This window comes from Thalassophryne amazonica, chromosome 17 (genome assembly GCF_902500255.1).
Source record: "Thalassophryne amazonica chromosome 17, fThaAma1.1, whole genome shotgun sequence".
NCBI classification, from domain to species: domain Eukaryota; kingdom Metazoa; phylum Chordata; class Actinopteri; order Batrachoidiformes; family Batrachoididae; genus Thalassophryne; species Thalassophryne amazonica.
In genome coordinates this window covers 4,471,370-4,615,548 of record NC_047119.1, presented here as the reverse complement: position 1 = coordinate 4,615,548, position 144,179 = coordinate 4,471,370, and the positions used below count along the sequence as shown (strand labels likewise).

Sequence of the window (144,179 nt, the reverse complement as noted above, 5' to 3'; positions counted from 1 at the left end):
AATGCATGAATTAGTTTTTCAGCATCACTCTGAGACAAGACCTTTCTAATTTTACAGATATTGCGCAAATGCAAAAAAAGCAGTCCTACATATTTGTTTAATATGCGCATTGAATGACATATCCTGATCAAAAATGACTCCAAGATTTCTCACAGTATTATTAGAGGTCAGGGTAATGCCATCCAGAGTAAGGATCTGGTTAGACACCATGTTTCTAAGATTTGTGGGGTCAAGTACAATAACTTCAGTTTTATCTGAATTTAAAAGCAGGAAATTAGAGGTCATCCATGTCTTTATGTCTGTAAGACATTGCTGCAGTTTAACTAATTGGTGTGTGTCCTCTGGCTTCATGGATAGATAAAGCTGGGTATAATCTGCGTAACAATGAAAATTTAAGCAATGCTGTCTAATAATACTGCCTAAGGGAAGCATGTATAAAGTGAATAAAATCGGTCCTAGCACAGAACCTTGTGGAACTCCATAATTAACCTTAGTCCGTGAAGAAGACTCCCCATTTACATGAACAAATTGTAATCTATTAGATAAATATGATTCAAACCACTGCAGCGCAGTGCCTTTAATACCTATGGCATGCTCTAATCTCTGTAATAAACTTTTATGGTCAACAGTATCAAAAGCAGCACTGAGGTCTAACAGGACAAGCACTAGCCTATAATTAGCTAAGATAGCTGGGTCAAGTGATGGCTTTTTAAGTAATGGTTTAATTACTGCCACCTTAAAAGCCTGTGGTACATAGCCAACTAATAAAGATAGAGTGATCATATTTAAGATCAAAGCGTTAATTAACGGTAGGGCTTCCTTGAGCAGCCTGGTAGGAATGGGGTCTAATAGACATGTTGATGGTTTGGAGGAAGTAACTAATGAAAATAACTCAGACAGAACAATTGGAGAGAAAGAGTCTAACCAAATACCAGCATCACTGAAAGCAGCCAAAGAGAACGATACGTCTTTGGGATGGTTATGAGTAATTTTTTCTCTAATAGTTAAAATTTTATTTGCAAAGAAAGTCATGAAGTCATTACTAGTTAAAGTTAAAGGAATACTCAGCTCAATAGAGCTCTGACTCTTTGTCAGCCTGACTACAGTGCTGAAATGAAACCTGGGGTTGTTCTTATTTTCTTCAATTAGTGATGAATAGTAAGATGTCCTAGCATTACGGAGGGCTTTTTTATAGAGCAACAGAATCTTTTTCCAGGCTAAGTGAAGATCTTCTAAATTAGTGAGACGCCATTTCCTCTCCAACTTACGGGTTATCTGCTTTAAGCTGCGAGTTTGTGGGTTATACCACGGAGTCAGGCACTTCTGATTTAAAGCTCTCTTTTTCAGAGGAGCTACAGCATCCAAAGTTGTGCTCAATGAGGATATAAAGCTATTGATGAGATAATCTATCTCTGCACTGTGTTGGTATCTGGCATTGGAGAACATAACAAAGAAGGAATCATATCCATAAACCTAGCTACAGCGCTTTCAGAAAGACTTCTACTGTAATGAAACTTATTCCCCACTGCTGGGTAGTCCATTAAAGTAAATGTAAATGTTATTAAGAAATGATCAGACAAAAAGGGGTTTTCAGGGAATACTGTTAAGTCTTCAATTTCTATGCCATATGTCAGAACAAGATCTAAAGTGTGGCTAAGGTGGTGGGTGGACTCATTTACATTTTGAGCAAAGCCAATTTAGTCTTATAATAGATTAAATGCAGTGTTGAGGCTGTCATTCTCAGCATCTGTGTGGATGTTAAAATCGCCCACTATAATTATCTTATCTGAGCTAAGCACTACGTCAGACATAAGGTCTGAAAAATCACAAAGAAACTCACAGTAATGACCAGGTGGACAATAGATAACAACAAATAAAACTGGTTTTTGGGACTTCCAATTTGGATGGACAAGACTAAGAGTCAAGCTTTCAAATGAATTAAAGCTCTGTCTGGGTTTTTGATTAATTAATAAGCTGGAATGGAAGATTGCTGCTAATCCTCCGCCTCGGCCCGTGCTACGAGCATTCTGGCAGTTAGTGTGACTCGGGGGTGTTGACTCATTTAAACTAACATATTCATCCTGCTGTAACCAGGTTTCTGTAAGGCAGAATAAATCAATATGTTGATCAATTATTATATAATTTACTAACAGGGACTTAGAAGAGAGAGACCTAATGTTTAATAGACCACATTTAACTGTTTTAGTCTGTGGTGCAGTTGAAGGTGCTATATTATTTTTTGTTTTTGAATTTTTTATGCTTAAATAGATTTTTGCTGGTTATTGGTGGTCTGGGAGCAGGCACCGTCTCTACAGGGATGGGGTAATGAGGGGATGGCAGGGGGAGAGAAGCTGCAGAGAGGTGTGTAAGACTACAACTCTGCTTCCTGGTCCCAACCCTGGATAGTCACGGTTTGGAGGGTTTAATAAAATTGGCCAGATTTCTAGAGATGAGAGCTGCTCCATCCAAAGTGGGATGGATGCCGTCTCTCCTAACAAGACCAGGTTTTCCCCAGAAGCTTTGCCAATTATCTATGAAGCCCACCTCATTTTTTGAAATGCTGAAACTGTTTGAACAAGCAACAGTGGCCACCAGGAACCTGGAATTAAAACAACCAGGCTTCACAAGCAATCTGCTGACATGGTCCACACTCACAGGTTTCACTGGTCCTCACCTGTGTCCTTTAGTTTTTCAGGGTGTTAGAAGTTTTTGCAGAGTTAGTAATGGAAATTCTGTGGACCCACTCAGTCCAGTGACTGCCTGACTCCATTCATCTTAAATACACCCTGCTAATCGCAGAAAATATTTATATAAGTAGCAGTGGCCTTAGTGACCACCAGGATGCTACGATTAGCAAAACATCTTCATTAATCAAACAACAAAATTAATCAATAAACAAATGGTCTATTTTACATACAAATATACCTGGATGTGCGAGTTTACTGGTCCTCACCTGTATTTATCATAACTTTCAAAATTTCAAAAGTTCAACCACAAAAAACAGATGGGAACTTCTACATTGCCATCACTGAGTCCATCATCTCCTCCTCCATCATATTGTCCACGCAGCAGAGAACGTCATCGCCTGCAATTTGCCATCCCTACAGGACCTGTACACCTCCAGGGCCCTGAGGTGAGCAAGGAAGATAGTGGCCAATCCCTCTCACCCAGGTCACAAACATTTTGTCACCCTCCCCTCTGGAAGATGGCTGAGGTCCATCAGGACTAAAACCTCAAGACACAAAACAACTTCTTTCCATCTGCAGCTAGATGAACCAAGGCAATGTTTGATGTCTTTGGTACCAGGTCTCTTTGGATGATCCTTGGCTACTGCTGGTATAACTGTGGCCCAACCATGTAGTGGTAGAGTGAAGGGAATGTAATGGGACTAGGCCTTCAGGAGATTCAGATGAAGAGTATATGATGTGTTTCTTTAATGCATGATCCAGCACGTATGTGGCTCAGTGTTGAGAACATCAATGGCTGGAGAAGGAAAAGAGAACATCCATGTTGCATCCACATTAGGTTTGGAAGGTGGAGATGGAACAGTTGGCTGTCATTCAGGACCTAAGGCACTTTCATGGTATGGTTGATGTGGCACCACTGTATGCTCTCAGACCTGACCTTTCTACAGATGTCGATGGAAATATTGCAGACACATTCATTGAATAACTCCATTATTACTAAAAAGTTCAAAAACTGCCAGTATTCTTTGGACTATCAAGTAATGTTTTTTAAAACTTTCAGAACTTTTTAATTATAGTAACGTTAATATTTTCCACCTTCATTCAATAAAAACAAGAAACATCATGACTTGAAATTGAAAATACATTTATTTTTAGGCCATTTTATGTTCTCTGCATCTGCAGTGAGCACTTCAATATACAAACGACAAATATGTCATTCTCTTCATTTGATCATTGACACGTAACCTTGCACAGCTGAAGAGGAAAAACAACAACAAACAAAAAAAAATCATCTTTAAAAAAACATTGTGATTTTGACTCACAGATATTTCATTTGAAAGGGTTACAACTGCTTTTACATGTTTTGACAAATTCAGATTTTTTTCAATAAAAGTAAAACCAAAGGTAGAGATCTTCATGACGTCAAGTTATATTAGCTCACAGACAAGCGGACAAAAAAGAAATAAGAAAAAATACCTTCTTACTACTTTAGACTGAGTACAGTTGGGACCTGATTTTGTATCTGAGATCGGGTTGATGAACAATGAAGACCTTGAGTCAGTCATCTACTTCAAATACAGCTCGTATTTTTCTCTCTCCTGCTGAGTGTTGACTTTGCACCTTCTGTTATGTGTCGGACGCAGCTCGGAGAACCGACCAGCGTTTGAAGGACCCAGTATGAAATAAGCAGAGCACGGTACAAAGGCTAACTGAATTTAATACATAACAGTGATAATATAATAACAAAAAGGTGCGGCCTGGCGTGGTGCGCTCCCAGCAGCGCTAACGGTCCGGAGCCAGAAGTTGTTTCGGACCCAAGGACCCCGCCGACACCCCCCAGGTGGCCGCAACAACCGAGTCTGTGAAAGAAGGAACCATTATGTGAGTCCACACTCTACACACAGAACACTTAAAGGTGTACAAACAGCAAACACTTCCTGGCTTGATTACTGATCAGCTTCCCAACCTGCAGGCATGGAACATCCAGTTCACAAAACTCCACTGCAGTGGAAGCTGATACATGACTAACAAACAGCTCAATACAATAAGGTGTGAGGGACACCACATTTACTGACTGTATAACTGTTAGTCACAAAATCTAACGTACCTCAGGAAGTGTGCTGACGAGCGTGAGACCTCACCCCCTCCTCTTTCACAGACTGTGCATCAAACCTGGACGTTCTCAGCATCCGCTGTTGATGAGATGGCTCCCGAGACGACGATCTCACCCGTCTGGTCACAAGGTCGAGTCTCTGGCAAATACACACTGTGCACTCCAGTCTTAAATGCCAACATGTTCCAATCCATCCAGATGCACCACAGCTGTGAGTCCTGACGAGTCGCAGGTGATCAGGGTGAGGTCCTGACAGCCTCAGCAACACAGCCACTCAGTCCCAAATGCACGCCACCTGGGAGGAAAACCAAAAAACAGAAACAAACCGGCAGCCAGGCCCCCCCCCCCAGCCATATAACAGTACCCCACCCTCACGGGAAGCCTCCCGGCGACCACACACACCTGGCCCAGGAGAAACACCCCCCTCCAGGGACCATGGCTGGAAACCGCGTCTGCGTTCATCCTCCAACAGACTGGTTGAACTGGCTGCATCTTTGCCCCTGTCTCCGACAGTCTCTTAGCACAGGTGTGGCCAGGAGTTCTTACACCTGTGCGGTCAGCCTTTATCCAAACTTGTGTGATTAGTCATAAAACAAAACAACCAAAACACCCCCCCCCCCCCAGAGGACCATTCCATCAAACCCTAGGGAAGGGGAGAAAAGAAAAACCTAAACTTGAGCTCACAAACACAAATGCCAAAATACCCCCCCTCCCCCCCCCAGAGGACCGTTCCATCAAACCCCAGGGAAGGGGAGAAAAGAAAAACCCAAACTCAAGCTCACAAACAAAAATGCCAAAATACCCCCCCTCCTCCCCCCAAACGACACGTAGGGACCAACACCCCCCAGAGGGCCACCCGCCAGCTCCAGGAGTAATAACCACGGCCGAGGTCCCTCTGGGATCCAACGTCACCCACGGGGACTACCAGCGCCTCCCAGAGGACCACTCGTCAACCCCAGGAGACGCCTCCCCTCATGACCAATGGACCCAGCCTCGGCCGTCCACGGCTAGATGGACCCAACGCCCTTTCCCCCCCAGAGGACACCACAGTCAAACCCTGAGGGCGGAAACTGGGGGGGGGGGAACAAAAAGACACCCCAAACCCCCCCCCTCCCCTCCCGGGTGCAGAGGCTACCTGGGAAACGCCCAGCACAACCTAACTGCACCCCTCCAGCAATGCCGACACTACGGCACACCCGGCTGGAGTCAGAGGAGAAGAGAGGGCATAACAAAAAACAAAGAGAAAAAACAACCCAAGTACCACCCCATCACCCCCCAGGGGACCGTTCCATCTAACCCTGGGGATGTGAAACAAAAAGAAATAAAAGAAAAACAAACAGACCAACACACAGTCGTTTGGGTCCTTTTTTTTTTGTTCTTGTTTTTTTTTGTTCTTTGTCAAACAGGCTGCAGGGTCACAACCCCAGACAAATAGTGAACAACAAAAAATAAAATCCCACACAAAAACCAACTCAAACAACACCCACACAAAATGAACTAACACAAAACAAATCAGTGAGTTATACCGTCAAGCTCAACCAAATGGAACACACCTGTTCCTACTCAAGAGCTTGACGGTAACGTGATTCAGTCACCACAAGGGGGAGCCAGAGTGCAAAAAATGAAAAAACCCCTTTGGCGACAGAAAAAACAAACGAGCTGCTCTTATGTGCGCAGCTGTGTGCAACACACAACCAAAATGTGCTCAACTAAATAACGCCGGAGCTGATACAACAGACGCAGTAGTTACCTTTGTCCGGGGAAACGGGGCTACGACTGTAACACAGGAAGCCCAGCGACCCGTGCTAACAGAGCTCCGCCGTGTGCGTGAACCCATTACAAACGCACTCTTGCAGCTCCCGTTTACACCTCTTATCCGGTCGGAGTGTGACGCGAAGCCGTCGCCAGTCACACTCCACCACGACCCACGGATAAGGCACAACACAGGAACACGGCTGCAAGAGAGCACAAATCAGTATCCAGTAATGGGTCTCAAACACGCACCTTCCGGGCGGAGAGCCCCGCAACTGATCCGGATAACCACTGAACGTCTGCTGCCGCCTTCCCGGCGCGTTACCGTCTCTGCTACCGCTGGGTCCGTGATGTTTGGCCAGAGACTACTGTTATGTGTCGGACGCAGCTCGGAGAACCGACCAGCGTTTGAAGGACCCAGTATGAAATAAGCAGAGCACGGTACAAAGGCTAACTGAATTTAATACATAACAGTGATAATATAATAACAAAAAGGTGCGGCCTGGCGTGGTGCGCTCCCAGCAGCGCTAACGGTCCGGAGCCAGAAGTTGTTTCGGACCCAAGGACCCCGCCGACACCCCCCAGGTGGCCGCAACAACCGAGTCTGTGAAAGAAGGAACCATTATGTGAGTCCACACTCTACACACAGAACACTTAAAGGTGTACAAACAGCAAACACTTCCTGGCTTGATTACTGATCATCTTCCCAACCTGCAGGCATGGAACATCCCGTTCACAAAACTCCACTGCAGTGGAAGCTGATACATGACTAACAAACAGCTCAATACAATAAGGTGTGAGGGACACCACATTTACTGACTGTATAACTGTTAGTCACAAAATCTAACGTACCTCAGGAAGTGTGCTGACGAGCGTGAGACCTCACCCCCTCCTCTTTCACAGACTGTGCATCAAACCTGGACGTTCTCAGCATCCGCTGTTGATGAGATGGCTCCCGAGACGACGATCTCACCCGTCTGGTCACAAGGTCGAGTCTCTGGCAAATACACACTGTGCACTCCAGTCTTAAATGCCAACATGTTCCAATCCATCCAGATGCACCACAGCTGTGAGTCCTGACGAGACGCAGGTGATCAGGGTGAGGTCCTGACAGCCGCAGCAACACAGCCACTCAGTCCCAAATGCACGCCACCTGGGAGGAAAACCAAAAAACAGAAACAAACCGGCAGCCAGGCCCCCCCCAGCCATATAACACCTTCTGTGGGATTAAAACAAGAGGGAGGCGGAGCAAATTTAATTTGAGAAGGCAAAAAAAGCAATACTGAACCAAAGGTATAATCTAGAGTAGTTTGATCACAATGCATGAGAACCTTGTGGAGTTCTTGCAGACACTAGCTTTCAGGGACTGACTAAAATTACAGTTGAAATACACCCAACATGGAGCGTGTCCAAGGTTTTAGTGAGGCGACCTTGTACACAAAGGTTTATCTTGGTATATGAAGACTTCTTCAAGGTGTTGTGCACAAAAGGTTTCCAAGAATCGGGCCCCTGGTGACTGATTACAATTAAAACGTGCCCAGTGAACAGAACCGGGTCTGTTCATTATCTTTATGGACAGAATTTCTAGGCACAGCCAGGGTGTAGAGGGGGTCTGGTTTGGGAACCACAGAATCTCGTCTCTGCCGTTTGCGGACAATGTGGTTCTGTTGGCTTCGTCAAATCAGGACCTTCAGCGTGCACTGGGGCGGTTTGCAGCTGAGTGCGAAGCATCCGGGATGAAAATCAGCACCTCCAAATCCGAGGCCATGGTTCTCGACCGGAACAAGGTGCCTTGCCCTCTTCAGGTCGGTGGAGTGTCCTTGCCTCAAGTGGAGGAGTTTAAGTATCTCGGGGTCTTGTTCATGAGTGAGGGACGGATGGAGCGTAAGATCGACAGATGGATCGGTGCAGCGTCTGCAGTGATGCGGTTGCTGTATCGGACCGTCATGAGATTTGGCTCATGACAGAAAGAACGAGATCGCGAGTACAAGCGGCCTAGATGAGTTTCCTCCACAGGGTGGCTGGGCGCTCCCTTAGAGATAGGGTGAGGAGCTCGGTCACTCGAGAGGAGCTCGGAGTCGAGCCGCTGTTCCTCCATGTCGAAAGGAGCCAGTTGACGTGGCTCGGGCATCTTTTCCGGATGGCCCCTGGATGCCTCACTGGAGAGGTGTTCCGGGAACGTTCCATCAGGAGGAGGCCCCGGGGAAGACCCAGGACATGCTGGAGGGACTACGTCTCTCGGCTGACTTGGGAACGCCTCAGGGTTCCTCCGGAGGAGCTGGGGGAGGTGTGTGTGGCTTTGCTTGAGCTGCTGCACCCGTGACCCGACTCCGGATAAAGCGGAAAAAATGGATGGATGGATGGAGATGCCCAGTGTTGACATTGTCCAAGGTCTTACTGAGGTGTACCTTTGTATCCAATTTCAAATGGATACATAAAGTCATTATCAAGATATCACATACACATGAACCACACAGACAGACAGCCTTTGATAGATCTGCTCTAACTTTGGTGTAACAGCTAAAAAGCTGAATTATACAAAACAGCTCAAATATCGTATATTGTGATGTGAAATCCCATAAAATCAGTTCAATCACTTTCTATGCATTCTTATCTTCCATCCCAGGGAAACGTGCACAACAGAGCATTTCCAGTTTGCCAGAGTGAAGTTTTTTACTTACTTTGAAAAGTGATGCATTTGTCATAGTACATCCATTCATTCAGGGATTTGTGTGCAAGGTCCATCTGAAAGGCCCACTGGAACATCTGTACCTTATATGAACGACTTGTACAGTGATCAATACGCCGTCATGCAGAGCTATAGATGCAAGTTGGACATGCCCCAATGCACTATGTGTTTCAAACCGTGAGCCACAGACTGTCAAAATAGGGCCCTCTATGACTTTTAAACAAGCATCTAATCAGATTTTACTTCCCGTGTGTGTTTGACTGTTCATTTGTTGGACAAGATGCTTTAGCCAAAGTCTCCACACACTCGCTGTGACAAAACATTTGACATCCAAACATCAGTATAAGACACTGGACAATGAAGCAAATGCAAAAGCGGAAATTATAATGTGACCAAAGCTGAGCAGAGAATACTGACCGTCACTGGGAGCAGCACAGACAGTAGACATATCAACTTCATTTTCAAAGAAGTAGATATTGGTTCCACATCTATGAAAAAAGATATGCACACATATGATGTGACCGGTTCTGCTCACGGCTGAGTAGCTATCGGTGTGTGTGTGTGTGTGTGTGTGTGTGTGTGTGTGTGTGTGTGTGTGTGTGTGTGTGTGTGTGTGTGTGTGTGTGTGTGTGTGTGTGTGTGTGAGAGAGACTTACAGCCAACCAACATGTATCAGGTCATAGTCTGGGTCTGAAGTTGAGCCAAACTTACATTCATACACAGCGAAAGCCTGAATGTAACTGGGCTCAGGTTGTTATGTGCAGACGCGAGTTGAGGAGCGCGACCAGCGTCTGACTGAACCCAGCGCTAAATAACCAGAAAGCGGTTCCAAAAACAAAACAATTTTATTTTTCTCCCGTGCAATAATTGGTGTACAACATAAATGTGCGTTTGTCTGGCGAGGTGAAGGACGGCGCACTCTCCAGCGCCGAAATGGATTAAAGCTCGGCGCTTCTGGACCCAGACTCACCGCTGAACACCCCCCCAGGTCGATACGACAAACTGACTCTGTGAAGGATGGAAAAGGTGAGGTAAGTCAACAGCTACAACAAATATCCTTCAAAGGCACACACTATCAGCAACACATTCAGGTCTGAATTTAAGCTTTATGTAAATGAGCAGCTTCTCACAACAGGTGGAGGATCATCAGTCCGTACACCACGGCAGTGAGAAGCGAGCTGCACAATTCTCAATGTTCAAATATACTGCGTAACAAAATACCAAATTACTGTTAACACTTATTCAGACAATCAATCACCTCTGATGTGTGCTGACAGCATGTGTCCCTCACCCGTCCTCCTTCACAGGCACGATGTGTCAAACCCAGGCGCGGTCCTCAAGTTCCCAGCAATTCTGCTTGAACCACTCATGGCTTAAATGCAGAACGCCATCTCATTATCTGCTTCAGCTGAAAGTCTTTAAGTTTACACGTGAGCATCATTCACAGGTGCTGCGAGTCAGTAGGCCTGCACGTAAACATCCTCCACAGGTGCAGCTAATTATGTCGATGAGGGTGAAGGACTCTTCTGCCAGCACCTTCTCCACAGACAAAAACCAGTTTGCATACCACCTGGAGAGCAAAGAAAAGAAAACACCAAAACATCCAGCCAAACCCCCCAACACACAACACAGGTGTCTCGAAAACGTCTGGTTGATTTCTGGGCTTTGCATCACTGGAACAGTGTTTGTCTCCAGAGACAAACACACACACACAGAACAAGTGATCACAAGCTGCCTCACTATCATCTATCCACGAAATGTTCACTCTTTTACTTCTAGATTAGTTGAATGAAGAAATGAGGAAAAACTCATGTGGCAAATTCATGGCCCCAATTTTCAGCTGACATCATGTGTCTCATATCCAGATTTTATTACATATTACAACAAAAATCTGCCCTATACTCATAAACCAGCCCTCAGGAGATACAAGACAAAATAGGGCTGATAAATCCAACCCAGTCTCATTGCAAGTCGTGATTCAGCAGCACAAAATATACATTAATCTATTGGTTCATCATGTTGTTACGAAAAGTGCAAAATTTTCATCATGGCAGCACAAATTCATTCTAATTCATTCAGTGATGGCTGCACATAATTAAAAGTGCAGCGGGGGGTCAGGGGGTGGTTATGGTTAGGGTGGGGGTAGGAGTAGGGTTAGTAATAGTGAGTTCAAAAAAATCCCCACCACAAAAATTTGAATCATTTCGTGATGGATGGACAAAAAAAAATATCGTGAGACTGGGCTGATAAATCACACACTTGTCCTGTCAACTTTACTGCCCTGAAAACTGTGGCAATAAAATCAGGGCGATACAAATCTTAAAACAGGGCGATACAAAAAATGACATTGAAAATATCAGGCTTTGTATCGCCCCACTGTTCATCTGATCAGGAGCCCCCATTTCTCGGCCCCACCAATGACACACCCCTATTTTGTGTTACCCTGGTGACAAGTGCAGGATCCTGATACAGGATCCAGATCATTTCATTCAACCAAGATGTCAGATCAAGGTGAGAGAGTTTTAGCCTCCCCAGTAGGGAGAATTCTACAACTTGAGTCTCACACTGAAGTTGTGAGATGTCAGTGAAGAGGACACTCATGACTTTTAGAGAGTCATATGAACAAGAACACCACCAGAAAAACAGAGAGTGGGACCAAGAAGCAGAAGAGAGGGCTCCTTGTTCTTTCTCCAGTGGAACTTGACAAATGGAGTTGATGATAATTATCTTGTTCTTTATTTTTGTTGTAATATGTCATAAATATCTTATTACATGTCTGTTTATGTATCACACCCTGTATCATGACCCAATGTATCTGTATGAGCCTGAGTCCAAAGGACGAGGTATACGTATACGTATCTAGATATAATGTGAACAACCCAATCTCATGTCAGTTCATCATGGCATCACGAAAAGTGAATTAATGTATTATTAAAGTATTAGTTTGTGATGTGGGGGGGGGGGGGGTCTGAGGGAGAAGAAAGAGAAGAGTGAGGAAAGCCACCAAGACACCCAGACAACCCAGAAAAAGTTTTAGGCTTCTGTGGCTGTGATTGAAGAAATTGTGCACAGTGTAAATTCTGTGTTTTGTATCTCCAGTTATACAGCTTCATGACGAAGTGGTATAGACAAGGGTCTTCTTTCACTAAAACATCAAATCTAGGCTTGCATCTCAGATGTACCTTCTGGCAAATTGTAGGTGAACTTTCAGGTCTTCTTTTTAAGAAAATCCTCCTCTGCTCCACTTCATCATGAAGCTGTATAACTGGGGATATAAAATCCAAAACATGCACTGTGCACAATTTCTCCAATCACAGCCACAGAAGCCTATAACTTCTATTGTGTTGTCTGGGTGTCTTGGTCGCTTTCCTCACTGTTCTCCTTCTTGCAGAGTCACTCAGTTTTTGAGAACTGTCTACTCCACACAGATTTACCACAGAGTGTCATACTGTTTGTATTTATTCATAATTAATGTAAATAAAGTTCAAGACATATTCAGTGACGTGTAAATGTTCATGTATCCATCCCTTGACTTGTCTGAAGAAAACTGGAAATAAAACTGATTATTTGCAGGTATTATATCAAAGGGGCCCATTACTTATGCAACCCATCATCTTGGCTTTCATATTTTTTATTAATTTATATTAGGTTGTAGAGATTTACTTTCAGTTTGAGTTTAAGGAAGATAATTTTAGAATTTTTTATATTGAGAAGCCTGATTTACTTTTTGTATTTAAAATGCCATAAACAAATTAAAATGTGCGAAGTACCAAGGGGCTGAATGCTTTTGCAAGCCACTGTAGCACGCTTATGGTCAAAGGGCTATATACACTCAACAAAAATATAAACGCAACACTTTTGGTTTTGCTCCCATTTTGTATGAGATGAACTCAAAGATCTAAAACTTTTTCCACATACACAATATCACCATTTCCCTCAAATATTGTTCACAAACCAGTCTAAATCTGTGATAGTGAGCACTTCTCCTTTGCTGAGATAATCCATCCCACCTCACAGGTGTGCCATATCAAGATGCTGATTAGACACCATGATTAGTGCACAGGTGTGCCTTAGACTGCCCACAATAAAAGGCCACTCTGAGAGGTGCAGTTTTGTTTTATTGGGGGGGGGATACCAGTCAGTATCTGGTGTGACCACCATTTGCCTCATGCAGTGCAACACATCTCCTTCGCATAGAGTTGATCAGGTTGTCATTTGTGGCCTGTGGAATGTTGGTCCACTCCTCTTCAATGGCTGTGCGAAGTTGCTGGATATTGGCAGGAACTGGTACACGCTGTTGTATACGCCGGTCCAGAGCATCCCAAACATGCTCAATGGGTGACATGTCCGGTGAGTATGCCGGCCATGCAAGAACTGGGACATTTTCAGCTTCCAAGAATTGTGTACAGATCCTTGCAACATGGGGCCGTGCATTATCCTGCTGCAACATGAGGTGATGTTCTTGGATGTATGGCACAACAATGGGCCTCAGGATCTGGTCACGGTATCTCTGTGCATTCAAAATGCCATCAATAAAATGCACCTGTGTTCTTCATCCATAACAGACGCCTGCCCATACCATAACCCCACCACCACCATGGGCCACTCGATCCACAACATTGACATCAGAAAACCGCTCACCCACACGACGCCACACACGCTGTCTGCCATCTGCCCTGGACAATGTGAACGGGGATTCATCCGTGAAGAGAACACCTCTCCAACGTGCCAAACGCCAGCGAATGTGAGCATTTGCCCACTCAAGTCGGTTACGACGATGAACTGGAGTCAGGTCGAGACCCCGATGAGGATGACGAGCATGCAGATGAGCTTCCCTGAGACGGTTTCTGACAGTTTGTGCAGAAATTCTTTGGTTATGCAAACCGATTGTTTCAGCAGCTGTCCGAGTGGCTGGTCTCAGACGATCTTGGAGGTGAACATGCTGGATGTGGAGGTCCTGGGCTGGTGTGGTTACACGTGGTCTGCGGTTGTGAGGCTGGTTGGATGTACTGCCAAATTCTCTGAAACGCCTTTGGAGACGGCTTATGGTAGAGAAATGAACATTCAGTACACGAGCAACAGCTCTGGTTGACATTCCTGCTGTCAGCATGCCAATTGCACGCTCCCTCAAATCTTGTGGCATCTGTGGCATTGTGCTGTGTGATAAAACTGCACCTTTCAGAGTGGCCTTTTATTGTGGGCAGTCTAAGGCACACCTGTGCACTAATCATGGTGTCTAATCAGCATCTTGATATGGCACACCTGTGAGGTGGGATGGATTATCTCAGCAAAGGAGAAGTGCTCACTATCACAGATTTAGACTGGTTTGTGAACAATATTTGAGGGAAATGGTGATATTGTGTATGTGGAAAAAGTTTTAGATCTTTGAGTTCATCTCATACAAAATGGGAGCAAAACCAAAAGTGTTGTGTTTATATTTTTGTTGAGTGTATATTTATAGTCCTCTTCTAGTTTCATTATCAGCTCCACATTGAACAGCGATTACACTGGTCAAAAAAACAACTTGTATGGACTTTAAAACTGTTTTAGGGTAATTTTGTAATTTTGTGGTGCTGAATCCGAATCTGAGCTCAGATTTCCTCTATCACATCATGTTTTTTTGCAATCTGTATGTTCCGTATTGATGGATTATACAAAAGTTGCTCATTCACTCACAAATTTGATGCCACTAATCACACACAAAAGCAGCTTCAAAAGCATCGTTTTTTAAACCAGGTTTGCGAAATGTGAAGAAGAGCCGTAATATGGTTCATGGCACTGAAGAGGCCTGTGAGACTGCAGCTTTAGCTTTAATGTTTGATATGAGACATATGTTCATATCTCAAAAAATGTGATTTGATTGGCAAAAACTAACACCAGATTTTTCAGCGCCCCCAAATGATCCAAAATACACTGAAAAACTCCATGCAAGAAAAATGCTATTGATCAGTTATTGATGAGTAAACATACGTACAGTATAAGCTTTGTATTTATACTAGTATTAATAAAATTCTAAAAATACACATCCACAGCTCGTCTATAACTTACGTGGTTCTAGGTCGATCTGTCTCCCTGCTGTGTCTCTGTCTGGCCTTGCGTATCGTAATTAAGACCAGATCTGTGTTGTGTGGGCCGCTGAAGAGGAGGTACTGCTGGCCCACCACCACCAGAGGGCGCCCTGCCTGGAGTGCGGGCTCCAGGCACCAGAGGGCGCTGCCGCCTGATGAGAGCTGCCAGGGTGACAGCTGTCACCCATTACTGGACACAGCTGACTCCACTCAGCACAGAGGTATATCAGGAGGACGGCGTCTCCACCTCAGTGCCGAGATATCGCCTAAGACTGAGGTAACATTCTCTGCATTCATATTCTGAACAACCAGCTAAAAACTTGTTAAACCTTTTCAGGACTGTTGACTACTGGTAGCTAAATTGCTTGGATAAGTACTCACCTTCCTGCTGTACATTGACAAGAGGTGGAGGCGGCTTCTCCCCTCTCCGTTACTGGGTGCGGTCGCATCCACACCTGTGTGTTGTTGCTCTCTCCCGCCAGCAGTACCGGATCCGACGAGCGGAGGCAGTGGCCACCTGGGAATTCGGGACTTGGCGGTTCCAGTATTTCCAGGGTTCGGTGGCAGAGGAGATCTGGGTGGTTCCGGTTCGACTGAGACGGACGTCTCCTACCTTCGAGCCTGCCCACACGACACCAGCGGATTCGACCCCAAATTGTGATTGTTGTATTCATTGTGCTCGGTTCACAATAGTAAACCTTGTTATTCACCTTCTCCATTGTCCGTTCATTGCGCCCCCTGTTGTGGGTCCGTGTTCCTACACTTTCACAACAATCTGTTCAGGACATGGAATGACTCTTCTGACTGGACCTACAGAGGTCAGTAGAAAGTCATTTTCCACTTAGGGCATGTTATACATTAAATTTACTTCTGCTGCCACATTGTCTAATACTACCTGTGTGTCTGCATCAGGTGATGGATGGACAGGTGCACATGTAATCTGATTACTGGGGCAGTGGGTGCCCCCCCAATATGTCTGTCACCATATTGTTCCCAACAGAAGGGTCTTCAGTCAAACAATTATTCACAAATTACTCTGTGCCAGCTTCAGGTTCATCCTGGTAGCCTTCCATTTTCTGTCCGCTCCAGCTGGATAGAAGCTGTTTTAACACCAAGCTGACAGGAAGGATGACAGATCAGATCAGATTGATGGGGTGTTACCCTTATGGGGTAACACCTTAACACCACACCAGGCTCCACCCTCAAGTGGTTTTGAACTCAGTCAAGGTTGCACAGCAACTGAAGCATCAATCCTTTGGCCAACTCCTGATAAAAGATCAAATGAACATGTATGTTTTGATGGTGGGAAGAATCCAGAGTGTCCCAGAGATCCTGATCCAAATCCAAAATATGAAGGAAGAAGCTAGTGCGATGCTAAGGTATAACCCACATTGGGATATGCTGATGCAACTGGTTCTCCATGTTCCTCAGTACAATGTGATGTAAAACAAACTCAATCTGAAGCTCACTAGAGCTGAAGTAAACTGATACTATAAGGACATTGCCCTCCAAAAGTATTGGAACATTTGGTATTTCACACATTTTAATATGTTTATGCCATTTTGAATACAAAAAAAAAAATACAAAAATTATCTTCTTTAAACTGAAACTAAAGGCAAATCTCTACAACTTGATATAAAGTCATTAAAAATATAAAAGCCAAGGTGATGGCTGATAATACCAGTAAATAATCAGTTTTATTGTTCTTCAGACAAGTCATGGGATGGATACATGAACATTTCCAAGTCACTGAATATGTCTTGGACTTGACTCCAAAATAAACATAATATCAAGCTAACTGAATCTACAGTAAAACTAAGTGAGCATCAAAGTAAAACACTCTAAAGCTGAGTAAACTGATAATACAGCTAATTTACCATAAAGATCAACAGAATATGAGATCAATGACTCCAAAAGTCACACAACGTCAAAATAATTCATATAAATATCTGGGGGTTTATATCGATAATAACTTAAGCTGGCACATGCAAGTGTCAAGTGTCTGTGCCCGAATCCACCAGCGTTTGCACTTTCTTTGTCGACTCCGACTGTTTGGTGTATGTAGGAATATTATGCTGATTTTCTACAGAGCAACGATTGAGTCCGTGTTACGGTATGGTATTACTAGCTGGTTTTGTAATTTAACAGTTAAATCAAAAACTCAAATATTAAATCTGATTAAGATAGCTGGCAAAATCATGGGTATGGTGGTACCTGTAACTCCCCAAGAGTTGTTTGAACAGGCAGTTCTCAGATGTGCTGACAATATTTTAACAGATGAGTCTCATGTTCTGCACTCTGAATATATTTTTACTTAACTCAGGAAGGAGGTACAGGGTTCCTCTTTGTAAATACAATCGATATAAATATTCATTTATTCCATTATCAGTGAAGCTCATAAATCAGCAGATAGTTCAGGGAAGATAGCTTAAGGGTATGTATTGCGGAATTTGCACAAAGATGTTAATAATGTTGTGTATTTATATTTTATCCTTTGACTTACTGTGTTGTTTTTAATGTATGGGTGCTATGTACTGGATGTGTTGTTGTGTAGCAGACTCTGTCCAAGGCAAATTTCTCCTTAGGGAGACAAATAAAGATACTTTGACTTTGATTTTGATAATTGAAAATCTAAGTGAATCTACAGTAAAACTGAACATCAAACTAATAACCTAAAGCTGAGTAAACTGATATGACTTGACATGACATGAAGGTCCCTAACTCCACAAGTAGCAGAATATGTGAATAACTGAGAAGTTACTGAATCCAAAACTAACTGAACATCAAACTAACTGAATCTAAAATTAACTGAACATCAAACTAACTGAATCTAAAATTAACTGAACATCAAACTAACTGAACATCAAACTAACTGAATCTAAAATTAACTGAACATCAAACTAACTGAATCTAAAATTAACTGAACATCAAACTAACTGAATCTAAAATTAACTGAACATAAGGCTAATTGAATGTCAAACTAACTGAACATCAAACTAACTGAATCTAAAATTAACTGAACATCAAACTAACTGAACATCAAACTAACTGAATCTAAAATTAACTGAACATCAAACTAAATGAATCTAAAATTAACTGAACATAAGGCTAATTGAATGTCAAACTAACTGAACATCAAACTAACTGAATCTAAAATTAACTGAACATCAAACTAACTGAATCTAAAATTAACTGAACATCAAACTAACTGAACATCAAACTAACTGAATCTAAAATTAACTGAACATCAAACTAACTGAATCTAAAATTAACTGAACATCAAACTAAATGAATCTAAAAATAACTGAACATAAGGCTAATTGAATGTCAAACTAACAACATCAAACTAACTGAATCTAAAATTAACTGAACATCAAACTAACTGAACATCAAACTAACTGAATCTAAAATTAACTGAACATCAAACTAACTGAATCTAAAATTAACTGAACATAAGGCTAATTGAATGTCAAACTAACTGAACATCAAACTAACTGAATCTAAAATTAACTGAACATCAAACTAACTGAACATCAAACTAACTGAATCTAAAATTAACTGAACATAAGGCCAACTGAACCTCAAACTAACTGAACATCAAACTAAATGAATCTAAAATTAACTGAACATCAAACTAACTGAACATCAAACTAAATGAATCTAAAATTAACTGAACATCAAACTAACTGAATCTAAAATTAACTGAATCTAAAATTAACTGAACATCAAACTAACTGAATCTAAAATTAACTGAACATCAAACTAACTGAACATCAAACTAACTGAATCTAAAATTAACTGAACATCAAACTAACTGAACATCAAACTAACTGAATCTAAAATTAACTGAACATCAAACTAACTGAATCTAAAATTAACTGAACATAAGGCTAATTGAATGTCAAACTAACTGCACTATTGCCTTTCATAAACAGGTCAGACATTAAAATGCAGAGCACATTTTATGGTCTGTGTTGAAAAAAATAGATTCTATTATTTAAGATTAGATTAGATATACTTATTCATACCAGAAAGAAAATCACAATGTTTTAGCAGCAATTAAAACATTAAATATGAGAATCACATACAATCCAAGGAAGGTACAGAGACATAGTACATATGTGCAGACTAAAACTATTACTACCAGATAATAAAAAGAATAAATTAATATAAAAAAATTGTCATCAAAATTTCTGCTAAGTACCATTATTACACTACCAGATAATAAATAAGATAAAATTATATCCCTCACTGAGCCATGAAAAGTATGATTGGGTTCTACAGCAGACCCCAGCACAGAGACAGTCTTCTTTTTCAGCTAGAAAAAGACAAAACCACTCAATAAACACCCATTTTAATCGTTTTGCCATGTGTAATTAAAAGTTTCTTAATATCAATGTAGGACTTGTATTTCTTCTATAAAAATATGAGATGATAACTGTGGTGTAATTTCATCCTGAGCCAAACTCTGTTCTTATTAAGGCAGTCTAAAAGCCCACTGATGTTTCCTGGATACTGTGGTTGTCTGTGTCTTTGTGACCAATATAACTGTTTCAACAGAAGGAAAAGAAGAAAAAAAAAAAACCTAAATAGTCACTTTTGTGGGGTGGGGAGCACTTAATTTGGGGCACACGGGCCACATTTGGTCTGCCCTCTCTTTGATTTGACCCATTATTTACAGCAAAAGATGATTTATTTATTTATTTATTTATTTATTTATTTGCCCTACTGGCAGTCTTTTCAGGCTTGCTGCAGTTCTATATCTGATCACAATTTTCCATGTAGAAATTATGGGCCGCTGTGGAGTTCCTTTGTTTTTAATGGACACTGCCATGTGGGCTCAGGAAAAACAACAACAACAACAAAACAAATTCTTCATGAGACCTGTTTTGCCATCACTACATCACTGAAGAAAGTTATGCAGTGGCTGTCTGGAGGCATTTTATGATGTGCAATTTAAATATTTTAAACATAGTATCCAGTACTGATGTGTTAGTGTGTGTGTGGTAATTTTCATTATTTTATTTTTTTTTAAGATTAAGGAAAAAGTTCACTTTTATTTCCAAAGGTGGACAAGACAGCTGTTTTAATTTTCCAAAACACCTTCCATGCCCTTCTGTCTGGAAGGTGTCTTTCCTTTAAAATATGTCATGCAAAAAAAAGCATATGGATGTTTTGTATTATCACTGCCATCTGCATGTTAATAAAATACTGCAACACATTTAAAGTGCTGAAATTTAGGTTTAAATTTGAAATGTTAATTTTGTACAAAATGTACTTTGATCTAATGTGCTCCACCTAGATTTATTTTTAGCCCTGCATAAGAAAGATCTGGGACACCTCTGGAAAGATCTGGGACACCCCTGGTCTTGAGACTAAAGTGATGAGTTTGTGATGAGTAGGTCATTGGTTCAAAAGTCATTACGGTCCCTTGCACAACATCCTTAACGCCAAAGTTGCTCCCGGTGTGCAGTTGAACACCTTGCATGATGCTCGTGGGCGTGAATGGGTCTGCTTCAGCTTGGAAAGTGCTGCAGAAATGCAGTAACGCCACTTTCCACCAGTAGAGGGCAGAGCAAGCATGTGAATCAGGCCAAAGTACTAAGTTAATATAAAACATGACAACAATGACAAATATTTTTTAGTAGCTCACCATCAAAGCTATCTTTGATGATAAACATGGAAGCATCTCTGCGTCCATGTTTCTTACAAACAAATACTTACAATTTACACAAAGCTGTTCTTGGACTATTTACTATGACACAAATCTGAGGTAAAGTTTCCAAGCTGCTTCCTTCTCTTTTGCCCTCTTGCAGTTGGAATGAGCCCCAGAGAGGAAGTGATTTAATCATTGTGCTGCTTGATTAGCCCATCCTGACTCACGGTCCTTGGCTCCTGGTCCCTAAATGAATCAGTGATCCTCTAAATCAGGGACAATTGGTGTGTCACTAAATCATCTCCACAATCCTACAACAGTCAAAGAATATTATCTCTCCCAACCCCATCGGTTCTATTGCTTAGTAACTGTTACGATTTTCAAGGAGTTAATGTGTAATGAGGGGATTGGCTGCAGGGAGAAAACAGAATGGACTGAAAAAGACTGGAGAGAAAAGTCTAACCTGTTTTTATACTCTATATATGAATAAATCATATTACTATTTAGTAGCTTTTACGGCAGCAACTTTCAAAATTAGCTGAGTTTGAAATGTTTATGGGTGATTCTTTAACTACGGGCACTATTGGCCTTGTAAATGTAATTTCCACCACACCATTGCCTTACAATATAAAGCGCCTTGGGGCAACTGTTTGTTGTGATTTGGTGCTATATACATGTGCTCTGATGTCACTGTTTATCTCCATAGAAACTACCCAAACAATCTTTCATACAAACTGTTTAAAGGGACATTACAGTGTTGTGGTGGAAATTACAGCAATAGTGTGGGACAACTACATTTTGTTTAAAAAATCACAACAGTTGTATGACATTGAATACCCCAATTATGTTTTGATTATTTTACTGATATTTTATTCAGAGATATTTTAAAACATTAGAAAAAACGTTTCTTTACCATTCATTTTTATCATTGAATATCAAAAGTCTGGGTGTGAGACAAGCACAAAACGGCAATATTTGCATATAATGATGCTGAAAAAAGGTGAAAAAGTCATCATAGACTACTAGAACAAAGTTCTTAACACACTTTCATTGTAAAGATAACTATAAAGGTGTGAAATTTCCCCTTTTTTCTGTTTTTCATACAATATGATCAAAGGACATAATAAGTGCCCGTAGTCTAAGAATCACCCTTATGTGAAATGGAAGACAAGAGTTTGTTCAGCTACAGTAATTGAGGTCTTGTGGTTTTTCCATTTCCAGGTCTCATGATTCCAAGTGCATTTGACTCACAAAACCCATGACACCGTTCATGCCATCCTCTGTTCTTGGGTAAAATCTGTGTGTGTGTGTGTGTGTGTGTGTGTGTGTGTGTGTGTGTGTGTGTGTGTGTGTGTGTGTGTGTGTGTGTGTGTGTGTGTGTGTGGGTTAAAGTGCACATCTTGTGACTCATGGTGAACAGTGAACTCAAAGCTCACGGAAGGAAAAGTATTAATATAAGAGGTCGTTCTTTGTGAATCATGTGTTGTCCTACTGTTTCATGGTGTGAAACACAAGAATGACTTCATTGTCACACCCTTTGCTAGAAGTCTGTCCATCCTTCCTTCCTTCCTTCCTTCCTTCCTTCCTTCTTTCCTTCCTTCCTTCCTTCCTTCCTTCCTTCCTTCCTTCCTTCCTTCCTTCCTTCCTTCCTTCCTTCCTTCCTTCCTTCCTTCCTTCCTTCCTTCCTTCCTTCCTTCTTCTTTGTTACCATTCTGTCGCCTGAAAGAAAATCAAGATTTCGAATTTAAAGTCACTCATGTTTAAAGGAGTCACATTTTTGAAAATCTGTTTTTAATCCATCAGTTACACATGTTTAGGCTTCATGTTAGACATCCCAAAATCCCACAATTTTGTGGCTCTGCAACAACAGCAAAAAAAAAAAAAAAAAAAAAAATCCCACATCTATTTGCAATATTTAGGCCTGAAACAGCTCACAGCTCATTTCTGGCTCCTGTGACATAAGTCACAACAGTGTATGTCTAGATTTCTGCTTGCCCTGTGCTGCACACCCACAGATGTGGAGAGATACCCACAAGGTATATTTAGAAAGTCAGGAAGAGAGGGTGTAACAAGCAGCAGTTCGTTTCCATCTGTCCCCATCAGAAACATGGCACTTTCTCTGAGTTTTTTGGGCAAATTATAAAGATGTGGTGGGAAACACATCCATGTGTTATGCTAAACAAAGTTTTGATTCATGTGGTGTGTCAAGTTTTCCCAGGTTTTAATCAATTTGCCGTCATTTTGACATACACAAGATAACAGGGTACAACAAAAAAAATTCAGTAAAACATCTTTTTTCCCCTGATGGTCAACCAATTAACTAATAAATTTGTTTATTTTTAGACTTTATTTAAAAATATACTATAAATATAGCTTTAATAATGTGTAAATACCATATTTATACTCTTATTTATTATGTTCTGTTGTTTTTATTGTTAATCTAAAGACATGCAGGTTAGGTGAAGTGGAAGTTAAAAATTGTCCAGGTCTCTTGATCTCAATAGGATTAACTTGGATAAATAAAGGTTAAAAAAATAAATGTTGTATTTTATTTGTGATTTATATTGGGCCATAATGGAAACAAGTGCATTTGTTGCTTTTTTGTGTTACCGTGTATTTTGTTTTTACATTATTATGCAAATTAAATTAAATTAGACAGCATTTATCATTTTTCTGTTATTGCCTATATAAGATGACTAGGGTGGACTACATCTACATTTTTACTGTGCAAGCTCTATGCTGTTATCTGTGCAAAGAATAAACTGTTTTACATTATGACAAAAGCAATTCCATGTAAAACTGCATGTTTTTTAATATTTGTGAGCAGATTGACTGACCAAGTATATTGCCCATAAGGGCAAGGGACACAACTTGATACTTATTTTTTCCAAAAGTTACTTTCTCAAATAAATAAAGTCAATCTTGCAGAACATTTAAGCAGCTTTTGTCACCATCTAGTGGGTGATGTGAGCATTTCAGGGCATATGGTAGATTTCCTACTTGAAACCCGTAACTCAGGAAAAAAGGCACTGATAAATGTCATAAATGCATGATATTTTTTTTTTGGCATGCAGTGTATTAATATATAAAAATTTTGATTTCGAGACTTACAGTGCTTGAGTTTTAAGATATGAAAGATTCACAGAAGGAATTTCTCCTGACAAGCACAACTTACAGTTGTGAGCAGAAAGTTTAAATAAATAACTAATCCTAGAATCCTGGCAACCAGCAACAGCACACTGCAGTTAATATGACTTTGAGGATTTCTCACAAGCTCATCTGTGGCTGCAGGGAATACTGCAGCAGATAACTGAAACAATCATGCAAATGGTGATAAAAGCATCAAATTTGGCAGAAATACTCCTTAGACATTCCTCTTTTGAAAAAAATTGATGGTTAGGTCAGGGTCAATTGAATTACACAGTGGTTAAAATTAAAAGATGCTCCAATTATATCGAAAACTATACCACATTATTTGCTTGATCATAAAGATTCCAAAAAGGTATGGTTTGGACTATCTGTGACTGAATTCTATGGAGTTGTGGGATTAAAACAGCAAAAATGGTAACAAAGGTCAGTTTCAGTTTGTACAGGGGTCAGTTTGTACAAGTTAAAGTTGCTCCAATGTTGGTAAGGATTCTGCAGGATGTTAGAATATTTAGAGCAGGATTCTGCTCTAAATATTTTCTTATCTGCTGCACTAGAATATGTGACAACATCTGACTCTGGGCATATTAAATTAAATTAGACTTTGGCCATCTGGAGCAGAACACTTGTTGCACTGACTCGACTCGGAAGGCGGAGCCTGATTAGGAGGGGATTTGGTGACGTCAGCCGCAGCCAGCGCCCCTTCCCGCTGTGCGCGCGGCCACACAACAAGTTGGAGGCGCCGACACGCGCTCGCGGATGTGAGCTTGAGAGCAACAACAGCAATCTAAACAACAACAACAACAACGACAGCAAATCTTCACAGGGCCTAAAGTGTGCTGTGGAAACTAGCGAGCTCGTCTGTGAATTTTTATTTGCATTTTTTAATCTGTATATTTTGGACGTGCGCTGAAGCAAGGTAGAAAAAAGGGGGGCGGGGAGCGCGGAGGTGACAGCTAGCTCGGCTAATCTTCACCTGCTCTCTGTTCGTACGTCCAAAATGTGCGCTTAGCGCTTTAGCTAACTAACGGTAATCTGACGGGCACACGCCTCCGTGGGTAAACAGCGTGGCGCTGTGAGCGTCACGCAGCTCTCCGGACTCTGCTGCTCACCTTAAAATTTTACTCTCCCGGAGCATCGTATGTGTCAGGTAAAGACTTGTTTTCCTATCGGCTAGCATCGCGTTAGCCAAGTAGCCTTCAGGAAATGTCAGACAACCAAAGCTGGAACTCCTCAGGTTCCGAGGAAGACTTGGATCCCGAGTTTGGACATCACGTTGGTATAACCGAGTACAGCGGAGTGCTGAGTAAGGTGAGTTGTGTTTTAATATTAACCGGTTAACCCACCTCTCTGTGTGCTTACCATGTATTGTTAAGTGTCACTGCTGTGTCAACATGTCAGAGGGGAATATGTTTTTGGTCACAATTAGTTTTGATCTCCTCTTTGGAGAGGGGGTGGTGGCGGCCAAGTGGTTAAAGCGCATGATTTCAGTGCAGAAGGTTCCGGGTTCAAATCCCACCCCTGCCACATGAGTCACAGGTCTTTGAGTGATCACAGTAAGACCTCTGACCAGAGTTAATCACACTGAGAACCGAGACAGAACCTGCACAACTTATTAGGAACCTATAGGTACAGCAAAGTGATGTGGAGGACCTGATCGAATTCTAGACATTTTCGAAATGGAAGTGGCTATTCGCACGGCCGCCGTGTCCATAACTGTCATTTGGCTATTCGCACGGCAAGACTCTGGTGATAAAACTTGGAACTACTTGTATAAACAAACATACTGCATTAAATGAGAGTTATGGACACGGCTGCCATTCGAATAGGGTCTGCCTTTTGCCTTTTGCTGTGCGAATACTGAAATGAGAGTTATGGACACGGCCGAATTAAAAAAAAAGAAAAAAATCATCAAAATCGAAAAATATTAAAGGAGTTATGACATCTTGAATGCAGTATGTTTGTTTATACAAGTAGTTCCAAGTTTTGCCACCAGAGTCTTGCCGTGCGAATAGCCAAATGAGAGTTATAGCACGGCCACCGTGCAAATAGCCACGGCCTTTCGAAATATGCACTATGGTGACACGAGTGAATCAGGAGCTACTAAATATCACGTAAGGATGCAGCTATACTAAAATATGAAATTGACGAAATGGAACGATATGGGGACTGATAATTACAAAATGAGGGTAAAATGTAACTAAATGTACTGACTTGGACTGACTCCAAATATGAGTAAATTAAGTATAATTTGTCCAGAAGGACATATTAAAAGGGGGAGCATGGTGACTTTGGTTAGCGCTGTAGCCTCACAGTAAGAAGGTCATGGGATCGATTTCCACCTGTGTTCTTTCTGTGAGGAGTTTGCATGTCCTCCCCCCGTTTCTGTGGGTTCCCTGTGGGTGCTCTGGCTTCCTCCCACATCCGAAGACATACAGGTTAGGTGGATTGGAAACTTTAAATTGTGTTTAGGTGTGCTTGCGGTTGTGAATGTATTTGTTTGTCTACAACCCCTGGCAAAAATTATGGAATCACCGGCCTCGGAGGATGTTCATTCACTTGTTTAATTTTGTAGAAAAAAAAGCAGATCACAGACATGACACAAAACTAAAGTCATTTCAAATGGCAACTTTCTGACTTTAAGAAACACTATAAGAAATCAAGAAAAAAAAGATTGTGGCAGTCAGTAACGGTTACTTTTTTAGACCAAGCAGAAGAAAAAAATATGGATTCACTCAATTCTGAGGAATAAATTATGGAATCACCCAAAACTAATCCCCATCCCCAAAACTAACACCTGCATCACATCACATCTGCTTGTTAGTCTGCATCTAAAAAGGAGTGATCACACCGTGGAGAGCTGTTGCACCAAGTGGACTGACATGAATCATGGCTCCAACACGAGAGATGTCAGTTGAAACAAAGGAGAGGATTATCAAACTCTTAAAAGAGGGTAAATCATCACGCAATGTTGCAAAAGATGTTGGTTGTTCACAGTCAGCTGTGTCTAAACTCTGGACCAAATACAAACAACATGGGAAGGTTGTTAAAGGCAAACATACTGGTAGACCAAGGAAGACATCAAAGCGTCAAGACAGAAAACTTAAAGCAATATGTCTCAAAAATCGAAAATGCACAACAAAACAAATGAGGAACGAATGGGAGGAAACTGGAGTCAACGTCTGTGACAGAACTGTAAGAAACCGCCTAAAGGAAATGGGATTTACATACAGAAAATCTAAACGAAAGCCATCATTAACACCTAAACAGAAAAAAACAAGGTTACAATGGGCTAAAGAAAAGCAGTCGTGGACTGTGGATGACTGGATGAAAGTCATATTCAGTGATGAATCTCGAATCTGCATTGGGCAAGGTGATGATGCTGGAACTTTTGTTTGGTGCCGTTCCAATGAGATTTATAAAGATGACTGCCTGAAGACAACATGTAAATTTCCACAGTCATTGATGATATGGGGCTGCATGTCATGTAAAGGCACTGGGGAGATGGCTGTCATTACATCATCAATAAATGCACAAGTTTACGTTGATATTTTGGACACTTTTCTGATGTTTAAGGATGATGAAATCATTTTTCAACAAGATAATGCATCTTGCCATAGAGCAAAAACTGTGAAAACATTCCTTGCAAAAAGACACATAGGGTCAATTTCATGACATAGGGTTAATGTCAACGAGCAGATGTGATTTGATGCAGGTGTTAGTTTTGGGGATGGAAATTTACAGGGTGATTCCATAATTTATTCCTCAGAATTGAGTGAGTCCAAATTTTTTCCTCTGCTTGGTCTAAAAAAGTAACCGTTACTGACTGCCACAATCTTTTTTTCTTGATTTCTTATAGTGTTTCTTAAAGCCAGAAAGTTGCCATTTGAAATGACTTTAGTTTTGTGTCATGTCTGTGATCTGCTTTTTTTCTACAAAATTAAACAACTGAATGAACATCCTCCGAGGCCGGTGATTCCATAATTTTTGCCAGGGGTTGTATATGTGGCCCTGCAACAGATTGGCCTCCTGTCCAGGGTGTACCCCACCTCATGCCCTATGACTTCTGGTGTAGGCTCCAGCCCCCTGGGACCCTTGATTTGAGTAAGTGGTTGAAGATGAGTGAGTGGGTGTATTAAAGAGGACTTTGACTTATTAATTGGTACTTCACTGAGGCAGCACCAATGTGCAGAGAAGCTCACACAGCAGCTGTCCATGGGCTACTCTGTGAATGAAATAAGCTGATCAGTCACTATACACGGTACTGAACACTGCTCCCCATCCACACCCCCACCAAAAAAAAAAAATTCTCCCATAACTTTTCCTACAAATCCATGTGCAGCACCTGTCCCAGTATTGATAAGGACAGGACAGTCTCATTGAAACTGTGGGATGCGTGTGTGCAATGTGATTGTTTGTAGCAAGAACATTGTAAGAATGAATTGCACGAGCAATGTGCGTGATCATGTGCATTCTAAGAAATTAGTGGGAAACGACACATTTTTCCATTTTGAGCATGTCTCCACTGTGTTCATCAAAATTTTATGGTCACACTGTGGTCCTTGTTTTCATCTGAGTGTGGTGAGGCCCTTACAGGACGTCAACTATCTTCTCATTCCACATCCAACAGAGCAGCAGATGCAGAGATTAACAAACATCTTTGTAATTTTTTAACAAGGCCGTGACTAATCATACGGACATAAAGATATGGTTCCTTTCAACTTTTCACAAACTTTGGAAAAATCACTTTGTGTTTAAAAAATTCTAGTTATTATGGAGTCCCTTAACTTCTAGGGGTGGAGAGATACACTAGCTCCACGATATGATACATGTCATGATATGCAGTTGCGCCACTAGTCAAACTAATTATGTTAAAAGTAATCTGTGGTGAATGTTTAGGGTGAAGGGTGAATAAGAAGTCTGCCGGTCACAGAGCTTTCTCTTATCATGCCCCTGTTCTGTGGAATGATCTCCCTGCATCAATAAAACAGTCAGATTCTGTGGAGACTTTCAAGTCCAGACTTAAGAGACACTTATTTTCCCTTTTGTATGGCTAGCATACTGGCATAGTATAGTTCTGCGCTTTTTACTCTTTTAATTCATTTTATTAGTAAATGGAGTGTGCCGCGGATTCAACTTTATCTACATTCTGGGTCTTTTAGTGAAGCTTAGGGCTAGTGGCCCGCGATCACCTTAGTATTTCCTGTTTTTCTTGTTGTTTAATGCTGAGAAATTATACTGTATTTCTTGTCTTTCTGATGCTTTATTCTGTTTTTTCTCTGTTTGAGGTGCAGCTCCATCCAGAGATGGGAGTGGTATTTGTGCTGGAGACCCTCCTGTCCTGCACACCAACAGCATTTTCTGTATATTTTTTTTTTTGTGAATTGTTCTGTTAATTATGACTGTAGCATGGCCCAAGCAGAGGGTCACCCTTTTGAGTCTGGTCTGCTTGAGGTTTCTTCCTCAGAGGGAGTTTTTCCTTACCACTGTAGCTCTGGGGGTTAGTAAGGTTAGACCTTACTTGTGTGAAGCGCCTTGAGGCAACTCTGTTGTGATTTGGTGCTATATAAATTTAAAATTGAAAAAATGTTAAAACAAAAAAAAAAAATAATAATATGAAGTATAAATTGCCATCCTTGATGTTGTGTTTTCTGTTTGTATATTTTACAAATCATTTGTAATTCTTCTGCAAGAGATCATTATTTTGTAGTCGCCGACTTTTCATATTATCATGATATTCTATTCAAAAAATGATAGAATTGTCACAGTACGTGCTGTATCGTTCCGCTCCTTATTTGCTTCTGTGTTGTGTTGCAAAATTACAGCTATTTGTATTGCTGGTAATGTGTTTTGCTGGGAATTCCATGGCAAATACAGTGAGTTTACTCTGTGAGGTCTTGCACATGATGTGAAGGTTGAAGTGCACAGGTTTGAAAATTCATGCTGCACTTGATGAAATCTGTGTACTTAAAATTTCTCACTTGCAACTAGGAAAAATACATCTATTTATGCTATTATAAAACATTAGTGTCCACACTGACTCATTTGAGAACAAACCAGGTAAAAACATTGTAGTTGTAACTGGCGTTAGGGTTTGACGACCGGTGCAGTAGACCCGTGTGTTTTCTTACCTGTCCAGCAGACATTCAGCAAAACCTTTGTATGAAATTTTCCCAGATTTCATCCTGGATTCTTCCTAACAGGATCACTGGTCCTCTATACTTACTAGCTGTGTCCTTTACTGTCTTTGTCAATTTTGTTTCTTTAGCACTTTCAGTTGCAATTGAAAGTTCTGCTGCGTTTCTTTAGCTGCATGATGCAAACACTGCCATTCTAAAAGAAATAATGGCCACACAGACCACCAATGTCTCCACCGCTAATCATAGCCTAAGCAGTGCAGTGCTGAGCTTAGCTTTGCCAAAAATAATTATTGATATTTGGGGCTTTTAGGTGTTAAAAATAAATTGATTCATCACAACATTGATGGTATTGTGCAAACATGATTATACTGGTGATGACTATGACACTGGTGTGACCGCCACCGCTAGACATTTTCAAATATGCTATATCACATGTGCTTTTATTTGGCTTTTATTTATTTCTTAGCATGCATACTCTGAGCAGCCCTTGAGGTTGGCCTCTTTACACCGCTCCGAATCATGTGACCATGGATCGTGAAAAGTAGTCTGCCAGGAACCAGGCTTAAATGTACTCCTATATACTTCTCTGCTAAACAGTAAATTCCACTTTCAATGTTTTGAAAGACCTGCCTGTTACTATATCCTGTCTGCTCTGATAGTAGTGTGGATACAGTAAACCGTGTTGGTGTTATAGGCATGTTGCCAGTGGTTGTACTGTTATTGCTTTGACAGCAATGGAAATGGGTCATGCAGGAAAGCATCTGTAAGGATGCAGCCTGTTACAAGTTAGATATATTGAGTTGGTGTATGGCTGTTGAAGTGTGCAGAATGCCGCCTGCTCTGTTCTGATATCCTGTAAAAAGATTGTTTAGCCTACGACCAAAAAAATCCTGCCACCCTATTTTGCCATATGCTTCTGTTTATTTGAGCGTGACTTTATTTGGGGCAAATTTTTTCAGTTGTAATTAGTTAATCTGTTGTTGGCAAGCTAATGCAGAATTAAGGTCTCTGTACGTTGGTTGCCTTTAGACTGATTGGATACTGACCCAGTAGCCAAGCACAGTGTGAGATTATACAGATCGTCATCCAGAAACCCTCATGTTAATTTGTACAAAACCATTTATGCACTCTGTATTGTGAGGATTTACTGTATGCATGTGCAGCTTTCAGTGTATGATTTGGCCCATGTGTCTGTCCTTAAATTATGTAAATACATCTTGTACATTTCATTGTATTATAAAAATAGGTACCCGGCATCTACCTTGTAATACAGTTGAACCTTGATGAACTAAAACATACCTTTTGTGAAAGCTTTAGTTAGTCTTTTTGTTTTTGTATTAAAATGCAATGCGTTTCTGCTCATTAAATACCTTCCATGATAATATGGTCAATGCATTTTCATGTGTTCTAGCACAGTTTAATAAAACACAATAAAGTTCAACCTCAGGATCTGCCACAGATTTGACCACGACAGACGCCACACATTTAATATAGCAGTGAAAACAAACCCGATCTTTGTAAGATGATTTTTTTTTTATTACATTACATTGTACTGGGGTTTCTTTTTATGTTGTTTTGCAATTAGGGGTGCAACTAAGAAATATTTTCATAATCAATTAATCAAATAAATGGTAAATGGAGTGCATTTATATCACGCTTTTCCATCTGCATCAGATGCTCAAAGCACTTTACACACTAATGCCTCACATTTACCCCGATGTGAAGGTGCTGCCATACAAGGCACTCACTACACACCAGGAGCAACTAGGGGATTAAGGACGTTGCCCAAGGGTCCTTCATGATTTTCCGGTCAGGCTGGGATTTGAATCGAGGATCCTCTGATCTCAAGCCCAACGCTTTAACCACTAGATCAAGGAAAAGAATCGACCAATGAATTGATTAGATATGTCCATAAAATGTAAAAAAAATGTGATAAATGTTGATCAGTGTTTTCCAGAGCTCAAGATAAAAAAAAAAAAAAAAGTAAAGTCTCTTCGGCTGCTCCCTTGTTTGCACTCGGGGTCGCCACAGCAAATCCAAGGTGGATCTGCATGTTGATTTTGCACAGGTTTTACGCCGGATGCCCTTCCTGACGCAACTCCACATTACATGGAGAAATGTGGCAGGGGTGGGATTTGAACCCGGAACCTTCTGAACTGAAACCAAGCGCATTAACCACTTGGCCACCACCCCTGCCTTCCAGAGCTCAAGATAACACCTTCAAATATTTTGTTTTGTCCACAGCCCAAAGATAATCCGTTTACTGCCTGAGAGGCGTAAAGAAACTAGTAAAATACACCATTAAGTATTCATATTTAAGAAGCTGAAATCATAGTTTGAATATTAAAAAGACATGAAATGATTAATCGATAATCAAATCAATTTTATTTATATAGCGCCAAATCACAACAAACAGTTGCACCAAAGCGCTTTATATTGTAAGGCAAAAGCCATACAATAATTACAGAAAAACCCCAACGGTCAAAACAACACCCTGTGAGCAAGCACTTGGTGACAGTGGGAAGAAAAAAAAACAAACTCCCTTTTAACAGGAAGAAACCTCCAGCAGAACCAGGCTCAGGGGAGGGGCAGTCTTCTGCTGGGACTGGTTGGGGCTGAGGGGAGAGAATCAGGAAAAAGACATGCTGTGGAAGAGAGCAGAGATCAATCACTAATGATTAAAAGCAGAGTGGTGCATACAGAGCAAAAAGAGAAAGAAACACTCAGTGCATCATGGGAACCCCCCAGCAGTCTAAGTCTATAGCAGCATAACTAAGGGATGGTTCGGGGTCACCTGATCCAGCCCTAACTATAAGCTTTAGAAAAAGGAAAGTTTTAAGCCTAATCTTAAAAGTAGAGAGGGTGTCTGTCTCCCTGATCCAAATTGGGAGCTGGTTCCAGAGGAGAGGAGCCTGAAAGCTGAAGGCTCTGCCTCCCATTCTACTCTTACAAACCCTAGGAACTACAAGTAAGCCTGCAGTCTGAGAGCGAAGTGCTCTTTTGGCGTGATATGGTACTATGAGGTCCCTAAGATAAGATGGGACCTGATTATTCAAAACCTTATAAGTAAGAAGAAGAATTTTAAATTCTATTCTAGAATTAACAGGAAGCCAATGAAGAGAGGCCAATATGGGTGAAATATGCTCTCTCCTTCTAGTCCCCGTCAGTACTCTAGCTGCAGCATTTTGAATTAACTGAAGGCTTTTCAGGGAACTTTTAGGACAACCTGATAATAATGAATTACAATAGTCCAGCCTAGAGGAAATAAATGCATAAATTAGTTTTTCAGCATCACTCTGAGACAAGACCTTTCTAATTTTAGAGATATTGTGCAAATGCAAAAAAGCAGTCCTACATATTTGCTTAATATGCGCATTGAAGGACATATCCTGATCAAAAATGACTCCAAGATTTCTCACAGTATTACTGGAGGTCAGGGTAATGCCATCCAGAGTAAGGATCTTGTTAGACAACATGTTTCTAAGATTTGTGGGGCCAAGTACAATAACTTCAGTTTTATCTGAATTTAAAAGCAGGAAATTAGAGGTCATCCATGTCTTTATGTCTGTAAGACATTCCTGCAGTTTAACTAATTGGTGTGTGTCCTCTGGCTTCATGGATAGATAAAGCTGGGTATCATCTGTGTAACAATGAAAATTTAAGCAATGCTTTCTAATAATACTGCCTAAGGGAAGCATGTATAAAGTGAATAAAACTGGTCCTAGCACAGAACCTTGTGGAACTCCATAATTAACCTTAGTCTGTGAAGAAGACTCCCCATTTACATGAACAAATTGTAATCTATTAGATAAATATGATTCAAACCACCGCAGCGCAGTGCCTTTAATACCTATGGCATGCTCTAATCTCTGTAATAAAATTTTATGGTCAACAGTATCAAAAGCAGCATTGAGGTCTAACAGGACAAGCACAGAGATGAGTCCACTGTCTGAGGCCATAAGAAGATCATTTGTAACCTTCACTAATGCTGTTTCTGTACTATGATGAATTCTAAAACCTGACTGAAACTTTTCAAATAGACCATTCGTCTGCAGATGATCAGTTAGCTGTTTTACAACTACCCTTTCAAGAATTTTTGAGAGAAAAGGAAGGTTGGAGATTGGCCTATAATTAGCTAAGATAGCTGGGTCAAGTGATGGCTTTTTAAGTAATGGTTTAATTACTGCCACCTTAAAAGCCTGTGGTACATAGCCAACTAATAAAGATAGATTGATCATATTTAAGATTGAAGCATTAATTAATGGTAGGGCTTCCTTGAGCAGCCTGGTAGGAATGGGGTCTAATAGACATGTTGATGGTTTGGAGAAAGTAACTAATGAAAATAACTCAGACAGAACAATCGGAGAGAAGATTCTAACCAAATACCAGCGTTACTGAAAGCAGCCAAAGATAACGATATGTCTTTGGGATGGTTATGAGTAATTTTTTCTCTAATAGTTAAAATTTTATTAGCAAAGAAAGTCATGAAGTCATTACTAGTTAAAGTTAAAGGAATACTCGGCTTAATAGAGCTCTGACTCTTTGTCAGCCTGGCTACAGTGCTGAAAAGAAACCTGGGGTTATTCTTATTTTCTTCAATTAGTGATGAGTAGTAAGATGTCCTAGCTTTACGGAGGGTTTTTTTTTTATCAGAATAGTTGATTAATAATCATTGCTGCTCCACTTACAATATGCAAAGGTTCTGATTAAAGTGTTGTTCTTCCAGTGGACAAATTACATCCATGGCTGGCAAGACCGTTGGGTGGTGCTGAAAAATAACACGCTGAGCTACTACAAGTCTCAGGATGAGACGGAGTACGGCTGCCGGGGTTCCCTCTGTCTTACTAAAGCTGTTATTTCTGTAAGTATTATTGACATTTCTTCTGACAGACTCTGAATGTTTGTGTCTGACTACAAAGGCTAAGCTTGATGCTAGATACAGTTTGGTACATAAGTATTTGGACAGTGACACAGTTGTAATTTTTCCTCTGTACACCACCACTATGGAGTTTGAATGACTCAATCAAGATTAGATTGAAGTGTAGACTTTCATCTTTAATTCAAAGGGTTTAACAAAAAAATGACATGAAAAATTATGACACAAGTTTTAGGTTTCCATTTTATTGCATATAGATTATGTATTTTGTCTTCCTATAGTAAGCTAACAGGTTCTACTTTAGACAGATACCTAATATATTACATCATAACTTCTGTTTCTATAATAATATAACCATATTTAAAGCTTAGCCTACTAGCTATAATTTAATTTTACTACTAGTCTACAAACTAAGTATACGTATACTACAATCTTCTCCTGTATTAATTAGGTTTTAGAAGCTTACTCCTATAATATTATATAATAATCATATTTCTTGTATATGTTGTTTATTACCCTTATTCTACAAATATCACTTATATACATGAATTCTATTTTCTTATTATATGTCTTATGATATATTATTATGATGTGTCCATTTTGTTGAGCCATTTGGGTGTGTAGGGAGAGTTCCCATGGGATAAAAAAAGCTTTTCAACCTACCATCCCTGGTTCTCAAAACCAGGCACCTCAGTGGCTCTACTTTATTCTATTCTACTCTTGCTTGTTTAGATATTTAGATATACCTTAGTATACACTAGTAGAGTTCTGCCTTAGAAATGGAATATATTCTAGAAGACATACCTTACTGAATTTTCATGAACCATTTAGGAATTATGGCCATTTATAGAAACAGTCTCACATTTTCAGAGGCTGTAAGTAACTGGACAAACTTAATACAAAACATCACTTTTACAGCCATGTTTTTTTTGTTTGTTTGTTTTTACAATTTCAGTGATGAATACATGAACATTTCAAAGTCATAGAACATGTCTTGGAAATCATTTACAATAGTTATGAATTAAATACAAACAGGTTTGTACTGTATGGTAAATGTTGTGAAAGTGTAGGAACACGGACCCACAACAGGGGGCGCAAATGAACGGACAATGGAGTAAGTCAAATAACAAAGCTTTACTGTTGTGAAACTCGCACAACAAACACAACAGATTACAATTTCGGGAACAAGCCGAATTCCAATGGTGTCGTGTGGGCAGGCTCGAAGGTAGGAGACGTCTGTCCAAGTCGAACCGGAACCACTCGATTTCCACCGCCACCGAACCCCGGGAATACTGGAGCCGCCAAGTCCCGAACTCCCAGGTGACCACTGCCTCCGCTTGTCGGATCTGGTACTGCTGGCGAGGAACAAAAACAGTCAGAGGTGGGTGCGCTGCACCCAGCAACACGGACGGTGGTAACACCACCTCCCCCTCTCGTCAAGTAAACACTGAAGTGCAGGAGTGTGAGTACTTATCCAACACTGTCTCCTGCTGCTCTTCTCTCTCTCTGTATAAAGGCAAAAAGTATTCAAGGTTGATATAGTCGGCTGGATACGTTACCTCCTCGGTAGAGACGATATCTCGGCAATGAGGTGGAGATGCCGTCCTGCTGATATACCCCTCTGATGATTGCTGTCAGCTGTCTCAGGTGATGGGTGACAGCTGTCACCCTGGCTGCTCCTGTGAGGCGGCAGCGCCCTCTGGTGCCTGGAGCCCGCACTCCAGGCAGGGCGCCCTCTGGTGGTGGTGGGCCAGCAGTACCTCCTCTTCAGCGGCCCACACAACAGGACCCCCCCTCAACGGGCGCCTCCTGGCGCTCGACCGGGCTTGTCCAGGTGGCGGCGGTAGAAGTCGGCCAGGAGGGCCGGGTCCAGGATGAAGCTCCTCTTCACCCAGGAGCGTTCTTCGGGACCGTACCCCTCCCAGTCCACCAGATATTGAAAGCCCCGGCCCATCCGTCGGACATCCAAAAGCCGGCGCACAGTCCAAGCCGGCTCGCCATCGATGATCCGGGCAGGAGGTGGTGCCGGACCGGGTGTACATAGGGGCGAGGTGTGATGGGGCTTGATCTTCGACACGTGGAACACTGGATGGATCCGCAGTGAGGCCGGAAGCTGAAGCCTCACTGCGGCGGGATTGATGACCTTGAGGATCTTGAAAGGACCTATGTATCTATCTTGCAATTTCGGGGAGGCCACTTGTAGTGGGATGTCCTTGGTGGACAACCACACTTCCTGCCCGGGACGATACGTAGGGGCCGGGGTTCGCCGACGGTCTGCATGGGCCTTTGTCCTCATCCGGGCCTTCAGCAAAGCAGAGCGGGCGGCACGCCACACCCGACGGCACTTCCGTAGGTGGGCCTGGACCGAGGGCACACCGACCTCTCCCTCAACCACCGGAAACAACGGGGGCTGATACCCCAAACACACCTCAAAGGGGGAGAGGCTGGTGGCTGACGACACATGGCTGTTGTGGGCGTACTCGATCCAGGCCAGATGGGTACTCCAGGCCGCCGGGTGTGCGGCTGTCACGCAGCGCAGGGTCTGCTCCATCTCTTGATTGGCCCGTCCTGCTTGCCCGTTGGTTTGGGGGTGGTATCCGGACGAGAGACTGACCGTGGCCCCCAGTTCCCGGCAGAAGCTCCTCCAGACATGCGAGGAGAACTGGGGGCCGCGATCGGAGACGATGTCTGATGGAATCCCATGCAGCCGGACGACGTGGTGGACCAGGAGGTCTGCCGTCTCCTGGGCTGTTGGGAGCTTCGGGAGGGCCACGAAGTGGGCCGCCTTGGAGAATCGGTCCACTATCGTGAGGATGACGGTGTTTCCCTGGGACGGCGGGAGGCCCGTGACAAAATCCAGGCCGATGTGGGACCAGGGGCGATGAGGCACGGGCAGTGGCTGTAGCAGTCCCGGAGCCTTGCGATGGTCGGCCTTGCCCCTGGCGCAGGTGGTACAGGCCTGGATATAATCCCGGACGTCGGCCTCCAGGGACACCCACCAGAAGCGCTGCTGGACAACTGCCACGGTTCTTTGCACCCCTGGATGACAGGAGAGCTTAGAGCCGTGACAGAAGTCCAGGACTGCAGCCCTAGCTTCTGGTGGGATGTAAAGTCTATTCTTCGGTCCAGTCCCGGGGTCCGGGCTTCGTGCCAGGGCCTCCCGGACGGTTCTCTCTACGTCCCAGGTGAGGGTGGCCACGATAGTGGACTCCGGGATGATGGGTTCCGGTGGATCCGACAACTCCGTTTTGACTTCGTCTTCGTGTACCCGGGACAAGGCATCCGATCTCTGGTTCTTGGTCCCGTGCCGGTAGGTAATGCGGAAGTCAAAACGGCCGAAGAACAGTGACCAGCGGGCTTGCCTGGGATTCAGCCGCTTGGCGGTCCTGATATACTCCAGGTTCCGGTGGTCAGTGAAAACCGTGAATGGCACAGACGTTCCCTCCAACAGATGTCTCCACTCTTCAAGAGCCTCTTTCACCGCAAGGAGCTCTCGATTGCCGACGTCATAGTTCCGTTCGGCCGGGGTCAACCTGCGGGAAAAATAGGCACACGGATGAAGGACCTTATCGGTCTTCCCGCTCTGGGACAGCACAGCTCCTATCCCTGAGTCCGAGGCGTCCACTTCAACCACTAACTGGCGACTAGGATCGGGCTGCACCAGAACGGGTGCAGACGAGAAGCGCCGTTTCAACTCCTTGAACGCGGCATCGCAACGATCCGACCAGGTGAAGGGGACTTTTGGTGAGGTCAGGGCTGTCAGGGGGCTAACTACCTGACTGTAGCCCTTAATGAACCTCCTGTAGAAATTAGCAAAGCCGAGGAACTGTTGCAGCTTCCTACGGCTTGTGGGTTGGGGCCAGTCTCTCACCGCCACAACCTTGGCCGGATCAGGAGCGACGGAGTTGGGGGAGATGATGAACCCCAGGAAGGACAAAGAGGTGCGGTGAAACTCACACTTCTCGGCCTTAACAAACAGCCGGTTCTCCAATAACCGCTGCAGGACCTGACGTACATGTCGAACATGGGTCTCAGGATCCGGAGAAAAGATGAGTATGTCGTCAAGATATACGAAGACGAATCGGTGCAGGAAGTCCCGCAAGACGTCATTAACCAATGCTTGGAACGTCGCGGGAGCGTTTGTAAGACCGAACGGCATGACCAGGTACTCAAAATGACCTAACGGGGTGTTAAATGCCGTCTTCCACTCGTCTCCCTTCCGGATCCGAACCAGGTGATACGCATTCCTAAGATCAAGCTTGGTGAATATCTTAGCTCCATGCAGGGGCGTGAACACCGAATCCAACAAGGGTAAGGGGTATCGGTTACGAACCGTGATTTCGTTCAGCCCCCTGTAATCGATGCATGGACGTAATCCGCCATCCTTTTTCCCCACAAAAAAGAAACCCGCACCCATCGGGGAGGTGGAATTCCGGATCAACCCGGCAGCCAAAGAGTCCCGGATGTAGGTCTCCATTGATTCGCGTTCAGGTCGTGAGAGGTTGTACAGCCTACTGGACGGGAACTCAACACCTGGAACCAAATCAATGGCACAATCATACGGGCGGTGCGGGGGAAGGGTGAGCGCTAGATCCTTGCTAAACACCTCCACAAGGTCATGGTACTGCACCAGAACCGTCCCTAGATTGGGCGGGGCTCTGACCTCCTCCTTGGCCTGGGAACCGGGAGGAACCGAGGAACCTAAACATACCCGATGGCAGGTCTCGCTCCACTGAACCACTACCCCGGACGGCCAATCGATCCGGGGATTGTGTTTCAACATCCAAGGGAACCCTAAAATCACACGGGAGGTGGCCGGAGTCACAAAAAACTTGATCTCCTCCCGGTGATTCCCCGACACCACCAGAGTTACTGGTGGTGTCTTGTGAGTGATTGGAGGGAGTAGGGAGCCATCTAGCGCCCGTACCTGCACAGGCGAGGTAAGCGCCACCAGAGGGAACCCTATCTCCCTGGCCCATTTGCTGTCTAGCAAATTCCCTTCTGAGCCCGTGTCCACCAGTGCTGGGGCCTTCAGGGTTAAATCCTCATACAGGATGGTAACTGGGAGTCGTGTGGCGATGTGGGTGTGTCCCACGTGAATGTCTCGGCCCACCCCTAGCCCAGTTTCTAGGGGCGGGCGTTGGTGTTTAACCGCTCGGGGCAGTCTCTTAATTGATGCTCAATCGAGCCACAAACAAAACACGCCCCGTGGGCCAGCCTCCTTTGTGTAACCGGTGCCCTAAATGTTGCCCTACTCGTGTCCATAGCTTCGTCAGCGGGGGGGCTGTAACCGCACGGAGCGCAGGGGCCGTGGAGCGTGGGGAGGGCGGAACGCGGTCGGAACCGGAAGGGAGAGGGACGACGCGTGCCCGGCCACGCCCTTCGTCTCGTTCCCGACGACGCTCTTCTAACCGATTGTCTAACCGTATGACAAGATCGATGAGCCCATCTAAATCCCGCGGTTCGTCCTTAGCCACCAGGTGCTCCTTGAGGACCAACGACAGTCCGTTTACAAAGGCGGCGCGGAGGGCAGTGCTATTCCAGCCGGACCTCGCAGCCGCGATGCGGAAGTCGACTGCATAGGCAGCTGCGCTCCGGCGCCCCTGTCTCATTGACAGCAGCACGGCTGAAGCGGTCTCTCCTCTATTTGGGTGATGGAACACTGTTCTGAACTCCCTCACAAACCCATCATATGTCTGAAGGAGCCATGAATTTTGCTCCCAGAGCGCTGTAGCCCAAGCGCGTGCCTCACCACGAAGCAGATTTATCACATAAGCTACTTTGCTAGCGTCGGTCGCGTACATGACGGGACACTGTGCGAAGACGAGCGAACACTGCATAAGGAAATCCGCGCACGTCTCCACACAGCCTCCGTACGGCTCTGGGGGGCTTATGTATGCTTCAGGGGAAGGTGGGAGGGGTCGTTGAACGACCAGTGGAACGTCACTGTTACGCACAGGGTCGACGGGAGGGAGAGCCACAGCGGCGCCCGGAGGGCGCGCTTCCACCTGCGCGGCGAGAGCCTCCACCCTGCGGTTCAGGAGGACGTTCTGCTCGGTCATCAAATCCAACCGAGTCGTGAAAGCGGTGAGGATCCGCTGCAACTCACCGATCACCCCTCCTGCGGACGCCTGTGCGCCCTGTTCTTCCATTGGCCATTCAACAGCCGGTTGACGCCCCTCGGGATCCATGACGCTGGCCGAGATATCCTGTTGTGAAAGTGTAGGAACACGGACCCACAACAGGGGGCGCAAATGAACGGACAATGGAGTAAGTCAAATAACAAAGCTTTACTGTTGTGAAACTCGCACAACAAACACAACAGATTACAATTTCGGGAACAAGCCGAATTCCAATGGTGTCGTGTGGGCAGGCTCGAAGGTAGGAGACGTCTGTCCAAGTCGAACCGGAACCACTCGATTTCCACCGCCACCGAACCCCGGGAATACTGGAGCCGCCAAGTCCCGAACTCCCAGGTGACCACTGCCTCCGCTTGTCGGATCTGGTACTGCTGGCGAGGAACAAAAACAGTCAGAGGTGGGTGCGCTGCACCCAGCAACACGGACGGTGGTAACACCACCTCCCCCTCTCGTCAAGTAAACACTGAAGTGCAGGAGTGTGAGTACTTATCCAACACTGTCTCCTGCTGCTCTTCTCTCTCTCTGTATAAAGGCAAAAAGTATTCAAGGTTGATATAGTCGGCTGGATACGTTACCTCCTCGGTAGAGACGATATCTCGGCAATGAGGTGGAGATGCCGTCCTGCTGATATACCCCTCTGATGATTGCTGTCAGCTGTCTCAGGTGATGGGTGACAGCTATCACCCTGGCTGCTCCTGTGAGGCGGCAGCGCCCTCTGGTGCCTGGAGCCCGCACTCCAGGCAGGGCGCCCTCTGGTGGTGGTGGGCCAGCAGTACCTCCTCTTCAGCGGCCCACACAACAGTAAATCTGCATCTGGAATTTCACTTCTTCTTTTTAAGAAAGTCCTCTGTTCCACTCCAGCACAAAGCTGTATAACTGGTAACGCAACAGATAGAAGTTGCACCATGTTGCACCATGTACTGGTTTTCAGTTTTTTTGTTTCAATTCTCAATATGTCTCAGTAGGCATTTTAACTTCTACATGGTTTGTGACAGGACATTGAATTGCAATTCATTTTTCTGAGGTGATTTGGGAGGCAAATTTATCTTATTTTCAAATCACATGAGGAGGAAGGAATGCTCTCAGCTGGTGAGGTCACTGATAATCTGCTTTGACAGCCTGGTTATTGCAGCTGAGGCATTTTGTTCTTCCATGTAACAGTTCTCAACTCATTTTCCCAGATACCTTGGTGGGGAGGCTCATACAATCTGAAAACTTAACAAAGTTAATAATTTTCCACAATTTACTCTTTGTAGCAATTTCAAGTATAGTCCCATGATGCTGTAGAGTAAATATTCACGTCTCAGATAAATGTGTGGTTCTTTTGTACATTGTGTTCTATTCTGTGTCTTTACTGTGGAAACAGTTTTAATGTGATCCTTGACATTTCAACTATAATGAAATCCTAAACAGTCTAGTACAACCTTGCAGCTTCACATTTCTTAAGAAAGTAGCTTTAAATATTTTGTGCATGAACTGTCCTGTTACTGTTAACACTACCATCTTATGACCGGGATAATGACGCCGTCCCTTCTCCATGTAACGCTGAGCTGCATCAGGAAGGGCATTTGGTGTAAAAATGTGTGCCAAATCAACATGCAGATTCATCTATGAGCTGCTGTTGCTACCCCAAGTGAAAAAAGAAGCCAAAGGAACTTGTGTCCGATCTTGTGGTCAGATCACATGAATGAGGAACCTGAAAAGCAAAGATGGTCTCTTTTTTTCTTTTTCTGTCCCCTCCCTCTGCTTTTTGTACATTGTTGACATTTGGCAAATGATGAAAAATGTACAGTGGGTAAAATAAGTATTTAACACATCACCATTTTTCTCAGTAAATAGATTTCTAAAGGTGCTATTGACATGAAATTTTCACCAGATGTTAGTAACAACCCAAGTAATACAAATAGAAACAAACCAAAACAAATAACTACAGACATTAAGTTATGTGTAATAATGTGAAATGACACAGAAACCATGTATTGAACACATGAAGAAAAGGAGCTGTAAGAAGCCATGGAACGTCAAGACACCATCTGAAATCTATCACGTGGCCAACACACACAAACACAGAGAAGCCAAAAGAAAAGAGGAACAGTCAGTCTTGCGTAGGGGATCCAGGACATGTGTACACGCTGAACATCATAGCCCTACGAAAGTGAAGTGAAGACTCAAATTAACAACAAAATAAAAGTAACTGCTGCTGGCAAAAGCAACAATTTAATAGCTGTAGTTTGTACCATATTTTCTGCCCCACAAACAAAACTTGGGGGTGTAGGAATCACCCTGTTTGTAGGTTTGCCCATGAAGAACAATCCTAAACCATTAAAAGGAAAAAATAATTCTGTTTCACCATCTTCAAAGGGAGATATTTAGACTTTTGTCTTTAATGAACACATCTTATGCTATGGTATTGATTGTGTAACTGTAACGCTTCGTAAACTGCTTTATGCACTTTAATGAAGCTTCATGCTGTGATGAAGAGGGAAAAGTATTCTGGTTTGCCATCTTCATTGAGAGGTAATTGGATTTTTTTTAAACGAATCATGTTTGACTGCTTTGTTAGTTCAAGTGTTTCATCACAAAAGATTTACCACCACTGATGGGCGATGCATGCATGTGAGTTTTTTGTCTTGTGGCTCATCTCTACTTCTCCTTGTGGTGCTTGAGTTCAAGCCCATTGCTCACAGATCTCTAGTTTTTTGCTGGTTTCTTAATTCCCAGCACCCTGGTTTGTGCTAAGGTTTAGCACAAAGTAAACAGCATTATGCAATGGCTAAGAAAAGTAGCGGCATCAAACACAACACCTATTACACCTTTTCTTTTTTTGAACAAGATTGTGTCTCTAAGATTCCAAGTGTCCCACAGAGATTAAATTCATGTGTCTACAGTGGTTAATAGTAGATGTCATGTCTCACTTTGATTCTTTTCCATCTATCATCATGTCAGAGTGGGACCCCAGGTCAGTCACTTACTGAAGCTCCACAAAGGAAATGAATGAGTTACTGTTCCCAGGCAGCATCAAGAAGGATTTTCTATTAGCTCTATTTGTTCAGCTCGATCCATTCCCAGCTTATGTAAATATTAACCTCCGTGCGGTGCACTCATGTATCCATTGCTCATTTCAAAAGAAATACGCTTCACAAGTCTAAAGAACAAATACATTTCCTTTGTGTTAATCATCCACAGTCAATTATTGCCTTCTCTGATTAAATTTCGCCCCCGTACACACACCCAGCACATATTGAGTCTGGCTACAACTATCTACTGTTATTAAATGTGGCGTCACAGTGAAGCAAGAGAGGCAGAAATGATGTGTGCCAACAGCAAAACCAGCAGACAGAGCAAACCGGTGTGAAGTGTTTGCACTCCCACGCCTTCAAAGAAAAATTCTGTGGTGCTTCTTGCTGCAGTTTTGAAGGAACATCCATTTAAATTTGAAATGTCACCCAGAGTTATGAGACTAAGCTGTTTGAGTGGATTCTCTGATTATAGTGGAAATTTTAGTTGTATTATAAATAGGGATGGGTATTGCTAAGATTTTATCGATATCAATGCCATTATCGATTCTGCTTATCGATCCGATTCCTTATCGATTCCCTTATCGATACCTCGTGAATTTTGTACTAAAAGTAGGCTTTACAGGTTTTCTATGTATTTCATTGAGTCTTAAAATAAATAAATATGAAATTGGTCACTGTATCCTTGATCTCTGGACATAAATAAAAATAAACAAAACAGTGTTTCGCTTTGAAGTTATTAATTCCGACTGGATTCTATCATTCTAACTTGACTCTGCAGAGAGCCGCGCAGCGTTTGGAGCTGTGTGAACAGAACGGAGGACAATTCTCGTTTCTTTCTCGCAACAAGACAGGAGTCCCAGTTAGTAACTTTAATCTGCACAAAAGTGACTCACAATTGACATATTCAGGGATGAAAGTGGTGAAAAACAAAAAAAGCTGAAACCCAAAATTACCCCCAACACCACCTGCACGAAAATGTTTGAATTCTAGAAGCTCTGAAATGCAATCTGGGACTATTCCAGACAATAAACTGCAGTGAGTGCAGCATCCATTTAGTGAGAAAAAACCCAGCTTTCCTTATTCAAATTCATTCCAGTAGGATTCTGCTCTTACTAGGATGCAGCAGTTTTCTAGTTTGGCAGATAGTTCTGGAGGAAATCACTGAAGAAATTAACAAATTGAAAATATGGTTTGACCAAAACAAACTGTCATTAAACTTCAATAAGACAGGGATGAAATGGAGGCGTAACAGTCACTAGGTGTTCACAGGAAACACTTTATTTATTTATGTATGTTCTTTGTTAGTTGCTTTTATATTTTCTGTTGTGTTTCTATTGAGGTTCTTTTTGTCTCTTTCTCTAAAATTGTATATAATAAGTATATATTGTATATAATAATCATTAGATTATTAATATATAAACAAAAATAAATTCAAGAAATATTACAATTTGAAAACAAATGCACCCGAACATGACAGCTGCAACTGCTTAATGCTAACTTTTAATATTGAAAATGCCATAGACATGCTAACGCGTTAGCATCGCTCCCGTTTTTAAGTTATAAAATACATCTATCAACTGTTTCAGAAGACCATGACAGGTCGGTTTAACATAGAAAAGGTAAATAATACTCACAGACGTATTCTCTTTAGGATTTTAGCGGGGGAAAATTAAGCGAAAGAAAGAAAGAATAAATGAAGCAATAGATCGAAGCATTGCTTCAATCTGCGAACCACTGCTTCGATTGGTTCAAGGTTCAAAACAAAGCCACACTGCAGAAAAGTTGATTACGGACCCGCTGCAGGGTCTGTAATCAATGTAGAGAAATTATCATTTTCCTGACAAACACTCCCCAAAACAACGGACACTCTGAAGGACCGATAACAGAATCGTTAAGCACAAAGCTTATTGATGTCGGTGGATCGAATCATTTCTTAACGATACCCGAAAGGAACCGCTTCTCGATATCCATCCCTAATTATAAATAAGGTATAAGAACTACATAGGCAGTGCAGTGGCTTAGTGGTTAACACTGATGCCTCACAGCAAGAAGGTCATGGGATTGCTCCCCGCCTTGTCCTTTCTGTGTGGAGTTTGCATGTTTTCCCTGTGTTTGCATGGGTTCTGTCTGGGTGTTCCAGCTTCCTCCCACTTCCAGTGATGTGCAGGTTAGATGGATTGAAATCTATTTAAATTGTCCATGGCTCCGCAGTGCACTGGCAGCCTGTCCAGGGTGAACCCGGTGTCTTGCCCGGTGACTGCTGGGATAGGCTTTAGCTCCCTCGTGTCCCTTGGAATAAGTGGGTATAGAAAATGAATTACCTCAGAGTTAATAACTTGCCCTCGTACCTTTTGCATGGAGTTGCTGCATACTTACTACAGCATACTGACTGGTTAAAGCGCTGAGGCATTCACATACTATACATAAATTTGAAAAACCTTTTGTCTTGTAACCAAAACATGCAGCCTAAAGAACATCTGCAGATCATTTCATCATTTTCCCTACCATTGTCCAGGCCAGGCTTTTCATCAGCAGTCCAACTCAAGATGAGTTGGTTCACGAGCATAACAGGCTAACGTTAGCATGAGCTGACTGGATGCCTCCATTGTGAGCAACAGGATTTATAACGTACTTTAAAAAATGTGTATACATGCTTACATACCGCATACATGCTACAGCTACAAATGTGATGCTAACAGCGTAAGCTGACTGAGTGCCTCCATTGTGAACAATGGGATTTATAATGTACTTAAAATTCAGGTAATTTTACATGTTTCCTTAAAAAAATTGCCAATCTAAATGTGTGTTTTTTAAGTTTTTCACCAGACAGCCTAACATATAACAGACATATATTTGGACGTTATAGAATTCTGATCATTCAGTTTCCTTAAAGGTCTGATGCAGTAGGTTACAAACTACACAGAGCCCTCTTTCAGCCTTCAACCTCGATCCAACACATGGGCACACACATGCACACAGCAAAAATAACTGATGTATGTGCCTCCATTGTAGCGTTGTGGTTTTGCAGATCTGATGGTACATTAGCGGCATATTAAGAATCTGCTCCATCATGCAAGTTGCCCTAAAAGGCCAGTTATCAGGCACTTCCCTTCTCAAGGGACCATGTCTGAAAAAGGATGCTGTGCTTGCGGTACACTGTTCCTCATCTTCTGTACCAGTGAGATGCGTAGATGGGGCTACATACAAGATAATCAGCCCTGTGTATTAGACTGGCTCTGGAAAATGGAAACAAAGGAAGTACCATACTGTTTGTTTTTCTTCATAACTGATGTAAATAAAGTCCAACACATATTCAGTGACTTGGACATGTTCATGTTTCCATCCCCTGACTTGCCTGAAGAAAACTGGCAATAAAACTGATTTACAGGTAATATACCAAAGCGTTCCATTCTTTTTTATTTTTTTTTTGAAATGGCATTAACAAATTAAAATAAGTCAAATACCAAGTGTTCTAATACTTTTAGGAGGGCACTAAATACATATGGTGAATCCAGAAATTATTCACAGCGCTTTACTTTTTCCACATTTTATTCCAAACTGGAGTAAATTATTTTTTCCCCTCAAAAAACAAGGAATCACATATACATAAATATTCACACCCTCATTCTCAATACTTTGTTGATTCACTTTTGGCAGCAATTACAGCCTCAAGTCTTCTTGATGATGATGATATGATGCCACAAGCTTGGTGCACCTATCTTTGGTCAGTTTGGCCCATTTGTCTTTGCAGCACCTCTCAAACTGAGCACACCAGGCTGGGGGGATGACCATGGCTCCTGCACTGAAGGAGAAGAAAGACCTCGCCTTCCAGTGTAGATCATGAAACTAGAGTGTGACACGCAGTCTGTGGACATGAGGAAAAAAATGTCATGACTTATGGAAGCAAATAGGCACATGTGAATAATCATACTGTGCAGAGTCATACCGTGTATTCTGCGTACAGTTCTGTGCACTGAACTGTCACTTTGTGCACCATACAGATCAATACGAATACATGTTCAATACAAATACGTGTTTGTATTGTACCGTACAGTGCTCACATGACCACATTATTCCACCCAGAAACTTTTGAAGCATAAATTAAATTGGTTAATGTACCTTTTTTTTTTTTTCCAAAATATGAACCTACAAGTGAAAGCGTACAGATCCACATTTGTGTTGAATCACTGTCCCCACCTGAGATCAGACTGCATTCGAGTTTAAACAGACAGTGCCACCTACATATGACAGAAGTTGTTCTATATGAATTGGTGTAAAATTTCATGGATGAGATGGCCACCAAATAGAAATTACTGGGCTACGTTATACTGCATACAGTGATTTCAGAATTGCACAGAAAGGTTTTATGAGATTCTGTCATTTGTGCAAAACTCAAGTGAACTTAAAATAGACAAAATAGTGAAGGCAGTCTGGCTCAACACATCATGCAACATAAAGACAAATAAAAAAAACAAACCCTTTAAAGCACTGACAAGAGGTAATCCAATTCATAACCATTTAATAAAAAAAAGTTTATATTTACTCTCACAGTGTTAATGTGGCTGATGGCGGCTCTCTGCTGCTCACACATTGAAGATACTGTAGAAAAGGTTTGAAGAATTTTCCAAAACTGAATTTCGTGTATGTGTATGTATGTATGTATGTTTTATATATATATATATATATATATATATTAGGGATGTGAATCGTACAACTCACGATTCAGTTCGATTACACTTCTTGGGGTGACGATTCTATTCAGAACCGATTTTCGATTCAAAGAGCTCTGAGAAATAGTTATATTACTTTTAAAATGTTTATGTTTAAGAAAATGCAGCTTTACAAGGTTAATCAAGTGATTCTAAAGATGTAAATTTACTTATCTGCTTTGCTTGTTCAGAGTTGGCAGTTTAGTGAAGCGCTGGTCAGTAGTCGGCAGAAACTGCTGCTCCGCTCCTTCTAGCTCCGGGTGATGACGTAGCATGTGGGCTTGCAGATTTGAAGTGTTTCCGAAGTACTTGACTTTCATTTTGCAGATTTTCCACACTGCATAAGTCATGTCAAGCTCCTTCTTACGCAGCAAATAATAAAATACAAAATGCGCCCAAACATTTGAATTAGCTCTTCGTCCGCCATGCTAAGCTGCAGCTCATGAATGTTTGAAGCACGTCGGACCCTCCCCTTGCGGGGGCGCTGTAGTACGGAGGCCGTTGCCTGACAAACAGTACACGCAGCGAGTAAGTAAGAAAATATTAAAAAAAAATGCTTTTTAAAAATCAATTCTTGGACATTTTGGATCGATTCAGAATGTTAATAAATAAGAATTGCGATTCGGACGTGAATCGATTTTCCGGCACCCCTAATATATATATATATATATATATATATATATATATATATATATATATATATATATATATATATATATATATATATATATATATATATATATATATATATTTTAAACATACTGTGTACACTATTGTGTTTCACCCTCTTTTATTTATTTATTTACCTTCAGCCTCATGAGTTTGATGAATGCAGACTGGATATCAGTGTCAACGACAGCGTTTGGTACCTGAGAGCACAAGACCCGGAGCACAGACACCAGTGGATTGACTCCATTGAGCTGCACAGGGTAAGTTTTTTTTTTTTTTTGTGCTCCATTGCAGAAGGCAGTGAGCTGACTGCTGATATTAAAAATATAAATAAAACCCAATCAATGGCATTTCAGTAATCTGAGGCTAATCTACCATAAGGCTCTGTGACCTTACAGGGGATTAAAACTTGTATTTGTTGACAAATGTGTCAGAATTTGTGTGCGTGGGCTCATAGTATACTGTACGTGTGTGTTTTTTCTGTCAGAGTGTCAGAGAAGGGAGGAGAGAGAAGGCAGGAGTCCAGGGCACAGTACTCATCCCACCATCACTGGTGCGTTTGCTGGCAACTCTGTAGAAATCACATTCTCTGTGATGAATTTGTCCTTAGCTAGCACAGTGCGCTTCTGGTTGTGGTTTACTGTATGTAGTTGTAAGTGCATATTTACATACATTTGCAAACAGGTATGTTATGTGGGCATTTCCATCTTCTATACCATGGAGGCCTGTACTTGTGTAGTTCTGTATGTGTCCGCAATGTCTGCAGTCAAGGTGGCATCTCTGTCGCGGCTTTCTGTGTGCATAAGACCTCAGCAGATGTGAGCTCAGTAGTGGAGCACACACTGCTTAGATAATCATTAGGCCAAGTAATTGCACAACAACCCATATTATGACAGATACTTGTCATAAAAGGCTCACTAAGGAGACATTTGATAATGCTAATGTTAGCCATTAGCCACACGCTATGTGATGCTAGCAACCTCTGAAAGATGACAAAGATTTCAAGACGCATACAATTAAAACCATTGTAAAGCACGACTACGACAATGGCACCGGTCACGTTGTCAGCCATGGTCGGAAAATAAACAACACTCAGCACAATACAGAATATGAAAAAATAAAATGAAAAATAAAATAATCAAAATATGAGGGGCGACCCAGAAAAATGGGATGTGGTTCTCCATCTCTTGCATTCTGAGAATCCAACATTTTTTGATTAGTTGACATTTTGACTCACTGGGGGCGATGCTGAGAGAGGTTTCTCAGGGGAGGTGATGGTCTAGTGGTTAATCGTTGGGCTTGAGACCAGAGGATCCTCTGTTCAAACCCCAGCCTGACCAGAAAATCACTAAGGACCCTTGGGCAAGGTCCTTAATCCCCAAGTTGCTCCTTGTGTGTGACTTGCATGGCAGCACCCTGTGTGTGTGTTAATGGGTGAATGTGAGGCATCAGTGTAAAGCTCTTTGAGCTTCTGATATAGCTGGAGAAGCACTACAGTAAAATTTGCATATAATGGATTTAGGTGGACCAGTGAATTTTGTCTGTTATAATTGAAATCCGTTATATGTATAAAACGGACAAAATCTGTTATATGGACTCCAAATGGGCTTCCACGCAGGCTGTCGAAGCTTACCACTAGTTTAAACACTCATCCAAGCTTCATGCAAGCTGGCATGCAATCTTGAGTGCCAGTGAGTAAACTCATGGTAAACTGTGCGAGGCCCTGTGCACAATGACACGCAGTGTTTGTGAATAGGTTGCACAATGTTCACGAATAGTTCACACAAGTGGCATGAAATTTATGCGTACCAGACCTTTTTATCATTTCAGAATTTTCTTTGCACACTGGCACGCAGCCTCGCACAGTTTACACGCAGTTTACGACAAGTTTACTTGCAGGCACGCAAGATTGTGCGTGTCAGTGTGGGGATCGAATTTGTGCAAGTGTCAAGGTGGCTTAAGTAGAGGTCCTGGTTGGTCTTCATTCAGCATGCTGGTGTTTACCACGCTCCACCTGTTTACCGATTTATGTGGAGTCAGGCAATGCCAAGCTGATTCGGAACATTCGGAACCACCCTATTTGGGCTTCAAATGTTCTCTGCAGAAACCCTCTGGGTGATGTCACGAAGGGTTTGTCCAGTAGCTATAGTTGATGGGAAAATCCCCCCTGTACACACTCATTCCTGCACAGTGTGACTCAGAATAGGAGAGAGTCACTAGTGTGTATAAAAATCCCACCCGCAGTGAGTCACCACTTTAAACTCTTCTTCGTAGAAGACCTCAGTCCTGTTTTTTTTTTTGTTGTTTTTTATTTTTTGTTTTTTTTACCCGTTACTCAAAGCACTCAGCAACCCAGTGTCTCCTGGGAAACTCAGAAAACCACAGCCAACACAAACTGATTTCTGCATCACATTAAAGTAGACTTGCTGTGACAGATGTGTTGCATTAAGATTGTGCAAAGTAATCCTTTTCTTTGCACTGTTGTGATGAGTTTGGGTTGGGTGTTTTTGGAAAGGTTTGATCAGCTCACATTTACATTCCACCCTGCTTGCAGCTTCAGGTCTTCTTGTGTGTATGTGCAGGATGGCAGGCATTAGGCTGCATGTCAGTCTTGGTTTTGTCTTACGATTTTCATCAAATATTGTTATTCAAATGTTACTCTGTGGACTTGTGTGGATATTTTCTACTTTAAACAGATTCAGATACTCTCATTCTGCTGTGATGAGCCAAAGGCAGTGGAGTTTCAGGATATCAGCTAAAGGGCAACTAGCAATGATTGAAATCTGTGAACACAGACGGGGTTACTTTTGGTCATTGACTGAGAGTTACCTCAGGGCTTACAGATGGCAGTAATTTCAATTTACTTCCCCCTGGTGGTGCAAAGGGAAACTGTTTCTTTATACTAAAGTTTGAAGGTGAGGTGGTTATGACAGGGAAAAAAAGGGGAAGGGGAACCGTGCAAATTTACAAGAAGTCAGTTTATTTCATTTGTGCTTCCGTGGTTACAGAACCTGCCGTATTGTGCAGCTGACCTTTCCCATTGTCCTCAGTAATGTTTCACTGCAATAGTAAAGATACAGGTGCAGTTAACCTTGAGTAAAACATTTGCACATAGCTCAGAAAGATAAGATTACAGTACAGTGCACACTTTGTAAGCATTTTTTCTATTTTTGATATCTAACATTTCTGTGTAACTATCCTGTACTATTTTGCATTGTAAGAATAGCTGTAGTTGTGTATGTAAAAACAAGCAGCAGTGCAGACCTGTGCTTTGGAAATGAAAGACACAATCCTTTCAAGCCACATGTAACTTGAACCACACATGTTGATGAGGTAAAATAAACACCTGCTCTTAATTTACATGCATGCAACGATAGGATTACTGCTCACATGTTGAGGCAGCAGGCAGTTCTATAGTGCAAACATTACCGAACCTAAGACCACCGGGGCCCACTTTAAATCTGGAAATTGTCTGGGTCCCACCCTAAACCTTTAATCACAATTTTGAATGACACATATTAGTAAGATGTCAAATTTCTACATATAGAATATTAAGAGTGGAACAACAATGCATCATATACTGTATTGCGATAATTTTATCATGAGCCCTGTATCTAATCAGATTCTTTTGTGAAATTAATATCGTGTTACCATGAAAATGTAACTACTGCCTGATTGAAGAAAAATACAGAAGACTCATAAAAGATTTCTAAAATATACAAACAGGAAAAAGATACCATCAAGGATTACAATTTATGCTTCAGAATAATTTGTTTTTCAATGGTCAGTGAGCTTACCAAACCAATTTTGTGTTCCAATATGTAATTAGTTCTAAATGTATTCAAATCAATAAAATGACAAGGGTGCCCAAATTTATGCACCTGCCTAATTTTGTTTAAAGAATTATTGCACACTTTCTGTAAATCCTATAAACTTTATTTCACTTCTCAAATATCACTGTGTTTGTCTGCTATATGATTATATTTAAATGAAATTGCTGATCCAAATAACCAATGATTTATAAAGGAAAATCATGGAAATCATCAGGGGTGCCCAAACCTTTGCATAAAAGTGTGTGTGTGTGTGTGTGTGTGTGTGTATATATATATATATATATATATATATATATATATACCTTACCTCATATAGTAAATAAATGTATTTGTTGTATTTTATTAGCTTTTCGGATGGAAAAAGTCTGAAAAGTGTTTTTCTTCTTGTTACCTCCGCCAAGGAGGTTATGTTTTCTGTCGCGTTTGTTTGTTTGTCTGTCTGTCAGCAGGATAACTCAAAAAGTTTTGAACGGATTTTGATGAAATTTTGTGGAGTGGTTGGAAATGACAAGAGGAACAAGTGATTAAATTTTAGTGGTGATCCGGATCACGATCCGGATCCCGATGCTAACGCGTTAGCATGTCTATGGCATTTTCAATTAAGCAGTTGCAGCTGTCATCACGTTCGGGTGCATTTCTTTTCAAATTGTAATATTTCTTAAATTTATTTTTGTTCATATATTAATAATCTAATGATTATTATATACAATTTTAGAGAAAGAGACAAAAAGAAATAGATCACTGTGCCAAGGTGGGAATCTCTTTAGGGTCAGTGACCCTATGGCCTTGTTTAGAGAAGTGTTTCATAAATGTTAAAAAATTCATATATTTGCAGTTTAGTTGAATAATAAATTTAATTTTGTCTCTTATTTGTTTTTGTCTATAAGCACATGCAATATCATTATCAGTGCTCAGATGACAGTAGCTTCTGGGAAAGGTGTAAGTTGCAATAAACTGTGATGCCAAGCGCTAAGGATACATGCTATTCAGTCACAGCAGATGAAACTTTTTTTACTACTGAGCAAACATCATTGTTAGACTTTTTTAGGTTCAATGATTCCACGGCATGTAGATGTTATGGCGTCAGTGACCCCATTCCCTTGGCGGAGGTTTGCACTTTCTGAGTGCTTCTAGTTTTGTGATAGTATTGCTAATTTTGCCCTTTCTGCCTTTGGGTATTTCTCCAGGTGGATTCTGGGTATGGCTCAGAGTCCAGTCTGCGAAGACATGGCTCCATGTTGTCTCTCACATCTGCCACCAGTGGCTACTCTGCCACCTCCACATCCTCCTTCAAGGTGAGTTAATGCTTTGTGTTTACTGTAGTTGCACCAGTACACAGTGCTAACTTTGCTTTGTGCGTTCATTAGGTGTATCTGGTCTAAATTGTTCTTTTTTGATTCCTGTCATTTGACAACATGGTTTTTAATAGTTTTGGAATAGTATAATTAAAGTGTAAGCATTTTTTTTTTAAAGTCACATCAAGTCTTCATATATCGGCATCGATTAGAAAGTTAAATTTGAAATGTGCATTGACTGATTGATGTCAACCAGTACTTTGGCTCTAGGTATTGGAATCTATATCAAAAGAGGGAACACAAGTTTGTTATTACACTCAAATGACACTGCAGTGGTGTATAGGCATGAGAACATAGTCTTATGAGTACTGTCACAGTCCAAACATCCATTATTCTTTCTTTAGAAGGGTCACAGCCTGAGAGAGAAGTTGGCAGAGATGGAGACCTTCAGAGATATCCTTTGCAGGCAGGTGGACACGCTTCAGAAATATTTTGACAACTGTGCTGACGCTTTGTCCAAGGATGAGCTGCAGAGAGACAAAAGTAAGTACAAGAGACACCACCACCACTCAAAACAACTGATTTTGCTGTTAATAATACTACAATCAGTAGAAGACCAGTTGAATTTGATTGAAGTAACACTGTCAAACACATTGCCCTGCACATTGTTTGTTTTTTTTTTTTACCTTGCATAAGTTACTGTTGAACATGAAATAAGCAAATTACAGTTTTCCCAAACTCGTAGGCCAGATGGACATGTCCTATTTTGGTTTTAACTAACGTGATTGCTTGATGAGCGGAACAATCGTTTATTTTTTTCCTCTCCAAAATCTTACTTCATATGTTGTTCTTTTGTTTGAATAAATCCTACTGAGTATTCACAGCTTTTCTCGTATCACAGGGATCCTATTTATTGTTCCAAACATCATTCATGTTTGTGAATTTGCATTTTCCCAAAGTACTTGGCACATTTGTTTTTGCTTTTGGAGCATGTTCTGTTGGTACTTGTTTGGTTCCAGACTGGCATCTACTCAGCTGGACCTGAGCAGTCATCCATTGTCATCTCCCACAAGTAACTATCTAGCTGCTGCAGCCAATTCATCACATGGCATCTGTTTATCCCTTGACCAGTCACTAGGGTCCACAGAAATAACACCCACTCAGAAAAATGCACCACGTGGTCATAGTGCCTTTACGATGCCTATTACGGCGACAGAGTGACTTTAGCAGTACTAAAGGATTTTACAGGTCTGGTACCAAAGATGTCAGACATTGTTTTAAGTCATTGGTTAGCAGCTGTCACCACCATACAATAAGTCTGAAAACACCTGGGCTCGGTTTCATAAAGCAACCTAATCTTTCAGTCTACTAAACTTTCTTAGTGGCCTACAGGTAGTCACCCAGCATTATCCATCTAATCACCGTTTCACATCGATGGCTAAACTAGATTAGCTGTCTTACCTTAGTCGACTGTTTTCACCGGCAAAACGGCCTCACACGTGCCGTTGCCGAGAGGCGGCTCCATGCAAGACAGTTTTGTTTACTTCTGGGTTGGTTGTTGTCATGAACTATGCAACTTTGCTACGTTAACTGACTTTATTAACATTTACGGACCCATACGAAATGCAGAACAACGTGCTTAGCACGTAGCCTAGCAGTTTCACTCTTCAGTTTCTTCTTCTACACTTTCATCAACCTTTTTGTGCACACAACGCTGCTCAGCCTAACAGCGACGCCCGGTGGCTCATGTGAGAACCGTCACAAACACATCATGACAGTCGTCTGCTGCAACCACGACCAAATGCAGAGGAAGCACCTCTTTTGAAGGAATACAAGTGATGTAGGGGTGCTTTTGAGTGTTCCATCACGTGGTGATACATGGTAGCTGATATTTTTTGAGGTAAGACATTGACGTTTTATCAACTAAAATAAGATTAGCCTCCTCTGTACCAGGCTAAAAAGTTTAGTCGGGTAATGTGAAACTTCAGCCGACTAAGCACTTTGTGCAACAACTAATGTTAAAAAACTAGTCAACTAAGTGATTTAATTCAACTAAACAAGATTAGACTGCTTTATAAAACCGGGCCCAGGGCTTTGAGGATATCAACAGTGTGCTCAGAGTTCACTGGGAACAAGACTGACTCTGGTTTTATCCTACGCTGCACATAGTGCCAGTGAGGATGCCACTTCTTCCTTGGGGTCTCACAGTTCTGTAGGGGTCCCACCAAGCAGGATCAGATGTCATTGACTTTAAAGTTGGAAACTCACTAAGTGTCCGTATCAGGGTGCTGTTTAATGTCTTGGTATTGGCTTAAAAACGTGTAAACCATTTACCTTTTTGGTTTTGTTTAGTCTGGGATTTCAAGCTGTCAACAAAAGCTTAACAGCACTCTCAGATGGCAAACGTATTTCTAATTTATAGCTATGCAAACATAACGGTGCTAGACATCCGTTTGATCCTTTATATGTCACATGCACTCCTTCTAAAGTACTGCTGTGGTTGTGATGAAGTCTGCCAGGTTCATGCCATGGTTTAGTTACTGACACACACATTTATACTTGCTACAATTTTGGACTTTCATCATACCTGCAGTTTGAGACACCACACTTTCCTCAAGCTACAGATGGAAGAAGATATTTTCTTCACTCTTACAAAGAGAGTTCCTTTCCTCAGTGGCAGGAATATTTAGCTTTGTAAAGCAAACAACCAAAGACTTGACGACAATCACTGGAGACGTGTTCATTTTGTTTCTGTAGCATGTGTCTGGTCATATTTTTATCAGTCATACACAGTCATGAAAAATCTTGAAAAATCCCTATCCTTTGACCTTTGACATTGAAGGAATTCTGAAAAAATCATAACTCTGTCAAAAAAGATTGAATTTCTTTCAAATTTGTGGTTATTATGTAGGATGGTATCCTTTATCGCCTGACAAAGTTTGATCCGGATCTGATCCAGATTACAGATTTTGTGGCCATTTAAATTTAACATTGAAAACCCAATTTAATGTATATTTTACATTATATCTTAATCAAACATGCCCCAATCACTCTCACATTTGAAGCTGAGGTGCAGACTGGCACTCAATAACACCTGACAAAGTTTGATCTGCATCTGATCCGGATTGTGGATTTTGTGGACATTTGAATTTAATATTGAAAAGCCCATTTGGTGTAGATTTTGCATTATATCTCAGTCAAAAGAGCCTCAATCACTCTCATTTTCTGTTATGGATTTACCAACACCACCAAAAGTGGATGGAGGTTCCAATTTTATGTGTTTGCTTATCTTCAAGCTGTGAAAATGATCTGAAAAAGAATTCAGAAACCAAAAAAGTTGGAAAAAAAATTGACAGCACAACAAAAAACTTTGATTCAAGTGCATGAACTAAATACATACTCCTGACATTTGATCACATCTGATTTAGCTTCTGAAAAGACACTTCTAACAGGACTTTTTTCCAAGGGGGGGGTGATGGTCTACTGGTTAAGCGTTGGGCTTGAGACCAGAGGATCCTCTGTTCAAATCCCAGTCTGACCAGAAACTCACGAAGGGCCCTTGGGCAACGTTTTTAACCCCCTCGTTGTTCCCGGTGTGTAGTGAGCGTATGGCAGCACCCTGACATCAGGGTGAATGTGAGGCATTCGTGTGTAAAGCGCTTTGAGCATCTGATGCAGCTGGAAAAGCACAATATAAATGCAGTCCATTTACCATTTTCCATTTAAGGTAAAAATTTGTGGAATCAGAAGCTTGTGTTGGTGGAGGTTTGCGCTGTATAAGCGTGGCGCTCGAGTTTGAAAACTTTCCGGTGAAACATTAAAACACAAGTGAATATTACAGTGGTCCCTCGCTATAACGCAGTTCACCTTTCGCGGCCTCGTAGTTTCGCGGATTTTTTTAGTGCAATTTTCCATGCTTTTTTTTTTACAGCGCATTGTGTTCTGCGTCCTCATCAAGCAGGCCGGTTGCGGCACCGTTTTGCATGTCTGTTTATAAGACTCTTCTTGCCCAGAAGAAAAAAGAGCACCAACAACTACCCATAACTGTGTTCTTCACTCGGAAAAAGACACCTGCACCGAGGTGTCACTCAGTGGAAAAAGACGCAACAGCGGAGTGGCGCCAGGACGAAGAGGCACGGTCAGAGGAACAGTGAAATACTGGTCAGTCACTATTAATAATTTCTTATGTGTCCAACCTCGTAGGTTGATCGTTAAAATTAAATTTGTTAGTTCTAAAAGCCATCATAATTATTTATAGGAAAACGTTTGATTTTTATTTCAAATGTTTGGGCCTGAAAACAGGTTGGTCTTATTTTTCTACTAAGGTTTGAACTTTGAGAGTGTTTACACACGAGAGAAAAGTGAGAAAATGTTAATGCCTGTTTGATAAAAGTGTATAAAGTGTGTAGTGAGGGGTTTTACAGCCTTAAAACGTCTATAATAATTGTAAAAAATAACGCTGACTACTTTGCGGATTTCGCCTATTGCGGGCTATTTTTAGAACGTAACTCCTGCGATAAACGAGGGACCACTGTATATGTAAATCAGTGCAGTGTTTGTCCGTGCATAAGCACGTGCCCTGCATGTTGTAAACTGGAATTGATGTTGTTCTCCTCAGGTTTGTTGCAGTTTGATTGTAAAAACACAGCAGTTGCTGTTGTGATCAAATACGTTGTGAGTCACAGTGGGGAAGTAGTGAGTTGACATAACCAGCACAAATCACGAGTGATCATTTATTCAGTTGTTTTTTCAGTAATCCTCCTTGTAATTCAGCAGGTGATGTTAAAAACATGACCTCAGTGCCAAATGTGATCATGAAAACATTTAGAATTCAGAGGAAAGTTGAGGTGAAGGTTGAAGTGCGTTGTTGTGCGAGCGCCGTGACCTCAGACTTCTCTGACTGAACGTTTGCTTATGGCAGTTTTTGTCGCAGCCCTACTTGCCTGTTGATGGCTGTGGTCACTGAAGCCCTGCTTTTGTTCTATTCACCTCCCTCTGGCTTTCTTTCTCGCCCTCTCGTCACACTGAAGATGAAACCAGACCATTGTCACGTTGGCCAGCACAGCGGAATTCTGTCTCTCTGATGGTGTGCCGTACTGTAGCCTCAGTTGTGAACAGGCCACAAAGTGCTCGACCCTACGCCGGACCTCTGGGTCCTTTTCAGTCCCATTTTAAAGGGCTCGGCTGTATCAGCGACCTGCACGCCGTGTATGTTTGTCTTGTGTTTCTAAATCTTATTTTCTGTCTTTTGCAGTTGTGGAGGATGATGAGGATGACTTTCCCAGTACTCGCACTGATGGGGAGTTTTTGCACAACAACAACAACGGCAGTAAAGAAAAATGTCAGTCATGCAAAATTCTTGCATTTTATTTTTTCTAAAATCCAGAGTCTTATTATCATAATGTAACTTTGGTTTTACAGACTGTTAATCTGCACTACCTGTTCAAAGAAACCTTATTTTCTTCCATGTGTGGAAAAACATTTGTCATCTGTGTCCAGATGCTGCTTGTTATAAATAACATTTGTCCCTGTGCTCCTAATTTGTGCAGTGTTCCATTGTCCAAATCCCAAAGGAATCAATGGCATAGATTTTAAAGGTGAGGCCATCACATTCAAAGCCACCACAGCTGGGATCCTGGCCACTCTGTCCCACTGTATTGACCTGATGGTGAAGAGAGAAGACAGCTGGCAAAAGAGACTGGATAAGGTGTGCAACACGAGGTTCGGCACCAGTGATTTAGGCGTGGATTAGTGGAGATTATATAACAGCAGAGAGGATCCTTGTCATTTTCTTTGTATCAAATCAATTTTATTTATATAGCGCCAAATCACAACAAACAGTTGCCTCAAGACGCTTTATATTGTAAGGCAAGGCCATACAATAATTACGGAAAAACCCCAACGGCTTGTTCCATTTACTGTGCAAATTTGGTTTCATATGTTTTGTTCCATTGCACGCTGCAGACTCTGCCCACACGCACTAGTGGTGGCGCTGTTTAGCTAAACATGGCAGAGTTTGTTTTGATGATGGACGACGATTTAAACGTGCTAATTCTTCTAACACACAAACACATACAAAAAAATCCACTACGCCATAAGCCGTCTGGAGGCATGAAGAGCTGTTAGGATGAAAACCTGGACAAATTTTTGACATGATTTTTTTTTTTTTTTTTTTTTTTTCTCCTTTTGTTTTGCTGGCTGGACTGAGGAAGTACATGAAGTCTTTTTTTTTTTTTTTTTTTTTTAAGTATCACGGACTACTTCGTCAGAATTATTTTTGAACTATCTGTTTTTCCAAATTGACTGAGAACAATTTTGGACTCTTATTTAAATGATGACAAAGCACCAGTGACCAGCACCAAAATGTGAGTCCCTTTTTATGTTGTTTATAAATTAATAAATATCTAATGGCAAGGATCTATTTTAGCCATTATATAATAATGAATAATAATAAATGTTTTTTCATTCTTTCAATGGAAGAGATATTTAATTAGGTGAAAAATGGAATGTACCGTTTAACTCAGCTTTGCCTTGTTGAATAAAACATTCCATGTTTCACCTCATGAAATATTCGTACCATTGAACTCAAACATTCATTATTTGTATACTATTACGTGACATCTGCACAGCAAAAAAGCAAACTCTTGCCAAGTATATTTGTCAAGATATCTAATTTATACTTAATATAAGACACGATCTCTTAATTCACTGCACTGAAATTGGACTCTGAAGGGTGTTTTACAGTCAAAGTTATTGTATCATTATTGCTGATCTTGGTGTGTGTGGGTACTTACAGGTGAGGGCAGTTGTTGGTACACTGTTATGGAAAGTCTTGTATTTATTTTGTTTGTTCCCTCTTATTCAAACGGTTCAGTAAGGCGGGTAACTGTGAACTGAATTGCCCCTCAAGATAAATAAAGTCTGATTCTGGTTCAAATTTCAGTCCGATATACGAGGTCTCTTAGATAATAAACCGACCCTTTTATTTTTTTTTTAACTATATGGATTTGAATGACATGCGATTACACCAATCATGCTTGAACCCGCGTGCGCATGCGTGAGTTTTTTCACGCGTGTCGGTGACGTCATTTCCCTGTGGGCAGGCCTTGAGTGAGATATGGTCCCGCCCTCTCGGCTGAATTCCTTTGTTTCACACGCTGCTCGAGACGGCGCGCGTTGCTTTATCAAAATTTTTTCTGGACCTGTGAGGAATATCCGAGTGGACACTATTCGAGAAATTAAGATGGTTTTCTGTGAAAAGTTTAACGGCTGATGAGAGATTATGGGGTGTTTCTGTCGGTGTAAGGACTTCCCACAGAGCGGGACGTCCTGCAGCGCTTCCAGGCGCTGTCGTCGGCCTGTTTCGAGCTTAAAACATCCTAATTTAAGGCTTAATTCACCCAGGACGTCGTGAGAGAACAGAGAAGATTCAGAAGAGGCCGGCATGAGGACTTTATGCGGACATTCCACTGTTTAAGGACATTTTTTAATGAAAGACGTGCGCGCAAATTCGCCGAGTCGTTTCTGTGACGACTCGGCAAATCTGTGTGCGCCGCGACAGGACAAACACCTCCGTGTTGAAAACCATTTGTAGAATTCAGGCGGCTTTTAATGGCTTTCAACAAGTGAGTAACTGAGAAATTGTTTAACAGCTTGGGCATGTTCCAACTTGCCCGTTAAGATTTCCAACACGGAGGTGTTTTTCCTGCCGCGACCCCCCGCGGTCGGGTCCAGCCCGACATGCGACTCTGCCCGCACGTTCTTTCATTACAAAATGACCGTTAACAATAGAATGTCCGAATAAACTCCTCATGCCGACTTCTTCTGAAAGTTCTCTGACGACTTACTGGGTCAACAGAGCCTGAAATGTGGAAGTTTTCAACTTGAAACGGCGAGACGCTGCCGCCTCGAAGCGCAGATCGCCGTCAGGCGCCGTGGACCGTCCTTACAGCGACACTACCAGACCAAAATCTCTCATCAACCGTTAAAATTTTTACCGAAAACCAGCTGAATTTATTGAATGGTGTCCACTCAGTTGTGCCTTACAGTTTTGAAAAATTTTTTATCAAACAAAGCAACAGTCTCTGAGCCATTCCTAAACAATGAAAAAAATCGACGAGCGGGTGGACGACTCCTCACTCAAAGACTGCCCACAGGCGAATGACGTAACCGACAGGCGTGAAAAAACTCTCGCATGCCCACGAGGGTTCAAGCATGTCTGATGTAATCACACGTGATTCAAATCCATATGGTTTTTGAAAAAATAATAAGGTCGGATACTTTTCTAATAGACCTCGTATGTATGAACTTGTTTTTAGATAATTCAACTTTAAAAATCTTGTTAAATCAAAAAGTCTTGGAAAGATCTTGTTTCGAGTCATATCTGAGAAGAAATTAGCTTTGTCTTTTTTTTTTTTTTTTTTTTTTTTTTTTTTTTTGGAGTCACTATAAACTTTGTAAGCTGCTGTTCAAGTTAAATTAAAAATGAGATTTCTCAGCTAATTTCAAGACCTTATTTCAAGAAATACTAACAATGAATTTTCACGTGTTCCACTGGTAGATTTACTTTTTTTTTTATAGGGGGTTTGTTTTCTTGTTTAAAATAAATAATCTACCAATGGAACAAATGGCTTAACTTAAGCTAACTTTGATGAACTGTTATATCTTTTACAAATGGCTTAAAAATTTTCTGGTGAGTCAAAAAAGCTTTATATCTCACATATGTCTCAAAACAAGAAGTTTCCCAGAGTTATCAAAAATGTTAAGGCGTATCATCTGAAAAAAAAATTCTGAGGTCATCAAACTGGACATCCTCCAGTCCCTGACTGTGTCTTGATATCCTGTACATGACCATCACAAACAGGATTGGTGGCAAGGGGCAGCCCTGGCGGACTCCATCACCCACCAGAAACAGGTCTGATGTAATGCAGAGAATGTGGACACAGCTCCTACTTTGGTCATATAGAGACCGACTTGCACGTTGCAGCAAATCCGGTACCCCATATTCCCACAGGATACCCTGAGGGACCCGGTCATACATCTTTTGCTGATGATGTGGTTCTCTTGGCTTCATCAGGCGGTGACCTGCAATGTGCACTGAGCAGGTTTGAGGCCAAGTGTGAAGCAACTGGGAAGAGGATCAGCACCTCCAAATCTGAGACCATAGTCCTCTGTCGCAAAATGGTGGATTGTCCCCTCTGAGTTATGGGAGCGTTACTGCACCAAGTGGAAGAATTTATTAAGTATCTCTGGGTCTAGTTCACGAGTGGGGGCAAATTGGAGTGTGACATCAATAGACGGATTGATGCCTTGTCTGAAATCTTACGGATGTTGTACCGAACTGTCGGGGTGAAGTAGCTGAGCCGGAAGGTGAGACTCTCAATTTACCAGTCAATTTACTCTCCTGTCCTCAAATATGGTCATGAGCTTTTGGTAATGACTGAAAGAACAAGATTGCAGATACGAGCGGCAGAAATGAGGTTCCTCCATCGGGTATCTGGGTTTACACTCCTGGACAGGGTGAGAAGCTCGACTATCCAGGAGGGACTCGGAGTAGAGCCACTGCTTCTTCACATCGAAAGTAGCCAGTTGAGATGGTTCAGAGACCTGGTGAGGATGCCCCCTGGTTGTCTCCCTAGGGAGCACATCCACCCGGGAGGACTCCGCAGGGAAGACCTGGGGCACGCTTTCCCAGCTGGCTTGTGAAGATTTTGGGATCCCCCAGGAAGAGTTACAGAACTTGGCTGAAGATGGGGAACTGTGGGTTGAGCTGCTTGCTTTGCTGCCACCGCGAGCCAGATAAGCGATTGAAAATGAATGAATTTATATATATATATATATATATATATATATATATATATATATATATATATATATATATATATAGTCTTTCAATCTTAATGAAATTTTACTTGTTGAGTGATTGTCTTGTATTAAGTGTAGATTTGATATTTTTACTATAAATTAGACAAATATACTTTACAGTTTAGTGCTTTTGCTAGGGCTGGGACAACTAATGAAAATCATTAGTTGGTTTGTTGGATACTATTAGTAGGTGACTAAATCAAATCAATTTTATTTATATAGCGCCAAATCACAACAAATAGTTGCCCCAAGGCGCTTTATATTGTAAGGCAAGGCCATACAACAAAACAAAACCCCAACGGTCAAAACGACCCCTGTGAGCAAGCACTTGGCAACAGTGGGAAGGAAAAACTCTCTTTTAACAGGAAGAAACCTCCAGCAGAACCAGGCTCAGGGAGGGGCAGTCTTCTGCTGGGACTGGTTGGGGCTGAGGGAGAGAACCAGGAAAAAGACATGCTGTGGAGGGGAGCAGAGATCAATCACTAATGATTAAATGCAGAGTGGTGCATACAGAGCAAAAAGAGAAAGAAACACTCAGTGCATCATGGGAACCCCCCAGCAGTCTAAGTCTATAGCAGCATAACTAAGGGATGGTTCAGGGTCACCTGATCCAGCCCTAACTATAAGCTTTAGCAAAAAGGAAAGTTTTAAGCCTAATCTTAAAAGTAGAGAGGGTGTCTGTCTCCCTGATCTGAATTGGGAGCTGGTTCCACAGGAGAGGAGCCTGAAAGCTGAAGGCTCTGCCTCCCATTCTACTCTTACAAACCCTAGGAACTACAAGTAAGCTTGCAGTCTGAGGGCGAAGCGCTCTATTGGGGTGATATGGTACTATGAGGTCCCTAAGATAAGATGGGACCTGATTATTCAAAACCTTATAAGTAAGAAGAAGAATTTTAAATTCTATTCTAGAATTAACAGGAAGCCAATGAAGAGAGGCCAATATGGGTGAGATATGCTCTCTCTTTCTAGTCCCTGTCAGTACTCTAGCTGCAGCATTTTGAATGCGCAGTGCCTTTAATACCTATGGCATGCTCTAACCTCTGTAATAAAATTTTATGGTCAGCCGTATCAAAAGCAGCACTGAGGTCTAACAGAACAAGCACAGAGATGAGTCCACTGTCTGAGACCATAAGAAGATCATTTGTAACCTTCACTAATGCTGTTTCTGTAGGGGGTGGTGACCAAGTGGTTAATGCGCTTGGTTTCAGTTCAGAAGGTTCCGGGTTCAAATCCCACCCCTGCTACATTTCTCCATGTAATGTGGAGTTGCGTCAGGAAGGGCATCCTGCGTAAAACTTGTGCCAATTCAACATGCAGATCCACCTTGGATTTGGTGTAGCGACCCCGAGTGCAAACAAGGGAGCAGCCGAAGGGACTTTACTAATGCTGTTTCTGTACTATGATGAATTCTAAAACCTGACTGAAACTCTTCAAATAGACCATTCCTCTGCAGATGATCAGTTAATCAGAATAGTCAATGAAAGCCCTTGACAGTAAATTAATAATGTAAATTCTAAGCAGTGAAGCTTCAGATTGACTTTAATTTCAAAAGCAGTTATGGAACAACAGGTTGAAATCCTGGTATTGACACAAAGAACTACACTGGAACAATGAATGTAGTACTACTTGATGCAACACATTTATTTAAGGAATTTCAGTGACTGCTGTTGGACGTCAGTCTGTTTTTTTGACATACATTTGAAGCCATAAATATACATTCTGTAAATGTGTATTTTGAAATGAACTGTTTTTGTTAAGGATTTACCCTTAAATTGTGGGAAATTACCAAATTTGTCACCTGGGAGTCAGATACTAGCTAGTTGTGGTCTGCGATTATGAATAGCTGTCCTAACCCCAGTTTTTGCAGTGTGACTGATGCTTGGACAGTATTACTGTTCACATCGTTCCAGGTGAAAATACACTCAGTTACTCAGCTTTCTCTTTATAACTTTGCCAGTTTTTCTGGATTTCTCTCTGCAGGAGATGGAGAAGAGATGGAGGTTAGAGGAGAACTATAAATCAGCCCTCATTGAGTTGAAGAAAAAGTCTCACTTTGGTGGTCCAGATTATGAGGTGAAGATGCTGAAAAATTCAGATGGTTGTCTGTAATATGAAGTAAACGTTTTGAATAGTTCTGCACCGTCTTATTGACAGGAGGGGCCAAACAGCCTCATCAATGAGGATGAATTTTTCGACGCAGTGGAAGCTGCTCTCGACAGGCAGGACAAAATAGAAGAACAGGTACATAAAAAAAATCACGTCAGCACTGACAGTAACTAAATCCATTCCCAATGAGGTGGCGTTTAAGGTGTCACTTAAACTACGTATTTCTCTTCTTTGCAGTCTCAAACTGAGAAGACAAGAACCCAGAGATCGAGTCCAGTTCCCTCCAGAGACGTCTATTCCAGCGCTGCCACACACCGCTTCTCTGAAAAGGTTTTCTGCCCAGAAACACTGTGACGTTTGTCTTCGTCCCATTTTACTACCCATCCTTAGTTCCTTTTTTCATTTGACCTTTTTTTTCTTTCTCCTTCTTCATTTTCAACTCTCACTACATTTTGTGTGTCTCCTTCACTTTGTTGCTGATCATCCACTGGGTTCTCCTCGTCCCCGTCGCCTGATATTCAGTCCTTGCCTGCTTTGATAGTCGGTGTCCTTCCTCATGGTGCTCACAGATTCCACACTGAGGTAATCCTCCCGGTGTGTTTCCTCCTGTGCAGACTGCTGGACTCATGCGCAGGTGTGAGCTCCTACCGTGTGTAACCAGGCCTGCTGCATTACAGTACGTGGGTCTGCTCGGTGTCTGAAACCTCACCTCTGCTTCTGTGCACACGCCTGCATTTTGCTCTCCCAGGACTATTTTATATTGTTGTGACACATTTCATGTAACTTCCTCTTTCTGTCTGTGTGTGATTATAGGTGGAGGAGATGGTGCAGAGTCACATGACCTACTCCCTGCAGGATGTCGGTGGAGACGCCAACTGGCAGCTTGTCGTGGAAGAGGGAGAAATGAAGGTAAAGTCATAAACTTTATGAAGGTTATTAATTGTGACTGACAATATAAAATATAATGCTAATACATACAGTAGTGTTCAGAATAATAGTAGTGCTATGTGACTAAAAAGATTAATCCAGGTTTTGAGTATATTTCTTATTGTTACATGGGAAACAAGGTACCAGTAGATTCAGAAGATTCTCACAAATCCAACAAAACCAAGCATTCATGATATGCACACTCTTAAGACTATGAAATTGGGATATTAGTAAAACAAAAGTAGAAAAGGGGGTGTTCACAATAATAGTAGCATCTGCTGTTGACGCTACAAACTATTATGTTCAAACTGCTTTTTTATCAATCCTGTGAATCACTAAACTAGTATTTAGTTGTATAACCACAGTTTTTCATGATTTCTTCACATCTGCGAGGCATTAATTTTGCTGGTTTACTAGTGTGCTTGGGGTCATTGTCTTGTTGAAACACCCATTTCAAGGGCATGTCCTCTTCAGCATAAGGCAACATGACCTCTTCAAGTATTTTGACATATCCAAACTGATCCATGATACCTGGTATGCGATATATAGGCCCAACACCATAGTAGGAGAAACATGCCCATATCATGATGCTTGCACCACCATGCTTCACTGTGAACTGTGGCTTGAATTCAGAGTTTGGGGGTCGTCTCACAAACTGTCTGCGGCCCTTGGACCCAAAAAGAACAATTTTACTCTCATCAGTCCACAAAATATTCCTCCATTTCTCTTTAGGCCAGTTGATGTGTTCTTTGGCAAATTGTAACCTCTTCTGCACGTCTTTTAACAGACGGACTTTGCGGGGATTCTTGCAAATAAATTAGCTTCACACAGGCGTCTTCTAACTGTCACAGCACTTACAGGTAACTCCAGACTGTCTTTGATCATCCTGGAGCTGATCAATGGGTGAGCCTCTGCCATTCTGGTTATTCTTCTATCCATTTTGATGGTTGTTTTCCGTTTTCTTCCACGCGTCTCTGGTTTTTTTGTCCATTTTAAAGCATTGGAGATCATTGTAGATGAACAGCCTATAATTTTTTGCACCTGCGTATAAGTTTTCCCCTCTCCAATCAACTTTTTAATCAAACTGCGCTGTTCTTCTGAACAATGTCTTGAACGTCCCATTTTCCTCAGGCTTTCAAAGAGAAAAGCATGTTCAACAGGTGCTGGCTTCATCCTTAAATAGGGGACACCTGATTCACACCTGTTTGTTCCACAAAACTGACGAACTCACTGACTGAATACCACACTACTATTATTGTGAACACCCCCTTTTCTACTTTTTTTTTACTAATAGCCCAATTTCATAGCCTTAAGAGTGTGCATATCATGAATGCTTGGTCTTGTTGGATTTGTGAGAATCTACTGAATCTACTGGTACCTTGTTTCCCATGTAACAATAAGAAATATACTCAAACCTGGATTAATCTTTTTAGTCACATAGCACTACTATTATTCTGAACACTACTGTACATGTCGCGGACATGAACGAGCAAAGTTCAAGGTTCAAGGTTTCTTTATTGTCCCTGTGGGGCAATTTGTTTGCAGCAGTAATTACAACTCAAACAACATAACAACAGTACAACTACAACTGACATTTACAAATGTGCATTGACACAGCGAATAGCATTTGGAATCAGGGACTTTCTAAACCTGTTAGTTCTACACCGATGGACAACATAACGGCGGCCAGATGGCAGCAGTATAAACTCATGCCAAAGAGGATGAGAAGGGTCAGCTATAATGGCCTTAGCTTTTTTAAAACATCTGACCTTAAATATTTCATTAAGATCGTTAAGTGAACCTCTGGTGATTTTACAGCACACCTTCATAATGTCCATAAGATGATTTCGCTGCTTGATGGACAAACAATCAAACCAACAAATATAAGAAAAGGTTAAAATAGATTCTATAAAACATGAATAAAATATTTTCATAAAAGAAGTGCCCACATGAAAGTTCCGAAGCTTCCGTAAAAAATACATGCGCTGGTTGGCTTTTTTACAAGCGGCATCCACTTGGGGCTCAAAGCACAGTTTATCATCAATGATAGTCCCCAAGTATTTGTACTCCTGGACCCGCTCTACACACTGGTCATTTATGAGAGCTGGAGGGAGAACAGAAAGTGACCTGCCAAAATTAATATCCATTTCTTTGGTTTTTGTCACATTGATATCTAAAAAGGATATGTTGAACCAGTCAATAAAATCTGATAAAATTGGACTGTGCTTGAGGTCTTCCTGATTTAAAAGTGACACAATGACAGAGTCGTCAGCAAATTTAACAATGTGACGATTAATGTATTTACTCTGACAGTCATTGGTGTATAAAACAAATAAAAGAGGAGACAGAACACATCCCTGTGGTGCTCCGGTGGAGGAAAAAAGAACATCTGACAGCTGCCCCTTCACCCTAATGCGCTGGGATCGCCCAGTTAAAAAGTCCAGAAGCCAGCTAACAATGCTCGGTTCAAAATCAAAAAGGTTCATTAGTTTATCTGCCAACACATGAGGCTGAATGCAGTTAAATGCAGAGGAAAATTATACAAAAAGTAAACAAACCGAAGATTTTGCTCCCTCCAAGTGCTTAAGAACCAAATGTAAAAGTACCCCAGTGGCGTCATCAACACCTCTACCCGGTCTATAAGCAAACTGTAGAGGGTCGAGTTTGTCTTGTACCAAATCCATTAGTGATGTCTTGACGTTGTTGTGACGATGTTCTTCGGCATCTCACGTCATGTAGGTCCTTCAGACGTTTTTTGTTTGTTTTTCAGTAAATGTTTCTGGGGAGCATTAGCATGGCTAAAAACCTTCAGCTCCTTGGGGGTGAAGCCCCCCCCAGACACCCCACCACCACAACTACAGCCCTCTTAACCCCCCATCTGCATCTCACATGCCTGGAAAGTCCTCAGCATCTTATTTTGGTGCTTCACACTTTATTTTCAGTAAATGCTTCTGGGGAGCATTAGCAGTACAATGTTATAATGATCCTGATTAAGAAACAAGGTGAACAAATTACTGTAAGTCATTTTTGCAGCAATACAAATTTCACTGCTGAAAATTCCAATAGCTTATATTGTGATGAAAATTCAGGAAACAGAATTGTATGATTTGACTCAGGATGGAAGCCACTAAACTTGAGACAGGCCCAGAAAGCTTAACAATTTGCATTTATTTCTTCATGTTTTAAATTCCAAGATGATGTGCTGCAGGCTTTGGCAGGAGAATGTAGAGTTCCCTCCTAGTTACAGCTGCCAACAAACAGGAGGCTGACGGACCTCATTTGGTCGGCCGGTTTGACTGTTTGTGTATAAAATGTCTAAATAAGGTCTTCGTTGGTAATGTTTAATTACTGCTGTGAACTGAATTGACCACACGGTTTTATCTGTTGCCTCATTCTTTAATATTTATGAAAACCCCAAATTATGACGTCACAAAGATCAGATAATCTTGTGGTGTGACACATGCGGCCTGAATCCAAACCGTCCACCTGGTGTTTGTAGTTCTGATGTCCTCTGTCAGTCTGTAAAATGAATAACTGTTGTTAGCTGTTGTTACTTTGTTGGTGTCTGTGTTCTCGTCTCCTTTGAAAATGTCACGGCGTCACCTCGCTGTGATCTGGCGTGTGTCCAGGTCTACAGGAGGGAGGTGGAAGAAAATGGGATTGTGTTGGACCCACTGAAGGCCACCCACTCAGTAAAGGGAGTGACCGGTCACGAGGTCTGCCACTACTTCTGGGATACTACCTACCGCAACGACTGGGAGAGTAAGTCTGCAAAATCACTAAGATAAAGGAGACGCCGCTTTGTTGTCATAAATCATCTTCTCTGCCTATTTCAGCCACGATTGAAAACTTCAGCATTGTGGAGACACTGTCAGACAACGCAATAATCATCTACCAAACACACAAGGTGGGCTTTGGAACATGAACTGAAAATCTTCTTTTGACCCTGTGAAAAGCTTTTGTGTGCATGTGGTAAACGCCACAGTCCATCTGCCAGGAACGGATCTGCTCTTATCGGTCACATCTTTTTAATATGATCTGTTGCAGAGGGTGTGGCCTGCTTCTCAGAGGGACGTGCTCTACCTGTCCGCCATGAGGCGGGTGTTGGCCGACAATGAGAACGACCCTGACACGTGGCTCGTGTGTAATTTCTCAGTGAACCATGAGGATGCTCAGGTGAGTCCGTCCTCGCTGCCACATGACAAAAACTAATTCCAAGTTCCTGCCGTGGACGTAAAAAAAATGCTGAACATTTGTCATCACTTCTATCCGACAGCCAAGCAGCCGATGTGTTCGTGCAAAAATCAACATCGCCATGATCTGTCAGACCCTGGTCAGCCCACCAGAGGGCAATAAAGAGCTCAGTAGAGAAAACATCACATGTAAAATCACCTACGTAGCCAACGGTGCGTCCAGCTGTGATTCTTGTTTATTTGTTTGGCTTGCAGACACCACGTGCACACCTTCTTTTGCTGTTTTTTTTTTTTTGTTTGTCCCCCCCCCCCCCCCCCCCCCCCCCCCCACTGTAATCTGCTGCTCGTGTGGAAAAAGAAACCCAAAAATCACAGTGGAGCAAAACCTTTTTGGATATCACTTCATGTAGACTCTCAGGGCAAACAGGTACAAATATTTTTTTTTAAGTGAATGTTCCTGTTAAAATGTATATACACAAACACGTATAAAGGGAAGAATGTTTAAAAAATATTTTTCACGTAAGCACAAAGCTCGTTAAGCTTTTTTTTTTTTTTGGTAGGAAAAATAAATAATCCAAAAGAAATACAAAATGTTTTGATCCAGCAGAGGATGATAAAGGTTGTTATTGCCACTTTGTCTGTCCGGTTAATGTGCAGGAAAAGTTGGAAAGTTATTTATTCTTTAAGCGTTCATGTTTCGTTCATCATAACGATTTGACTGTGAGATTTGAAAGACAGAATTCTCTCTGTCAGAGGAGACTCGTGGTTTTGGTCTGGCAGAGGAATGTCCTCTCCAAGTGCCTGTCCAGCTCCACTCCGTCCTCCCGTTTACACAGTACCATTTGGAAAACTCAGTTATCTGATATCACCAGCAGGTTCAGCAGCTGCTACTACACTTGGGTCCATAAGTATTTGGGCAGTGATACCTCTTATGTCTCTGTATACCACCATAGTAATGGTCAAGTGAAACTACCAGGATGTGCTCATTGTGTCAGTTTTTCATCTTTGATTCAAGGGGTTTAAAAATATTGCATTAATCGTTTACGAATTACAGCCACTTCTATACACAGTCATGAAAATAAATATCATTATTTTTAATACACATCATCACTTTCTCGGCCGGTCTTCATCAGAGAAGTCACGAGATGGAGACATGAACTTTCCCAAGTCACTCAGAGTGTCTCAAACTTTATTTACATCAAACAGTGTGGTACCGTGTGGTAAATCTGTCTGCAGTTGAAAGTTCTCAAAAACTGAGCTACTGTGCAACAAGACGAGTGAGGGAAGCCACCAAGACAACTCTGAAAGAGTTACAGGCCTCTGTGTCTGTACATCATCTCTCATGCAGCTTGTGTTGGAGAAATACAAAGATTTTCTTTAAAAGGTGTGATATTTCAGCGACAACATCCCAGAAGACAAACTGTAGTTATTTTCTTATATGTATTAAAAATGGGTGTAATTCCTAAATGGTTAATGTGATATTCTTGTTAAACCACTTTAATTAAAGCTGAAAGTTGATGCTACAAGCACACTTTGTTTCATTTGAGCTTTATTGTGGTGGTGTTCAGAGAACAAATTCCAAAAATTGTACACTATTTTCAAAAACTCATGAATTTGTGCATGTGGTGTTAATTGACATTGATGACATTAACAAACTGTTGAAAGCTCGCCGTGACTCGTACTGATGTGTGCCTGCATCTTGTGTCTGATGTGGTTTCCAGTGAATCCAGGAGGCTGGGCTCCGGCCTCTGTGCTCAGGGCCGTAGCTAAGAGGGAGTACCCCAAGTTCCTCAAACGCTTCACCTCCTACGTGCAGGAAAAAACCACCGGCAAGCCAGTCTTATTCTGAGGCTCTCAGGTAAGCCAGCAGGAGTTAAGTTTAAGAATCTGCAGCTGTTTTCACTGAACATTTTAAGAATGAACATCACTGGTTTAGTAGAAACACCCAACAATTGTTGGGTGTATTAAAACTGAGTAATTCACAGTTAGTAGTATGCAGTACGACATCAGCGTCAAGCAGGAACAGATTTCAGAAGAAACACAGAGCACAGCACGCACGTTACGCTGTGCGCTGCCCGTGCACGAAGAAGAAGCAGGAGCTGTGCCGTGCGTCACAGGTTGTTCCATCTGTGATGGAAGCAGCTGAAGTAAAGCTCGAGTAAAAGAGAAATAAAACTGTAATTAGGCCATGTTTTTTTTTTTTTTTTTTTTTTTTTTTTAGCACTAAAAGTTCTACTGTGTGCACACAAGATACAATTATTTCCCACATTAATAAGTTCATGTGCACACAGTGAGCATCTGGACTGTGCCAAATTACCAAACACACACAGAGAATGGAGAAAATAACAGCCCGTGTTATTAGGCATTATTATTATTATTATTATTGGGTGTTTATGTGGATAATAACAAACACAGAAATGCATTTATTGAGCACAGAATAGATTTTGTTTGCTTAGAAATGTGCACGATCAGCATCTCACTTTTTCTAGTGGCTGCTTTTGGTGGCAAAATTGTTATTTATTATTTATCCAGTGATGAAAGTTTTCCACAAATTACTGGAAATCCGGGTTTTTACTCAAGTGCTGAACATTTCCAGGTTATTTTTGATCATTTATTTAGTTCCACACCCAAATAGTTGGTGGCAGTAATGCGCCATGTTGGTTTGCAAGCCGCCAATAATCTCCAAAGAAGAAGACAGGTTATTTTGTTTGGGGAGTTTATTAAGTCATATTTTTGGGGACTGCGCGGTTGTTTTTTCCTCACGATTTACTTTGTTGTGGACATTAAAAGTAATGAGCTGCGTATTTCTTCCAGTAATGATACATTAAGTGGAGCTAACGGGTGACACTTCCAGCTGCTAAAAATGCTAACGCCATTAGCATTCAGACAAGAGTTTAACTCTTACAGTTACGAGTCAAAACCACAAGATTAATGAGTTTGAGCAGCAGACAAAAATTTGTCTGAGGTGAGTAACTGAAAATGATACGTGACGTTAATGCTCTGCTGAAGTTTATCAGCTAATGTTAGCTTTTAGCTGCAGGAAATTAATTCAATCACTGTCCAGCCGAGTGTTTTATATTCGTAAATTGTTCAACCCATTTTTGTTTTTATCTATTAAAGCTACAGAATTTTAATTGTTACTGCCATAACTGCGAGTCTCAACTTTAAATAACTTAATTTTTTTATTTTAATTTTGTCTATCAAATAATCAAAGAAAATAGCACAGCACTGGTTCATATTTCATTTTGTTTAATGTGCACATTACTTTTCATGTTTTTGTTTTATTCATTATGTTAAGAAATGATCTCAACAGATTTAATTTTATTTACAAATGAACATCAAAGATTGCTAACTAATCTACTTTGTTATAGTTATTCTAGTTTTTTAATGTAAGAAAAGTTTTTTTTAACTTCAAAATCAGAAATTAATCTTGAAGTAAAAACACATAAGGATTTAAAGGTGGCAAAGAATTTGAAAACAGAGATTATCAGTAGCTCCAAAGCTCCTGCCAAAACTAGGAAAACTCAGAAGTGAGTGAAGGTTGAACACGTTGATGCATTAAGGTGTCATAAATACTCCTGTTGTTCCATCTGAATTGACACTGAGAATTATTATTTTTGAGTTCTTTGAATTGTCATTTCCTTTGTACTTTTCTGAACCACAATGTATGTTTTTTGGATTAAAGGTTGGTAGTATAATACAAGTTGTGTGAAAAGTAGGGTTGGGCGATATTGACCTTAGCCTTTATCTCGATAAATTTTACATTGTATCACGATAACGATAAAAATAACGATAATTATATTTAAAAGAGCCTGGTAATAAAAAAAAGTTGAACCATGTAAATAAATACACTCGTATCTAAATGTAAAGTGCATTTATTTATGCAAAACATGACCAGTGCAAAGTAAGCAGAGCAAAATGAGCAACATGTAAAATACTAAACTTTCTGTAAACTTAACAGTTTCCAACTGTTAGAAAGGTGCAAAACAAGCAATATGTAAGTCATGCTGAACCTTCTAAACATGAACTTAGCATGAGTTTCAAAAAGTTATGGCTTGGTTTAAAGATTTTTGGTTAAGAAAACCAACATATTAAAAATACACTACTCACAAAATGTTAGGGATATTCTGCTTTCATTCTAAATTTCAGATAAATTTTAAAATGCACTAAAATCTTTACAAGTCGACTTAATGTGCTTTCAAAGTTCAAAAGAGGAATTTAGAATGAAAGCAAAATATCCCTAACTTTTTGTGAGTAGTGTATATACATTTTATTATATTTTACTTAATTTTCAATGTAAAAAAATGTAATTAATTTGTTTTGTAATAGTTTGGAGAAAAACAAATGACATAACAAAGCTAAAAGCAGTAAAAGGTGCAGTTGAGGGGAAAAAAGTGCGCTTACCAATGGCACTGTGCAGCGAGTGTCCAAAGCCAGTCTGGTCCACTCGTTCAGGGCTGCAGCTTTCACAACATTAGATCCACTGTCTGTGGTTACGCACACTTGTTTCTTCTCGTCCAGCTCCCATTGATTAAGAAACTCCTTTAACTCGTTTGAGATGTTTTCACCTGTGATCTCCAGGAAAAAAACTTGTTTGAAGACGGGAGGATTTTAAAGTCCAGTCACTGGTTCTGTAGTGAGCGCTGAGGCTGATGTCTGGTTCAGTCGCTCGCCTACTCCACAGATCTGTCGTTGAGGCAAAAAACTCCGCTGTAGTCATCGTTGCTTTTAGTTTTTCGTGACATTCTTGATATAATGTAGGAATGGCGTTTTTTGAGAAATATTTTCGTGAAGGCATTATGTATCTGGGCTCAAATTTGCGGAGGAGGCGATTAAATGCTTCCTTTTTAACAGAGTAAATAGGCACCATGTCTTTGGCCAAATAATAAGTCACAGCATCAGTCAGTTCTCACCATCGTTTACTTTTCTTGTCGTAAGGAATGCTGTGAGCAAATGCATTTTGTATTTTCGACTGAGAAAGTTTTGACTTAGCTGGTTCTGTCTCTCGCTTCTTGATGACTCTTCGTACTCAATTTTGCGATTGTGTTTCCTCCTTTTGCGTTCACCGTAGCTTTACAAACTTTACATATTACTGTCTCTTGCTCCACGTCTGCTTTGTAGAAACCAAAATGGTTCCAAATGACGGAGGTACCTCCCCGTTTAGCAACAATCTCATCGTCTGCTGGCTCCGCGTCTCCTCCGCCTTCAGCTGTGCTTGTTTTTGTTTCTTTTGTCATCTTTTCTGCCCCGCTCTGTGACACCGCTCTGCTACACGTGTGGCTCTGTGACGTCAGTAAGGTGCGCCGCGCGGTTGCACAAAGCGTCTCAACCCTGCCTCTCTTTTTAAGTTTTATGTTCTTACCGGTGAGATGAAATTTCTTACCAGTAGAATTATTATTACCGGTATAAAAAAATTATTGCCCAACCCTAGTGAAAGACTGGGGTGGAACACTTGACCTGATCCAACAAAAAATTAAGTTTTTTTTGGGGGGGGAATGTATCAAAATGGATCTGAGATTTCAAGTTGTATAGTTAAAAGGAGTGCGGCTTGTTTTACCTTTTCTGTCTTGTCTCACATCAAAGTTGAGCTAAAAGCGTGCATGCTTACCTCTTAACGTAGCTGTTGTGTCGTGGCCAGTTGTCTCACAAAATGCAAACATTTGCTGTGTCGAGTAGTGTGAAGGTTCTTTCTTTTTTAAATGTGGTCTTTCAGTTTGAGGCCGTGATTGATTTTGCTCTCCAAGACTCGACACATCCTCCTCATTCAGATAATCTTGTTTTACAGTGGTTGGCATCCAGATTTAATGGTTTATTACTGCCACCTTCTGGATCACACAGTACCTCATTCACATCAGCAGTTTGTGCCATGTATAGATGGTGCCATCTTGTGGCCATAAATGATATTGGGGGGGTTGTTTGTTTCTTTCTTTTGTTTTTTGTTTTTTTGTTTTATTTTTTTACACGCAAGTCTCTTTACAGTATGTTGCAAGACCAGCCAAACAAGTAAAAAAAAAAAAAAAAAAAGATTCCACAGCAGTGTTTTCTGTCTGTAATGTCAGTGAAGAGAAACACAGTGACATCATCTTTAACACCTGCAGTCTCACTCTGAGCTTAGCAGCAGTTGTGTGTGGGGGTTTTTTTGTGTGTATGTCTGGGGGGGTTGAGGTTAAGAGGTTTGGTTTGTGCAGCGTCTCGTTTTCATCTGTATATTTTTCTTTATCTTGAATTTCAGATTTCAGGCACCACTTCACTCAAGTGGAGACACGCTGACTGAGCTTCTCATGAGGACGAGTCAAATAATGTCTTGAAATTTCAGGCTGCTGCCCAACAACAAGTCAACTTCTGAAAATCCCCCCCCCCCCCCTTCTTTTTTTATGTATCAGGCACTGCAACCTTAACTTCTGAGTGTGGGAGATTGACTATAGTGCCCTCTAGTGCTTGCAGTTGCTCCTTTCACTACTCAGTAAAAAATGATTTAAGCCAGTTTGGAGTTTTGAGGTTGAATTATACAACCCCTGGCAAAAATGATGGAATCACCGGCCTCGGAGGATGTTCATTCAGTTGTTTAATTTTGTAGAAAAAAAGCAGATCACAGACATGACACAAAACTAAAGTCATTTCAAATGGCAACTTTCTGGCTTTAAGAAATACTATAAGAAATCAAGAAAAAAAGATTGTGGCAGTTAGTAACGGTTACTTTTTTAGACCAAGCAGAGGAAAAAAATATGGAATCACTCAATTCTGAGGAAACAATTATGGAATCACCCTGTAAATTTTCATCCCCAAAACTAACACCTGCATCATATCAGATCTGCTCGTTAGTCTGCATCTAAAAAGGAGTGATCACACCTTGGAGAACTGTTGCACCAAGTGGACTGACATGAATCATGGCTCCAACACGAGAGATGTCAATTGAAACAAAGGAGAGGATTATCAAACTCTTAAGAGTAAATCATCACGCAATGTTGCAAAAGATGTTGGTTGTTCACAGTCAGCTGTGTCTAAACTCTGGACCAAATACAAACAACATGGGAAGGTTGTTAAAGGCAAACATACTGGTAGACCAAGGAAGACATCAAAGCGTCAAGACAGAAAACTTAAAGCAATAAGTCTCAAAAATCGAAAAATGCACAACAAAACAAATGAGGAACAAATGGGAGGAAACTGGAGTCAACGTCTGTGACCGAACTCTAAGAAACCGCCTAAAGGAAATGGGATTTACATACAGAAAAGCTAAACAAAAGCCATCATTAACACCTAAACAGAAAAAAAAAAATAAGGTTACAATGGGCTAAGGAAAAGCAATCGTGGACTGTGGATGACTGGATGAAAGTCATATTCAGTGATGAATCTCAAATCTGCATTGGGCAAAGTGATGATGCTGGAACTTTTGTTTGGTGCCGTTCCAATGAGATTTATAAAGATGACTGCCTGAAGACAACATGTAAATTTCCACAGTCATTGATGATATGGGGCTGCATGTCAGGTAAAGGCACTGGGGAGATGGCTGTCATTACATCATCAATAAATGCACAAGTTTACGTTGATATTTTGGACAATTGAAAGGATGTTATTGTACTTGGCCCCACAAATCTTAGAAGCATGGTGTCTAACCAGATCGTTACTCTGGATGGCATTTCCCTGATCTCTGGTAATACTGTGAGAAATCTTGGTTATTTTTGATCAGGATATGTCATTCAAAGCGCATATTAAACAAATATGTAGGACTGCCTTTTTGCATTTACGCAATATCTCTAAAATCAGAAAGGTCTTGTCTCAGAGTGATGCTGAAAAACTAATTCATGCATTTATTTCCTCTAGGCTGGACTATTGTAATTCATTATTATCAGGTTGTCCTAAAAGTTCCCTAAAAAGCCTTCAGTTGGTTCAGAATGCTGCAGCTAGAGTACTGACGGGGACTAGCAAGAGAGAGCATATCTCACCCGTGTTGGCCTCTCTTCATTGGCTTCCTGTTAATTCTAGAATAGAATTTAAAATTCTTCTTCTTACTTATAAGGTTTTGAATAATCAGGTCCCATCTTATCTTAGGGACCTCGTAGTACCATATTACCCCATTAGAGCGCTTCGCTCTCAGACTGCGGGCTTACTTGTAGTTCCTAGGGTTTGTAAGAGTAGAAATGGGAGGCAGAGCCTTCAGCTTTCAGGCTCCTCTCCTGTGGAAACCAGCTCCCAATTCAGATCAGGGAGACAGACACCCTCTCTACTTTTAAGATTAGGCCTTAAAACTTCCTTTTCGCTAAGGCTTATAGTTAGGGCTGGATCAGGTGACCCTGAACCATCCCTTAGTTATGTTGCTTTAGACGTAGACTGTGGGGGGGTTCCCATGATGCACTGTTTCTTTCTTTTTTTGCTCCGTGTGCATCACTCTGCATTTAATCATTAGTGATCGATTTCTGCCCCCCTTCTTGGCATGTCTTTCTCCTGGTTCTTTCCCTCAGCCCCAACCAGTCTCAGCAGAAGACTGCCCCTCCCTGAGCCTGGTTCTGCTGGAGGTTTCTTCCTGTTAAAAGGGAGTTTTTCCTTCCCACTGTGGCCAAGTGCTTGCTCATAGGGGGTCGTTTTGACCGTTGGGGTTTTTCATGGTTATTGTATGGCCTTGCCTTGCAATATGGAGCGCCTTGGGGCAACTGTTTGTTGTGATTTGGCGCTATATAAGAAAAAAGTTGATTGATTGATTGATGTTTGGGGATGATTAAATCATTTTTCAAGATGATAATGCATCTTGCCATAGAGCAAAAACTGTGAAAACATTCCTTGCAAAAAGACACATAGGGTCAGTGTCAATGAGCAGATCTGATTTGATGCAGGTGTTAATTTGGGGGATGAAAATTTACAGGGTGATTCCATAATTTATTCCTCAGAATTGAGTGATTCCATATTTTTTCCTCTGCTTGGTCTAAAAAAGTAACCGTTACTGACTGTCACAATCTTTTTTTATTGATTTCTTATAGTGTTTCTTAAAGCCAGAAAGTTTCCATTGAAATGACTTTAGTTTTGTGTCATGTCTGTGATCTGCTTTTTTTCTACAAAATTAAACAACTGAATGAACATCCTCCGAGGCCGGTGATTCCATAATTTTTGCCAGGGGTTGTATAAGCAGCAGCATGTGTGTGTGATACGTAGAATTTAAAATGCCCCCCCCCCCCCAAATCAAAATCTACATCACAGAATTTGTAAATTCAATCAGTAATCTGCAGATCACATGATTAGATTTATCATACACACTTTTTGATGTCATTTTCACCCAGGCCATGTCATGTCCTTTATGTGCTTCAAATTCAGGTTCTGCACTCAAAACTGCAAAAATACTGAAACTCTTGAATCCTTTCCTGGGGAAAAAAAAAACAAGTTTTCTGTTGTCTCTGGAGTTGAACGTGTTCAGTTGTCTGTCAGGTTGAATATTTCTAAACAGACAGTTTGTTCACTATAATTGGCTACATTTTGTACTCATGTGAAAGACTGATTTCTAAAAGGAGGTGAAGTGTCACCGTGTCTCTGTTTGTGCAGAAGACATTAATATATAAATGTATGTATGTGCTATAAGAGGTTTATAAAGTTTTACACAAAGTCAACTGAGCGACTTTATTCTTCGCCATCAGAGCTGCGATTCAGTGTCAGTTTTTCACTGCCTGGTGTTTTTTTTTTTGCTACATTTTGCTATTTACATTAAGATGCTAGATTTGAAATTAATCTAATTTTACTGGTAGAAAGTCCAGAGGGCTGTCATCAAACCTGTGACCCCTATGACCCAAGACTTGATCTCTGTGTCTCTCTCATGAAAACACCACTTCTTGGTACTGATGGAGCGACACATTGAGAGGTCTTTATATTTAACGTACATGTGTTTTGTTGTGTTGTTAATATAATTAACGACGTAGCACATCTGTAAGAATGTTAAATTGTACATAGATTGTTTTGTGACGGAGCCGCGCCTGCCCGCCTAAGCAGGTGGGCAGGCAGTAGACCATGGGGCATTCCACAGAAATATGAAATTTCATTTGACCCATTACTGAACAAAGATCTGACTATTGTATCCTCTGATTAATGGTACAAATGTGCCAGAATGCCATTTTTCTGGAAATATTACCTGCACATTAATTAGTAACAGCTGTTTCAAATCTACAGTCTTTGTTTTAATATGACTGTAGTTCTTAACCCTATAATGCCAAGTGTATCATATTTGATACAGGATTTTCTGAGATGTCTGCTTCATCAGTGTGAGATTTTCTCCCCAAACAACCCATCGTATACAATGAGATACTTGTAGTGCACAGACAAACCACCAGAAAAGACAGGTTGCATCAAGGGGAAATGCTCATGTCTTGAACATAGCCTACCTTGCACAGAACTGTGTAGATGCTTAGACTGTTCAAATTCTTGGGAAAAGCAACAAGAGGACGAAGATGAGTTGGACTCAGACTCGGACCTGGATTCAGGGGAAAGTGATGGCGAATAGACATGAAAATTTTAAATATTTCTGATTTATAGACAGTAACTCTTAGAGACAGTTGATAAATATAGTTAGAATTTTAGCCACAGGATATTTGAAGTAATTTGTGCTACATTATGGATTTACTGAGTCAAAGGGAAGATGTTTAATGTCTAATAGAGGAAGCTCACAGATCAGGAGGAAATGAAAGGGGTGAGCTATTTAAAAACACTTTGGTTACCCTGCATGACTAATGGCATGGCATGGCATGCACTAATTAATAGATGAATTAATTGAGTGGCATGGCATGATGCATATCAGTATTGTGATTCACTTAATAGGCATGATACTTAAAAGAGTTAATAGACGTACCAAATTTATTTTAAGGAAATATTCACATTTGTTTAATTGAGTGATTTGGTACTTTAAATATCATTAATGTATTTTTTTTCTCGCCATTTCAGTTTGAATTTAAAGTTCTCGTGCACCATACACATGTACTTTCCAGGCATGTAAAGGGTTAATGTGAAATATGTTTTTTCAGGAAAGAGTATATCACTTTCCTTGGATATTCCAAAATTTTCATGAAAAATCATGCACAATTTCATGTTGCACACATTTATCCCATTTTTAAGAGTTTTGCTCTTATAGTGCAAGTTTTGGTTCGTGGAGGGTTAATATCCAGTTTTATGACCCAGAAAACATCATTTTTGAATTGAGGACCCCCAAAATACCCAAGGATACCTATTTTCAGGTTGTTTACTCTTATATTGTACGTTTTGGGGCATGAAGGGTTGATGTGCACATTTATGACCAAGAAAACACCATTTTTCAATATAGCACCCCTAAATTACCTAGGAATAAGTGTTTTCAGGTTGGTCTTTCATATGTCAAACGAAACTTCATTTCTAAGCCTCTTTCAAGCTAAGCCCCATGGTCTACAAGTGACATCACGCGTGAAGTGCCTGATGGCCGTCGAACCCTGCCACCGCGGCGTCTCTTTAAAACGTGTCCCGCCGTATGTTTGGGCTGCTTCACCAAATGTGACGCTTTTGTTTGTTTGATACTTTTCCAGCTTCAACATGATGCTGTTTTGTAGAAAATAGTTATTGTAAATGATTAATTTCCATATTGTGACTCATGCTGATGAGATTCAGCTCGTCTGAGTTTCATCTTACTTTTATTTGCAGAGAGGAAGGCCCAGAATTTGGCAAAACATCAGCTTTTCTTCCCTTTTTCTGTATTTTCTCATACAGGTTAATGTATCAATAGTTTTGTAAGATTTTGGGTAATACAGAAAAAGTTTCCAGATTTGTCCAACCTGAATGAGCACATTCAGCCAGCAGGAGTAAAAGAAAGTATTTCCACCAGTGAGTGTTTGTGTCCACGTTGCTTGAATTTTAAGTTTAGAGCTGAATGAGGGTGAGAAATTTGAGACCAGATGATGCACAACTTTTCAGCTAAATTGGGAAAAAATGTGAAAATGACTCTGAAATCTGTCAAGAAACTGTTGGAAACTGAATGTAATTAAAAATCTGGTAGATGAATTATGTTCAAACTAACAGTTCAAATTTGATGTACTTCAGTGATGTGGCACTTCTTTGTCCTGTTTAGAGTAATAAAGTTTATCTTACAGTTTTCCACATTTGAAGTTTGTTCACATTCCGACACGACCAATTAATGGAGATGTTATGATCTTGACATTAATAGCTTAAACCTACGTAAATGTACGGTGGCCATTGGGAACAAAACACTTCAAAATTAAGACACCAGCAAATGCAAACATTTAGAGAAACACCACACAAACAATAAAAGGGCCCCTTCACACAGCACAGTTGAAACCAACAAGCGCACAGAGGAATTACATGCCATTCGTGAAAAGTCGGAGCCACCTCTAACGCCTCGTAGATCTGTCACAACCGTTCACGCACACAAGCAGCCGAAAGACAAACCCATTCAATCCCTCTCTCGGCAGGTGTCGGCCAAATTCCAGGTACCACACACGAACGTCCAACATCACTCGCAGAGCACTTAGAAAATGTGAGGCCATTTTTGCAGTCAGCACACAAACAGGCAACCACTTTCGAGCTGGCTGTGAAATTAGTCTAAGTGCCCCCACAACTGTGGCGATGCCAAGAAACAAGTGGCGTGCCAGGGCGTTGGTTCCCACCAATTTACTACAACCCCTGGCAAAAATTATGGACTCAGAGGATGTTCATTCAATTGTTTTTGTAGAAAAAAAGCAGATCACAGACATGACACAAAACTAAAGTCATTTCAAATGGCAACTTTCTGGCTTTAAGAAACACTATAAGAAATCAGGAAAAAAAAATTGTGGCAGTCAGTAACAGTTACTTTTTTAGACCAAGCAGAGGGAAAAAAATATGGAATCACTCAATTCTGAGGAATAAATTATGGAATCATGAAAAACAAAACACTCCAACACATCACTAGTATTTTGTTGCACCACCTCTGGCTTTTCTAACAGCTTGCAGTCTCTGAGGCATGGACTTAATGAGTGACAAACAGTACTCTTCATCAATCTGGCTCCAACTTTCTCTGATTGCTGTTGCCAGATCAGCTTTGCAGGTTGGAGCCTTGTCATGGACCATTTTCTTCAACTTCCACCAAAGATTTTCAACTGGATTAAGATCCGGACTATTTGCAGGCCATGACATTGACCCTATGTGTCTTTTTGCAAGGAATGTTTTCAGTTTTTGCTCTATGGCAAGATGCATTATTATCTTGAAAAATGATTTCATCATCCCCAAACATCCTTTCAATTGATGGGATAAGAAAAGTGTCCAAAATATCAACGTAAACTTGTGTATTTATTGATGATGTAATGACAGCCATCTCCCCAGTGCCTTTACCTGACATGCAGCCCCATATCATCAATGACTGTGGAAATTTACATGTTCTCTTCAGGCAGTCATCTTTATAAATCTCATTGGAACGGCACCAAACAAAAGTTCTAGCATCATCACCTTGCCCAATGCAGATTCGAGATTCATCACTGAATATGACTTTCATCCAGTCATCCACAGTCCAGTCTGCAGACGTTTGCGAGAACAGGTTGGACTCCGGGGCACTGTGTTAAAGTGGTGTCAGTCTTATCTGACTGATAGGAGCATTAGGGTCATGATGAATGATATCTCCTCCTCTACTGTTCCCCTAACTACAGGCGTGCCCCAAGGTTCTATTCTTGGTCCTTTGCTGTTCTCCCTACATGTTGCCACTGAGTTCTGTCTTATCCAAACACAATATGTCTTTTTATTTCTATGCCGATGATTTAGAAATGTATTTGCCAGTCACACACAACAGGTCCTGTGCACTGCTGTCCATGCAAACTGCATTGTCAGACAAACACTGGCTTTCGCAGAACTTTTTGCACCTCAATGAGAGCAAAACTGAGTGCATTTTGATTGGCTTGAAACCTGGTGATGCTCTACCTGACTTAAATGATCTTGCTCCTTACCGTCAGTCAGTTGTAAGAAATCTGGGGGTCAAATTTGATGAATATTTAAAATTTGACAAACAGACAATGTGGTGAAAGCCAGCTTTTTTCAGCTTCGTCTTCTGGCCAAAGTCAAACCTTTCCTTTCACAGATGGACCTAGAAACGGCTATGCATGCATTCATCAGCTCCAGGATAGACTATTGTAATGCACTGTATGTGGGTGTCAACCAGAGCTGTCTGTTGTCTGCAGATGGTTCAAAATGCTGCAGCCCGCATTCTGACAAACACTCGCAGTCACTTTACTCCTGTGCTGTTTAGTCTTCACTGGCTCCCGTCCGCTTCAGAATTGATTTTAAACTTATGTTTGTTTTTAAAGCTATACAGACTTGCACCTTCTTACCTGTGTGAGCTGTTAGCTGCACACACACCAACAAGAACTTTGCGGTCCTCCAGTCAACACCAGCTGGAGGTCCCCAGGACCAAGAGCAAACAGTGGGGAGACCGATCATTTGCGGTGGCTGGGCCTAGACTTTGGAACTCTTTGCCCATTGAGTTGCACTCGATAAGTACTCTTTTCAAAGCTAAACTAAAAACCTATTTGTTCAGAGTTGCTTTTAGTATGTAGTTTTATTGTGGTTGTTCATTTGTTGTTGATTTTATGCATTGATGTGAAGCACTTTGGTTCAGTAATCACTGTTGTAAAGGGCTATACAAATAAAGTTTGATTCATAGCTGTACTCCATTCATCCTTTCTAATCCCTTGCACTTCCTGATTTGGGCTCTCCACATCGATCCACCCTTTTTCTTCATTCATCAGCTCCTCAAAATACTCCCTCCACCTTCTCAACACTGTTCTCAGCACATTACCAGCTGCATCTTTTTTCAGCCTAACCTGCTGCACATCTGTTCCAACTTGGACCTTTTGTCTGGCCAATAGGTACATGTCCTTTTATCTTTCCCTAGTGTTTTCAATACACACAAACATAAAGACAAGAATCATTACTGCAGTACTTTTTTAATAAAACATTATCTTACATCAATAAGTTAATAATCCTAGCACGTCTTAATTTCTCAGTTAGTTAAGGCCACTTCTGAGAATCATCACTTTACAACAAAGTCAGTGATACATTCAGCCCAAACCAGCATTCCTGTAGGTGGTGCCATTTTCTGCCATGCTCCACACAAACAAAAGCATAGTCTAACAATGTGGTGATTCAGTGTGTAAAGTACAAAACATGAAAAACCATGAATTCTGGCAGGTTTGATTCCCGTAAGTCAATGACGCACAAGTATTTGGCAATTTTCTTACTGTTCCATCTGTCAAATAAAGGTATTTCAACTGTTATTAATTGAACTTTTTGGAGAACAACAAAAAAGTACAACTCAGCTGTAAGGTCAAGTCTAATACCCTGGTTCTGAACCTGGTGTTCAAACTCCCCTCAGGGGGGCGCCAAAGATCATAGTTTTGACTGCACATTAAAACTTAATGGCCAGAATTTTTTTGTTTAGTCCCACTGAGATTGAAGCCTCTTTAGCAAGGGAGGCCTGAACAATTATAGTTTCCGATTCACCTAATTTTTAATGACCCAAGGGGGGGGGGGGGATTATAGATTTTACCCCGATTAAAAAAAAAAAAAACACCTTTTTTCCAAATACACTCTCATTGGACAATCCAATCTCATTGCACACCCTGATCTTCGTGTTCCTTCATGAAGCGCAGCTTTAGTTTTTTTTTTTTTTTTTAGCACACACAAACAGAATATTCTTTCTGCTGCTGTTGACGTTTCAATAACAGAAAGCTGCACCTCCTTACACAAAGTCTATATGGACGTCTGCTTATAATTGACTGCGCCTCTGTGGCAGCGTGTGTGTGTATAACATCTATGCAACAATATGTGATGCATGTTGTGATCTAATCCAGGGAATACAGTCGCGGCTGTCGTAGAACATGCTCGATGCGCCATGTTGTGGTCTGACCTCACAGAGCCGCTACAAGCCTTGCAGTAGGACTTGCGTTTCTCTCCAGTCGTTTTAATGCATCACCGTGTAGCAAGTGGTCGACTTAACCACAACAAAAACTCAAAATCATGTCTATAAATAAGACATTTTTCCATTGATGACCATGGAGCCAGAAATTTGACCTTGACCTCTGACCTTGCTTGTGGACTGAACCTAACATAAATAGGCCTAATATGCCTGCAAAGTTTGATCACAGTCTCATCTTAAAGTGGTAACGGTGCCCTGACACTTGCACTCCCCATGTCGTGCAGGAGAGCATGTAGACTGAACATGAGAGAGGGCGCCGGCGTGTGCAACTGTGCAAAGAGAATTTTGAAATGTTCAAAAAATCTTTCATTCAGTTTTGTGCTACATGGCGTGATCCGCTCGCCAACATGAAGTGCAGCTCGTCAAGTGCAGTAAAGTGAACAGTGCGAGTGATTGCATCAGTGCACCGCATCAGAGCACAGCTCATCTGAACGATTATAATGAGATGTTAAATCTGTCATAAACATACTTTAACAGCTGCACACAAGAAGGAAAGAACATGCAACTGTTTTACCAAGCCATGACAATGTAAGGGTGATTCTTAGACTACGGGCACTTATGTCCTTTGATCATATTGTATGAAAAACAGAAAAAAGGGGAAATTTCACACTTTTATAGTTAACTTTACAATGAAAGTGTGTTAAGAAATTTGTTCTAGTAGTCTGATGACTTTTTCACCTTTTTTCAGCATCATTATATGCAAATATTGCCGTTTTGTGCTTGTCCCACATCCAGACTTTTGATATTCAATGATAAAAATGAATGGTAAAGAAGCGTTTTTTCTAATGTTTTAAAATATCTCTGAATAAAATATCAGTAAAATAATCAAAACATAATTGGGGTATTCAATGTCATACAACTTGTGATTTTTTTAAACAAAATGTAGTTGTCCCACACTATTGTCGTAATTTCCACCACAACACTGTAATGTCCCTTTAAACAGTTTGTATGAAAGATTGTTTGGGTAGTTTCTATGGAGATAAACAGTGACATCAGAGCACATGTATATAGCGCCAAATCACAACAAACAGTTGCCCCAAGGCGCTTTATATTGTAAGGCAATGGTGTGGTGGAAATTACATTTACAAGGCCAATAGTGCCCATAGTTAAAGAATCACCGTAAACATGACAAATAATTACCTTTTTAGACTGCTCCAAATGCTTTCTCCAGCTCGTTCAGCACGCATGAACGGCCCCGACTGGAGCAGTCCTCTGTGATTCAGGAAGCGATTAGAGCCATTTTCAGCGACCAACTTGCAGAGAAAATGATTAATTCGCTACAAAATAATTATTTTATATACGCAACATCCAGCGCAGAGCGTGTGGTAGCTGAAGGAACAAAGCGCTGCGTCCAGATGGGAACACAGAGGGTGGGATCATCACGACGATGTGCGTGCAAGTGCGCGGATGACTAGGGTGTGTCACTAATAACTTGACTGGGGAGTTGGAGAAGTTTGGGATCCACTCCAAGTACCAAGATCTCCTCAGAAAACAACAGCTGTCACATCTGAAGGTTTATCTTCCTGCAGTCAGACTGGAACATGCAGAGAAACGGTTGAGTTTGTTTGACTTGACAGTTCTCGGCTTTTGGCCTTCAGTCTCCTGAATGGCACAACTCGTCCACAGGAGACCCACCGATGGCTGCAAACAGCAGAGATGGCTTTCGTGGAAGTGTCAACTTATCACATGATGGTCAGGATCAAAGCAGACAAATGGCACACAAGTAAAATAAACATTTAAGTTAACAGGACAACGTCTCACAAAAAGCTTCTTCTGGGGAACACGCCAACACAAGCATCTCTGACCATCCTTCAGTTTTTGCTGATTCTGTGTTCTGAACGTCATCACGGTGTCGTTAGCTGGAGCGCTGGTTCCCAGGATGCAGCTTCAACATGTTTTTGACGTGCACGTCTCAGACTGTGACACAGCAGTTTCGGTTTCTGTCAGGTTAACTTTCGATCTAGAACAGACAAACAGAGCAACTCAGTATCTGTACACAAGTCTGACTAAATAACCTGCAGTCCACAAACACACCACAGGCAGGCGCACACCTGTTGTGGGTCATGTGGCTCTTGACGAGGTGTCCGGCAGCGAGAGCGGCCATGAGGGAGAGCTCCCCCGCCAGGACGGCGCCACAAACTATACTAGCCAGTTCCAGGGCGTTCTTGCCCAGCTGTGTGGGGCTGGTTCCCTGGACACCGAGCATCTATAAAACAAACACAACACTCGTTAGTTAAAGTCCCAGTTTCATTATAAAGTGATAAACTTTATTCCCCCCACACACACACACACACTCGGAGTGGGTGATATATGAAGTTTGTTCACTTTTTGGACAGTAATGGTTGTGTATCATCGTATTACCAGGAAGCAACTTTTAGTTTTAGCACACACGCAGCAGTTACTGTGTTTTCTGGAGTAAAAGTCACACCTGTCGAACAAATTCCTCTCAAGGGGGGGTTGGGGGGGAAGCACTGATTGTAAGCTGTAGCTTTTTTTTTTTGGTGGGGATTGATTGTTGATTCCTGGGAAAGCCCTGTATAAAGTTATGATAGTTTTTTATGTCTGTAAGTTGCACTAGATTATAAGATGCAGAAAAAAAAGGAAAATATAGTAAATGTGCCATGGTTTTTTGGTGTATTTTTTATATTGTCTATTTTTATATTTTACATTGGATTGTGCTTATAAGGGAGGTACTTTAACAGGTGTTCTGACTCACCAGAACATTTTGGGGGGTTATTGCCACACAGATCGCTTCCATCTGTGGCTCAGATCACTGCAGCACTGATCAGATGTTTATCGATCTCAAAATGAATGAGTATTTTGCATTATTTTATCTGGGGGTTTTTGGCATATAAGAAGAAAAAAAAATTAAAAACATTAGCTCAACATCATGGTGCACCATCACAGGGATGATGGCGAATGTAAGGCCCACCCACCCGGTGCTGGAAAACCAAACAGTCTCTTGTGAATTTTGTATGTATGAATGAATGAAAAACAATTCATGCTGTGAAGCAGACGCACCTGCAGACAGGCCTGCTGCGGTGGGAGGTTGGTGCCTCCTCCCACAGTGCCCAGCTCGATGGAGGGCATGGTGCAGCTGATGTAGAGGTCCTCCCCGTACGGACCAGCAAGCTCCATCTGAGTTATACAGCTGGAGCTGCTCACCGTCTGAGCCGGGTCCTAAAACACAATGTTCAGACAGCACTCACGCAGTCACACCTTTTATACAACACTGCTGACCAACAGAAAAGTTGACAATGAAGAGAACACAGCACTAGGTTTGAGTCTACATGGCTGTGAGACGTGTAACTGCATATAAAAAATAGGATTATAAAAATCCTCAACCTCTCTTCCGGTGGGACAGCAGCGCATATGTCAGAAGGTCCTGCATGCAAACATAATAAAGTTTGTTCAAACTCAAGATACCTTGAAACTAAGAATATGAGCTGTCACTGTCAGAAATCTTGGGGTGATGTTTGACAGAGGTTTTAACTTCGACAAACAAATTGACTCTGATCAAATTGAGCTTTTATCAGCTACGGCTTTTAGTGAAGGTGAGGCCTTTTTTAAATCTTGTAGATCTAGAAAAAGCCACTCATGCTTTTGTTTGTTCTCGCCTGGACTACTGCAACAGGCTTTACGTTAGAGTCTCCCAGTCTTCCCTCAGTCGACTTCTGTGAACTAACACATGCAGATCACATCACCCCAGTCCTCTACGCTCTGCACTGGCTTCCAGTTTGGGCTAGAATTGTTTTTACAGTTATGTTTGTTTTTAAAGCTCTGAATGGTTTGGCCCCACCACACTTAGCCAAGCTGCTCTGACACATCAGGACCAACAGAGTTTTGAGATCTTCTAATCAGTGCACACTAGAGGTTCCAAGGTCCAGATACTCTGGACTTCCTCTGTGGCTAGACTATGGAATAGGACGAGCACATGGAGGAAACACAGTCGTGGAGTCATGAAGCAAACTGTGCACTGCTTGAAATAATACAAGAACAGAAAATGATGATAGATAAACTGGATGATCTGGAATCGAGGGCTAGACGGAATAACCTACATTTTATAAAAACTGGAGAAAATCGTTGACGTATAAACAAAGACATAATCAATAAGGAGGCCCAGCACTCAGACTGTTTTTATTTATTTAAATTCTGATTTTGTTTTGTTGTCTTTTTTCCTTTGTCCTCCTCAGTTTTGTTGAGGTTGTTTTATGCATAACTGAAAAATGACATAAAAATTGGAGAAAAAAAAAAAAAAGATTCTTAACCTGCACTGACATATAACTCTTATGAAGTAGAACAGCTCACATTTTAATTTGTGTTATTTGGACTACTTTTCAGCAAAATTTATATTGCAAATGCAGGAATTTGAAGACCACAGAAGCCGAGCGATAATTACCTGTCCACAGGCGATGTAGATGGCTGCTACGATGTTGGCAGCATGAGCATTGAAGCCCCCGATGCTCCCAGCCATGGCCGAGCCCACCAGGTTCTTGTTGATGTTCAGCTCCACCAGAGCAGCAGTGGTGCTCTTTAACACCTACATATACGAACATGTGATGGGAAAGAATTTCTGTTTAGAATTTCTGTTACACTGCACTACTGTGCAGTGTAACATTATTGCACTTTTTGTTTTCCATTGAGCCTGTTGTCAGTTTTCTCTGTTTTGCATTTGGGGAAAATATAGATGTGTACTGTATATCATCCAAAGTGGCATCACTTTTCGACCTGGATAGCTGTGCTATAGAGAATAAGATCCTGACACTGACAAATGACACTGAGCTCAAATCAAGAGAAACACCTGACATGAATGTTATATTCTGAAATCTAATGCAGAGACTGCCTAAGTGCCTACTGTCCGGACTATGAGAGACTAGCGTCCTCCTCTCGCTGCCAGAAGTCCCACTAAGGTAGGGAATAACTTGAGGGCAGTCCGAGGTCTACTTGTGCTTATTCTTTGCACAATGCAATTTACTTCAATAATACATTATTACTGTTAAAACTTTATCTTTGTGCCAGAAAAATTGTGTTATTATATTGGTGCACAATAAATTAAAACCCGGTTACGCCAATCGGAGGTCACTAAAATTAACATTAAATCGGTGTGTAACTTTGCAAAAACAATGTCGGACTCTGTAGTTTTCTCTGGGCCCCTCCCCAATCGGACCGGGAGTGACATGTTTAGCCGCATGTTCTCCTTGAAATGCTGGCTGTCTGAGTGGTGTCCAAAAAATGAGGTGGGCTTCATAGATAATTGGCAAAGCTTCTGGGGAAAACCTGGTCTTGTTAGGAGAGACGGCATCCATCCCACTTTGGATGGAGCAGCTCTCATTTCTAGAAATCTGGCCAATTTTCTTAAATCCTCCAAACCGTGACTATCCAGGGTTGGGACCAGGAAGCAGAGTTGTAGTCTTACACACCTCTCTGCAGCTTCTCTCCCCCTGCCATCCCCTCATTACCCCATCCCCGTAGAGACGGTGCCTGCTCCCAGACTACCAATAACCAGCAAAAATCTATTTAAGCATAAAAATTCAAAAAGAAAAAAATAATATAGCACCTTCAACTGCACCACAGACTAAAACAGTTAAATGTGGTCTATTAAACATTAGGTCTCTCTCTTCTAAGTCCCTGTTAGTAAATGACATAATAATTGATCAACATATTGATTTATTCTGCCTTACAGAAACCTGGTTACAGCAGGATGAATATGTTAGTTTAAATGAGTCAACACCCCCGAGTCACACTAACTGTCAGAATGCTCGTAGCACGGGCCGAGGGGGAGGATTAGCAGCAATCTTCCATTCCAGCTTATTAATTAATCAAAAACCCAGACAGAGCTTTAATTCATTTGAAAGCTTGACTCTTAGTCTTGTCCATCCAAATTGGAAGTCCCAAAAAACAGTTTTATTTGTTATTATCTATCGTCCACCTGGTCGTTACTGTGAGTTTCTCTGTGAATTTTCAGACCTTTTGTCTGACTTAGTGCTTAGCTCAGATAAGATAATTATAGTGGGCGATTTTAACATCCACACAGATGCTGAGAATGACAGCCTCAACACTGCATTTAATTTATTATTAGACTCTATTGGCTTTGCTCAAAATGTAAATGAGTCCACCCACCACTTTAATCATATCTTAGATCTTGTTCTGACTTATGGTATGGAAATAGAAGACTTAACAGTATTCCCTGAAAACTCCCTTCTGTCTGATCATTTCTTAACATTTACATTTACTCTGATGGACTACCCAGCAGTGGGGAATAAGTTTCATTACACTAGAAGTCTTTCAGAAAGCGCTGTAACTAGGTTTAAGGATATGATTCCTTCTTTAAGTTCTCTAATGCCATATACCAACACAGTGCAGAGTAGCTACCTAAACTCTGTAAGTGAGATAGAGTATCTCGTCAATAGTTTTACATCTTCATTGAAGACAACTTTGGATGCTGTAGCTCCTCTGAAAAGGAGAGCTTTAAATCAGAAGTGCCTGACTCCGTGGTATAACTCACAAACTCGTAGCTTAAAGCAGATAACCCGTAAGTTGGAGAGGAAATGGCGTCTCACTAATTTAGATGATGTTCACTTAGCCTGGAAAAAGAGTCTGTTGCTCTATAAAAAAGCCCTCCGTAAAGCTAGGACATCTTTCTACTCATCACTAATTGAAGAAAATAAGAACAACCCCAGGTTTCTTTTCAGCACTGTAGCCAGGCTGACAAAAGAGTCAGAGCTCTATTGAGCTGAGTATTCCATTAACTTTAACTAGTAATGACTTCATGACTTTCTTTGCTAACAAAATTTTAACTATTAGAGAAAAAATTACTCATAACCATCCCAAAGACGTATCGTTATCTTTGGCTGCTTTCAGTGATGCTGGTATTTGGTTAGACTCTTTCTCTCCGATTGTCCTGTCTGAGTTATTTTCATTAGTTACTTCATCCAAACCATCAACATGTTTATTAGACCCCATTCCTACCAGGCTGCTCAAGGAAGCCCTACCATTATTTAATGCTTCGATCTTACATATGATCAATCTATCTTTGTTAGTTGGCTATGTACCACAGGCTTTTAAGGTGGCAGTAATTAAACCATTACTTAAAAAGCCATCACTTGACCCAGCTATCTTAGCTAATTATAGGCCAATCTCCAACCTTCCTTTTCTCTCAAAAATTCTTGAAAGGGTAGTTGTAAAACAGCTAACTGATCATCTGCAGAGGAATGGTCTATTTGAAGAGTTTCAGTCAGGTTTTAGAATTCATCATAGTACAGAAACAGCATTAGTGAAGGTTACAAATGATCTTCTTATGGCCTCGGACAGTGGACTCATCTCTGTGCTTGTTCTGTTAGACCTCAGTGCTGCTTTTGATACTGTTGACCATAAAATTTTATTACAGAGATTAGAGCATGCCATAGGTATTAAAGGCACTGCGCTGCGGTGGTTTGAATCATATTTGTCTAATAGATTACAATTTGTTCATGTAAATGGGGAATCTTCTTCACAGACTAAAGTTAATTATGGAGTTCCACAAGGTTCTGTGCTAGGACCAATTTTATTCACTTTATACATGCTTCCCTTAGGCAATATTATTAGACGGTATTGCTTAAATTTTCATTGTTACGCAGATGATACCCAGCTTTATCTATCCATGAAGCCAGAGGACACACACCAATTAGCTAAACTGCAGGATTGTCTTACAGACATAAAGACATGGATGACCTCTAATTTCCTGCTTTTAAACTCAGATAAAACTGAAGTTATTGTACTTGGCCCCACAAATCTTAGAAACATGGTGTCTAACCAGATCCTTACTCTGGATGGCATTACCCTGACCTCTAGTAATACTGTGAGAAATCTTGGAGTCATTTTTGATCAGGATATGTCATTCAAAGCGCATATTAAACAAATATGTAGGACTGCTTTTTTGCATTTACGCAATATCTCTAAAATTAGAAAGGTCTTGTCTCAGAGTGATGCTGAAAAACTAATTCATGCATTTATTTCCTCTAGGCTGGACTATTGTAATTCATTATTATCAGGTTGTCCTAAAAGTTCCCTAAAAAGCCTTCAGTTAATTCAAAATGCTGCAGCTAGAGTACTGGCGGGGACTAGAAGGAGAGAGCATATCTCACCCATATTGGCCTCTCTTCATTGGCTTCCTGTTAATTCTAGAATAGAATTTAAAATTCTTCTTCTTACTTATAAGGTTTTGAATAATCAGGTCCCATCTTATCTTAGGGACCTCGTAGTACCATATCACCCCAATAGAGTGCTTCGCTCTCAGACTGCAGGCTTACTTGTAGTTCCTAGGGTTTGTAACAGTAGAATGGGAGGCAGAGCCTTCAGCTTTCAGGCTCCTCTCCTGTGGAACCAGCTCCCAATTCAGATCAGGGAGACAGACACCCTCTCTACTTTTAAGATTAGGCTTAAAACTTTCCTTTTTGCTAAAGCTTATAGTTAGGGCTGGATCAGGTGACCCTGAACCATCCCTTAGTTATGCTGCTATAGACGTAGACTGCTGGGGGGTTCCCATGATGCACTGTTTCTTTCTCTTTTTGCTCTGTATGCACCACTCTGCATTTAATCATTAGTGATCGATCTCTGCTCCCCTCCACAGCATGTCTTTTTCCTGGTTCTCTCCCTCAGCCCCAACCAGTCCCAGCAGAAGACTGCCCCTCCCTGAGCCTGGTTCTGCTGGAGGTTTCTTCCTGTTAAAAAGGGAGTTTTTCCTTCCCACTGTAGCCAAGTGCTTGCTCACAGGGGGTCGTTTTGACCGTTGGGGTTTTACATAATTACTGTATGGCCTTGCCTTACAATATAAAGCGCCTTGGGGCAACTGTTTGTTGTGATTTGGCGCTATATAAAAAAAATTGATTGATTAATTATGTAGTGTAGCAGTGCTGTTCAAGGGTCAGAAGCCCACCACCCCATCACTGATGGCATTTCCACAAAGTGGTTCATCATGACAGCTTGTCACTGTATTTTAACCCATGCAGGGCAAAATCGTAAAGGTGAATTTTGATCATATTGGCAATCATTTACTTGAATATTAAGAAAAAATTTGAATATTGGTGAAGAAAATTTTAAATGACAAAAATGGTTTAAAAGAAATTGAAAAGGGCTCCACCTTTAAATTCAGTATTTAATCGAGCAGCAATAAAATTATTGTCCACTTCCATTTTATCAATGGGGTGAGGAGGAGGGGTGATTTTACCGTTTGGAATAATGTCATTACAAACTGAACATTTGTGTGGGGTTTTTGGAGATATTATCAAAAGCTCAAAAATGTCTTCATGGACAGATCCTCCTCTTTGTGCTGACAGCATCATAACATAACATAAAAAAAAAAACAAAAAACAAACTTGAAGTGGACAAGTGGTTAATGTGGTTTGTTTCAGTGCAGAAGGTTCCCGGTTCAAATCCCACCCCTGCCACATTTCTCTGTGTAATATGGAGTTGCGTCAGGAAGAGCATCCAGCGTAAAACTCTGCCAATTCAACATGCAGATCCACCTCGGACCTGCTGTGGCGACCCCGAGTGCACACAAGGGAGCAGCCGAAGAGACTTACTTTTATAAAAGTAAGCGTTTAGTTCAGCCCTACTGTACAATAATGCCTACACCAATTTTTTTCTTTTAATTAAATAACATTATTAAGCTACAGGCACGTTTTATAAATCCAAAGAAAACACCCAACAAGATCAATGTTTTCAACTCAGTACATGAGCAGGAAAGTTTGGTTTCAGTTTCCGTTACCTCTCTGACCACCTGAGCAGGAATGGTGGCCTCACACACAGCAGACTTTCCACGGCCCAGAATCCAGTTCATGGCAGCGGGTTTCTTGTCAGTACAGTAGTTTCCACTGAGTGATAGAACCTTTGTGTCTGGAAAATGCTGCTGGAGTCTCTGCAAAGCTATTTCAGTTCCCTGAGACAGAGACACACACACACAGTTTAGTATTTGTATCTTATCTGTAAGCAGCTCTTAATGTCTGCAGAGGTTTAGTTTGGACCTTGGAGATCATGTTCATGCCCATAGCATCTCCTGTCCTACACTGGAAACGAATGTACAGGTTCCTCCCAGCTAACCCAATGAAGAGCTTCTCTAGACGTGCAAACCTGACGAGGTCAAATACACATTTAGAACATGGACAGACTTTGGTATCATAAATTATGGATTTAATTGCAGGTCAACTGTGTTTTTTTTTTTGTTTTGTTTTTTACTCACCTGCTGGACTGGTCAAAGGCCTCCTTCATAACACCAAATCCAACTGAGCCCTCAAGCCACATTTTGACCTCTGCAGCCTGGCAAGCTGAAGGCAGCCTGACCACAGGACCCCTGGTCATACAGTCAGCCAGGACCCTGCTGCGGCAGCCTCCACTCAGCTGATCAGGAACAGCAAGCGTCACAATCAAACACAACAGAGTTGAGCCAGATGACACAGGAACACACATTATGACAAATTCATACACAAACGTACGTCGTACTGCACTGTGCATGCTGCAACTGTGATAGGAATCCCACATGTTCAAATAATGATGTGATTTGTTTGTGACTCTTAATGTGTGTGATAATTTTGTTGGAGAGCAGCTTGTTAAATGCTCTGCCTATGAATCAGGGCTGATTTGTTTGCCACCATGTCAACATTCAACTTTCCTACCACTGGAAAATTTTATGACACTATTTCTTTTTTTTAATCACTGCAAATTTGCTGGAAAAAATAGAACATTACTGATCCCTTGGAAGACTCCCTCAGGGAAATTGAGGTTCCAGCAGCATTGTATAGGAGCACACAGGGTGTCAAAAGTGAAAGTAAAAAAGAAAACAGTTTGTGAATATAAATACCAGACATACTGATCAACACTGTTTACTGGCTACTAATGTTCCTCACATTCCCAACCTCTGTCTTCCTGTTACAACATACATATATATGTATTGCAGACTGTCTTGAAATCATGTAAACAAACATTCAGTGTAAAAATGTTTTCACAGTGACATACCAGACAGCTACATCTTGAACTTTCATTTTCTGATATTCAGTGGTTAGTTAACCTTTGCATTATTAACATTATTAACATCCTACAACTTGTTATGCTTCACTTACAGCAACTGCGTTACATCCTCTGTTAGTGCTGGCAACCAGGCAACCCTCAGTGGTTGCCAAAGGAATGTAATACTGCTTTCCATCCAAAAGAAGAGGACCAGCAACTCCTACCGGCACGGGCATGTACCCAATGACATTCTCACAGCAAGCACCCATCACCTACAGGAGAAGAAAAAAAAGTGTTTTCATAAAACAAATATGCAGAACTTATCTTTTCAACAATAAATGTTTTTGAGTGTGCATTTCTGACAGTACCTTGGAATAGTCATAGTTTTTATATGGCAGACAATCCAAGGCAGAGGACACAGGCAGATTAGATGATATCATTTCCCTCCTGATACCCACACCACGCTCTGGAGTCTCAACCACAGATTCCAGTTTATAGCTCTGAATACTTCGTGAAGTTACAAGGTTTATTATCTCTGCATCGCTAAGAAATCTGGCTCCTCTCTGTAAAGCAACAACAGGAAATCAACTTTCAATTAAACATTCCGACATCCAGAAATCTAAAAGGCATTTTGTGATTTGTGTGTGGTACAGCAGCTTACCTGAGGATCAACAAGTATAGACATACATTCCTGCAAAGTCCGAGGTTTGAAAATAGAGTTAAACTCATTTTTAGAAGGTTGACAGGGCTGCTTCTCCAGGGGGCATGCTGGGGACTGACTGACCTCAGCATCTGAGTAATGACCAAACACATGGTTTAGGCAAAGTAAAAAGAAGCTCTTTTAAAGTCTACAGAGCAAAGACTAAAAGTCTCACCGTTCTCTCGGCAGTCCAAATCTCCCTCTCGACACACAGAGGAGGTGAAGTTGGTTTTTGAGGTAAAGTTGATGGTCTTTGGTTTGGATGGCTGCAGGTCCATCATGCAGCAGTTCTCTAACAGTCTGGGTTTGCTTGTAGGAGGGGAGCTGGTAATGGGACTCCTGAGGGACAGGGATGACTCTGCCTCTGTTTGCTCAAAGAAGACGTACTTGACAGCAAGCAGCAGTGCGAGCCCAAGAGTTATCACCTGTTCCAGGTCCATGCTGACAGACAGTCAGAGATGATCAGACATTAATCAGCTGTTTACAGCTCGAGAATTAATACAGGAAGCAGTGGTGGGCACAGCTAACCAAAACGTTAGCTTCAATGACAGCTAATCAGCTAACTGAAAAGTTATCTTTTATAAAGCTCAACCAATAAACCACCCAAAAATGTATTGGAAGCTACAGCTAACCGCTAACTTTCAGTATTGTCTCTGGTACACTTGCAAATACTAACGAGCTGATTTTGAGTTTTAACACAACAATCGCTTCTGGTAGCATCAAAGGAGACCACAGACCCAAACAATGAGTCAGCACTTGTGTCTTTGTGCACCCTGCCCCCTGCTGGAAACTCCTGTTTACTACATAGCTTACAGCAGTGAAACAGTTGAAAGGAGCAGCAAAGCTCAACTCTACACATACAAAAAATAAATCATTATTCCTTTACAGAATATAGCAGTGTCGCCGTGAGGCAGAGGTCTTGGAAAATAAAGCAGTTTTGACTTATCGTTTCGATTTTAAAAAACTTATCCAGATAGAATAACAATTAATGTCAAATCTGTCATTTGTACAAAGTTAAAATATAACGCACATCTCTTAATTTTAAATAATGCACTAATTCTGAAGTTTTGTAACAAATACAGACAGATGCCAAAGGGGTTATGGGTAAATGAGTCTCCGCTAACACTGATTGGTTGATTCATTCATTCTATGTAAAAACCAACACTTTAATGTGATGTGACGTGTGTGTTGGTATTTACATGTATGTGCTTTTGTAAAATATGCCATTTTATTCATATGTAAAAAACAAAGCCATTTGCAAAAGCCAAAAGTCAAGTCGTGATCACCGTCTGATATAACCGGGGTCAAAATGCATAGAACAATGCCATCTACTGCCGCCCAGACGCTCTGACCCTAACCCATAATCCTTTGCGTACCAGTTTTTTTTTTTTTTTTGGCACGCCAGAGAGTTGCTGCGGTTTAAACAACAGAATCCACGACGGCAATTGTAAAACATTATACAATCAAAATGTACATTTTTATTTCTTTAGCTGCTGCAAGAGGCTGCAACAACTCTCAGGCATGCAAAGGATTATAGGATATCTCAATACTTAGGGTGAATACTGCCATGAACACTACTGGCCAGTAGATGGCAGTAGAGACCGTGAAAACTTGCCAAAACAAATATTCCAAATTATCTGCGTGCTACGTTTAATCTGCATGTAATTTAATAAATGCAAACAGAATTTCAGACATATATATTACTCTGGAACAAAGACGACAAACAGTGTTGTAGGACAATAAGCAGGAAATTATAGGAAACAGGAATCGATTGCAACTCACAGTGATCCCAATTTAAAAATAATGGAGATGCAACCTGAGCTTCTTCTGGCATTTTTACATAAAACAAACATAATAACAACTTCTATAAACCCAGAGAATATATTCATGAGAGTTTTAGGCACAACATACAAAGAGTTTAATGCTGTTGTCCGTGTGGAGCCTGATCAGAGCGTCTCAAATGCTCATGACTGTACTGAGATTACCCATAATGCACCTGGACACAGCATGTCCACACTAAAAGCTTCAAAATTAGTGCAATATTTAAACATATAGCTGATGTTTTCACTTTATAAAACTTCAGAATTGATGTTAATTTAAATAACATGTCTGAAATTAGTTTGGTTAAAATTTTAACCATAAGTTAAAACTGTATGCCTATGGATGACTAGGGTGATATTGCTGGTGAGTTAGTATGGTATCAAGAGCAATTATCTTGTGACCAACTCTTCTGACTCCAGAGGATAGAGCAGTTTCTCCTGAAACCAGCTCTTCTCTGTTTACAGAGAACAGAGCTGTTTATCTGCTATAAAAACATTTAACAGGTAAGCACTGAAATCTTTGATATTAGACTAAAGGTTTTTAACTGTTTCAGAATTATTCGGTTCACCTGCAAAAATATGTTAGAGATGGTTTTCAAAGTTATCTGAAAAGCTAATCTGATAATGAAAACATTATCTTCAATAATTAGCGGTTAGCGGATTAGTGGAACTGTACCCACCACTGCCAGGAAGAAGTTTATTTAAACTTGACAGCTTCATGTCTTTACCTTGTTAGCTGCAGAGGCCCCATGTTAGCTCTGGAGTGCAGTGACTTGGTTACATGCCCCTCGGCTGTGTGATTTTGCCCTTGATTTTCGGCAGCTAGTCGAGTGTGAGCATGAACCAGGACCAGGCCCAGAGACTGAGGAGGATAATATGAAACACATTACACTTTATGCCTTACTTATTGTATTAAAAAATGAACTTACTGACTGAACAACTCAAAGGTGATTTTCTAATTTATACCAGGTGTAACATCACTAATCTACACAAGAAAGGTCAGACTTGCTCTGAGCTCAGCGATCAACAAGTCAATCAAAAACAAAGGCAATACTGACACTAACCTGTGCTGCTGAGTCAGACCTCAAAGTTGTGCAAAGACTTAAATCCACAACCTCCAGTCCTGATAAATGAAACCAATGAGGAAACGGCAAATGTTGCACGTCTTTGAGGCTGGCTCCAAAAAAAGTCCACACGAAACAGAAGGCCGTTAAAAATCCCCAATTTTACAGCAAGAAAAAACATGCTTACAGCCCAGCACAAAAAAGGGTTTTAGTTTCTACAGTTCATTTCAAAGTTCATGAAAACTGTACAGGGGGAGATTTATTTATTTTACCACCAATTAAAAAGCAATAAATAATTAGGGTGGTGGTCACTGGAGTGACAGATGTATGTCAGAGTCAGGGCCCTGCTAGCAAAGGCTGTGAGCTGCTGTGGACTCAACCAGGATGAGCAGACTGATAGCCCTTTCTGTACATTTTATTGGGGATGGAACTGTTCAGGTATTATCAAAATCAGTGCCATTATTGATGCTACTGGTTTGATCGTTTATCGATTCTGGCTGTATTTTCTTAATGGAAAAATGCAGGTCCACACAGGTATTCAGGGTAAATACAGGGTGACCAAAAAAAGAAGAAAACAAAAATCCATAAAAATTGCAATAAATACTAAAAAGGTCCAGCAGATTTCTTGAAATTTGACTGTGCGTTGCAAGCAGCATCCCTCTTTGTCTCTCTGCAGAGCACAGCATGTAAAGGCAGGACCTTCACAACCAGTGAGTCGCTACATGCATCGCTGCAAACAAACTGTTAAATCGACCGATATAAATGGCCGATACTGATATTTGTAAAAATGTTCAATATCAGCGCAGATAATCAGTTGACCCCTACTTAACACCAGATAGATTTGGTCCTCACCATGATGATTTTAACCTTCTGGGTTACAGGATTTGGCTTCTTGTCTTCTTCTTCAGCCAGAACGTGGGCAAAATGGCTCAGTTGCCAGATAGGACGGCCCTCCCTGCTTTCTCTGGACAACTACACTCACAAATGAAGACAAACTGTCAGTCAAAGACTGGATGATCACTAATACAGTGTCATATGTAACTGCAAATGTATGATTTTTACCTCCAAGACGAGTGAAACACAGGCAGGAAAGAAGGTCATGAAAACAAAGTAATTGGCCAGGACAGACATGCAGCCAAAACAACACATGATCTCTAACTGAGGTACTCCTGAAAAACAATTGAAAATATTGATTTGTTATGCACTGAAATCTGATTCACAAAATACAGCTGGCACTATTTCAACAACAACAACAAAACACAAACACTTTCTCTTCAATTTATTTCATTTATATAGCGCCAAATCATAAAGTTGCCTCAAGGCGCTTCACACAAGTAAGGTCTAACCTTGCACTGCTTACCCGACATTGTCCCAATTCCAATTACCAGACACTCAACCAGAGCATCCAGGGTGAAAGTGGGACCCAAGATGGCCATGCCCTGGGAGATGTTCTCCCTCACCTCCGCCTGAACATGTGAGACAACAACAACAACAAAGGAACACTGAGTGGCTCCTCAGTTAAACCTTCTGAATGATTAAACCATCTGAAATAATCATTCTGAAACATTTCAAGACACTGCAGTCATGTCTGGTACACACCCACCTGACTTTTTTCCCCAAGATTCCATTAATAGTCTTTGTTACAATGTGAATGTGCACACTCAGCAGTGTGAAAATCTCAGGCGGCTAAGTGTGAAGTCTCACTTGAGGGGTGCAAACCATGTGAGCTACCTCTGACAAGAGTTTGTCATAAATGTTTGGGATTTACAATTTTATTGTGTATTATAGTTATATTTCTAAAGGAATTCTTTATACTCAAATAAATTTTGAAATTAAAACTTTCCTCAGTTCCATCATTTATTATAATCACCATCAATACCACATTATTTCACAGTAAAATTGCACTCATTCCAACCCAAACTGCTGTGAAGTTACAGTAAAACTCAAGGAACTGAGTAACATATTTATACAGCAAAAACATCAGCAATACTGTAATTTTATGTACGATAACAATGCTGACCTTCCAGTAAACGCCACAAATTTGTTTACAACATGGATTCCTCAAGACGACAGCATGACACTCACCCGGTGTTAAGTACATATTCTACCCAAAACATGAGTCTTTCACAGACAAGTCCGTAGCTGCTATGTGCGCCATAGAATTTGAACTAGAATCCACAACTCTAAATTTCATGAGGGATTTCTTTCAGTCACTGGTCTGAAACTGGATCTCCTACACACAGCCTTCACAGAAGAACTCATATGCTTTTGCAGCCTTGTGTACATGAATGAATTAATTAATTTATTCGTCAGCACGCACACACACACACACACACACTTAAGAACAACAAAGAAAAGAAGAAATCTCTCATTAAACAAAAACAAAAGTCATAGCCATTTTCCAGTTTTGTGCGGCCAAAGGGGTGCAGGCTGAAGCAAAAGTTATAAACACCCACCCCCTTTACCATTTGCTATATACATGTGTATACACTAATAAGAACCAAAAAAAAAAAACCCAAGCAAAGCAATAGCGCTTAATCAGAGAACTAAAATATCTCATAACAGAGCAAACAATAGTACAACACACAAAACAAAAACTAACAAACTCAGTTAGCCTGATTCATCATACTGTAATGAGTAATTATATTGTTTTTATAAAGTCTTTGTCAGCCAACTAAAGTACCGGATGATTTAACGCTATCAGAACAATTATTCCACATTATGACACCTTTTACAGAAACACAATGACTTTTAGCAGTGGTTTGAAGCTTTAATCTATCAAATACTAATGTTCCTCTCAAGTTATAGCTGGACTCCCTTATTTTAAACAGATCCTGGACATGTGGAGGCAAAAGTTTATTTTTAACTTTACACGATTTGCATCGTAATATAATCAATCAATCAATTTTTTTATATAGCGCCAAATCACAACAAACAGTTGCCCCAAGGCGCTTTATATTGTAAGGCAAGGCCATACAATAATTATGTAAAACCCCAACGGTCAAAACGACCCCCTGTGAGCAAGCACTTGGCTACAGTGGGAAGGAAAAACTCCCTTTTAACAGGAAGAAACCTCCAGCAGAACCAGGCTCAGGGAGGGGCAGTCTTCTGCTGGGACTGGTTGGGGCTGAGGGAGAGAACCAGGAAAAAGACATGCTGTGGAGGGGAGCAGAGATCGATCACTAATGATTAAATGCAGAGTGGTGCATACAGAGCAAAAAGAGAAAGAAACAGTGCATCATGGGAACCCCCGAGCAGTCTACGTCTATAGCAGCATAACTAAGGGATGGTTCAGGGTCACCTGATCCAGCCCTAACTATAAGCTTTAGCAAAAAGGAAAGTTTTAAGCCTAATCTTAAAAGTAGAGAGGGTGTCTGTCTCCCTGATCTGAATTGGGAGCTGGTTCCACAGGAGAGGAGCCTGAAAGCTGAAGGCTCTGCCTCCCATTCTACTGTTACAAACCCTAGGAACTACAAGTAAGCCTGCAGTCTGAGAGCAAAGCGCTCTATTGGGGTGATATGGTACTACGAGGTCCCTAAGATAAGATGGGACCTGATTATTCAAAACCTTATAAGTAAGAAGAAGAATTTTAAATTCTATTCTAGAATTAACAGGAAGCCAATGAAGAGAGGCCAATATGGGTGAGATATGCTCTCTCCTTCTAGTCCCCGTCAGTACTCTAGCTGCAGCATTTTGAATTAACTGAAGGCTTTTTAGGGAACTTTTAGGACAACCTGATAATAATGAATTACAATAGTCCAGCCTAGAGGAAATAAATGCATGAATTAGTTTTTCAGCATCACTCAGACAAGACCTTTCTGATTTTAGAGATATTGAGTAAATGCAAAAAAGCAGTCCTACATATTTGTTTAATATGCGCTTTGATTGACATATCCTGATCAAAAATGACTCCAAGATTTCTCACAGTATTACTAGAGGTCAGGGTAATGCCATCCAGAGTAAGGATCTGGTTAGACACCATGTTTCTAAGATTTGTGGGGCCAAGTACAATAACTTCAGTTTTATCTGAGTTTAAAAGCAGGAAATTAGAGGTCATCCATGTCTTTATGTCTGTAAGACAATCCTGCAGTTTAGCTAATTGGTGTGTGTCCTCTGGCTTCATGGATAGATAAAGCTGGGTATCATCTGCGTAACAATGAAAATTTAAGCAATACCGTCTAATAATACTGCCTAAGGGAAGCATGTATAAAGTGAATAAAATTGGTCCTAGCACAGAACCTTGTGGAACTCCATAATTAACTTTAGTCTGTGAAGAAGATTCCCCATTTACATGAACAAATTGTAATCTATTAGACAAATATGATTCAAACCACCGCAGCGCAGTGCCTTTAATACCAATGGCAATAATCAACCAAGTTCCAGAATTTCAAAATGTGTAAACGGCCAAATTGTGGGTTTGTTGGCTCGAGATATGGTTTATTACTTAGAACTCTTATAGCTTTCTTTTGTAACAAAAATATTGGATTTGTATTTGTTTTAAATGTGTTTCCCTAAACCTCAATGCAATAACTCATATATGGGACAAGTAATGAATGATACAGCATAACTAACAAATGCTGGGAGGGGAAGTCTTGTGCTTTGTACAGAATCGCAATGACTTTTGAGATTTTAGATTTAACATAATTTATATGAGTTCTCCAGCTTAACTTGTCATCAATAAATACTCCAAGAAATTTGGTTTTGGTTAGGACACCGAGGATGAAGAATTCAATGGTTTCAATGATATGAAGTGAAACTGAGGGTTAAGTGAACTTGTTCGCATGTTATTTATGTTACGGTATTGTGATGTTCCTGTTGCGCTCTTGGCGTATTGCACGTTTTCACGTTTCACATTTTCGGCACCCTGAGTGACATGGTTGTTGTGAGCAATGACATTTGTTGCAGAACCACATTCATGTATTCTGTCGAATTAATCTTCTCAACTCAAGGTGGTGCCGTTTCTTGCTTTTGCCGTCGCAATATTATCATCTGAACTTATCATGTTAACATACCTATATGTCCATGCGACTTATAGTCCAGTGCGACTTATTTATGGTTTATTTTTCTTTATAATGGCTATAGTGGCTGGTGCGACTTACACTCCAGAAATTACGGTAAGTTCCTGGGCTTATTACCAATATTTCCAAGATGAAGCGATAATTTGTTTGAAATTTAGAAGTTCCCTCTCCATCATGTCCAAGAGCTGTCCCAAATGATCCCCACTACAAAACACAGTTGTATCATCAGCAAATAAAATACAACAGAAACAACAATGGCCAAGGACTGAACCCTGGGGCACCCCACATGTAATCTTCAAAAATTCAGAGTTGATCCCACCAATATGGACACACTGATACCTGTTACATAAATAGCTAGCTATTCAATCAAGAGCCAAACATCTAATACCATACTTCTATAATTCATACAAAAGTTTATTGTGACCTATAGTATCAAATGGGCAATTCTATGGTAACAGAATTACAACAGCAGCAAAATCTGGACATATGGCATCTAACCACGACAGATTAGCAGATTGTAATTCTGTTGCCGTAGACTCGCCCAAATGCGTTCTGCAAATCAAAGAAACCCCCTACAGTGTATTGCTTATTCTCAGTTGCATGTGTAATTTGTTCAACAAAATCAAAGCCAGTGCAGTAGCACGATTTTTCCTAAATCTATACTGCTGTTCACTGAGTATATGATGTTTAGCTATGAAATCGTTCAACCTCTTTACAAATATCTTTGAGAATTTTTGAAAATTGCAGTAACAATGAGATTGGCCTGTAGCTTGAAAAGACATGTTTGTCACCAATTCTTTATACATGAACCGGTAGTCCATCAAAAGTTTCATCTGTGTGCTCCAGTAAACAATGTCTTATTGGTCAGATTGTCACATCTGGGTTATCCATAAGTTCAGTCTTGTCACTGTAGCATACATGGCTGACTGCTCACTTTAACGTTTTGCACCACGAGGCGGTCTGCACACGCGACTTCCTGAGTGGCTATCGAGCATGCACCAAACAATACAACATCAGTCTGCTGTGAAGACACTTGATTAACCATGAAACTCAAACTTAAATCATATGTGGAACAAATCAGTGTCCTAGATGTCAGTACTGGCATCTCTCCAAGTCTACCATGAATGCAGTCATTAACAACTTTTGCTTGGCTAATTATGAATGCATGATGAGTGAAAATACCTGAGAGTTTGAACTGAGGGCAAACTTGGCCAATGTACAGGCTTTAGAGAGGTCAATAAGTAGCAGAAAGAACGGCAGGGCCTCACTACAGAGATATGGGGGGGGGGGGGGGGGGAGAAATCAAACATTATTAATATTCATTCTTTCATTTTATAAACCAGCTTAGTCAAGTTTAGGGTCATGGGGCGGTCAGTGGCTTGAGAGGTGGGGTACACCTCCAGTCTCTCACTGAGCCAACACACAAGCAAACTCAATCACACATACAGCCAATAGACCGTTGTTAGTCTCAATGAGCATGCTTAGCAGTGTATAAATTAAGGCTGAAAGGATTAGTCAAGTAACTCAAATAATTCGATTACAAAAAATGTTCAAGGCAAATTCTGTGCTTCAAAGCTCCGTTTAACGTTGTAGTACATATGCCAGGCCTGTGTGTGATGCTGTAACATCCCAAGAACAAAAAAAAAACAGAAGAAGGCTAGCGCATGCGCATAAGCCATGTAAGAGCTAATCAATGTAGCACCAAAAGCTACACCTTTCAAACGCAACACACAGAGTAAAATAAAGCCTTTTAAGAGAAAGAGGGTCCACACTGATCTGAAAGAGACTTACTGCACATTTAAAGCGAAGCAGTAAGTAAGCAGTCTATTTTTTTAAAAAACACACAATTTGGTCTGCTGGCTGCTCTCCGCTCTACATGCACTTTAAGTCAAACAATTTTATTCAAAAACCACCTTTATTTGGATGTGATCAGCGTTTTCATCGACAAGGTCTAGAGCGGATTTATCAGTGTGGCTTTTGTGGAAAAGCTGCACCCCAGAGCCCAGTTTTTTGCAGGCTGTGCTCACGTTCACATGCAGCCTGCATGACTGAGGATTACACCAACCGCCTGTGCCTACAGTCCGGTGTCAGGGGAGTGCTGAGCTCCTGACACCGGGACACATCCATAACTTGTAAAGATGTGAAAAAATAAATAACTACCCAGGAAAACAGAAAGGGATACACTAAATTTGACAATCTGTGTGATGGCGAAGTGACACTGTGCCATTGTTTAGGGAGAGCACTGGACTATTGATGTTGGATAAAAATGCTAACGTAATTTTTATCCAATTAGTCAATTAAAAAGTTGCTAGAATATTCCATTTCAAAAATATTCTATAGCTGCAGCCCTAGCGTAAATCTCGCGTGACTAAGCGTGAGCTCTCACCTCTGCTGTCAGCATGGGGGACGTGAATTGCCTATTCATCCAAAATATATACGAGTAGCAGCTCTCGCAGCTTACTCTACCGGGCGCTGTTGTACTATGATCACCACAATCCAAAAAAAGTGCTAAAACAGGATGAAACGGCTTCATCCGGCTTGGCTCCTAACAGGCTAGTTTATAAAGAGCAGACCTGGCAATCTGCCTCAAAACGAAAGTAAACTGCAGTTTTGGCCAGAAATTCAGCTGCTTTCAGTGTGCGTTTCACTGTTTCTAAATACGGAGTTGGTGTTTCTTTTCATGATGACTGGAGCAGTAGACTTTAATGTTTTTGATGAATGAATGAATGGAACGGAACGATGCGTTTTTATAGCATTCTGCAATCTCCCTGACAGGGCTTCCTGATGGAAAAGTCCATTATTTTTCTGGCTTTCCTCCCAAACACAGACATTTGAATCAAGACAGCAAATGTACTAAAAAGCTCTTTTTACTGTTGTAATACTGAATGATTTTTATGAATAAAGCTGTGACAAAAATGTGTGCACCGTGCGTACAGGATTACAGCTGACGGCGCCAATGTTATGTATTAAGTATTGTCTTATTATTCTGATTGTCACATCTGGGACATGTTTAAGGGACTTTGTCACCTTCCTCTGGGCAAGTTACAGGCAGCTGTCACAGTGTTATCCACAGCTTCGGTCATGTCTGTGTATTTAGAGGGAGGATGCATGCCCGCATTAAAAGGCGCTACGCCCCACGGCGTTCTACATGAGTGATTTGCGGAGTCCTCAGTGCGCATGTGCCAAACAATGTAACAAAGGTCTATTTCAAGTCAACAATTCACCTAAACTACACGTCTTTGGAGGCAGGAGCACATGGAAGGAACACACACAAACATGCAAACTCCACACAGAAGAGATCAGATTTGATTCAAACCCAAGACCTTATCCCTTTTAAGACACAGCAAAACCACCACACTGTCTTATTACTAGGGCTGTGTATTGGGAACCGGTTCTTTTCAGGTATCGTTAAGAAATGATTCGATCCACCGAGATAAATAGCCTTTTTGCGTAATGATTCCCTTATCGGTCAGAGTGACCGTTGTTTTTGTCGAGAAAACGATCATTTCTCTACATTACAGACCCCGCAGCGGGTCTGTAATCAACCGTTTCTGCAGCGCGGCTTTGCTTTGAACCAATGAAGCAGTGCTCTGATCTGCTGCTTCGTTGGTTCATTGCGTCGCTCCTCTTCAGAAGCTGCAACTCCGCTTCTTAATCCCTCTCAAAGCCATTAAAATATGTCAATCGTAAGTCACTTTTGTGCAGAATAAAGTGACTAACTGGAACTCCTGTCTTGTTGCAAGAAAGAAACGAGAATTGTCCTCTGTTCCGTTGCTCCAAACGCTGTTCTGCTCTCTGCTGATTCGAGTCCGCACAGAATTTATAACTTCAAAGTGAATCGCCGAATAAATCAAATGACACCTCTTTCCAAACGTTGTAATAGAAACAATAAACTGCAATTGACAAAAATGCTTTTTTCCTCCCAATATGAGATGTCCTGTGCTGATGTGCAGCAGCCCGAGACTGTATGGCTGCAAACCTGCAGACTCCAGCAGCCAGCTGAGCTCAGGCGTATGAAGTGACATCCATGCCATTAATGTCTGAAAGGAAATGCTTTTGACAAACAGTACAGATTTTTTCTATCTATGCCCAGAGATCAAGGATCCACAATGTAGAGTTTATTTATGTCCAGAGATCAATGATCCAGTGACCAGTTTCATATTTATTTACTTTAAGACTCAATAAAATGTTGTTGACATAGAAAACCTGTAAAGCCTACTTTTAGTACACAGAAAATTCACAGGATGTATCGATAAGGAATCGGACCGATAAGCGGAATCGATAAAATGTTATCAATACCCATCCCTACTTATTACTTTATACCTTTAAATAAACCTGTACGTTTTAAAGTGTCTTAAGACAATTTTAGGATGAAATCTGTGTTTATGATTTTATTACTGTATGTACTCAAGTAAAATGGTTTTAGATGAGTACATACAATTTCTGTGCACATACATCAGCACATTAAGTCTTTCATATTGGCAGCTGCTTTGCATGAATGTCTAATTTAAAACCATATGACAAGATGACGTGATATTGCACTTGCTCTTGTAGATGCATAATACACATGCTTAAGAATGATCTTAAAATATCTGCGTAGCAGTAACACTTACTTGAGGCCTGTCAGCTCTTTCCCAAAGAAGTGAATGACCACTGTACTGAAAACAAAGCTGGAAAATACTGTGAAGAAACCTGCAATACCTGAACAACAAAAGAAAAACAAAAAGAATAGTACTGTAACAAGTGATATTTCGAGCAAAACTATAAACGATAGGCGTCAGTGTGAAGAAATATCACCACATTGCAATGTGGAACAAGTAACAACATCCCAGCATACTAACCTAATATATATTTAGACCCTAGTTGCCGAAGATTCTTGAACTGAAAATAGATGTAAACGATGGCCATGCATCGTGTGACTGTTAGAATAACAATGTCACTGCTCTGCTGGAGATTCTGGGAAACAATGAAATGGTTAACAGTCAACCTCTTGCAGTCAAACTGTCATGAAATGAAACTGCTGTTGTTTGCGACTCCTGCTTCACTCAGGCAGACTCACCTCCTGACGTTTGGGACATTCATTCCACCTGCACATGTGGTTAACGGATGCCAAAGTGTTCATAGACATGAGGCAGACGGTGATAGTAATAGTGCCAACTATGACCTCCCATGGATGAGAGGCCACGAACAGGCCATGCAGCCTGAACAGATGTGCCAGCATTATCTCTGGATTTCTTCTTGCTGCCTCAGGTCACCACCTCATCTGTATTAAAAAGAGATGAAAACAAAAACAGCTCAAAATGGCAACAACAAATATGGTAATGGACCCAAACCACAAAACAGGGCTATCAAGATAGCAATACGACTGCCCAAGAGTCTCCTCACTGTAATGTACACAAGGTTCTGATGTCATATAAATCTTCTACACTTGTAATAAACATTTTCAAATGCTGTAATTTAATCTGATATAAAAATGTTCCATTATCCTGAATCATTAATATACCTCACAGAACCCCACCCCAAAAATTTCAACAAAAATGTTTCTTCACCTAATTTGCATGTGTGATGCAACTGTTGTCATGGTAATCTCTCACAAATTAAAGCAGTTGAGGACAAACCGTCTGTCGGCTCTTCCCTGTATAGTCATGAGCCCAGTGAGCCAAATGTCGCGCTCAAAGTCACCTGATGTGTGGCTTAAACTGTATCAGATCAAAACCGTGGGTTTTGTAATCCGCGACACCCTGACAGAAAATTTAATGGTAGCAATACTTAAAGCACCAACATTTTCTAAGTCAGTGACACCTGTTTCCACATCTTTTGGTCATTCTATCCTGTAGCCACTCTAACTTTAATATTTTTAATATGTGATTTGTTTGACATTCAAACCTTTTCTGAGAAATTTTAGCACAATCATGCAGTGGTTAGTGCTCTTAGCACCCCGATTCAAAGCCCCATTCTCTATGTGACCAATGTGCAACCCTGCATGTTTTCTTGTGTATCTGCTTCAACCGCCGCTGATCAGTCAAGTCTGGAGTTTCTTAGCTCTCGTGTGGTTAAGCACTTATGGTAGTTGGAGAAACATGTAGGACAGGTGATCTGGAGGAGTACAGCTGGTGACAACCTGCTCGATGTACATCTGGTGTTTCACTGACGTGAAACACCTTGAGGCAGCATTGTTGTCATATGGTGCTATAGAAATAAAAATAAATTGAAATTGAAATAAACTGAACTGCAGCTGTATCATCCAGAAGTTCATCCAGTGTAAAGACTGTCTACTGAAGCTCTACACAGGATCTGCTGTACTGACCGCAAGGAAAAACTGGAGCAGCCAAAAGAATTAAGTTTAGCATGCTCAGTTTCTTATATGCATTCCAATTTTTTCCAAGATTTAGTCAGTGATTTTTTGGATACTGAAATATGTTATTAACATATGTACTATCTATAAAAAGTGTGACCATTTTAATCATCCTTCCTGGCACAAACAGCATGGATGGACTTCAGGTTAACAACTTCTTGTTTGTTTCAGCAGCCCCCGTTTGTTCAAGGTCCCAAAGCGGCTCCGGTATCGCCGACCGAACGGTCCCCCCTAAATTGGTCTGCCCTGCCTTCACTGCGCATGCATCATTTTGGACCACAGCAGCGTCATTTCTGAGCATCAGCCGCGGTTCACTGATTATCGCCTTGTTTCTGCTTAAAATTGCACTCCAGTCACCATCTCTCTCAGCGACAGATATCTAATTTAATTAATTCATTTCATTTATATATATCGCCAAATCACAACAAAGTTGCCTCAAGGCGCTTCACACAAGTAAGGTCTAACCTTACCAACCCCCAGAGCAAGAACACAGGTGACAGTGGTAACAATCATTTCCACATAAATTCAGCATTATTTCCTAATAAAAGTGGGAGGAAGCAAGCAGAGCGCCACAGCAGCACGTGAGTCAAACGTGCTGCTGCGTCATTTCGGAGCATCATTAGTACTCACTGACTGTCGCCTTGTTTCTGGATAAAATGGCATAATTTCTGCTTAAAACTGACTTCAGAATGATTTAAAAGGTTTTAATTTGTCATGTGATGGTTAATAATAGGGTTGAGCCGGATACTCGTTTCAGGAGCGTATCCAGTATAGATAAAGCATTTTTGATGAGCACGAGCATGATATGAGTAAAACTCAATATCTGTGCTCGTGCTGAAGGAAAATCCTGATTGGCTAACTGACTGTCTTCACGCTCTGTGATTGGCCAGTCACTCACAGTGCCCACCCCTCCCTACATACACGTCTCTGCACCCAGACCTCACTCTGGCACACACACAGACAGGAACTGATCTCTCTCTCTGTCTCTGTGCTTGGCTTGATTCTAGCTCATGTTACTCTCTCATTAATCCTTAAGTTTTCTTCAATTCGCCTCTATTTTGGTTTGTACGATATTTAAAGTTACTTGGTCAACTTGTTTCGTAACGTGGCTCGTGTTGTGTCGGTCACTGCCTCCACTCCAGTCTGTTTTTTTTTGTTGTTGTTGTTTTTTAACCGTTTGTTTGCTCCTAGTTTCGCTGGTGATATAAAGTCAGTTGGAAAACTTTGCTACTACTGAACGTGGTGCTTTTGAGAAGAATACAGTGAACAAGGCTGACATTATTTCCCTGTTTGCCATCATTGGATGTTTGCATGAATCACCAAGTTCACACAGATCATTAAAAAAATAAACAGTCTTAGAACAACCTCTCTCTCTCTCCCTCAGTCACACTCACATGCACACAGACACACATGCACAGACACCTTAATCAAAACTGTTTAAAATAAATAACTGAAGAAAAAAAAAAATCAGTTTGATCATAAAAAAAAATAATTTAAAAAGTTGTGTTGAATATGACAACTCTTGTTCATGCATACTTAGTTCATAATTTCCTACTAGACTGAACGTCAATTCTGAGGCTGTTCTGTTACTCATTTATACACTTAAGAATATTCATGTTCCAAGTTTATAAAAAGAACTTGTTCTGTAAAATAGTTCCTTTACTATTGTGATCTAAAACATTGAATTTGAATTCTGAGGCTGTTCTGTAAATATTAATTCATAAACTTAATATTCATGCTCTGAGTTCATAAAAAACGTGTTCTGTAAATAGTTCTCTTACTTTTGTGATCCAAATCATTGAGTTGAATCTCAATGTAAATATGACATTATAAACCAGGATAACACAAGAAAGCATACATGCTTATTTCCAATGTGGTCCTTACAAGTCAACAGACAATCATGGTTACAGGTACAGTGTTTGCAATGCTAATAATAAAAAAAACAAATGAATAATAGAGAAATAATAATCCAAAAGTAATGACTATCTATAATAATAGAGAAATAATAATCCAAAAGTAATGACTATCTATAATAACAACACCAATAGTAAATATAATTAAGAATAAAATAATAATTATGACAAATAATGATAAAAAAATAGAAAACTAAACAACAGAATGACTAATCTCAATTAGAATGACTAAAATTAAAGGAGAATTAAACTAAAAAGAAAAAAACGGAACTGACTGTTAAAAATACATAAAAGTGTTTTGCTACTGGTAAGTTAATTCCATAAAAAAAAAAAATGACATTTAACAGCTGATTTAAAATTATCAAGAGTGGTCAGAATCTTTATACTGCTTGGAAGGTTATTAACTGCAGTAATGGAGGCGTATACAAATGTAAGATTTGCCGAATGCCTTGACGTGAGGAATCTGCAGGGAAGATGCACATGATCGAGTATTGATGGAATGTAAATTTTGAACCAAGCTGAACTGATTGAAAAATAACTGGGGGCCATACCATGAAGAATTTTAAAAACAAGGTTCAGCTTGAGCTGGGCAACGCGCGTGTGGACTGGCAACATTTTGACCTGATTGAACTCAGCAGCACCAACATGCATTCTGGCCAGTGCATCCAAAAGAAAACAATTTTGTTCTGGGAAACCTGTAATCTGTTGTTGCACCTTTTAGTTGGGCGAGAATACCATGAAGTGCATGTATAGTCATAGTGACTGAATAATTGCCGAATCCAACAGTCTTTTAGTTTCTTGGCTAATGTGCTTAGACCGCCAATACAGAAACTTCAATTTTGCATTGGACTTCCTGATTATATTGTCCACTATGAGCTCTCCATCCAGAGATTGGTCCAAAAAAAAGGCCCAGCTATTTAACATACGAGCAACTTGCAAGCACATTGCCATCACATTGCACCTGAATAGTATTAGTTTTGCTGAACCTTCTCTTTGAGGCAATGAGTCTAAACTCCGTTTTTCCTAAATGTAGGGATTATCTATTGTCAATCAGTACATACATGTTTCCTAAAGTATATTAAGCACAACCACTAATCTTAACCCTAACAATAACAAGGCTGTGCTACCTACGAATAACTTTTGGTATTATTAAAACGGCGGCTATACTAAAATACGAAATGGAGCCTAATAATCACTAAATGGGAGTAAAAAGTAACGAAATGGAGCAGTCTGACCCAGACTGACTCTAAATATGATTAATTACTTTTATTTAATCATTTTTAAGCAAAATGGAGCGAAATGGGGACTGATAACGAAACGGGGGTAAAACATTACGGAATGGAGCAGACTGACTCAGACTGTCTTCAAATATGATTAAATTAGTTTTATGTAATTATTTTAAAGGGAAATGAAGCGAAATGGGGACTGATAATAACGAAGCAGGGGGAAAACGTAGCGAAATGAAGCAGACTGACTCCAAATACGATTCAATTATGTACTTTTATTACTTTTTTAGCGAAAATAAGATGTAATGGGGACTGATAACTAAATGGGGGGTAAAATGTAACGAAATGGAGCAGACTGACCCATTGACTGAAGTTTCATCTCTTGAACGCCAGATGGCGCACCGCTACTACATGTACTGAGCGCGTCTCACAAAAACAAAAGCTAAACAATTAATTAAAAGTAATTATCTGGAGTCAGTCTGGTTCACTCTGCTCCATTTCGTTACATTTTACCCCATTTCGCTCAATTTCGTATTTTAGTATGGCCCTTAAAACGGCCGATCCAAATACTAACCAGGATCGACTCTGCTTAGCATTTGAGAAAGCTATATGCTAGTTCACATTAGCGAGTAAATAAAAGGTTCAGGCTAGTAGGAGCTACTAGTGATGACACACAGTGACAGTTTTAACTTCTGAGGGCATAAGATGAAACGTAACTGCCATTAGCCCCTTGCTAATCATTTGCTAGTCAAACAGCGGTAGCATTAGCCACCCAGCGATAATTACCAAGGTCATTTCGTCTGTCAGCACCGTGACACTTTTCACAGGAACTCAGATTTCACGTCTCCAAACGTCGATATCACCGTAATCGGACAGGACGTTCCATTATGATAAAGAGCGACTAAATAAAACCGCTGAGCTAATCTGATGTAACACGACAAATAACATCGACAATATGGCGACCAGGAAGTGACGTCATCATAAAGTAAACGGATGTGACTTCAAGTCTCTCAAAAAAATTTTACGTTAAAAATCAAATGTGAGATTTATTTCTGTTACGTTAAACAATCAATCATCAAAGTACAAAGTTAAATTTTTTTTAAATCATGAAAGATTTTTTTGTTCTTGACCGCTGTCGTAAACATTTTTAGGACGCCCCCAAGGAGTCGATCAGGGGAGTGACCACCATACTTAACCCCCCTCACCACAGCCCCCCCCCCCCCCAAAAAAAAAACAGTAAAGAAAATAAATTGAGTATGAAGTGTGTGTGTGTGTGTGTGTGTGTGAGAGAGAGAGAGAGAGAGATATCTTGTAATTGCATCAGAACTTTAAAGTATTTATGTCAGACAGTAACTCGCAATTTTATTCAATGCAACACACAGTTGCAACCTGCAGACATAAGTTGATGCACCTGAGTGAAAAAACTTTAAAACTTTGTTTTTCCAAATCACACTTTTCAAACAATGTGTGTGATTATAAGTCAGGTAGAATATCTACTTTAAAAACATATTAAGTTACTTAAAATAGCAGTTACAAGATGGAAACATTTCCGTTATTCAGCGTTAGATTTTCAGTGGGCTGAAGGTTTAGAACATACAGTAAGATGAATGCATCTTTTGCTGAGTTCAGCACCCTCGGGAGGTTGGAAAGTCCAACTTCTAACTTGGGGGAAAATGCCATGAATACTCAGTCGGTCTCTTGTGCATCAGATAACTCAACAATCCTTCAAATGGTGATGCAAGCACCAAATTCGGCACAAATACTCCTTAGACATTCGTCCTTTGAAAAAGCAGACTGGCCACTTGAATTTTCAATAGGCAGCCAGATAGGGGTCAATTGAAGAATTACACAGGGACGGCCCACGACGGTTTTCTGGCGTGGACTGGACCATTAATATCTCCCACTTTGCCTGGTCGTAAGCAGATTCATCAAAGTCTACTCTCTGTGTGTAAGAGCAGTGTGTCACACAACACGGAGCACCACCCCCCCGGTCTTTTGTTCTTGCGCCGTCACGTGGCTCAGCGGTGCCAGCCAACAGCCATGCAGGTAGGCTCAGCCTGGCCCGCCCACTCAGCGCGCTCCTCGAGTCAGCCCTCTACCCCAGGAGAATTTGTTTTAGGGGAGGTGATGGTCTAGTGGTTAAGGTGTTGGGCTTGAGACCACAACATCCTCGGTTCAAATACCAACCTGACTGGAAAATCACTAAGGGCCCTTGGGCAAGGTCTTTAATCCCCTATTGCTCCTGGTGTGTCGTGAGTGCCTTGTATGGCAGCACCCTGACATCGGGGTGAATGTGAGGCATTATTGTAAAGCACTTTGAGCATCTGATACAGATGGAAAAGCGCTATATAAATGCAGTCCATTTACCATTTAAGTTGTGTTGAGTGATATTTTTTAAACAAAAATGTTGATTGTTATAATAAAGTATTTTGTTGTCACGTACAATGTTTGGCAAAATTCTAGGTCTTTTGGATCCTTTGGATATATGAAGCTTAAATATGAAAAAGTATCTGTATCAGTATCCATATCGGCAATACTGGGCCTGTATTTACTTGGTATCGGATCAATACCAAAATTCCTGGTATCGCCCACCTCTAGTTTCAGGCTGTCTGCACATGTTTGAAGCCCAGTTGCCTTAGAAACTCTCTTACTACGAAAAAACAACAGTAACAAGTCCGTTTGCGAACTCATCACCAAAATTATTCTGGTACTGGTATCTCATTTTACATGTGAAAACTCTCCATTTTTGTTGAAATTTGCAAAATCCTTGACCATGTGAAAGCATGTGTGAAAGGCACAGATTCACCAACTGGGAAATGGCATCTTGTTGCCATGACAATCACACAACAATGACATCACGCCATCCATCTTGGAATATTTTGTTTAAGCGAACAACCAACGTAGTACATCACGTTGACAGAACACTACCTTCACTTGGATTAGCAGTCAGCGCGTCGCTTCACTCAGCATTTGCATAAAACAGACTTGTCTTTTCATCTATTCTGGCAGCATTTAGCTGGCAGCGTAGCAACCACTGGAACACACCCACTCTGATTTAAAATGAATGACAGCTCTTCACCTGTAGCTAATGTGAGCAAGGGATTATGGGCTAAGTTTAAAACTTATTTATTTCATCAATAGTTTTACGGTTTTATCTTATACCAATTATATTTGCTGGTCTGTATTTTTATTTGCAGATGAGATTTCAATTTTAACTCTTCTTAAGGATGTAGGACTGTTTGTCATTTAAAAACCTACTTTTTTTACTCTGTGTTTCCAAAATGACCAGTTGCATCTTTACTTTTATGCCTTTTTTATTATTCTGTTTTTATTCATTTTATTGCCTGCTGCAATTTTATTGTTATTACTAACTTATATATTTACTTACAATTGGGCATAACTTAGTCCCCATTTTTCTTTTTGTATAGCACTTTAGTTGACCGCAATCATTTTAAATGTGCTTTACAAATAAAGGTTGAGTTGAGTTGAGAGTTGATGTTATGTGGAGCACATTTTCAACTTTTTTTTTTTTTATTTAAAGCACTGTAAAAAAAAAAAGTAAGCATTATTATTGTTGTGGTAGATGCTACACAATTTGCCAAAGTTCATGAGTTCGAGTCTAGGGCAGGACAAAAGCAGGTTACATCTGCAAAAGAAAAGGAAAAGCTGGTAGTGAGACCAGTTATGTCTTATGGCTTGGACATGGTGGTGCAAACAAAAAGACAGGAGTCGGAGCTGGAGATATTGCAATTTTCCTTGGGACTGATGAGAATGGACTGGATTATGAATGAGCATATTGGAGGGATGATGGTGTGCTGCGGTAGAGGGAGAATGATGCTGAGGATGGAGACAGAGGCAGCTGAAAGACGAAGTTTATGTTTTTTGGTGAGAGAGGACATGCAGGTGATTGGTGTGACAGAAAGATGCAGAGGACATGGTGAGATGGACACAGATGAGACCATCTGTAAGCAAACACAAGAAGATGAAGATGACTAGAATCATTTTTTTTTCTCAAAATGTGAAAAGGTACACACCAAAGAAATCTATATATTTTATTTTTGTATTACAGAATTGGTAAGCTTTGCATCCAAGTGCAATTGAAGTTCAGCAATATTGAACTTTCCTTTCATTTAGCAGACTGAGCACCATGCATACGTTTAAATGAAACACTTGAACTGATGGCCTAACCTTGTTTATTTAAAACTTTAAGTAGGTCAGTTGAAATAAGAGCAGCGTTCTCTTTCCCAGACACACCCTGTTGACATTCTCACCTGTAAGCTGCCCAGTGCAACACACCCTGATCTGTCACTGAGTTATTACAGTTTTTATTGATTGCTTTAATGCAACAGTCAACCCAAAATCCACATTTTCAAAACAGTTAACACAGAGGCCTAAACAGTGCCCCCAATGGTCAAAATGACACATTTTGTTTGCAAAAGGCTGTAATTGTGCCAAAACATTTAAAATAAGGAACAAAAGCAAATTTTGCCTTCAATCAGCAGAACTTGCCCACAAGTGCATGAGCAAATACAATCAATCATAACACAATGAACAACAAAATACAAAATACAGCACTCAGTGTGAATCAGTGCACCATTGGTTGATATTGTAGCCCATAACTGTTACATGCCAGTGCTGTTTGCTGCCTTCTTGCAAAAAATGGATCCAGAATCAGATTTGCTTTGATGCAAATTTTATTGATTCAATTACATTCTTTTTTTCAGGCTTTTTTGTGGCTGACAACTGAAATATTCCTACAGAAAGTATGTAAATCAAAATACGTACAATCCATTACTGTAGGCCTATAAGAAATTAGGAAAATAAAAAAATCAATTTTTTACAGTAAAGAACAAAAATCTTTAGTAGGCCTATACTATAGGAGTATAGAGTACAGTAAGAGTACAGTCTCTTCTGTCTTGATGAATGGGCCACATGGCCTCATCCACATCACATTCAATGTTCTCTCTGGCAATGCAGCGAGGGAAAAACCTTCTGGCATGCCTGATCCAGCCTTGGCATGCCTCTGCATCAATATCTTGGGCTGCAGCAGTCATTGCATTGAGCAAGGGCATCCAATCATAGGGGTGATGATCATAAACCTTCCAACTCCAAGCACTAAAGAATTCCTCTATCGGATTCAAAAAAGGGGAATATGGTGGAAGGAATTGAACCATCATCCGAGGGTGGACTGCAAACCACTCATTTACAATCCGAGAGTGGTGGAATGCCACATTGTTCCATATGATGACAAATAGTGGCAAGCCAGGCCTCAACAGCCTTCTCTCCTGAGGTGGGATCAGCATGTCATGAAGAGCATTTAGGAATGCTATGAGGCGCTCGGTGTTGTAAGGGCCAATGGTGGGGATATGGCACAGGACGCCATCACTGGAGATGGCAGCACACATAGTTATGTTGACCTGCAATAGTGGCCCTATGCCCAATGAGGTTCCTTCCTCGTCTCCTGACTTTACACAGATTGAAGCCGGCCTCATCTACATAAATGAAGACATGATGTGTCCCCTCGGCTTCAAGCTCCATTATTCTCTAAAGAAAAAAAGTCAAAATTATAATTACATAAAAGTGACTCTAGTTGCCTCTACAGGAACTGCAGGATACGACAAGGCAGACAGTAACAGTATAGTAATGTTTCCTTACCTCCACATTGTAATATGGTTGGGGGGCCTGGCTGCCGGTTTGTTTCTGTCTTTTGGTTTTCCTCACAGGTGGCGTGCGTTTGGGACTGAGTGGCTGTGTTGCTGAGGCTGTCAGGACCTCACCCTGATCACCTGCGACTCGTCAGGACTCACAGCTGTGGTGCATCTGGATGGATTGGAACATGTTGGCATTTAAGACTGGAGTGCACAGTGTGTATTTGCCAGAGACTCGACCTTGTGACCAGACGGGTGAGATCGTCGTCTCGGGAGCCATCTCATCAGCAGCGGATGCTGAGAACATCCAGGTTTGATGCACAGTCTGTGAAAGAGGAGGGGGTGAGGTCTCACGCTCGTCAGCACACTTCCTGAGGTACGTTAGATTTTGTGACTAACAGTCATACAGTCAGTAAATGTGGTGTCCCTCACACCTTATTGTATTGAGCTGTTTGTTAGTCATGTATCAGCTTCCACTGCAGTGGAGTTTTGTGAACTGGATGTTCCATGCCTGCAGGTTGGGAAGCTGATCAGTAATCAAGCCAGGAAGTGTTTGCTGTTTGTACACCTTTAAGTGTTCTGTGTGTAGAGTGTGGACTCACATAATGGTTCCTTCTTTCACAGACTCGGTTGTTGCGGCCACCTGGGGGGTGTCGGCGGGGTCCTTGGGTCCGAAACAGCTTCTGGCTCCGGACCGTTAGCGCTGCTGGGAGCGCACCACGCCAGGCCGCACCTTTTTGTTATTATATTATCACTGTTATGTATTAAATTCAGTTAGCCTTTGTACCGTGCTCTGCTTATTTCATACTGGGTCCTTCAAACGCTGGTCGGTTCTCCGAGCCTCCTTCACAGCATCAGTGAAAAGGAACTCTGTAGAGCTGTTTCATTCCCATATGGTTCCTCCTGAGGATGCGTCTATGGTGGTCTCGCTCACAGTATTTCTATTTCTAAATACTCCCTGATCTGCAGTTACTACAGCACTGATTTCTCACAGCTTAATGGCATTATTTGCCACAACCATGTTGAGAACGGCTGTCTCCTGCTCAGCATTAAAAATTCTTCTTCTACCACCAGTGACTGGTAGCCTTTCGATTCTATAAAAATACATGAAATGGGAATGTGGAAGAAATTACATGAAGTACTGTATATTACTGTATTTCTGTATACAAGGTCTGTTAGAAAAGTATCGTACCTTTTTATTTTTTTCAAAAACTATATGGATTTGATTCATATGTTTTTACGTCAGCCAAGCTTGAACCTTGGTGCGCATGCGTGAGTTTTTCCACGCCTGTCGGTTGCGTCATTCGCCTGTGGGCAGGCTTTGATTGAGCACTGGTCCACCCCTCTCATCGTTGTTTCATTGCGAGGAAATGGCGGAATGATTTGGGCTTTTTTTCCATTAGAATTTTTTTCGCGCGTCACGACCAATTCGCTGATGAAGTGAGACAAAGGAACACCTCCGTTTCGGAGTGCCAGAGGACAAGTTGGGACATGCCTATCTCGGCTTTCAGTGCTTACCAGTCAAGTGAGTATAAGAGAAATTGTGGAGAGCTGGGCATGTCCCAACTTGTCCTCTAACACTCCGAAACAGAGGTGTTCCTTTGTCTCGCTTCATCAGCGAATCGGTCGTGACGCGCGAAGCCTCCGCGCGGCTTTCCATGACAAAATCTCTTGTTAAAAGTGAAATCTGCCAGAAAATGGCTGATGTCCAGCTCTTGTGATAACCAGAGAAATTGCACACGACGGTCCTGGCTCCACACAGCGATCCGTTTAGAAATGATGTGGTGGTTTCTGCCTCTCGATGGCGGCTCGGAGCGCGGCGCGCCGTGCGCCATTGTGGGCTGTCCTTAAAGCTGTAGTAACACTCCTTATTCTCTGTGAAACCCGTAAAATTTTCACCGAAAGCCAGATAAATTTTTCGAATGGTTTCCAGCTGCCAGTCTCTAACAGTTTCTGAAAAATTCTGATGGAAAAAAAGCCCAAATCATTCCGCCATTCATTCCTCACAATGAAACAACGATGAGAGGGGTGGACCAGTGCTCACTCAAAGCCTGCTCACAGGCGAATGACGCAACCGACAGGCGTGGAAAAACTCACGCATGCGCACAAAAGTTCAAGCTTGGCTGACGTAAAAACATATTAATCAAATCCATATAGTTTTTGAAAAAACGAAAAGGTCGATACTTTTCTAACAGACCTCGTATATTGTAGGCCTATAACAACATTACCTGTTCTCCTGTCGAAAAACTCTGACAACTGATGCAACAGTGTTTCTGTTTACAACGGGTTGGACTCTTTGTCCAACCTCTCCTAAGTGAAAGGCCATGATTTATAACATGATAAATTATAGTTGCCCAAATTTCATCAGTAACTTGAGCCCTTCCAACGATACCTCCACCTTCCACACGGACTCCTTGGACTCCACTACCTCTTACTCTCACTCTCATCTGCCTTAGACCTCCTTGATCCATGCTTGCAAAGAACAACACAGACATGGCACCTTTTAAGGCCTCCTACAGACTGATTGCAAATTGAAGATTTGTGTGAAGAAGTGCCAAACAGGTGCTTCAGTGATTGCATACAGATCAGATATTTTCTAATCGCTGGGAACATATGGTTTCTGTTAGGATACTGTAGCTAAAACAGTGGCGTTTTGACTGCTTGAATGACATCTGTGTTAACTGTTTTGTCAATCCAATGAGAATGGGTTAACACATTTGCAAGAGGTGTCTTTTGCTCTGCTGAGATGGTGTTGATGAAGGCTGAGAGGTTCCCAGTTTCTTCAAACAGGTCAAAGCAATCAATAAAAACTGTAATAGGGCCTCCATAAAGAGCATCATGAGGGTGGGACAAGAGCTGTTCTTTCACCCTATCCACCTCGCTTTATCTATAAATGTTAAACCTTCAGAAGACATGCCTGTTTCCATTCACTAGCAATCTATAGCATACGGACTAAAGCGCATAGCAAAAGTGCCTAAATGCAATTTGCTTTTTACACAGTGAGCAAACACAAAGTAAGGTGTAATGTGCAAATAGTCTATCACGTCACTTAGGCATACAGTGTCAACACACTGATATTTGAGAAGTGAAATGAAGTTTTTAGCATTTACAGAAAGTGTGCAACAATTATTTAAACAAAATTAGGCAGGTGCATAAATTTGGGCACCCTTGTCATTTTAGTGATTTGAATACATTTTGCAGTAATTACTGGAACACAAAATTGGTTTGGTAAGCTCATTGACCCTTGACCTCCTTACACAGGTGAATCCAATCATGAGAAAGGGTATTTAAGGTGGCCGTTTGCAAATGTTTCCCCTCTTGGCAACATGGGAGCCTCTAAACAACTCTCAAATGACCTGAAAACAAAGATTGTTCAACATCATGGTTTAGGGGAAGGATACAAAAAGCTATCTCAGAGATTTCAGCTGTCAGTTTCCACTGTGATGAACATAGTGAGGAAATGGAAGACCACAGGCACAGGACTAGTTAAGACCCGAAGTGGCAGGCCAAGAAAATTCTCAGATAAGCTGAAGTGAAGGATGGTGAGAATAGTCATAGCCAACCCACAGACCTGCTCCAAAGACCTACAACATGAGCTTGCTGCAGATAATGTCTCTGTGCATCGTTCAACTATACAGCGTACTTTGCACAAAGAGATGCTGTATGATACTGTAATGTAGAGGAAGCCTTTTCTGCGTACATGCCACACACAGAGTCGCTTGAGGTATGCTAAAGCACATTTGGACAAGCCAGCTTCATTTTGGAATAAGGTGCTGTGGACTGATGAAACTAAAATTGAGTTATTTGGACATAACAAGGGGTGGTATGCATGGCTGAAAAAGAACACAGCATTCCTAGAAAAACACTTGCTAACTACAGTAAAATTTGGAGGTGGTTCCATCATGCTGTGGGGCTGTGTGGCCAGTGCAGGTACTGGGAATCTTGTTAAATTTGAGGCTCACACGGATTCCAGTCAATATCAGCAGATTCTTGAGAACAATGTTTATGAATTAGTGACAAAGCTGAAGTTGCGCCGGGGCTAGATCTTTCAACAAGACAACGACCTTAAACACTGCTCAAAATCTACAAAGGCATTCATGCAGAGTAACAAGTACAATGTTCTGGAATGGTCATCTCAGTCCCCAGACCTGAATTTTATTGAAAATCTGTGGTGTGATTTTAAGCGGGCTGTCCATGCTTGGAAACCAACAAACCTGAGATGTTTTGTAAAGAAGAATGGTCCAAAATACCTTCAACCAGAATCCAGACTCTCATTGGACGCTATAGGAAGCGTTTAGAGGCTGTTATTTCTGCAAAAGGAGGATCTACTAAATATTGATGTATTTTTTTTCTGTTGGGGTGCCCAGATTTTTGCACCTGCCTTATTTTGTTTAAATAGTTATTGCACACTTTCTGTAAATCCTATAAACTTCATTTCACTTCTCAAATATCAGTGTGTTTGTCTGCTATATGATATATTTAACTGAAATTGCTGATCCAAACAACCAATGATTTATAAAGGAAAATCATGGAAATCATCAGGGGGGCACAAACTTTTGCATACAACTGTATACTCACATCATTTAGGAGAGGATAACTCAAGTGTTCTAGACTAATATGACCTCAATGAACAACTTGGGATATGTGCCATGGTCTCTATCCAGGACGAATAGCCCAAAAATGAGCACGCCCTCTCTCATTTTGAATGTTACTTCAAATACCGCTGTATTTTCTAAACTGAAGCAGCTACAGACTTTCCAATGTATTCAATATGCTCAGAATGACCAGTACATGTTTAGAAGGGCCATAGAGGAGTGTATTTTAATTTATTCTAATTTTAAGGTTTTGCTGTGTTTATGTGTTTGAAAAAGAAACAGTAATGTGGTGTTATAAATTGTATTATTAACTGTTGGGAAATTTCCCTGATAATTTTCATTTCATTTCATTTATTTATTTATTTCATTCATTTAAAAGAAAAAAAAACAGAAAAGCAGAAATAAAGCATCTCCATTACCAGAATGAAAAGGAGCAGAGAGAAGAACAAGTCTTATATTTTCTGCCCCTTTTTACAATACAATCTTTCAATATCCAGCGTCATTTTTCAACATTATTTAACAGATTGTATTTCTTTAAACTTGTCACATACCACTGACTTATTTCATAATTATGACCATTATTAAATAGATTACATCTCTGACAGGTTACATTTTTAAACTTAAAACATTTTATACATTATTAACAAGTTACATTTTTTTTTTACTTCCTTACAGCCCACTAACTTATTTTATAGTTTCATACTTACTTAATACATCTAGTTTAATACGTTTTTTAAATAATTTAAGCGACCTTAATTCTTTAATTTCTTTGCTGAGATTGTTCCATAATTTTACACCATTTACTGCAATACTCCGTTCTTTTACTCTGGTTCTGTATCTTGGTTTTCTAAAGACTTCTATTCCTTTCAGTTTATAACTACTTACTCTTTTCTCAAACATATTTTGAATGTTTGTTAGTAAAGCATTTTTATTAGCTTGGTACATTGTTTGTAATATTTTCAAATCGACCAAATCACGAAATTTAAGTACCCTGTACTTAATGAACAATGGATTAGATGGATCTCTAAAACCACTGTTGCTAATCACCCTTAAAGCCCTTTTCTGCAGAATAAACAAAGGTTGTATATAAGTTGTATATGTTGATCCCCAGATTTCTACACAATAAGTTAAATATGGGAAAATCAATGAATTGTACAATGTTAATAAACCATAACTATTTAATGAATATTTTACTTTATGCAAAACAGCAATGGCTTTCGCTATTTTTCCTTTTATGTAATTTATGTGTGACTTCCATGTAAGATCTTCATCAATTATGACTCCTAAAAATTTCATTTCTTTTACCCTTTGTATATCCATTCCATCTATTTGTAATGACACGTTTTTGTTTTTTTTTTGCTCTGTCATTAAACAATATGAAATTTGTCTTATTAATATTTAGTGACAGTCTGTTTATATCAAACCAATGCTTAACCTTTTCCAATTCTGTTTTTATCACTTGTGCTACTTCCTGTATATCTGATCCAGAGTAAAACAGCGTTGTATCATTAGCAAATAAAATGCTACCAAGCACATTAGATACATTCACAAAATCATTGATATACAAAATAAACAGTTTGGGTCCAAGTACTGATCCTTGTGGTACTCCATAAGCAATATTACACAATTCTGATTTGATATTATTTATCTGAACAAACTGTTTTCTGTTTTCTAAGTAGCTTTTTACCCACTGATGTGCAATACCTCTTATTCCATATTGTTGTAACTTGTGAAGCAATCTTGAGTGGTCAATAACATCAAAAGATTTTTTCAAGTCAATAAAAATACTTACAAAATAATCCTTATTTTCTATTGTTGTTGATATTTTCTCTATTAATTCCATAATTGCCATAGCTGTCGAATGTTTTGTTCTGAATCCATACTGAGCATTATTTAAAATATGATGTTTCTCAGTGAATTTATCCAACCTTGTCACAAAAACTTTTTCCATAATTTTAGAAAACTGTGGAAGCAATGATACTGGCCTGTAATTAGAGAATTTATGTTTGTCTCCATTTTTATATAATGGGACTACCTTGGCAATTTTCATTTCATCTGGAAAAATCCCTGTTGACAGAGACAGATTGCAAATATAAGTAAATGGTTCAATAACAGTTTCTATTATACTTTTTACAGTCATCATGTCTAAATATTCATGGTCAGTTGATCTTTTGCTTACACAGTTTTTTACAATATTTCTTATTTCATCTTTTTCCACACTGTCCAGGAAAATACTATTGACCGTATTTACAAGTGTATGTAATGTATCTTCTACTATTGGTTTATTTCCCACCAGACTTGATCCTACATTTGAAAAATAATCATTAAACCCATTTGCCACTTCTTTTATGTCATATATCTCTTTATTTTCTTTGACAAAGTAATTTGGAAAAGTTGCTTTCATTCCATCACTTTCAATCACACTTTTTATAATTCCCCATGTTGCCCTCATATTATCTTTACTCTTATTTAATTGTTCACTATAATAATCTTTTTTTTGTTTCCTAATTATTGTTAATAGTTTATTTTTATATTTTTTGTATCTGTGTTCTGTTTCCTTTGTTTGCATTTTTAAAAAGCACCTGTATAAATAGTTTTTCTTTGCACAAGCATTTTTTATTCCCTTTGTCAGCCATGGTTTATTTACTCTTTTCTTACTAATTTCTATTAATTTACAGTTTTTATTATATGATTTCATTAATATTTTCATAAATGAGTTATATGCTACATTAACATCACTGACATAAACTTCTTCCCAATTTTGATTTTTAAGATCATATTTTAATGCCTCTAAGGCTTTTACTGACTTGTCTCTTTTAAAGTTTATAACAGTTTTTTTCTTGTACCTATTTTTATATTTAAATATTGAAAAGACTGGTAAATGATCACTAACATCTGTCATCAAGATCCCATTCCTGATAATTTCATCTGTTCTATTTGTAAATATATTGTCGATTACCGTTGCACTTTGCGATGTGATTCTGGTTGGTTTTGTTATCAAGTGGAATAACCCCAAACTATACATTGAATTCACAAAATCACTTATTCTTTGGCAACTGGAGCTCTCTATGTTAATGTTAAAGTCTCCACATATAAAAAGCGTTTTGTTTTTAATTTGATGGAATAACTATTATTCTATCTGTAAATTTCACAACACAAGTGTCTGGTGCTCTGTATACACAACTGATTAAAATATTTTTAGATGTTTCATGTACAAGTTCCACTGTTACAATTTCTATGATGTCATCCACAGTTGTCATTTCTTCTACAATTGTACACATCAGATCTGCCTTTATGTACAGAGCAACACCACTGCCCCTTTTATCTCTTCTGTTCACAAAATACAGCTCATATCCTTCTATTTGAACATCAGCCATGAGATCATCATTAAGCCAAGATTCAGTGATTGCAACAATACTAAATCTATTTTTAAACTGATTTAAATAATCTTTTATTTGTGACATTTTACAATACAAGCTTCGACTGTTTATATGTAAGAGTGACAGGGTATCTTCTGCAATTTTTTCACTATTTAGCTGTTCTACCGTATAATACTCGCAACCAATCGTTTTTAAGTCAAATATACTTTCATCAATATTAGTGTCTATGTCATATATTTTATCATCTGTTTCCATGTTTGATCAGATTTTTTTTTTGTTGGTCCAATTACCAACAGATGTTATATTTGATTGTCTATTCAGGTCTGTATTTTGTAAGGTCCTCCATGTTTTTGATTTGTATACCGTTTGTTCCTTCTTTTACTCTAATCCACACTCTACAATTCCAGACCCATGTAGCAACAATATGCTTCTGTTTTTTTAATAGTCTTGCTTCCCTAGCAATATCTGCATTTTTTTTTTGTTAAATGCTCATTTATATAGACACTTGTTCCTTTCAAATTCTTTGCCTGTCTTAATACTTCATTTTTATATTTTCTGCTTAGTATGGCCACTGTTAATTGCAAAAAACAATTTTCACCCGTAACCTCCACCACCACAGGTCCGGTCACCGCACACCAACCCTCCCCGTAGCTAACTTCGTTCACAGGCGCCCCCAGCCTCGGTCGTAGCCGCTGCTAGCCACGGATGTAGCCGCCATCAGCCAGGAATGTAGCCGTAGCCGGCCTCAGATGTTACCGCCGCCAGCCTCGGTTGCCGCCGCCAGCCCCGGATGTAGCCGATGCCTCGGGCCTGGATGAACTGCCGCCACCGAAGCCTCGGGCCTGGATGAACCGCCTCCACCGATGCCTCCGCCGCCAGCCCCGGATGTAGCCGCTGCTAGCCGCGGACGTAGCCGCTGTTAGCCTCGGATGTAGCCGACGCCTCGGGCCTAGATGTATCGCTGCCACCGATGCCTCGGCCTGGATGAAACGCCTCCACCGATGCCTCCACCGATGCCTCCGCCGCCAGCCGCGGACGTAGCCGCTCTGTTAGCCTTTCATTTCATTTCATTCATTTTATTTCACTCCGTTCCAACCACACAACCAAAAATCATTCCAAAAGAAAACATAACAAACGTAACAATACACCTGAATGAAAGGGGGTAGAAAGAAGCAAACTTATATTATCTACCCCTTTTTACAGAAGATTAACTTCCAAATTAAATAATAATCACATTATTAACATTACAATCAGAATATCTACAAAAGGAAAAGAAAAATAAACAATAAAAATATACATGTGGTTTCATTATTACAACATCAGGTCGTATTTCTGAATCATATTAATTTTAACTGCCTTTTAAATATATTGCTTGATTTAGCTTCTTTAATTTCCTTGTTCAGATTATTCCATAAACTGACTCCCTTGATAGAAATGCAACGTTCCTTCAATTTAGTTCTGAATCTTGGTTAATATAAGCAGAATTGTTCAAAGCCTCAAAGTGTGTCTAACAATATTCATGCTGTGACTCCTGGTGCAGAAATTGTTTATGAGCCTGGAGATGCCCCAACATGTCCTGTGAGGCTTCATCATGGTGTTGCTTTGCGCCATGCGGCACCACCGCGACGCGCGGAATTCCTCCGCTCCTCTTTCCATGACAAAAACTCCTGTAACAGTGGAATGTGCCGTTCATTTCCACACTGGACGCTGTGTTTTATCTGGGACGTTGTCTGACTAGCACAGGAATTGCGGAAGACGTGGACATCAGCACTTTTTCGGCACATTGAGACAGACGTGCGAAGGAATTCCGCGCGTCACAGCGGTGCCGCATGGCGCAAAGCAACGCCATGATGAAGCCTCACAGGACATGTTCTGGCATGTCCAGGCTCATCCACAATTTCTCGCATAGTCACACGACTGAAAAGCCACCGACAGCCGTCTGAAAGCCGTCCTGTGAGACCAACACGGAGGTGGTTTTGTGCCGCGCCATGAACGGCTCCATGGTGCATCCCTCCGCTTCTCTTTCCATGAAAAAAACCTCCTGTAACAGTGGAATGTGCCGAAAAAGTACTGATGTCCACGTCTCCTGCCATTTTTGTGTAAGTCAGACGACGTCCGGGATCAGCAAAGCCTTCACGTTGGAAATGATCTGGTTGATTCAGCCTGTTGATCAGCGCTCGGAGCACGGCATGCTCTCAGCAGCTGTGGGCGGTCTTTAAACCGGCTGGAGCACTCCTTAATCTGTGTAATCCCCATAAAATCGTCCCTGAAAACCATCTGAATTTTCCGAATGGTGTCCACCTGGAGGTCTCTCGCAGTTTCTGGAAAAAATTGATGCAGCAAAGCTCTAAATCGTTCAGACATTTATTCGCAATAAAAATCCGATGAGAGGGGTGGACCACTGCTCACACAAAGCCTGCTCACAGGCGAATGACGCAACCGACAGGCGTGAAAAAACGCACGCATGCGCACGAAGGTTCAAGCTTGGCTGATGCAATCACATGTGATTCAAATCCATATGGTTTTTGCAAAAAATAAAAAGGTCAGATACTTTTCTAACATACCTTGTATATACGAGGTCTGTGATGAAAAAAGCGGTCCTTTTTATTTTTTCAAAAAATAAATGGATTTGATTCATATGTTTTTACGTCAGACAAGCTTGAACCCTCGTGCGCATGCGTGAGTTTTTTCATGCGTCGGTGACGTCATTCGCCTGTGAGCAGGCCTTGAGTGAGGAGTGGTCCACCCCGCCCGTCGGAATCTCTTTTTCTGAATAGCCGCTGCGGACGGCGCGCGTTGCTTTATCAACATTTTTTCTGGACCTGTGGGGAATATCCGAGTGGACACTATTCGAGAAATTAAGCTGGTTTTTGGTGAAATGTCTAACGGCTGATGAGAGATTATGGGGTGTTTCTGTCGGTGTAAGGACTTCCCACGGAGCGGGACGTCCTGCAGCGCTTCCAGGCGCCGTCGTCGGCCTGTTTCGAGCTGAAAGCATCCTAATTTAAGGCTTAATTCACCCAGGATGTCGTGAGAGAACAGAGAAGATTCAGAAAAGGCCGGCATGAGGACTTTATGAGGACATTCCACTGTTTAAGGACATTTTGTAATGAAAGACGTGCGCGCAAATTCACCGACTAGTTTCCGTGACGACTCGGTGAATCTGTGTGCGCCGCGACAGGAAAAACACCTCCGTGTTGAAAACCATTTGTAAAATTCAGGTGGCTTTTGATGGCTTTCAACAAGTGAGTAACTGAGAAATTGTTTAACAGCTTGGGCATGTTCCAACTTGTCCGTTAAGGTTTCCAACGGAGGTGTTTTTCCTGTCGCAACCCCCCGCGGTCGGGTCCGGCCTGACATGTGAATCTGCCCGCACGTTCTTTCATTACAAAATGTCCGTTAACAATGGAATGTCCGAATAAACTCCTCATGCCGACTTCTTCTGAAAGTTCTCTGTTCTCTGACGACTTCCTGGATCAACAGAGCCTGAAATGTGGAAGTTTTCAACTTGAAACAGCGAGATGCTGCCGCCTCAAAGCGCAGATCACCGTCAGGCACCGTGGGCCGTCCTTAAAGCGACACTACCAGACCAAAATCTCTCATCAGCTGTTAAAATATTTACCGAAAACCAGCTGAATTTATCGAATGGTGTCCACTCAGTTGTGCCTTACAGTTTTGAAAAAATTTTGATCAAACAAAGCAGCAGTCTCTGAGCCATTCCTAAACAATGACAAATCGACAAGAGGGTGGGCGACTCCTCACTCAAAGACTGCCCACAGGCGAATGACATAACCGACAGGCGTGAAAAAACTCTTGCATGCCCACGAGGGTTCAAGTATGTCTGATGTAATCACACGTGATTCAAATCCATATGGTTTTTTAAAAAAATAATAAGGTCCGTTACTTTTATCACACACCTCGTATATATATATATATATATATATATATATATATATATATATATATATATATATACATATAATACAATGCTCATATGGCCAAAGGTATTTCAGCATTGCATTATATTTAGTTTTTCTTTTACATTTGTTTTAGTTTAATGCACCACTGCATACACTTGTTGTGAACCCTCCTATGTAAGGTGTATCTGAATATTGGATCTTATAAATCAGTACTTCCCAATCCTGATCCTCGACATCCAAAGTATTGCACATTGTCCATTTGTCCCTGAATCAGAGCAGGTCAGATCAGTCAGGTGCACTGAAAAACAAAATACAGCCTACTGGATTTACACCATTTAAATATATGCACCATTTGCACATGATCAGAATGTGTCAGACTGACATAATTTTGATATGTATCTAATTGAGATACATAATAAAATGATGTTATTTGGACATATGCTCAAGTGGAACAATGTGCATATTTATTGTGCATCCAAAAAGTATTCACAGCGCTGACGTTTTTCCACATTTTATGTTACAGCCTTATTCCAAAATGGATGAAATTCATTTTTTCCTCAAAATTCTACACACAATATCCAATGACAATGTGAAAAAAAGTTGTTGTTTTTTTTTAGATTTTTGCAAATGTATTAAAAATAAAAACAACAACAACAAAACCCAAGAAAGTGTTTATCACATGAATAAAGGGTGTAAATATTTATAGTTTTACTTTGGAAATTCTAGCTCTCCTAGAATCTTGATATTACAATGTAGAAATTATTATATGGTGTAAGTATTCACAGCCTTTGCCATGAAGCTCAAAATTGAGCTCAGGTGCCTCCTGTTTCCACTGATCATCCTTGAGATGTTTTTACAGCTTAACTGGAGTCCACCTGTGGTCTGTTCAGTTGATTGGACATGATTTGGAAAGACACACATCCGTTTATAAATAAGGTCCCACAGATGACAGTCAGAGCACAAATTTCAATTTCAATTTATTTTCATTTATATAGCGCCAAATCACAACAGAGTTGCCTCAAAGCGCTTCACACAGGTAAGGTCTAACCTTACCAACCCCCAGAGCAACAGTGGTAAGGAAAAACTCCCTCTGAGGAAGAAACCTCAAGCAGACCAGACTCAAAGGGGTGACCCTCTGCTTGGGCCATGCTACAAACATAAATTACAGAAATAATTCACAGAACAATTCATGGACCAATATACAAGAAATGCTATTGGCGCACAGGACAGGAGGATCACCAACATGACTACAACTCCCATCTCTGGATGGAGCTGCACCTTAAACAGAGAAAAAAAAAACAGAATCAGGCATCAGAAAAACAAAAAATACTGTATAATTTGTCAGCATTAAACAACAAGAAAAACAGAAGAAATACTAAGGTGATCGCCGGCCACGAGCCCTAAACTTCACTAAAAGACCCAGAATTTAGGTAAAGCTGAGGCCGCGGCACGCTCCAATTACTAATAAATGAATTAAAAGAGTTAAAAGCATAAAACAAAACTGTACCAGTATGCTGCCATATGAAAAAGGAAAATAAGTGTGTCTTAAGTCTGCACTTGAAAATCTCCACAGAATCTGACTGTTTTATTGACGCAGGGGGATCATTCAAGCAAACTAAGCATGAAGTCAAAGGAATTCTCTGTAGACCTCTGAGAGAGGATTGTCTGGAGGCACAAATCTGGGGAAGGGAACTGAAACATTTCTGCTGCTTTGAAGGTCCCAATGAGCACAGTGGCCTCCATCATCTGTAAATGGAAAAAGTTCAGATCCGCCAGAACTCTTCCTGGAGCTGACTGCCCGTCTAAACTGAGCAATAAGGCAGAAGGGCTTCAGCTCCTTGGGTCCTGGATGGCAACCACCCAGACAGACATTCGGTCCATTCCCACATCTCTAAAATAGCAGCCAGGTGAAACATGGGTGTCCTCTTGACCTTCTCCATGGTCAACCTGATTTTTTTTTTAGCAACACATAAATGTGTATGAATTGAATTATTTTTATTAATTCTATTATTTTTATAATTGTCTTAATCTGATTGACTCTAAAACCGAGATAGTGGTATTTGGGAACTCATTTGGTGCCACTACTCTGGGCTCGCTGAGTAACCACTGCCACCCATCTGTAAGGAATCTTGGTGTTGTCTTTGACAGTTCTTTTAAATTTGAAAAGCAAATTAACTCTGTAATCAAGTCTAGCTTTTTTCAGCTTTGTCTGCTTTTGTCACCTGTTGTTTGGACTACTGTAACTCCCTGTATTGTGGGCTAGATCAAATGTCCATTCACCGACTGCAATTGGTCCAAAATGCCGCAGCGTGGTTGCTTACGGGCACCAGAAAAAACGGGACCACATAACTCCTGTACTGGCCTCTCTGCACTGGCTTCCAGTCAGTTACAGGATTCATTTCAAATTGTTGTTGTTGGTTTTAAATGTTTAAATGGATTGGCTCCCTCCTACCACTCCGAGCTTCTGTCGGTTCATGCTCCAGGTCGAAATATGAGATTGGCCAATCAACTGACTCTGGAAGTGCCGAGATCCCAGCTGAAAACCAGGGGAGGCCGTGCATTTTCAGTGGCGGCTCCAAGACTCTGGAACAGGCTTCCTTTGAATGTCCGTATGGCCCCGTCGTTAAACATCTTCAAGTCTTGGTTAAAAACTCATTTGTTTACTCTGGCTTTCGACTCAAGCTAGCCGATTCCTGATTTGGTTGTGATTATCATTTTATCCATTTTGTTCCTGCTGTGTTTTCATTATTATTATTATTTATTTTATTTTTTTGGGGGGGGGGGGGGGGTCCAGCACTTTGGGCAGTTTTTCTGTATTAAATGTGCTATATAAATAAATTTGACATTGACATATTAGGGTCATGCAAATAACATGCAGACTGACTGATCAGAATGATTCCGATTGGAATCCTTCATGGGAATGCAGCTGTTGTAACAGTGGCACAGGAATACACTCTGAGTGTCCTTCTAGCTAAGTAATGCAGCTGAGATTATATGACTCATGACAGAGATTTTAATTCAAGATCAGAGCGAGTCAGATATCTGTAGTTTTCCTTTAAGAGCTTTATTATTACTAAGTTATTAGATAATTGATTTTTAACTTTTGCTGTGAGTCAAAGTGATGTTGGGCCACACAAAGAGCCGAACGAGCTCTGACTGTATCTTCTTCACTTTCACGTAAACGGTCTTCCGTGGAGTTCCGTGACCAAGGCACCACCCCTTTCTCCTCATTGCTCAGCGCGCACTGCGCGTAACAGGCGTTCCCAGCGGTCTGACCGGTGATTCCAGTCACTATGGGGTGAATGGATGAAAGTTTCACCTCTTTATTGTGTCGCGCGTAAAAACGTTCATTACGCGGAAGTGGAGCGCCGTCAGCATCCACGGAGGGAAGATTACAGCTCGACTCGTAGGAGGTTAAAACGAGCCCGGGTTCCAGAAGGCTTCAGGACCCGAGTGACATCTTCATTTGAACTTTTCCGTCTTCAAACTTTGAGCGTATTCGGCTGGATGAGACGAGCTTTGCGCGCGTGTTGGCGCGTCACCTCTTCAGGTTTACTAAGGTGAGTCATCTGTAAAATAATTATCCATCCCTCTGATTTCTGTTCTCGTTCACTCTATTTAAGGGTCACGAGCGAACACACGCACACCTACTGACAATTTAAAGTTTCCAATTCATGTCTTTGTACGTGGGAGGAAGCCGGAGCACTCGGAGGGAACCCACGCAAATTCCACTTCAGAAAGGCACCAGGTGGGTATGGAACCGACGACCTTCTTGCTGTGAGGTAACAGCCGGCCTACAATAATAATAATAATAATAATAATACAAAAGTGTTTAATTGCAGTTGTTCTCAAACTTGTCTCAACTTTGGACGCTGGTAAAATAATCACTCACCCTCATCAAATGAATGAAAATGAAACAAGTTTATCTATATTTAATTGCATTTCAGTGACTGGTGATTTAAAAATATCCCAATAAAATTGAAAACTACACGACGTTACTTGTCTGATCGTAAAGATTCCAAAAAGGTATAGTTTGGACTATCTACGAATGAATGTTCTGGAGTTATGGGGTCAAAACAGCAAGAATGGTGACAAAGGTCAGTTTCAGTTTGTAGTACAGGGGTCAAAAGTTTAAGTTGCCCCAATTTTGGTAAAAAAAAAAAAAAAAGATGCAGATTATTGGTTGAGCTCATAAATGGAATGTTTTTCACAGTGTTGAATGTTTGGTCTCCAAAGTGAAGATCAGACAAGGTCCATGTCCATGGACGTTGACTGTGACTATGAGTTTGTCATAGAATCCAATGCATTGGATTCTATGACGTGACATATGTTACCCTGTAACATGATAACTAAGCATGACACATGGTGCAAACTATTTCTTTTTAAAAGCCTATTAACCAATAATTTGCATCACTTTTTACCAAAATTGGAGCAACTTTAACTGTTGACCCCTGTACAAACTGAAACTGACTTTTGTCACCATTGTTGCTGTTTTTACCCCATAACTCTGTTACATTCAGTCACAGATAGTCCAAACTATACCTTTTTGGAATCTATATAATCAGGCAAATATGACTGGAGCATCTTTTAATTTTGACCCCTGTATAATTCTTCAATTGACCCCACTTGGCTGTCTATTTAAAATTCAAGTGGCCAGTTGTTTTTTTCAAAAGAGGAATGTCAAAGGAGTATTTGTGCTGTATTTGATGCTTGGATCACCATTTGCAGGATTCCGTTCTAAATATTCTCTTATCTGCTGCACTGTAAGTGGTACTGAAAACCTGTTTGGTTCATGGACAATCAGCATGTAGTATCACTATCTCTAATGGCACAGAAGAAGTCCTACATGATACCCTTCCATATTTGTAGTAGAGCCCGACTGATATATCGGCCAGCCGATATATAAGCCCTTTTCAAAGTACTCACTATCGGCCGAAATTTTGCCGATAGAACACCGATAATTTCTCATAAACAGAACAGTTACTGAAATAATGTTTGTCTGCAATGTAAAATGTCCTTGCACCGTTTGTCCAGTAGATGGAGCTCTGACTCCATTCAACTGAGAGCTGCTTACACCCCTGCTTAAATGTGTTCATCACCGGCCCCCGTAGTCGCCGTCACACTGCACTGATCGGCTGACAAAAGCATACAAGTAAGTTTATAAGGATCTATATCCTTATCCTGAACCTATGTCTAAGTTGCAGCAACAAGAGGTACAAGATCAGATGTATTTCACAACTCTTTTTAAGGATATGTATTTTCTAATTTCACTGAATTTGAAAATTCTTCTCCGTTATAAAGTTAATCAATATGAGGACAAAGCTTCAGCTTTTAGCTCATAGCTTTTTTGTTAAGGGTCCAAAAAAGAACATTTTATTCATTAAAAAAAAAATATATATATATATATATATATATATATATATATATATATATATATATATATATATATATATATATATATATCAGCTGATTTATCAGCTCTGCTCCCCTCCACAGCATGTCTTTTTCCTGGTTCTCTCCCTCAGCCCCAACCAGTCCCAGCAGAAGACTGCCCCTCCCTGAGCCTGGTTCTGCTGGAGGTTTCTTCCTGTTAAAAGGGAGTTTTTCCTTCCCACTGTCGCCAAGTGCTTGCTCACAGGGGGTCGTTTTGACCATTGGGGTTTTTACGTAATTATTGTATGGCCTTGCCTTGCAGTGTGAAGTGCCTTGGGGCAACTGTTTGTTGTGGTTTGGCGCTATATAAATAAAATTGATTGATTGATTGATTATTGGCAAATCAGCCGATTTATCGATTATTGGCATTTTTTCATCCAAATATCGTTATCGCCATCGGCCTCAAAAAATCCATATCGGTTGGGCTCTAATTTGTAGGTGCACTCCCCAGTACATGACAATGCAGAGAGTGTTGGCTGTGATCACTTCATAATGAAAGGAATTGACGGGGCGAGGCTAACTCCACTTCATTTTTTATGATGTTTTAATGATGTCATCTTTTTTTTTTTTTTTTTTTATATCTTGACATCATGTGTGTGTTTGTGCGAGAATGGTGAAACAGTGTGTTACTGCATGTTGTTAAATTAAGATTAATTGAGATATTCTGTTCCTGCAGAATGAATAGAAGATGTGTGAAGGCAAGAACAAACAAATGCGTCACGTCTGTCGCGTCCCTGCTGACACTGTGTGTCCTGCTGCTGGTCAGTTTGAAGCTCAGTTACCTCAGAGAACCTTTACCTTCCAGCACAGTTTTAAATGTCATTCACACAATTAACAAGTACGCTATCAACTGTGCCGCCATAAATGATATGGACCCGGTGGAGGTGGGTAAATCCTTGATCATCAGGGCGCGACACATTGTGGAAGACACGGACACAAGCCTGGTGCACCTGACGTCAAACTGCTCCTTATTCATCCAGTCCCGAGGTTATGATCACGTGTGCCTCTCTAAGGAAGAGAGAAACTTCCCATTAGCTTATTCCCTGGTTGTGCACAAATCAGCGTGGATGGTCGAGAGACTCATCAAAGCTTTGTACTCGCCAAGTAATATCTACTGTGTTCACTACGACCAAAAGTCTTCAGCCACATTCATCTCAGCCATGGAGGGTTTGGCTCGCTGTCTGCCCAACGTCTTCATCGCCTCAAAGCTGGAGTCCGTTTTCTACGCGAGCATCAGTCGCCTGAAAGCTGATCTCAACTGTTTGTCTGACCTCTTGAATTCAGAGGTGAAGTGGAAATATGTCATCAATCTGTGCGGACAAGACTTCCCCCTCAAACCAAACATCGAGCTGGTGGCTGAACTCCGGAAGTTAAAGGGCGCTAACATGTTGGAGACCAGCCGTCCGTCCATGCTGAAGCAGAAGAGATTCAGGTTCCATTACGAGCTGAAGAACACCATCTACGAATATCAAAAACTGCCCGTGAGAACTAAGCAGGTCAAGACGTCGCCGCCTCACGGCATCAAGGTGTTCATTGGTAATGCTTACTTTGTGTTATCACGTGACTTTGTCAAGTACGTTAACTCCTCGGTGGTGGTGGCAGACTTTTTGTCGTGGTCAGAGGACACTTATTCCCCGGATGAGCACTTTTGGGCCACGTTGGTGCGGCTGCCGGGCGTACCCGGAAAGGTACCCGCATCCCAGCCGGATATTACTGACCTGATGAGTAAGACAAGACTGGTGAAGTGGGAATACCTGGAGGGGGAGCTGTATCCACCATGCACAGGGACACATGTGCGCAGTGTTTGCATTTATGGTGCAGCGGAATTGCGCTGGTTGCGAAACTATGGTCACTGGTTTGCCAACAAATTTGACCCCAAAGTGGACCCCATTATCATTCAGTGCCTTGAGGAAAAGCTGCAGGAAAAACAGCGTTTATTCCAGTCAGCAGCAGGAACAACATGTGACTAAAACTTTAGTTTACCAAAAGCTGCAATCCGGTAATGTCATGGTTTATAATTGCACTATTTGCATTATAGCACAGCAATATTTTTGGAAAACCATCTGTAAGGCAAGAATTTGTTTTTCTAACAAACCCTGAGTCTTTCTGTCATTATTTATTCGTGTCTTGCTACTATTATAAGCATTTTCACTGTTGAAATTTCTATTACAATCACAATGGCCTAGAACACCACTGTGAACCATACAACACAGCGATGGTGCTTTTCTGATCACAAACTCACTGTCATCATTTTGTGCTACTGTTTGTATCTTCCTATCACATTACTCAGTGGAGTGTAATACAACCCCAATTCCAATGAAGTTGGGACGTTGTGTAAAATGTAAATAAAAACAGAATACAATGATTTTCAAATCCTCTTCAACCTATATTCAATTTAATACACCACAAAGACAAGATATTTAATGTTCAAACTGATAGACTTGATTGTTTTTGTCCAAATATTTGCTCATTTTGAAATGGATGCCTGCAACACGTTTCTAAAAAGCTGGGACAGTGGTATGTTTCCCACTGTGTTACATCACCTTTCCTTCTAACAACACTCAACTTCACAGACTTTGCTCAATACTTTGTTGATGCACCTTTGGCAGCAGTTACAGCTTCAAGTAAGATCAGATATAAGATAAGAAAAGCCTTTATTCATCCCTCAATGGGGAAATTTCAGTGTCACATCGCAGCATAGAACAGTAGGAATAGAAGGGCATGCAACAAAACAACAAGCATCTCTCAAAAACAAGAACCAAAAAACGCTACCATTGTTCAGTTCAATGCTGCACTGCTGGGATGATATACACCGTCGGGTGTGAGAGTGATCAGGTAAAATGACTTCAGCGTGAAATGTATGACAAGTTACTCTGATATTTACAATATGGGCAGGTCAAATATAAGTAATATATATATGTAATATGTCATAGGTAGTGTAATATATGTAAAGTGACTTGAGTGCACCATAAGTTAAATTATTGCACTAATAAATACAGCAGGTAGTGACATGAATATTGTCCTGGTTGCTATGGTTACTACAGTACTAGCATTGATCATTGTACAGTCTGACAGCAGCCGGGAGAAACGATCTACGGAATCTCTCCCTCACACAGTGAGGGTGGATGAGTCTGTCACTGAAACTGCTCTCCAGAGCAGAAAGAACGTCCAGCAGGGGGTGACACTCATGGTCCAGCATAGATTTAAGTGTTTTTAAATTAGGGCTGCCACAAACAATTATTTTGATAATCGACTAGTCACCTGTTATTTTTGCAATTAGTCGACTTACTGGATCATATGTAAAGTCAGATGGCTCACAGTCAACAGGGTCACAAAAAACATGGAGAACTAGGACTGCAAGCAGTCATATACGGGCCCTCCTGCCCTGGGTAGACTGCCTACCCAGGGCAGTGCATCCCCTTGTGACCAGATGTGGGCATGTGCATACAGGGGCAACCACTCATCACACAGTTAAAATTTCAAGCAAATCACACAATGCATGGAGGAGTTATGACATGTTGATGGTTCATCCACTAGGGGGCGCTCAGTGTACAAACAGATGGGTCAGGTGTGTTCAGGGGCTGACCCTCATTACACATGTGAAGTTTCAAGTCAATCAGGCAAAGCATGAAGGAGTTATCATGAATTGATGTTCCATGGCGAAGGGTCAAAATGGCAGCACCATAGCGGCCACACCCTTCAACATAGAGAAAAGCTTTCGATAACGTTTGATCATTATCATCTCTGCTGTGAAAGAAATTTGAAGTGCATTGGCCAAAATCCCTTGGAGGAGTTCGTTCAAATACAACGTGGAAATCACGCCAAAATGACAAGAAAATTCAAAATGGCCAACTTCCTGTATGGAGGAGACCCATGGTGCCAGAGACTTTTTTGTATGTCTATGCAAGTCACACGTGTACCAATTTTCATCTCCCTACTCCAAAAAAACCCCTATGGGGAGGGGTTTTTGAAAGTTTCAAGGGGGCGCTATTGAGGAATTTTGCCCCGCCCATGGCTGACGCGCCTATGAATTGTAAGAGGTTGTCGTGCTTGACCTATGTATCAATTTTCATGATGATATGACAAAATTAAAGCCGTCAAAAGGAAGAACGAAATTTCATGGTGAAAGGTTAATATTCGGCACGCCGCCACACGGGCGCTATTTGTCATAACTTCATGGCGTTCATCGCCTACATCTACCAACTTGTTCTGCATGTTTTAGAAGTGGAATGAAGTTGATTGGGTTAATTATGTGACATCAGGACCTGTTAAAGTAAAAATAGGACAT

General features: G+C 40.9%; 3 protein-coding genes across 5 annotated transcripts; 2 read left to right on the top strand and 1 right to left on the bottom strand.

Annotated features, from left to right (window-relative positions):
- The first annotated feature begins 24,863 nt into the window (after positions 1-24,863).
- LOC117530117 (ceramide transfer protein-like) lies at positions 24,864-78,483 on the top strand. Of its 2 annotated transcripts, XM_034193067.1 has the most exons (19): positions 24,864-25,423; positions 34,979-35,113; positions 49,810-49,926; positions 50,154-50,219; positions 54,687-54,794; positions 55,199-55,337; positions 60,049-60,135; positions 60,344-60,501; positions 66,639-66,731; positions 66,813-66,899; positions 67,002-67,094; positions 67,287-67,346; positions 67,578-67,673; positions 71,321-71,453; positions 71,528-71,598; positions 71,739-71,867; positions 71,968-72,097; positions 73,606-73,742; positions 78,117-78,483. In XM_034193067.1, the coding sequence occupies exons 1-18, from the start codon at positions 25,319-25,321 to the stop codon at positions 73,731-73,733; spliced, it is 1,935 nt and encodes a 644-aa protein (XP_034048958.1). In that variant the 5' UTR covers positions 24,864-25,318; the 3' UTR covers positions 73,734-73,742; positions 78,117-78,483. The 2 variants fall into 2 exon arrangements, with proteins under 2 accessions (XP_034048958.1, XP_034048959.1); XM_034193068.1 differs by lacking the exons at positions 50,154-50,219; positions 67,287-67,346 and having other exon boundaries at positions 78,117-78,482.
- An 11,130-nt stretch (positions 78,484-89,613) lies between these two features.
- LOC117530116 (3-hydroxy-3-methylglutaryl-coenzyme A reductase-like) lies at positions 89,614-117,869 on the bottom strand. The gene is made up of 20 exons (XM_034193066.1): positions 117,702-117,869; positions 112,481-112,684; positions 112,263-112,377; positions 112,035-112,122; positions 108,604-108,688; positions 103,764-103,869; positions 103,466-103,572; positions 103,256-103,375; positions 102,068-102,201; positions 99,695-99,960; positions 99,481-99,611; positions 99,188-99,382; positions 98,933-99,091; positions 98,056-98,213; positions 97,841-97,946; positions 97,585-97,755; positions 92,239-92,379; positions 90,861-91,019; positions 89,891-90,045; positions 89,614-89,799 (listed from the first exon to the last, which is right to left on the bottom strand). Exons 2-20 carry the CDS (start codon positions 112,640-112,642, stop codon positions 89,727-89,729), a joined length of 2,631 nt encoding a protein of 876 aa, XP_034048957.1. The 5' UTR covers positions 112,643-112,684; positions 117,702-117,869; the 3' UTR covers positions 89,614-89,726.
- A 19,861-nt stretch (positions 117,870-137,730) lies between these two features.
- LOC117530118 (beta-1,3-galactosyl-O-glycosyl-glycoprotein beta-1,6-N-acetylglucosaminyltransferase 4-like) lies at positions 137,731-142,238 on the top strand. Of its 2 annotated transcripts, XM_034193069.1 has the most exons (3): positions 137,731-138,018; positions 138,156-138,206; positions 140,568-142,238. In XM_034193069.1, exons 1-3 carry the CDS (start codon positions 137,765-137,767, stop codon positions 141,859-141,861), a joined length of 1,599 nt encoding a protein of 532 aa, XP_034048960.1. In that variant the 5' UTR covers positions 137,731-137,764; the 3' UTR covers positions 141,862-142,238. The 2 variants fall into 2 exon arrangements, with proteins under 2 accessions (XP_034048960.1, XP_034048961.1); XM_034193070.1 differs by lacking the exon at positions 138,156-138,206.
- Positions 142,239-144,179: the final 1,941 nt, after the last annotated feature.

What these genes read in the sequence shown, in the direction of transcription:
- LOC117530117 (XM_034193067.1), top strand. Translation starts at nt 25,319, where the DNA reads ATGTCAGACAACCAAAGCTGGAACTCCTCAGGTTCCGAGGAAGACTTG. An exon ending in CTCACAGATTCCACACTGAG is followed by an intron (nt 67,347 to 67,577) that starts GTAATCCTCCCG and finishes GTGTGATTATAG; the next exon opens with GTGGAGGAGATGGTGCAGAG. An exon ending in AATCACCTACGTAGCCAACG is followed by an intron (nt 72,098 to 73,605) that starts GTGCGTCCAGCT and finishes TGTGGTTTCCAG; the next exon opens with TGAATCCAGGAGGCTGGGCT.
- LOC117530118 (XM_034193069.1), top strand. Translation starts at nt 137,765, where the DNA reads ATGAAAGTTTCACCTCTTTATTGTGTCGCGCGTAAAAACGTTCATTAC. An exon ending in ACCTCTTCAGGTTTACTAAG is followed by an intron (nt 138,019 to 138,155) that starts GTGAGTCATCTG and finishes CGTGGGAGGAAG; the next exon opens with CCGGAGCACTCGGAGGGAAC. An exon ending in CCACTTCAGAAAGGCACCAG is followed by an intron (nt 138,207 to 140,567) that starts GTGGGTATGGAA and finishes CTGTTCCTGCAG; the next exon opens with AATGAATAGAAGATGTGTGA.
- LOC117530116 (XM_034193066.1), bottom strand. Translation starts at nt 112,642, where the DNA reads ATGCTGGCACATCTGTTCAGGCTGCATGGCCTGTTCGTGGCCTCTCAT. An exon ending in AAAGAGCTGACAGGCCTCAA is followed by an intron (nt 108,689 to 112,034) that starts GTAAGTGTTACT and finishes ATATCTCTGTAG; the next exon opens with TGAGGCCCTGCCGTTCTTTC. An exon ending in CGCAGCAGGCCTGTCTGCAG is followed by an intron (nt 90,046 to 90,860) that starts GTGCGTCTGCTT and finishes TTTGTTTTATAG; the next exon opens with ATGCTCGGTGTCCAGGGAAC.